The sequence below is a fragment of the Carettochelys insculpta genome, chromosome 16 (assembly GCF_033958435.1).
Source record: "Carettochelys insculpta isolate YL-2023 chromosome 16, ASM3395843v1, whole genome shotgun sequence".
In the NCBI taxonomy this organism is placed as follows: domain Eukaryota; kingdom Metazoa; phylum Chordata; order Testudines; family Carettochelyidae; genus Carettochelys; species Carettochelys insculpta.
In genome coordinates, this window is record NC_134152.1 from 23,881,811 (window position 1) to 23,983,012 (window position 101,202).

The window sequence follows — 101,202 nt, forward strand, 5'->3', positions numbered from 1 at the left end:
AGCATATTTTTCATATCCTTGGTGATGCACTAATGAAAGCCATTCAAGCCTCTTTCTTTTATCAGTATTTTAAGTAGTACATTTATATGTTGTATTGAATCTTCCTTCATGAGGGGCTGATAGGCAGGGAAATATTTGTGTTTTTTTTAACTATTAAGCACTACGCTAAAATTTCAGTAGTAAGTCAGGTGATAGTGACATGGCTATTTGTTGGATTTAGTGAAAGGTGGAATCAATGTGTATTAGCCTTATATACAAATAGCCTTAAAATAAGAATGGAGTGTACAAAATTACTTCAGCTTTAAGTCATACTAAAATATCCTTAAACATTGGTTCAAATCTTTGATATGAAAAAATCTAGAGAATACAAGAGAATATAAATATATTGAAAATAAGTATTTGTGATAGCAGCAGCTTGTTTTTTCAGAAACTTGAATATGACTTAAAATTATTAGTTTTGTTTATTAAATTGTTTGAACTTGCACAGTTGTAGGTGTAACTTAATGATAAATGGTACGGATGTGTATATACAATGTTGAATTCTATTTGTAAATGAGGAGCAATCATAGCTGAGGTTTTCCTATTGTAATTTAATACAGGTATGAGGTTTTTGGCAATACATCATAGTTAATGAAATTTCAGGTCAATTCGTCTTGCAATTGTGTACATTTTTAAATTGTAATATTTCTACTGTATATTGATTATCATGCATAGTGTGATTCAATAAATTGCTTGTAATTTAAAAACTATTTAATATTCAAAAATAAAATATGGTTATATATTTATAACCTTTGTGTCTGTGTTCATTTATTGGCCCAACTCATGTCTTGTACTTGTTGGGCTCCTTGTTTCAATGAAATCGGTGAAACTGCTGTGGGAGTGAAATGAATGTGGTCATAAGAGAGAAACTAGGTAGCATCTATTCAACACCCAGGTGCCTCCCTGACTGACACAGCATAACAAAGCCTATATTAGATGGCATATTTTGGCTTCCTGATCCTGTTTGCTAATATCAAAACAAAAAAGCAGTCAGGTAGCACTTTAAAGACTAACAAAGTAATTTATTAGGTGAGCTTTTGTTGGACAGACCCTCTTCAGACCATAGCCATACCAGAACAGACTCAGTATTTGTGGCTATGGTCTGAAGAACTGGGTCTGTCCCACGAAAGCTCACCTAATAAATTATTTTGTTGGTCTTTAAAGTGCTACTTGACTGCATTGTTGTTTTGATAGCACATAGACTAGCAGGGCTCCCTCTCTGTTACTGTTTGCTAATGTGTGTGACTATCATTGGAACGTTACATTGCATAATGCAGGGGTCGGCAACCTTTCTGAGGGGGAGTGCCAAAATTTGACCTTTTGTCCTCTATGTACAGTCTGAGGGCTGGTGGTACTTTTTTAAAGTCACTAATAGTCCTACTTAAACAGCTTCATTAATAAATGAAGATGCAGAGCTTTATTGTTTAGGTGGTAGTTGATAGCATTATCTGGACTTTTGTTAATCCACAGGCAGTGTGGCTTTGAGCAAGCTCCTAGCTGCATGCGGGAGGAGGGGCAGGGCTGAGCTGCCTCGCATGCCAGTGAAAATGGGCTTGTGTGCAGCTCTTGGCACCCATGCCGGGGGTCACTGACCCCTGGTGTAATGCATAACCTCTACAGAGAAGCACTATTTAAAGTACAGCATAGATTTAATTTGTCATAATACCTTTCAAGTGAGAATGTGTTAGTTTCTTGCATTCCTCATGGTGTTTTTTGCCATAATTACATGAGATTTAGTAGCAATTACACACACGTGCACGTCTTTATATAAAGAAAATAAAACCACTTCTGAGCTGTGTCTACACGTGCACGCTACTTCGAAGTAGCGGCACTAACTTCGAAATAGCGCCCGTCGCGGCTACACGCGTCGGGCGCTATTTCGAAGTTAACTTCGACGTTAGGCGGCGAGACATCGAAGTCGCTAACCTCATGAGGGGATCGGAATAGCGCCCTACTTCGACGTTCAACGTCGAAGTAGGGACCGTGTAGACTATCCGCGTCCCGCAACTTTGAAATAGCGGGGTCCACCATGGCGACCATCAGCTGAGGGGTTGAGAGACGCTCTCTCTCCAGCCCCTGCGGGGCTCTGTGGTCACCGTGGGCAGCAGCCCTTAGCCCAGGGCTTCTGGCTGCTGCTGCGGCAGCTGGGGATCCATGCTGCAGGCACAGGGTCTGCAACCAGTTGTCGGCTCTGTGTATTTTGTGTTGTTTAGTGCAACTGTGTCTGGGAGGGGCCCTTTAAGGGAGCGGCTTGCTGTTGAGTCCGCCCTGTGACCCTGTCTGCAGCTGTGCCTGGCACCCTTATTTCGATCTGTGCTACTTTGGCATGTAGACGTTCCCTCGCAGCGCCTATTTCGATGTGGTGCTGCGCAACGTCGAAGTTGAACATCGACGTTGCCAGCCCTGGAAGACGTGTAGACGTTACTCATCGAAATAGCCTATTTCGATGTAGGCTTCACGTGTAGACGTAGCCCTGGTGATATATGATCCCTTGGAAAATGAAGATGAAGGGGAAAAGAATTCAGGAGAACTGGCAGTATTTTAAAGTCTTACTGAAGGCATAGGAACAAATCATCCCGCTGCATAGTAAGAACTGCAAATGTGGTAGGCAACCAGCTTGGCATAACAGGGAAGTCCTTGGTCAGCTTAAACTCAAAAGGGATGTGTATAAGAAGTGGAAACATTGACAGTTGACTAAGAAGGGGTATAAGCATATGGCTGGAGAATGCTGGACACTAATCAGGACAGCAAAAGCACAATTGGAACTGCAGCTGGCAAGGGATGCAAAGGGTAACAAGAAGGGTTTCTATAGGCATAAGAGGCTTATCAGGGAAGGTGTGGGCCATTACTGGATGAGAGAGGTAACCTAGTGACAGCTGATGTAAGAAATGCTGCAGTATTCAATGCTGTTTTTTGGCTCAGTCTTCACGGACAAGGACAGCTCCCACACTACAGTGCTAGACAATGCAGCTTGGGAAGGTGGAGGGCAGCCCTTGGTGGAGAAGGAGCAGGTTAAGAGCTACTTTAAAAAAACTAGATGTACGCAAATCCCTGGGTCTGGATTTAATGCACCTAAAGGTACTGAGGGAATTGACAGATGCCATTGCAGAGCCTTTGGCCATTATCTTTGAAGGCTCTTGGAGATGGGGAGAGATCCCAGATGACTGGAAAAAGGTAAACAATAGTGCCCATCTTTAAAAAAGGAAAGGACGACAATCCAGGGAACTATAGACTGGTCAGCGTTACCTCAGTCCCTGGGAAAATAATGGAGGGGATCCTTAAGGAATCCATTTTGGAGCACTTGGCAGAGGGGAGAGTGATCAATGTGGATTCACCAAGGGCAAATTGTGCCTGACCACTCTTATTAGCTTCTATGTTGAGGTAACAGGATCTGTGGACATGGGTATGTCTACATTTTAAAAGTTACAGTGTACAGCCAGGTACAAAACTCTGCCTGACAAGTCCCACAAACCAAACCCAGAACTAAAAATTTTTAAAAATGATCTGACTAAATACCCACTTCCTCACCTGTCATTTCTTCTAAGATTCCTCTGTAGGTGTGGCTGGACAAACTAATGCAGGTCAGACCATTTTTTAAAATACATTAATGGCAGCCACATGTACCTCTCTGGGACAACTTGTTTGTGCAACTGTTCTTAGAGAGGAGGCATGTGGCTGGGGGGGGGTGTGCATTTTGGGGTCTATGATGAGGGGAACACAGCAAGGGGCTTGCGGGGCAGCTTTTATTGGCAAGTCCCCTTTGGTAGGCTTCTTTGGGGCCAGGGGAGAAATGGACCTAACTTGGTAACTTTCCAACATTGCTGCTATGTACCTCAATAGCGACTCTGTCCACTGCTGAAATATTATGCTCAGTACATCTCTTAGTGAGACTTGGCCACACATCGCTAACCTGGACTTTAGCAGGAACAAAGCTACCTTTTGTATTAAATTACTGTGAGATGAGAATGTCCTTTTACAAGGCGACCTTGAGCTGCTAAAGACTAATCCCCCCTGAAACACACAAGGGAAGCGTTACGCAAGCACTAACTTACAATTCAAGGTCAGCTGTCATGGAAAAGGCATTTTATAGGGGTTGACTCTACTTGTTTCTGGGGTGGTGGTTCAGATAGACAACTCAGTGTACTAGCCAGGAGGACAGGGTGAGGTTGTGTACAGGGGTCTCTAGTTTTCTTGCTAGGTTTTGATTTACAGACAGTTGAGTTGTGCTGGATCCTGGTCCCATTTCTTATTCCATCTTGACTGTTTACATAGGCCCTGAATGAGCAATGCCCCAAAGCATGTGCTTAAGAGCTTTGCTGAATGTCTAGGTACTGGAGGAAAGTGATAAACTTAATATTGGGTGACACATGCTAGGGAAGTCTAATGCATCTTGTGGGGTGGTGGGGAGGGTTTTAAGCACCTCAGTGAGCAATACATTACATTGCTCCAGGACTCTCCAATGTTCCATAGACTTTAAAATCCTTTGCAGTAAGATTGGATGAATGGGGAAGATAGCAGTTTAGCTGCCAAGACAGCATATCATTGGGTGGATTCAGTGCTTGGCCTCAATAATGGTGTATTGTCGTAAGTTATTACAGTATGTGGCAAACCATACTGCATAATCTAACAGTTAAGGCAATATCGGATAGCTAGTGGTACAGAGAGGCAGTATGAAAGGTAGGCCTTCCCTCAGTAAATACCCTGCTGCTGTCAGCTGGGACCTGGTTCTGACTCAACAAAATAGCTGTGGTATTTTATTTTTTCCAGGAGTGTTAAAAGTGCAAGCAGCTACCCCTCATTTTGAACTAGTAGTTAGTGACAGGAGTTTCTCTTGGACAAAAATCAAGAGGATTTCACAACAGGAACCTTTCTTCTGAAAGATGAATTTTATTTTTCAAAATCCATTTAAACCTTCAACCAATTTCAGTAAAAAGATTATCTCACAGTTATGGGGCTGAGCTACATGTTAATTCCATCTGTTGGTTTCTACTTCAAGAAGCCTTTCAGGGCAGAGATTTGGTACTCAAGCATATGTTATTTTGCATATGTTGCCTTAAACAGCTTTTTGTTCATAAGATTAAAAAAGGGGTTGGCAATGCTGGAGGGGAAAAAAAGGAGAGAACACATGATTACATTACCATTTATTTTATTGACTCGGTTGGTATTATATGTAACGCTTGCATTTCTGATGTAAACACTAGCTATTCAAAAGGAAAATATAAGTTGACCTGACATACCGCAGAGAAAAAGCAAGCCTAATAAGTAACCTAAGACTACGTGTGATAATGCTATTAACTATACTGATTTGAAACAACTGCTGTGTAACTTACAGAATTGTGTGTAACCTAGCATATATATGAGTGGAGTGAATACAAATGTCACTTAAGACACCTGAAACACTACAGATGTAAAAAATAAACTATAATCACATATTGGGAAAAATTCAGTAGGTTAGATTGTAGCATCTAAGATTTTTTTTCACATTTGGCTGTAAACAGTGCCTTGGCATTAAAATACCCAATATATATTTAATACAGGCAGCCAGTACTTCTACAAATACAATACTTGAGACCATACCACACTGCTATAAAAATAACTCCATAAACAATCACACACAATAGAGGGAAACAGAATTTAAACTCACAGTGCTACCACTGAGACACTCAAACATTCCCACTGTGTGCAAGATTAGACCGTCAGTGAAAACCTCTCCAAGCTACATGGGATAAAGCCTGGTTCTGCCCTCCTGAAACCAGTAGGAGCTGAAGGCTCTCCACATAGCTGCCTGGTGTTGATCACCTCCTGCATCGGACTTTAAAATAAGAGAATTTCAGAGGAGCATTTAACTGCGCTTTTCATGCAGAACAGAACTGAGGAATAATGTACATGAAGGTGTTTACTTTCTAGGAGATGAGCCAGAAATCCATTAGCAGAGATAAACCTAACAGCAGAGCCCAATTCTGTGTGTGTGCTAGTCCACACTGACTACTGCACTGTAGTAACTGGGGTCCTCTTCCTACACGAAGTTGGAATTAGGGCTAGGACTTTTTCCAGGCTCACACGAAGAGACTTGGACAAAGCACAAAGTGTGAGCCATTGCCGACAGATCTGAGCACAAGGCTAAAATGTTAATCAGATCTGAGATGGAAAAATAAAGAGCAGCATATGCTGCCACCCCCACTGGCAGAGTAAGAATTCCACTGGCGACAATTGGACCACTTGTAACATAAGCTCTTGTCTGCATGCGAATGGGAACCAGAAATTGGCTCTTACTGATGTGTTCTCCCTCAGCCCCAATCCAGCAAACACAAACTTAGGTGCATGTGGAAGTAATTTATGCAAGCAATTTTGATGTCAGGGTAGCACTGAAGTTAAGGGGATAACTCACATGAGCAAAGTTAATCATTGACATATAGCCTTTGCAGGATCAGAACCCTAGATTTTGCACTGCAGAGCAAGGACTAGTGCTCACTGTAAATCAATTTGTAAAATCCTCCTCCCTGCCCCAAGAGGAGGAAGTCTACAAAACTGGAGAGCAGCATAAAAGAGGAGTGAGTGTTAAGGGACATAAGGAATTTAAAGACGTCCACAGAAAAGTAAATGCCAGTAGGCAAAATATTCACATTCATACAGTTGGTGTAGCAGCTATAAACAGGGATCGGGGCTATTCCTGCAGCAACAAACAGCACCTCATCTCTTGACAAAACAGTGTCGATTCCACCAAGCCATACTTGGTAGTTTAAGAATAAATTAAACATTAAAATGCCCATGTTGCATATTCCAGTGCTATAAAATTCAACTGTGTAATTAGAAGGCTAAATTCTGAGCAGAAATTGATTTAGTTTGGTGTGTCCTAGAGTTTGTTGTTTTTAAAATTACTTTATATACTGGGGAGGCTCTTTGTTTCCTAAGAACAGCACATACTAACAATTAACAGAGTTTCTGTCTAGCTCCTGCCCTTCAGTAACCATCAAGGTGGTTTTAGAATGGTTTCCTTTTCCCCCATTATCCCCATCTTCTAGATCTGCTGACTTTGCTGAATGTTCTTCAAAGGTCTCAGGTAAAGCCGCCTTTGGAGCTTCAGTTGCATTTCCTCTGACTGTAATGTGCTCCCATCCACCCTACAGCAGATTAAAGGAAACATCACAATTTGATTCAAAGCTTTGGGGACAGAAAGGTTTTTGCATCATTTATTTTTAATACCTCAGCTCAGAGAAAGAACTCCTGATAAAATCCTGGCCCCTAACATGAGCAGCTCCCAGAGGGAGCTGGGTGCATATCTGTCTGGTCCGCACACTGCAGCGGTCACATGCCCATGACTCATACTCCCTTCACACTCCAGTTAGAGCTTCTAAAGCAGATGTGATACACATGCAAGCAAAGGAGCAGGCCCAGACAAGGATTAGTATTCTGCATAATGGGGATTGGGTGAAATCCTCTCTCTGCTGGAAATCGGAATTTTGCCATCAGCTTCAAAAGGGCTAAGATTTCAGCGAGAGTGTTTAAATATCTGCTCTCCACCACTGCAGCTGAGAATAGTACGGTGTCATGACAATGGGAGCTAATCATGAACTGTCCACACTGAAGCTTTACTTTTTAAAAGGCTACCAAGTAAGCAGCTGTGTTGTATTGCGTTTCTTTAATCTGTGCTAACTACACAATTAAAAATTGCCACTGAAGTCTTCACTAAAAAGTTTAATTTTGTGCCCGAAGCTTAAATGACATTCTTTTAAAGACTGGTCTAACATAAATGATGTGTGATTGCACAAAACACTTCAGATGGCTCTTTTTAAAAAAATGTAATGACTCACGCGCTCCGTACTGAGAACAAGGACAGGGTCCACTTCAGAGTACAGGGTGAAAGGCCAGTTTCCTGACTCCCACAAAGGGATGAGTATCTATCCAACATGCTGAAGCCTGCTGAAGCCAAGACTGTACCTTCCTCGACAGACATTGCCCCACCACCTGTAACTGTGTGGATACCAACTCTAGATCAATAATGGGCCCCCAACACTCACCCCAATGCCATAGTCCCACGCGACCCCTTTCGGTTCCAATGGTTGGACTCCTGTCCGATGACAGACTGTCCCACAACTGAGGCTGTGACTTCCCTGCACTTTGTCAGCTATCACCCAAACCTTCAAGAGAGAGAATAAAATGTTTCACATACAGCCTCCTCCTCTGAAATGCAAATCAGGACAGTTCCCAGGTCAGTCACATCCATAAACAGCTCCCATGCCTGGTTACAGGGACCTCACTTAGAGCAAAATTTGGACAAAGAGAAACCCAAACAACCCTATGCAAATGAGAGCCTGGGATGCAGATTATCAGTGATATCCCAGTGACACTTCCTGAAGATGGCTGACAATACAGGCTGTTTGCACAGCCTCAGTGGGACAGCAGAAGTCTGTGTTACCATTTCAGAGCTCATTTTCACATTGTCAGGATACCAGCATGTGAATCCCTGTCTTGTAGGGGAAAACAGGATTAGACACCAGTGTTTAATGATGATTTAATCATGTCATTTATAACTAGTGAAATGCAAAATTATATACATACCTGATCCAGGGGCCCCACGGAAACTTTACGGATATTATTTGAAACATGGTCCCAGTGAGACCCTTGAGGGTAGCTTGGTGTGATTCCCTGACGGTACCAGAGATTACCTGTAAATAGATCAATTAAATTCTAGGAAGGAAAGGATGGTCTTTCTGGAGCTCATGTAGGATGAGCCCATTGTACTTAAGTCATGAATACTGCACTGTTTAATTAAAAGTCATAAGTGATTGGCAGTTAGGATTCCACAGAAGACAAGAAAGGGTTATTACACTTCTTCACTAGTGTGTGGAATGTAATATTTTATGTTTACCCCATTACGACTTTCCTGAATAAAGATGCACACCCTAAGTTGTGAAGTTACTTGGGGAAAGGACAAGGCATTATAGCTTTACAAAGACCTATATACACCATTGGCACCACAGAAGTAAGGCAAGAGGAAGGAGTTCCCTCAGACAGGACCCTGCAGGGTGAAGGCTCATTTCTTCAGTGGAAGGATCCTTCAAATTTTGTCTAATGATAATGCACCAGTTTGCTTGCTATAGATGTTGTGCCTGGCTCACTGCAAGCCATTCTTCCCACAGGTTTGCATGTTTTTGGGTTTCTGGCAAAGCCCCTTAATGACACGAGAGATGTAACTTTCTTTTTTGTGACAATCCAACAAATATTTAAAAAAAAAAAGTTACAGATGCCATGTCCATGTTATCTCTGGCACTAGCTGTGTCCAATACAAATCTTAGGAGTCCCATAATTACCCATTAGATCACGCAGCCTTCGGGTGGCCATCCGTCCCATTTTTCCTAGGACAGTCTCTTATTTAAGCTGTCTCAGAGGCATCCCAACTTCAAGAAAACTGGCAAATTGTCCCATATTTTGTGGGGCTCCTGTTCACTGGCACTCCATGTCTCAAGGCAGCAGCCCCTGCTGCCAGGGAGCTCTTCCGTTGGACCGCTCCCCCATTCTCTGGCAGCCCCCACTGCTGGTGAGCTCTGTAACGGGGCAGCCTCCTCATTCCCTGGTGCCCCCCTGGTGGGAGGTTGCGGAGCCCCCATCCTCCACTACCCCTCATCAGGAGGCTGCAGAACCCCCATCCCTGGTGCCTCACTGTGGGTCAGTTGCCCCCATTGCTGAGGAGCCCTGACTAGGAACAGCAGCCCCCTCACCCCAGGAGGCCAATGTCCTGTATTTGCCATAGGGCAACATGGTCACCCTACTTAGTCCACCACTGTGCCAAAGCCAGGCTAGTCCTTCTGAACACACAAAGGACCAGATCCTCAGGTTACATAAACCAGCAACGCTCCACTAACTTCAATGGAGCAATGCCAATTTACACTGTTGGAGGATCTGGCCCAGAGTTTTGTTTTAAAGCAATCAGACCTCTGGTTCATTTCTGACTCCTTGTCATTCACCACTCACCATTTTTATCCACCGCCAAGACGGACGTCCGTCCTACTGAGACCTGTTTTAACTTTTGTTTCGGAGGTGAAGGAATATGGTACCAACAGTCGCCTAAATGTTGAAAGTAAATTAATGAGACATTGAAAAAACAGCAGTAAGAACAGTGTTGTAATAGGCCAAAGAAAACTTTGTGTTTAGAAACCGTAGGGGTTGGAGCAAGAGAAATCATTAGCTGGACAAGGCGGGAGTGAATCCCGGCAGAGGGAACTCACAAGCCTTCCAGCCCTGACTGTAGAACAACATGACTGGCAGACCTAAGAAGTGCTGGTCTAAAAGTGAAGCACACTCATAACATTAATCTCCATTTGAGTTACAGTTAGGCTTGGTCTACAGCAGGATGGTAAGTTGATTTCAGATACCCAATTCTACCTACAGCAATTGCGCAGCTAGAATCCACATATCTGAAATGGACACACCTGACTGTCTGCACTGAGGGAGGTCGATGGGTGCGTTTCACCTGCTGACCTCCCTTACTCCTTGCGAGAGTGAGGAGCACAGGGGTCAGCTGCTGACCCCAGACAGATTGATTTCGTGCATCTCCACCAGATGCACAAACTCCAACTATGGAAAATTCCCCCGGCCAGGGTCAATCTTCCCAGAAGTGCAGACGAAGCCACAGTGAGAACACTTAGCACTTACATGGCCCTTCTCATTGGTAGGTCACAAAGCACTTCACGACAGCTGCCAGGATCCCTGTCCCCACTGTCCAGCTGGGAAAACTGAGGCATCAAGTGGTTAAAGTAAAGGATGGGAACCTGTTTCATAGAAAGCAACCTCCTTGCCCAGCTCGATATCTTGCACATTCAGGTGGATGAATGCTGGATGGGTCTCTACCCTGACTTGTCAACAGAGTTTGGCCTGGAGAATTTAAAGAGCAATGTTGTTGACTGGGATAAAATGGGGCTGCCTTGTGGGCAAGGTTAGTAAAACTTGTCTTGGGCTTCCAAGAAGTTACCCAAATGCATTGCCAACAAAAGAAATGCATCCCAAGGTTTTATAGATGTTAATTAAACTTCTAAACCTTCTCAAAGAATGTTAATATAAGTGAGGCAGAGGCTGTTTAGTTGGTACCAGCCTCATCTTCTTTGCAGCAGGGACAATCAAATGTCACCATCCTGTACTTGTTCAGCTCACTGCATCCTCGGTGCAAGACCTGTTCTGTTACACAGCACTCACCTGCAGGTATTTTTGGAGACACTGAACCCCGGTAGAAGGTAGAGCCATCTCTTGCAATAGCCCAGACTTGGTGAAATGCCCCTATCGAGACTGACACGAAGGGCTGATCTGTTCCCACATGAAGCCATGATGTTCCCTAGCAAATGACAAAGATTAACTTTGTAAACATGCACCTGCTGTAGAACTGAGTAACACAGTCTGGATGCTGGCTGATAAGCCCCTAGTGGGAAAACCCTAATGAATGCAATTAGTTCTGAAGAGTAATTTTTACAGACTCCCATCTGACTTAGCAGACGGAGGTCTCTCTCTGGTTTGTTTAGCTTATATCCCTGTTGCTGTATAATCTTTTGTGCACTTCCACAGGCCTTTTTTGTATGAGCATTATGACTCTAGGTCAGATCTAACAATACAACTCTTGAGAGAGAACTGGAAGAAAAAAAGCCAGGAAACATCTGAAAATTTGTTATATTTTTTCCCCAAAAGTTCAAGATATCCATGTTTAAATTTAAATAATAAAGGAAACATTTCTACCAACTCTAGCTATCATCATCATCATCATCAACCATGGGCTCAGCACCCGTTGGTGTCCAATGCCTCCCTCACTCTAGATATGGCTTTTGCAATTTCTCTCTAGATGGAAGGTGAACGTGAACCTAGTATTAATTATACAAGGCACCGTGGATGTGTATGACTCCTTGTCAAAAAACACACAACACAACAGAAAGCCCACTGCTTAATGGACAGCCGCTTATTGACTAGAGGGGGCATAATGGTGGCATTAGCTTGGTCGGGTTCCTGCCTTGAGCAGTTTAATGTCTTAAGTCAGATGGCCATGCCCCTAATTCGAAGCCTCAGTGACTGAAGGGGAAGTAAAGGGGAGGGGTGTTAGGGAAACCTATGGGATAGGAGAAAAGACCAGGAGGCAGCATGAACTCAAGAGGTAGGGAATGATCATCATGTACTGCCTCAGAGGGGTGGAGCAGGAAAGGCGGCTGAAGAGAGACAAAACCCAATGAAGTGATCTGAGGGGGCACAGCACGTGCACACACTTTGAATTATGCTTATAGGAGAGAGGCAGGAAGGAGAAAGTCACCGCTGGATTTTGCTGTGTGACTCCGAGTCTGCACAGTACGTCTCCCTTGTCGCTAACTGCCCAGAGCGCTATCAATTCCTCCTTGTCTGCTGCTGACATAGGGATTATCGTGATGTCCCACAGGGTGATGGGGGGCACTTCCAGCCAGGGTCCATTGGTGATGATTTTGCATTTCCTAAAGGGAAAAAGCCCACAACCCTTTAGGATTAGCTCCTCCAGTGAGTCAGCTCGTGCTCACATTGACAGCGCAAATCAAAAGGTTAAGGGCTTGGGGAAATCCCCAAATCTTTTCATTAAAATTAATGGATGCTGTGGGAACCAGAGATGATACGCAACTAATGTTTTTGGTTTGAAAGGGGGCTGACACCAACCAAATCTGTTTCCAGCTTGAGTTTTGAAGTACTAGATATAGGAGAATGTTTGTTGGGGCTTCTTTTTCCAGAGCAACTTAATTAAAAAAAAATAAAAGAACCCAGAGACTTGGGAAAGTGAGATGATGGTAGGGAAGGACAGAGTGTCCCAAACACCTGAAATGAGCTTTCGTTTTGAATATTTTGTGTATTTAATAAACCCGAACCTGAGCAGGACTATGAATGTACACAATGGTTTGAGTTTCTAGAGAAGCCACTGGAAGGGGGCCAGTGAGGCAGGCTGCCTATAGAACCGTAGGCCAAGTGGGGACAGGGATGTACTGTAATTGTACTGTAATTAGATTATAGGAGCCTTAGCATGAACTGTGTGACTGGAAGGTTTTTCCTAAAAATCTCACCAAGTCACAATGGAAACATTGCAACACTTGTGTGCAAAGGCTGGGAGTGAAAAATGCTTTTTACGTGGTGGCGAAAACCATGGGCTTGCCCTGCTAGAGGTGGGTTCTTCATTAGCAAAAGGCAAGAGGAATGAAACCTGCAATGAAGAGGGCTGAAGGATGAACCAGCTTGCTCTTAAGAAATGGGTGTGTCAGAATTCTACACTCAATAGCCATAACTTAATTCCTTACCTGGCCCAGCGTCTTCGCCGTACAAAGTCCTTCATCGTCTTGTGGCCATGGTAGGATCTGCCAAAGAGAGGTGGTTTAATGCAGGTTTGAAAGGACTCGAATGAACCTCACATTTCAGCAACAGCCTGTCAGCACTGACTCTGCTTCTGTCTGGTGTTATTTTCCATGCAACTATTCTGTAAAAAGCTCCCCCTCATGCCACACCAGGTTGTGAAGATACCAGGCCTTGGCTTGCAACCACAAATAACTATTCCCCCACCCCCAGACACCTCAATGCCACTTTAGAAGACTGGAAAACCCTCAGTTTGCTGGATGGGATTTACTTTTCACCCTCTTCCCCAAATACATCAAATTCATACTCAACTTTGATTGTCACAGCTCTCCCCCACAACCTCAGTTTAGAAGGGGGCAAGTCAAGGTACAGATGCCACCATTAAACACAGCTCAAGTGCTAGTCAACCAGTTTTCATAATTGCTTGTGGTGTTGTTGTAGCCAATCAGGTGTCAGCCTGGCAGGACCAGGCCAAGTTTGTTAGATACAAGATGATAACTCCTTACGCTGGAAAGTCTGCTGCATACTGCCAGCCTTCCCGATCAGTTCCACCTGATATGTTGAAATCAATGTACCAGTCGGACACCTGGAATCAGAAGGATAACGTTAATAGGAGCAAACCAAAGTGAAGGAATAGGAGAGAGATCACCTTTCACCTCTTCTTCTCCACATTTTGCGCTGTAATTATTGTATGGAATGTTCTGATACTATTTACAGGACAACTTTGCCTATTAAGATCACCTTCCATTCTACGTCCCCAAGTACTTTGGGATGGGATTGCAAATGAGTCAACGAGGAATTGTGTTGGCAGTGGGGGAGGACAATCTATCTGCTATCATTAGAACATAGGGAAGGTTATTTCCATTGCACCAGTGAGGAAACTGGAGGTTAAAGGGACACAGCGGGTCAGAGGTATAAACCAGGAATGAATCCCAGATCTCCTGACCCTCCTTTCCTGTGCCCAGGTAACTGGGCCCTCCTTTTTTAAAATAAAAACATAGAAAACAATTTCAAGATAAAATTTACCCAAGACCACTGCGGCGATGGCGGCTTTGTATTAACTTTTGTGCATTCCTGTAAGCCAGTTGCATCACTCCACATGTACCTGTCTGTGGGCAGCCCTCTGCAACACAAGTACAATAAGGAATTAAGAGTCATCAGCAGTGACAGAAAAGCTCTTCACCTCTGCCTAGTACTTTCCACATCCACACTCTGGACACTAGCTTCAATCATTGCACTCTTGAAGAAGGGACTGAAATGAAATAGGTTTGTCCTGCAACTCAGTTGCCTTCCAAATAACGATAAAAGATCTCAAAAAACTCTTTCGCTTTAAAAACCAGGAGGGCGACTGTTGAGAATGGTGCTGGTTTCCAAAGACTGGTGGAAAATCCTTTCCCACCCACTAATGAGAAAAATTTACTAACTTCCACTTTCTTTATGCCCCCTGCCCCCATGTTGTCAGAATTAAATATGGCATCCCGAGGTCCCACTCAGGATCAGAGACCCCCTTTGCTTAGCTCTGTATGACATGCAGAAGGACAGTTCCAGACTAGAAGAGCTTATGCTCTATAACCTTAATCCTGTCATATGCTGCCTGCAGATAGGTTTTTTGCCTTCTTGGAAGTGTGCAGCTGTGCAATGCACTGCAGGACTGGGGCCTAGGAAGACATCCTTGAATGAATATTGACAAATCCGGCTTCTTAGAGCCCATGCACCTTCCATCTCCATTTAACATTACACATCAGGGACTGCACATAAAATAAGTTTAAAAACACCCTGACGTTTCACTTGACTATTATAAAAGCACACACCTGCTGCTATATCCGGTGACGGGATTCCACCGCTGGTTCTCATAGATATACACACATTTCACATCTGATTGCATGTAAGTATTATCAGCACTGCTGGCCAATCCTGTAGGCAATAAGCCATTAGGGTTAAAAGCAAAGTTAATGAAGAAAGTTGCTACAGTTCCAAGTTTTTTGCCAGGTGGAACTTTAATGCACTTCTTATTGCTCATTTCAAAGCCTAAGGCACAGAGCCTACTTCCTTTGCAGAGATGGGCTGTGCCCTTCAGATCCTTCTACAGGCCAGACACACTACGAAGATGGTGACTTGAAACATTTTGTTTGGGTGGTGTCACACTAGGACACGTACACACCCTGCCAGAATAAAAGTGTGTCATCACCTTGAACGAAGCCGCCTCCATATCCACCAGTATAAACCCAGGCCGTGTGGTCGTAACCTATGCCCCACACGATGCCACGGCTATTGCACTCTATCAGGCGGAGATGCCCTCCAATCTGACGCCAAAACCTGGAGGGGAAGAGACAATGTTTTACATGGGTTCTGTAGTGGTTTCAGGAACAGCTCATGTCACTTGTCCTGTGACTCAGTACTGGCTTAGGGAAGGTAGGAGGACAGCTCATTCGGTCGCCATCCAACTGTGGGGAAGGAGACTGATACCAGTTAAGAATGCTCCTTTTAACTGGCAACTGCCAGTGGCCTTTGTCAGCTTGGCTTGTGAGTTTGCAGCAGGTCAAACACCCCATTTATGTCCAAGTTTAACTCTGAATTTCCTGGTTTGTTACATTGTTGGTCTGTTTGGCACAGTTCACTGTGAGACGTGGGCCATTTTCACTTGTTAATTGTGGGTATTTGCACTCACCGTTCACTTCGTCCTGAAGCTTTAGGACTTTCTTTAGCTTAATACACAAAGGTATTCAGGGCTCTGATATGGCACTGGGGGAAGGCAGGAGGCCTGATGTGATTCCCTCACCTTCCACAGCAGCGGAGGCTTCCTTTCACTTATTCAAGAGGGACCCCCTTGGCTGCAGCTCTGAGGAAGTGCCCAGTAGAGGAAAATCCCTTCTTGTGGGCTGAGAGTCCTGCAGGGTGTAGTGCATGTGTCTGGGGAAGAGTGGGAAAGGCAAAGGGACAACGGTGGAACATGCCACTGGGGGAACGGGAGGAGTAGAAAAGAAGCGTGTAGGAATCGGTGGGGCATCAGGAACCTGGCAAGCTTTAGGGCCTCACTGGAGCCCTGTCTACCTCTCGCTTCTGCCGTTAGGGATCTGGGGGTACGTGTACACTGCAGCTGGAAGACGTGATTCCCAGTCAGGGCAAACAGACTCTTGCTAACTCTCCTCAAGCCGGCACACCAGAACAGCCCTCTAGCTACCCGAATACTTAGATTCCAGCCGCCAGCCCAAGATGCCATCCGTGCTGTAATCTCCTTCCATGCTTCTATTAGCGTCCTTGCTCAGATGACTTCATGCCAGTTTGTCTCCTACACTAGGAATCACACTGCCCAGCTGTGCTGTAAATGTGCCCAAGGCATTGCTAAGGTTTCATCATTCAGAAACACCTTGTGCTAGTCACTTCAAAGTTAGTGGCAAACATTTTACTTGCCTTAACCTGCCTGTTTTGAAGAAGATTAAGGGTCTCTTTGCATTTGGACTACAGTGGTCCAGGTTGCATTATCATCCTTAGAATAGAAACCCAGCTTCTGTCCTCTCTAATGAGGCTCCATAGCCAGGGGATGTGGGATTCTCAACTGCCTGACTTGGGTGTCCTAACGAATGCAATGTTTACAATGCCGCCCACTCATTTGCATCGGAGAATTTAGCACTCAACCCTCTCACGTCATTAATGAAATCTGACTGGAAACCTTGCAAGGTCTGGTTCCTAATGTGCAGCCTAAGCACGTGACCATCAAAATGGGACCCGAGGTCAATTCTCCAACTCTCCTTTGAAACCAAAGGGAACTCCATACCTCTCTCTGTCATCGGCTGCTACCTCTAGCATACTGCTCATTTCACAAAACAAACCACACAACCGCTGCTGGGGAAGTGAAGAAAATTCCAGCAACCTGAAATGCTCAGTAGAGAAGGGAACTTTAAAACCTTACATTTGATCACATGGCAGGTGCGGTGTGGCCTCCAATTCAGGACTTGGCTCGCTTACGAAGATGTCTCCTTTGCAGGTGATGGACCAGATGGCCTGGTGGGAGGGAGGGCCTTGAATCCGTCGGCTTTCACAGCAGGACATGCTCAGCAAAGCCAGCTATGATAAAAGGAAGGAACAAAGAGCAAGGAGGGGCATTTCATGGTGTGAACAAGTGGTTTTTGCTTCGTGCAGGTCAGGTAGCGCTAGAGAAAGGAGGTTTTCCCATGTGAACTAGCAGAGTTCAGACCAAAGGTGTCATGATCCATTGCTATAAGCATGATTTAGCTTTCTGGATTCCCAGAGCACTTCACAACACATCTGTCTCACTCTGTGGATGTACACAGAGACACACAGACACCCGAGCACTGAGCCACTGTTGATGGTAAATCGAGAGAACGTGTCACTTCTGTTGACAGCATTCTGCCATTCTCCCAGGAGACGGAACGCCTCTCTCGGCGGAATCTGTCGACTGAAAGCCAGCATGGATGCTCCGGGGGGGCCTCTGTTGACAGGCAGGGCTCCTGAGACACTGAGCAGCCCTGCCTGATGTGCTTCCAGCTGGCCATTCTGTCAAGTGAGTGGATTGATGGAGCGATCCACTTTTGTGTGTGGCTGCAATCTGTCAACAGAAGTTTTGTAGGATGATATCACAGAATCATAGAATACTAGGACTGGAAGGGACCATCGAGTCCAGCCCCCTGCCCTAATGGCAGGACCAAGTACTGTCTAAACCATTCTTGACAGACATCTATCAAACCTGTTCTTAAATGTCTCCAGCAATGGAGATTCCTCAGCCTCCCTAGGCAATTTATTCTACTGTTTGACCACCCTCACAGTTAAGAACTTTTTCCTAATGTCCAACCTAAACGTCCCTTGCTACAGTTTAAGTCCATTGCCTCTTGTTCTATCCTCAGAGGCCAAAAAGAACAAGTTTTTTCCCTCCTCCTTATGACACCCTTTTAGATACCTGAAGACTGCTATCATGTTGCTCCTCAATCTCCTCTTTTCCAAACTAAACAAGCCCAATTATTTCAGCCTTTCTTCTAAGGTCTCATTCTCTAGACCTTTAATCATTCTTGTCGCTCTTTTCTGGACCCTCTCTAATTTCTCCACATCTTTCTTGAACTGCAGTGCCCAGAACTGGACACAATACTCCAGCTGAAGCCTAACCAGCGCAGAGTAGAGCAGAAGAATGAGCTCTCCTGTCTTGTTCACGACACACCTGTTAATGCACACCAGAATCACGTTTGCTTTTTTTGCAACAGCATCACTGTTGACTCATATTTAGCTTGTGATCCACAATAACCCCTAGATTCCTTTCTGCTGTAGTCATTCCTAGACAGTTTCTCCCCATTCTGTACGTGTGAAACGGATGTCTTCCGACAGTATCTTCCGTAGACAGATAGTTGTAGTGTTACGTAGCCTTTGTGCCACAGAGATGCAATCAAGTGGCTAGCCAGCTCAGTGCACAGCAGCACAGGAAAGCTTTGTCTCACTGGCTTAAGCTGTTTCTGAGAAGTGGACTATCTACTGCTAAATTTTGCTCAGGCCTACGTAAAGACGGGTTTAATGCCTCTAGCCCTGTCCACCACACACAGCTCCATTTATCTGCCTTCAATGAAGGCCAGGGCTCAGTTAATCCTGCCACAGCTCCTGGGCCTGGTCTACAGCAGGGCATTTTAGAGGGGACAAACATCCTACACGTGTGACCATGGGATCAGCTGCACTAGTCACACCAGCACAAGCCCTAAGGGTGACATGCAGCTGCAGGTGTTTCCACCATGATGCCAGGTAAGCTTGGGCTGAACTTTCTGAAGTGCCAGTGAAACATCCAAATTCTTTTTCTAGTGCAGATATAGCTGAGGAGTCCAGAGGTTGCACTCCTGCTGATCAAACCTCACCCAAAGAAGATGTTAAGGACGTCATTTCAAATGCAAGCATGCGGCATTAGAAAGTTGGCAGTTACCCAGTCGTGCATTTCTTGCTCTGTAGCAGCTGCGAGACGAATTGGCCACCGCTGTTTTGTCCTCTCGGGCGTGTAGAGGGCAAAGGAGTGTTTGGCATCATTCAGCACCTCAACCAGAATGGTAACTTCGTTCAGGAACACGTGGATGTACTGGACCATGCAAAGGACAAGTGGCAAACAAGGTAAACTCACGTTAAGCCTCTGCCACTGTCAACACAACAGTGAGACACTGGACAAATGGTCCCAGGAAAGGGTGGCACAAAGATTAGCATTTTGCTTGGGAGAAAAACCTTCTTTTAGAGAGGCGTGCTCATGAAATTTCTCAGATCCTATCTACCCTTCTCCACATCCCCCACCCTACCAGCATGCGTCAACCCTACCTCAGGTCAGTTCTTTTTCCCAGATCGTTCAGTCTTTGGACTATTTCTAACAGGACACAGCCACCAGAGAGAACAGACTGTCATTTGCTACTAGCCTGGGCCAGATTGCAAGTGGTGACCCTTCCCCATCTTGGCCTGTTTGACACTTGTCAAATGAGATGCCAGCACTGCCCTGAACGACATGAATGTACCTTCTTCTCCTCATGATGCATGTAATAGATGAACAGAATGCTGTCTCGCATGCCGTCGCTCCCCGTGAACTGCTCCAGGGCCACTCGGACATCAGTCCATTTATGAGGCTTCCAGCTTCTCCACCACTGTAAGGTCCCAGTTTTGACCCAGACAGACTGTGGCAGAAACACAAGTTTACAAGGAGCTGCAAAGAGCTTTTTGACTCCTCCCTTCTCAAAAATCCCTGGCCACACTGGCTAAGATCACAGGTCCACGTAGCCTAGTACCCTGTCTTCTGACAGCGGCCAATGCCAGGTGCCCCAGAAAAAATGAACAGAACAGGTTTCCTGTTGTCCATTCCCAGCTTCTGGTAAATAGAGAGTAGGGACGCCATGCGGCCTACTAGCCATTGATGGATCTAGCCTTCATGCACTTATCTAGTTATTTTTTGAGCCCCATTTTTTCTCTACCACACCGAGGTGTTTGGTGCAAGCAGACAATAATGTGGTCAGAGAAATGCTAACAAAACTCTATGGCAAGAGGGTGAGCCACCTTGTTCAGAGAGTTCAAAATCAAAGGCATTCTCTGACTAGGGAAATCCAGCAAACTATTTCTAACTGGGGTTCAGAATTGAAGTGCTTTTAATATAATCATCTGTTAAAACTGATTAAAACTACAGCCACCAACATGCTCTCTATTAAATAAAATTGTTTAATACTTTACACAGGTGACATTTGATAATTCAAGTCTCTTAGCAAGGGCTGGGCCAAAGTCCAGCATGAAATCTAAGAGGAGATGCCACGTGATAATCAAAGGGAAATACACTAGAAATCCTGCTACTCAGATATTCTTGACATTATAATTGCTACTTATGTGAGCTACATACGCCCCCTGGTGTCCACAGAGAACAAGCTCACTTACGTACTGAGGTCCAATCATCATAAGGACATTTCAATGCCTGCAAAAAGGCAGCCCTGAATTTGCGTAGGGCAGTATCACACATGCACTAAACACTGTTTAAAGGCCTCTGAGGATTAGAGATTTCAGCATATTCAACAAGTGTAACTAAATCAACGAATGCTCTTTTTTAATAGTACAGGTCGGAACTCCCGAGTCCAGCACCCTGGGGACCTGAGCTGTCCTGAAGGAGAGATTTTGACAGATGAGGGGAGGACAGGCCACTCCAGCTGGTAGGGCTCCCTGCATTGGCCCACCAATGGCTCCATGCCCCTGGCTGCCAGCAGCTCTGTACCCCTGGCTGGAGGAGCTCTCTGCCCTTGGCCAGCAGCTGCTCCATGTCCCCAGCCAGCAGCCATGCCCCCAGCTGGCAGAGACTCTCTGCTCCCAGTCAGCAGCAGCTCCACAGTGCCAGCTGCAGGGTCTCCCTTCCCCTGGCTAGCAGTGGCTCTTCTCCCTGTAAGCAGGGCTGCCTGCTGCCTGACAGGCTGAGCTCCCAGCCGCTGACAACCTCTGTGGCTGGGGCTCTCTGGTCCAGCAACATCCATGGTCCAGCAGAGAGTCCCAGACCAGAAAGCTTCAAACTGCACTAGCTGGAACTTTTCTACAAGAGCAACTGTGACACTTTTAATGGCTCCAGGGGCTTATAAGTAGGAAAAGCTGCTCTAAGAGCTATGGTAATGGACAAATATGAGTGGGGGGAGGAATACAATGTTTAAATTACAGTAAATTGTAGGCCACACATTGAATGGTACCATCACAAACTGCAATACCGACACATTAAATCATGCTCTGTGTTTAAGGGAAGGGAACAGGAGGACTTTCACGTACCTGCTCAACAGCCTGTTCATAGTGTCTGAAGTTCTCCAGTTCCCGCTTGGTTCTTTCGCTGAGCTGCTGGAAAATCTGCTTCCGCCATGCTGTCGTCTGCGCTGGGCTGATCGACAGGGACAGGGACAGGGACAGGGACTGGGACTGCACAGAGGACAATAGACCTAGAGTGGAACCAGCAAGACCAAGTGAACTTCAAACACAATTCAGTGACGTACGAGATGCTCAAGACACAAACTCACCACTTCAAAAACACTGGGTCAAACCCCTGTGGTCTAACACCACCGCTGCATGGATATCTTGGCATTAGGGGCAGTGACAATACTGCAAATGGTGCAAAGTGAACTGAAAGACTTATGGTAACTCCTCTCCACAGCCCTCCAGTAAAGCAGCACCTGTGTAGTCCTAGGAGATGGACCAGATGCTCTCCGGCTTCTGTCACTGAGCTGAGCAGTTAGACAAGGCTAAGTATTGGGCTGCTCACCATTATGACAACCAGCTTACCTGGAAATGCATTCTATCCCTTGCAGGAGCCCAGGCTGGGCTCCCATTGAGAAAACCCCCTCTCAATTCCTCTTGCCATTAGATAGGCTTATGCTAGTGTATATCGCATCCTAGACCCACAAAGATTACAGTATGGGCTGGGCATTGTGGTATTTCTCTCTAAACAGGTCCCCTCCACAACCTCCTTTTCAATTGCACACGGGGGCTGTTTTATCCTGAGCTCCAGTTTCAATGCAAGGGAGACCTAGCCAGGTGGGTGGAGATCTGACAAACCTGATTATTCCGTAACATTTCTGCCGAACGTGCAGAGAAACAGTCACTACTTATGATCATATCCCAAAGTGTTTTACCACTTGATGGAAATACCGTCCCTTCTGCGGTACAGGGTAACAGCTAACTGGCACCGTAACTGGCACTGGATGTTACGTAATAGTGGATGGGAAAAGGGGGGAATATTTTGAAACAAGGACACTCCTTTTAATAGAACTGCAACATCTTATTACACTTGAACCTCTCTGGTCGGACCACAGATGTTGCTGGACCAGAGAATCCAGCGGCTGGAGTGGGGCCCTGCTTGGAGTCCAGCGGCAGAGGGGCCAGTGGCTGGGAGCCAGGTCGAAGCAGGGAGCGGAGCTTGACCAGTGGCCAGGGGGCTGGCAGCTGGGAATGCAGTTGGGCTGGGAGTGGAACCAGGGGGCCAAACAGTAGCAGGGAGCCTGGCTGAGGCTGGGAGTGGAGTCCAGTGACCAAGACTGGCAGCTGGGAAGGGACCTTGGGAGAGGAGGACTGTGGCTAGGGAGCTAGCCCAGAAGAGACCAGAGGACAGCAGCAGAGGGGCCAGCATTGACCGTCCTGGGTCCAGCAAACTCCCTCATTCAGGACTGGTTAGGTCCTGAGGGTGCCAGATCAGGGAGGTCCAAATGTATGTCTTTTATGGGAGCACCATTTGGCCCTACATGGGAGCGAGAGCCCAGCAATGAATTGACAGTACCTGTCTGAAGTGTGAACCATTTCAAGGAGCTGTGTGAATCCACCAGGCAGCCTCCCCCAGACACCCAGGCCCACAAGGGGTGCTCATCAGCTCCATAATGTTCTTCGACTCCAACGGAGAACATGCCCAGGGAAGACAGGCTGGACGTCTCCGGGCAGGTGCTGGAGGAGAGCAGAGGCTTTTTGTGGGCCTCCTTTAAGTCAATGTTCGTCCACTGCAGTTCTGCAGGATGGGGATCCCGCTCATCAGGATACCCAGTTTTTTCAACACCAGCCTTCTCACCACTGTCTGAAGTGGGGCTGGCTTCTTCAGGAGCAGAGTGCAGAGCATCCACAGCCAAGTTTGCATTCACTTCTGCTGGCTGGCTTCCCGTCTTGTTACCATTCAGAGTTGGTGATTCACCCGACAAGGGCACGTTGTCGGAAAGATTTGTCTGTACCTGCGGGCTCTCAGTATCTGAGGAAACGTCTGCATCACTCTGAATGATCAAATTCATTTGCTCCCTAACGTCATCACTGAAAAAACAGCCGGCGCTAGGGGGCAAACAGACAAATAACTCATCAGCTACCTTTCCCAGACTATTCAACTAGCATAGCACCACGGAAAAGACCAGAAAAAAAAAAACAGACATAGATGGCCATGTAGATTCCAGCTAATGCCAAGCAGACCTTTTGTGGTCAATGTTTAACCAAAAGGGAAGAGAGTTCAACACATGGCTTCACAGGCCATTCAGGGAAACCCTTTTAAAACAACCAGGAGGGTTGGTTGTATGGAACCCTCTACAATAATCTAAGTGTTAAAACTCCAGGGCCCTGTTTTTGGTTTACAAATGCTGAGCAGGGCTCTTTTTAGACTCCCGACTGTTAGGAACAGAAGCAGCCGAGGCAGGGACTGCTGCATTTGGAGGCTGGGGGGAATGAGGTCCAGCCGACCCCTTCTTTCCTCCCAATGCCCCTTTGCCCCACCTCCAGGAGATACTAAGACCCCTGTGGTACCTCCTGTCTTCTCCACCATGAGCCTCAGATAGACAGGTATGAAGAGAACACAGCTAGACATGCCAGCTCTTTGGAAGAGAAGCAGTGGCCACAAGGAACTGGACGTTCTAGTCAGGACTACAGAATGGGAAGACATTTTGTGCTATGCTGATTGGCTGTTTGCTTGAGTTCCATGCCACCTTCATCTCAGATTCACTTCTCACCTGACCATAAACCCCCTTCCGCCATTCTTTGTTCTGTCTATTTAGCCCATCCTCTCTTAACTACACTCCTGCTCCCTGACAAACTGGAAAAAAAAAACAAAAAAACAAAAAAACCCCCACCATTACCAGGATATTTGCTGTCAACATACTGTTCACTGTGTGTATGCTAACCTGTCCCTCACCCTGAGTCTGTCCCATCTGTTAAGACAAGATTGTATCCTTGTTTCCATCCATGTGATGTCTTGGCTTATTCTCAGCCTAAGTTCTCCATCTTTTTGTTCTGTGCTTGCCTCAGAAATTAGGGGTCTGGGCTCCCAGGTACGACTCGTACAAATAACAACAGAGATTACAGATGCAGTGGTTTCACTCTCAACTGGAGATGGTGTCTGTTTGGCAACAAGACATTGCAATTCCTAGGACCCTAGGATTCTTGCTATGTTCCCAGCAATTTCCACATGGCCAATGGGCCAACTCTCAAGAGGGAGCCAGTTGTTTATCCTCTCTGGGAAAGAAAGTGGCAAGATGCCACACAAGTGAACTCTGTTAAGTGGAGAACACACCTCCAGGATATCCAGCAGGTAAGTTTTCTCCTGTTATAGACGAGATCCTGAAATATGAGGGCAATTTCCAGGTCAGTTCTGCAAATTGCACTGAGTTCTCAAGTCAGAACATCACCTCCCTCCCCAGAGAAAAAAGAATTTGTTCCTCACATTGCATTTTAACTGGGGAAAAAAACCCCAACAACAAATGGACTTCAGCCCCTGGGGAGAAGCAGAAGCCACATGGGCTTTGTTCATGGTCACAGTGAGGGGCCTTGAACAAACCGGGTGGATTGTGTTCATGGAAATACTCCTCCCATGTCCTGGCAGCAGCAAAACCTGGGGTTGTTTAGGGCTTTGGTATACATCATTAGCTACCTGAGCAGACTGGTTGAGCTGCCGGTCTGAGAGCGATCACTCTCTCTGCCAGACACAATTGCTTTCCATGCCTTCCCGCTGAGCTCGCTCGGGGTAACGCCTTGCCGGAAATAAACTGCTCGATCCTCGCAGCCAATGCCCCAGACCTAGGGGAGAAAGAGGCCTTGACAGGAACATCTGTGTGTCCTAAGGTTGACAGTATGGAATGCAGAGGGGCATCAGCTACCAGAGGGGAGCAGGAAGGGGGCAGTTAAGGTCAAGAGTTTTCCTGAGCAAGGGTCTTCTTTGGTTTCAGCTCTAATGCTGGTATTGTGGGTGTGGTGCTTCACTCCTGGATACGGCTGCTGGCGGTGGGTGGGGAGGGGTTTTCACTCTGGTGTGTCTAACGAGAGACTGGCTGGCTGAATGATCTCACCCTGTAGCACCACCCAGGTGATTTTTGGCAGTTAAGGCAATTGGGTCCCTTGTTGGGCTGAACATGCTGGTGTCCCCTGAGTGTTATTCTGACTGCAAAACTGAACAGTGGCCACCCAGAAGGAGTCTAAACATGCTCGTGTGTGTTCACAGAATCGGTGACCTGAACCTTACCTGGTCATTTAAGCCTACGTTTACCATCATCATTTCTCCCACCATTTCAATCCAGCTGGTGCCACATGGATTGTGCGAGTTCACACCTCTTCGGAACCACACCTGTCAGGTTAAAATCCCAGTGTTGAACTACTGTGCGGGCAGGGAGATGGTTCAATGGTTAGAAACGAAGGCTCCTGCATCTCATTCACCGTTCTGTCCCTGGCCGGCCACATGGCCTTGAACAACCATTAATACTTCAGCAGTGCCTTTGGCCTGAGGCTTGCAAAGTAGCTGCAAGCCTTAACTGTCTCAAAACAACCCCGGGAAACAAGCAGCCTGAGTCACCTACATTCTACAACTGGAGAAATTGAGGCATTGAGCCGTTAAGAGACTTGCCTAAGGTAATACAGCAAGTCAGTGGCAGCGTTGGAAATAGAACTCCTGACTCCCAAGACTGTGCTTTCACCTCCCTTGTGGCAATACGACTTATGCTGGCGTGCACCTCAGACAGCACCATTATCCAGAATAGCTCTGGCAATCCTAGCCTAAAAAAAGGGCCTAAAGGAATTATGAGCCTAAAATCCCAGTGACAGTTTGGTTCCTAAGCCCCGTAGGTTCCTTTCAGAATGCCAGCTGCAGTTTTTATGAGCTAACTCTTTCAAAAGTTACTAATCCAGTGTGGTAACTGCAGTAAGAAATGGGCTAAGAACAAGGGAGAAAAGGTCCTTCTCATTTGCCCCCTGGCCCCTTCCCTCCATTCTGGCATTGCGAGCAGGCCTCACAGTGGCTGTTTCTACACAGGCCACTTTCTTTGAAAGTGGCATGGTAATACATGGCCCGAAATATGTTAATGAGGCACGGATGCAAATTCCCCATGCCTCATTAGCATAATGGCACATGATTTGGAGTCCGGAAGACCGCTCTTCTACACTCCAAAATGCCATTTAGGGGTGGCCCCCGGGGGGTCTTCTGGAGGCCCTTTTTCCCAAGGAAAAAGAGCCAGAAATGTAGCTCAAGGCCTCTTACTTTTCTATCTTTTGTAACTGCCCACACCACATTTACACCCACAGAGACGTGCAGGATCCCATTTTCTGCGCTGGGGGGTTCCACAAGTGTCCAAGAAATTCCTGCCAAAAAAAGAAAACAAGGAGTCACCCATTCCTGAGACTCTCATTAAGTTCTCTACAAATCCAAGTGACCTCCCTGCATGACATGACAGGTTTTACCTTGAGGGTTATTTCTATCAATCCCTTCTCTCACAATAGCTTGCCCCTCCCAAAGAGTTGCCCAGAGGAGGTCATATGGTCCACAGCTGATCTGTACTGCTTCTCCAGGGGTGGCTATGAAGGACCACGAGGAGCCTTCTGGATTGTGGTGGCAAACATCTTCTCTATACCATACCTAGGACAGACACAAAAACCTTAGAAAAACACTCTCCTCACATAAATAAATCAGAACACATGGCCAGCCTGAGGGAAAGGCGAGAATCATTCTTCGCTAGCCAAGGCTCCTTTAATAGCATTTGCACTCTCACCTTTCAGTGGCATTAGTGGAGTAGATTATACAGCTACAGACCATTTTCCTGGGTATTAAGGGAGTAGGCTTTTCTATAGACTAGCTTTTCATAGGCAAGACAATTTGGACTTGGCCCATTATCTCTTGCTACATGAGCTGTGTCTAGTTCAATACACAGCACAGTTAAATATGATTCAGGGCACACTAAATAGACTAAAGAAAGAACCACTGAACCATATGCTAAGAATTCTTCTTCCTTAGGAAAATATGTAGCATTCACATAAATACAACACTGCCAGTTACTGCTCTAGATAAAGTCTTGATCCGGCTCTAACCATATATAAGGGCCAGTAACTCACCACGCCCGATAGTGCCCAGCTCAACATTCACACACAGCAGAGAGAATATGTCACGTTCAGCATTTTGTATTTGCCAGTGCTGGTCTGGTACAGGCACTGCTGCAGGTAATCTGGAGACAGCACAGAGCATTCTTAGGTCGATATGCTCCCCTCTTTCTGGAGGGCAGTGAGCATTACTGCCCAGGTAGGTAAAAATCAATAATTTTTAAAAAAAAAATTTTCTTATTTAAATCAGATTGTGTTTTTAAAATCAGCAAAATTTCTCATTTTGCAATAATTTACAACTAAATTTCATCCCACAGACATGTTACATGTACACTTATAGTCTCACAAAACTGAATTAATGGCTCTAGTCGGTCCAGTCTGACCACTAGCTCTTGTTTCTTGAAAGTTCTGGGCTTTCAATTTCCCTTTGTCAGCAGACTAAAATGTAAGGGACAAAGAACGACACAAGCTGGATGGGACTGTTTTGTTCTGTGCTTATGTGGTGATGGACCTTGGCCAAGCACGGCCAAATCACTGATGTGTCATGCGCTTGCACAGAAGATGAAAATATTATGAAACATACAAGAAAGAGAACCAGAAATATGGCTCAAGACAGAAAGACAGTTTATAAGAAAGGACAGCGGCAGCATGGAAAGAGACAGTGGAGTGGACCGGAAAGAAAAAGGGAAGACATTAGTCAGCACACACACACACACACAGAGATTCCTATATTCCCCCCCAGTTTTGCCACAGAAAAACTGTCCTGGTTTCTGAGCATGAGAGACCCCCTCTCTGGGAATATTTTGAAGAAATTCCTTCCCCGTGTAAAAAAGGAAAACATGCCAAATCTAAGCAGTGTAGGAAAATGATGTGGGGCCTGGTTGCAAGAATGAATTGGTATAAGGAAAACGGCTTCTTGGGAGAAAATGGTGCAGATGAAGATGTGGATATAGCTGAGTGGCTCAATTGGTTAGTAACTGAAATAAATCGCTTTGCAATGCCTCATTCTTCAAGACTCTCTCTGTGCCTTTAAGTATAAACATGATTTGCCAAGTAAATTCCCAGGCTCTTTCCTATGTTGGATGTTGCTAGAAAAAAAGTTTAGCTTAGCTAACCCTTATGGCTTTTTTAATTACTTAACTAGGGTATCAAAACAAAAAGCAGTCAAGTAGCACTTTAAAGACTAACAAAATAATTTATTAGGTGAGCTTTTGTGGGACAGACCCACTTCTTCAGATCATAGCCATACCAGAACAGACTCCATATTTAAGTGCCTTAAATATTGAGTCTTATGTGCCTTAAATATTATTATGCACCTTAAATATGGAGTCTGTTCTGGTCTGGCTATGGTCTGAAGAAGTGGGTCTGTCCCACGAAAGCTCACCTAATAAACTATTTTGCTAGTCTTTAAAGTGCTACTTGACTGCTTTTTGTTTTGATAGTGTATAGACTAGCTCGGCTCCCTCTCTGTTACTATTTAACTAGGGTAGGTCTACTTAGCAAAGTTATTTTGAAATAATAGCCATTATTTTGCAATAACTATCCTAACATCTACAGAACGCAACCGCTATTTCGACACAGTGGTTGGCTTATTTAAAAACTGGTAAAACTCATTCTACTATCCTATTTCAAAATAGCTGTTATAAAATAGGTGCTGTTAAGACACAGAATAGAGCCTATTTTGAATTAAGTAATAGTGTGTCCAACTGTGCTATTTCAAAATGCATTTGTGCATGTAGGAGCCTTATTTAAAAATATGCTACTCTGCAATAGCTCTTCTGGAATAGCTTATTTTGCAAGAAGACTGCTGTGTAGACATACCCTAGATTAAGAACCTCTCATTCAAATATACAGTAGAGAAATGTAAAGTAATGCACATTGGAAAAAATAACCCCAACTATACATATATTATGATGGGGGCTAATTTAGCTATAACTCATCAGGAAAGAGATCATGAAGTCATTGTGGATATTTCTCTGAAAACATCCATGAAGTGTTCAGCAGCAAACAGGATGTTAGGGATCATTAAAAAAAGGGATAGAGAATAAGACGGAGAATATCTTATTGCTCTAATATAATATCACGCTACGCCCACATCTTGAATACTGAGTACAGATGTGATCTCCTCATCTCAAAAAAGATATACTGGCATTAGAAAAGGTTCAGAAAAGGCAACTAAAATGATTAGGGGTTTGGAATGGGTCCCATATGAAGAGAGATTAAAGTGACCAGGACCCATCATCTTAGAAAAGAGGAGACTAAGGGGGCATATGATAGAGGTATATAAAATTATGAGTGGTGTGGAGAAAGTGAACAAGGAAAATTATTTACTTGTTCTCATAATATCAAAACTAGAGGACACCAAATGAAATTATGGACAGCAGGTTTTAAACAAATAAAAGGAAGTTCTTCGTCACACAGCGCATTGTCAGTCAATCTGTGGAACTCCTTGCCAGAGGAGGCTATGAAAGCTAGGACTACAATGGGGTTTAAAAAAGAGCTAGATAAGTTCATGGAGGTTAGGTCCATTAATTGCTATTAGCCAGGATGGGTAAGGAATGGTGTCCCTAGCCTCTGTTTGTCAGAAGCTGGAGATGGATGGCAGGAGAGAGAAATCACTTGATTGATACCTATTTGGTCCACTCCCTCTGGGGCACCTGGTATTGGCCACTGTCAGCAGACAAGATAGTGGGCTGCATGAACCTTTGGTCTGACCCAATATGGCTGTTCTTATGTTCTAAAGCTGCAATAAGCGAAATCTACAGTAGCCAGTTGACACTGAGTGCCATTTTCTTATTTTATACCACCTAGTACATGCCCCTTATTTTGGAACATCACGGCCACAGACCATAATGATGCCATAAGTCTATTCCCTATTTTACTGCAACTTAACTCAGCTTTTCCAAGGGAACCCCTTGCTATTCTTGTTTTTTCCCCCCTCAAAATAAGAAGCACCAGTGAGTTCAATGGGGGTTACTCCAAAATTGAGAGCACTCTAAGCACAGTTCACCTTAGCATTCTTGGTTTTTTTTGTGATTTAAATTGCCTTGATTTTAAATCAATCCACTCTGCTAGTACCGTCCCACATTTATTAACATTTTCCTTTGGCAGGACTTCCACTTATGAAGAATTTAAAGCACTTTATACATTGCTATTTAAAGAAACCTTCAAGGTGGGGAGCTTTCACTCACACACACAGAAACTGAGGCACCGGGCAGTTTGGTTTTCTTTTAAGTGACTTGCCCATTGCTATACAGCCACCAGTCAGTGGTGAAATGCAAAATGACCCTACAAATGAGTATTCATTGTACCCACTAGACAATAGGCTCTCTCAACATATAAACTTACTTCTAGACCTGTTACACCTAAGTCATGGATTGTCTGTGGTTAGAAGGATGGTAGCTCAGACATGATTAAGAATGAAGGAGGGGCAAGGAGAAGAAACACTTCATCATGGGCCTAAGAGAGGGAGGGGTGATGCATACTTTTTTGGATTGAGTATTATAAAGTAAAACCTCGTGAGGGCTGGATTCCAAAACCACCCTACTGCTGGCACAGAAGGGCTTAAGCCCTTTCAGGGCTCTGAATTCTTCCCTTTCCATGTTCAAGGTGAGTAAGGTTAAGAACATAAGAACACCCCTACTGGATCAGACCATAGGCCCATCTAGCCCAGAATCTTGTCATCTGGCCGTGCCCAATGCCAGATGCCCCAGAGGGAATGAACGGAACGGGTAATCAAGTAATCCATCCCCTTTTGCTCATTCCTCATGGAATGAGGCTTACCAAATTAGAAATAAGCTGGCCATTATTTCAAAATTATTTGGCAACAGCAGTTGTGTTGTGTAGACGTGGCAAAGTTATTTCAAAATAGTGGCCATTATTCTGAAATAACTTTGTTGTGTAGACACACCCTCCAAGTTTGAAACCTGGGATTCACAGCCACCTAGTCAAGTGTGACCTGACATTCAAATAACTCCCGCCATACATGCAAACTCACCATCAGAAACAAGCTCCTCACAGATCAGGACCCACCAGCTTAAAGTGTTACCTGACCTTGCCATAACAACAAACGGAAAATCTGCAGACTTATCTCCACTGTTACAATGATAAATACCACCCCCACAGCACACCTTTTAGATTCATGGGTCCAACATGTCTTTCACACGTGGTGTGCCTCGTCCAACATGCTAAATGCCCCAATAACATCAACGAGGTGGGTAAAACCAATCAATATGCTCTCAAATGAGCTTACACAGAAAAATGATAAGAGAACAAAAAACACTAGAAAGGGCAAACATCTTCCAGAAAACGATGCATCTGATGAAGCAAGTCTTTGTCCACGAAAGCTTATGCTCCAAAGTATCTGTTAGTCTATAAGGTGCCACAAGACTTTTTGTTGTTCTGGAAGCTACAGACTAACACGGCTACCTCTCTGATATTTGTCTCCATATCTGTGCTCACCCTCAACTGCACACAATCTCCTCTGAGGAACAAGTTGGGGAGCTCAAATTCATAGCTTTGCTAGACACTATAAAACACGGTCTCTGGTACGTCTATGCTGCCCATGTTACAGCACTGGGGCGGCAATGATGTGATGTAATCAGCGTAGTCACTCAGTTGCTGGGCGTGAGTTTTCCCAGTGATTGAAAACCCCCACCCTCTACTGGCACTTTCAGCACTACAACTTTTATTGCTCAGGGATGTGGGTTTTCACGTTCCTGAACAACTAAAGTTTTAGAGCTGAAAGTGGCTGTGTAGTCAGAGACACTGGATTTATGCCTTAACACCACAATGCGTAAGCCACTAACATCCTATCCTCTTTTTGTGTCTGATATTGAAGGTTTTAATGGGCCCCCTCACCTTGATGGGTCCCTTGGAATATGGGTTAACTACTTGAGCTAAACTTTTTGGTCCAGAGGCGACCAGTGCAGGGATTGCGGGTGGTGGAAGGGTAGTCCACCAATCTCATGTCCCTGCTCCAGTCCATCCCACCCCTGCTCTGCTCGCACACACCTCTTCCTACAGAAGTGCTGGGCCACTTCTGGTGTGTGTGGGGGAAGTCCTCTCCTGGGGCAGTGCCATCTGAGAGCAGCATAAGCTAAGAAGCTCACCAAAAGCAGGGTGACACTGATGGTGAGAGCGACCAGGGACAACACTTGGAGGTGCATGTCCACAGGGGGTCACCCCCACATTTCACCTCTGGGTCCAACTTGTATTTAGCTGTGACACTCTAAGTACTTGCTGAAATGTTAAGGGAGATTAAAGAGGCTATCACAATAAAAAACACAGTAATAATAGGAGATTTCAATTACCCCCATATTGACTGGGTACATGTCACCTCAGGACGGGATTCAGAGATTAAATTTCTTGATGCTTTAAATGACTGCTTCTTGGAGCAGCTAGTACAGGAACCCACAAGGGGAGAGTCAATTCTCGATCTAGTCCTGACTGGAACGCAGGATCTGGTCCAAGAGGTAACTGTTACTGGACCGCTTGGAAATAGTGACCACAATATAATAACTTTTAATATTCCTGTGTTGGGAAGAACACCGCAGCGGTCAAACACTCCGGCATTTAATTTCAAAAAGGGGAATTACACTAAAATGAGGAAGCTAGTTAAACAGAAACTAAAAGGTAGAGTAACTCAACTAAAATCCCTGGAAGCTGCATGGAAACTGTTTAAAGACACCATACTAGAGGCCCAACTTAAATGTATACCCCAAATAAAAAAACACAGTAAGAGACCTAACAAAGAACCACCATGGTTTAACAGCCATGTTAAAAAGGCAGTGAGAGAGAAAAGGGCAGCTTTTAAAAAGTGGAAGTCAAATCCTAGTGAGGAAAATAGAAAGGAACATAAACACTCCCAAATTAAGTGTCATAATGTAGTAAGAAAAGCCAAAAAAGATTTTGAGGAACAACTAGCCAAAAATTAAAAAAATGATAGTAAAATGTTTTTTAAATACATTAGAAGCAGGAAGCCCGCTAAAAAAGCAGTGGGGCCCTTGGACGATAAAGATATAAAAGGAGCAATCAAGGAAGACAGTGCCATTGCGGAGCGATTAAATGATTTCTTTGCTTCAGTCTTCACGGCTGAGGATGTTACAGAGGTTCCTAAATCTGAGCCAGCCTTTTTAGGTGACAAATCTGAGGAACTCTCCCAGATTGAAGTGACATTAGAGGAGGTTTTGGAGTTAATTGATAAGCTGAATAGTAACAAGTCTCCAGGACAAGACGGTATTCACCCAAGGGTTCTGAAAGAACTCAAATGTGAAATTGCGGAGTTACTAACAGTGGTTTGTAACCTATCCTTTAAATCCGCTTCTGTACCCAATGACTGGAAGACGGCCAATATAATGCCAATATTTAAAAAAGGCTCCAGAGGAGACCCTGGCAATTATAGACCGATAAGTCCAACATCAATACCAGGCAAATTAGTAGAAACAATAGTAAAGAATAAAATTGCAAGGCATGTAGAAGAGCACGAATTGTTGGGCAAAAGTCAGCATGGTTTCTGCAGAGGGAAGTCGTGTCTAACTAATCTATTAGAATTCTTTGAAGGGGTTAATAAACATGCGGACAGGGGGCACCCAGTGGACATGATATACCTAGATTTCCAGAAAGCCTTTGACACGGTCCCACACCAAAGGCTTTTATGTAAATTAGGCGGTCATGGGATAGGAGGAAAGATCCTTTCATGGATCGGGATTTGGTTAAAAGACAGAAAACAAAGGGTTGGAATAAATGGTAAATTTTCACAATGGAGGGGGGTAACTAGTAGTGTTCCCCAGGGGTCAGTCCTGGGACCGATCCTGTTCAACTTGTTCATCAATGATCTAGAAAATGAGGTAAGCAGTGAGGTGGCAAAGTTTGCAGATGACACCAAGTTGTTCAGGACAGTCGAAATCAAAAGGGATTGTGAAGAACTACAAAAAGATCTCAGCAAACTGAGTGATCGGGCAGCAAAATGGCAAATGAAATTTAATGTGGGTAAGTGTAAGGTAATGCAAATTGGAAAAAATAACCCAAATTACACGTACAACATGATGGGGTCAAATTTAGCTACGACAGATCAGGAAAGGGATCTTGGAGTTATAGTGGATAGTTCTCTGAAGACATCCACGCAGTGTGCAGCGGCAGTTAGTAAAGCAAATAGGATGTTCAGAATTATTAAAAAAGGGATAGATAATAAGACAAAAGATATCACACTTCTCCTATATAAAACTATGGTACGCCCACATCTTGAGTACTGTGTGCAGATGTGGTCTCCTCACCTCAGAAAAGATATATTGGCATTAGAAAAGGTTCAGAAAAGGGCAACTAAGATGATTAGGGGTTTGGAACAGGTCCCATATGGGGAGAGGCTAGAGAGACTGGGACTTTTCAGTCTGGAAAAGAGGCGACTGAGGGGCGATATGACAGAGGTATATAAAATCATGAATGGTGTGGAGAAAGTGAATATAGAAAATTTTTTTCCCATAATACAAGAACTAGGGGACACCAAATAAAATTGATGGGTAGTAGGTTCAAAACTAATAAAAGGAAATTTTTCTTCACACAGCGCACAGTCAGCCTGTGGAACTCCTTGCTGGAGGAGGCTGTGAAGGCCAGGACTCTATTAGGGTTTAAAAAAAGAGCTCGATAAATTTTTGCAGGTTAGGTCCATAAATGGCTATTAGCCAGGGATAAAGTATGGTGCCCTAGCCTTCAGTACAAGGGCAGGAGATGGATGGCAGGAGATAAGTCACTTGATCATTGTCTTCTGTTCTCCTTCTCTGGGGCACCTGGTATTGGCCACTGTCGGCAGACGGGATACTGGGCTGGATGGACCTTTGGTCTGACCCAGTATGGCCATTCTTATGTTCTTATGTACTTTTCCTGGCCCTGAAGGAGAGTTCTGTGTAGCTGGAAAGTTCATCTCTCTCTCCCTCTCACCAACAGAAGTTAGCCCAATAAAAGATATTATTGTATCCACCTCGTGTCTCCAATTCCCTGGGACCAACAACAGCTACAAAACCACTGCAGACAAGGAACATACACAAAGAGAGCTATACCTTTCCTTGTAAGGACACTGCCCAGACTGACAACCGGCCAACAGGTTCGTCTGTGATTTCCCATCCTCCAAGGGAGATATCGTTGAAAGGATCTGGCAACTGTTTGGGATCATCATGGGATGTTATCTGAAGCAAAGAGAGTGAGAAAAATTTAGAGACAAGCAACAGAAGGATTCCTGACCCCACATACACCTGCTTAATGGTAAGTGAGGGGCTTATCTCACTTTTACCACTCTTGTTCCTTCCACTATACCTGCTCTAGGGCTTTATAGAAGACTTTTGCTCCCAGACCTGTCAATCCAGCATCTTGCACAAGCATTACAGTCACTAAAATAAACCATCCCTGCTTTTGTGTGCGCTCTTCTTAGGGCACACAAAGAGCAACCATGCATGCTAGCACGGCACACAGCTAGTGAACCAACACCAAACGGCTGTTACATGCTGGGAAAAATCCCACAGAAAATGAAGCATTACATAGTATTAACTGCCAGTGGGTGCGTGATCTGAATTTCTCTCCTTGTTCATGCCTGCATGTGTGTATGAGGTTGCGGTATTGCACCTGTTGATTTACAGGCACAGACTTTAGGTCTAAGCTGATGCCCTTTATGTCCGAAAAGAAAATAAGTCAAAACTATGGTGGAATTTTCAAAGGCACCCAAAATAAATCCCACTGAATTTCAGCTGGATTTGGGCATCTGGTTTCCTTATGTTCCTTTGAAAAATTCCACCTTTCAGTTTGTAACATTGGAAACAGATACCAGATCAGCAGCTGCACAATCCAAAGTCTGGTCTGTGCAGAATGCACACACCACAGCAACTGCAGCGCCAACCTTCCCACTCTCATGTCATCACATCTTTCCTAGAACACTGGAGCCAATAAATTAAATAAATAAATAAACAAACACAGAAAGGACCTTTGCCCAAGTATCGCGTGACTTGTATCGCCTGTATCTGATCCACCGCCTACGTCTGACACAGGAATTCCATTTCTTATCTTTTGCGTAGGTAGCAGGGAAGTCAATGGCATACGTCCAACCCTGAAAACAGAGAGTTCCCTTCAGAAAGGCTGGGAGCAGCTGGCTGCATTAAAACAGTAGCTCAAAACAATTCTGCACACTCCTACAAGCAGAACGCAAATTGCTTGGCACATCTTCTAACTCTATAGACATTCATGAACTATAGCTCAACTCCTCTGCACAATGCCTACCGGGAAATAAGATCTAGAAAAGCATTTTACTGTTGCTCAAAGCATATCACAGTAAATAGTAAAGATGTTACAGTAAAATAACAGCATCCAATTGCTAGCACTTCAGGGCATGATTCAAAGCCCTTTGAAGTTAACAGAAAGACTCCCATTGGTTTTAACAGCCCTGGAAGACACCTGCTAATACTCTACTACAGTGATCTGCATTCCCAGCCAGAAGCAGCTGAGAGAAGAAGAGAGGTGCCTCTACTTTTACAGAGTGGATTCCCAGAATGGATCCCTTGCCGGTAGCGTTCACCTACCCCTTTCTCTGTTGGTTCCCCTCCAATATTCTCATCCACATACCAGTCAGACTCCCACTCCCAGTGTGGCGATGGCAACGTGAAACTGTCCAGCTGCTGATGTTTTAGGCCGCTCACATCACTCCATTGCCAGCGATCGCTGGGCATTAATTTCTCACAAAAGCCCCCGACTGGATTCCAGCGCTGCCAGAAAGGAGAAAAACGGTATAGATCGTGAGTTTCACAAACTGGGGGAGTGAAGAAATTCCAATGGGGGGGCATGAGGCAACCCAGCCCCCGCCCCCCCCATCACTCTCCCCACCTGAAGGAAGAGCCAGCCTTCGCTTCTAGTTCTCAGCCTCTGCCATTTTACGTGGGTGACCTGGCGCAGCTGCTGTAAAAAGCAGGCAGCCAGCAAAGACCCACATGGAGCAGGCTGCCTTCTGCAAATGACAGTGAATGTGGGTTGGAGGGGAAGAGGAGGAGAATGGGGTTAGATGAAGGGCTGGGGTGCCCGGCTTCATGGGAGGGCAAGGCAAGGGCTCAGGTGGGCAGCTCGCAGGGCTTGTGGGGCTTGGGCAGCTGGCCAGCTTGCAGGAAACGTGGGGTTCAGGCAGCTGGTCCCAGCAGAGCAGGGTGGCTGGCCCTGGCCGCGTGGAGCTCAGGTGGCTTGGGATGGCAGGTGGGCGTCTGGCCCTCGCAGCGTGAGGCTTGGGCGTGCAGCTCGGGTGTGCAGCTCAGTTGGCTGGCCTGCGACTGGGGTGGGTGGCTGGTGGGCGGATGACTGGTCCTGGCAGTGCGGGGCTTGGGCAGCCGGCGGTCAGGTGGACAGCTGGCCCCAGTGGCTAGCGAGCAAGCGGTTGGCTGGCTCTGGTGGTGTGGGGCTCGGACAGGTGGCTCTAGCAGCACAGGTCTCAGGTGGGCAGGCAGCTAGCATGGGCAGCTCTGGCAGCTGGCATGGTACTCAGGCAGCTGGCCAGCTGGGGCTGCACCAAGCAACTACAAGGAGCCAAGAAAAATGATTTGTGCTTATTTTTAATTTTAAATAACATTTTTATATCAAGCTTTTGTGTTTATTTCAAATTACGAATTGAATTTTTTGTTAAAGGGGGGTTGGATGATGGTAAAGAAGAGGTGGGGGGCGTGAGGGTTTCTCAAAAATCAAAAGTGGGGTGTGATGCTGAGAAGTTTGGGAACCACTGGTATAGATAATCACTCGAGGTCACATAGCTTTGTTAGGTCACTGATGAGGCTTTGGGCTTTTTCCTTGACGTACTGGTGTTGTTCCACACCTCAACAGAAATGATCCACTAGGGAAACATGCAGGCATCCAAATGCTGGCTAATCTCATTGTATCCTTCAGCTCCCAGCTGCTGGATCACATGCACTTTGAAGCACGTGTCCTTCCTTTAATGCGGGCGTTAAGGAGGACAAGGCGGGTGAGGTCGTATCTTTTACTGGATCAACTTCTGGGAGTGAGAGACACACGCTTTGGAGCATACAGAGAGCTCTTCTTCCCCACCGTCAGAAACTGTGCCAGTAAAAGATCTGAGCTCACCTGCCTGCTCTGTCTAAAATCCTAGGACTGACAGGGCTACAGCTACACTGCACAATAGTAAAGGGGAAAGCCAACGCAGGCAAATGCACCATCTTGCCTTCATTTTACAAGCATGTGGTGGCTGCCACTCTAACTGATGCTGCTCAATGGTTTACTCTATTACAGATTGACACTCTCTCCGCTGGCACTCTCATCCAGCACCATCCCTCTTCCGGCAGGACCACAGGTGTTGCTGGATCAGAGAGCACCTGGACAAGAGAGCTCCAGTTGCTGAGCTGGTGCCTGGGAGCCCTGCTGGCAGCCCACTCTGTGGCACACCAGGGCAGCCCTGAGCTGGGAGCTGGGTCAGTGAGCCCCACTCTAGGGAGCCCCGGCTGGGATTGGGGAGCCCAGCCCAGATCAGGGAGCCCTGCTTGGAGCCCCACAATGAGGAGAAAGTAGGGAGCCTGACTGGGGCACGGAGCCCCACCAGCAGCCCCACAGCACTGGGGAGCCTGTACAGGGCCAGGGAGCCCAGCTGGGGTACGGACCCTCTCAACAGCCGGGAACCTGACCAGGGACAGAGGAGCCTGGCAGCCCGTGGCCGGGAGCCCAGTAGGAATGCAGCCCTCCCCCCGCCATCCCCAGCAGCCTGGGGGACGGGGATCCTGCGGTGGCCAGGAGGGGAGCCTGGCCTGTAGGCTAGCAGCACTCCTGCAGGGCAGACAGGAGGCCTGACCTCCCCTCGTCTAGCAAATCCCCTCTTCGGGGCCACTCAGGTCCCAAGGGTGCCAGACGGTGGAGGTACAACCTGTACTGAAGATCATGCAATAATAAATATGACGCATCTAAACGTTTTCCCATTCACGTACTAGAAAGCATTTTTGCAGCATTTTATTTCTAATGTGTTGGTCCATGCTCAGCTCACTGTGGTAGCCAATGAGTGCCAATCCACCTGACAGTTATCAAGTGGCCAGTGGCCATGGATTGAGGAGCTCTTAGTCCCATTCCTAATGTGAAAATGCCTGAGGGTATGTATACTCTGCAATTAAAGCCACATGGCTGACCCATATCTGCTGATTCAGGCTCATGGGGTTTAGGTTAAGGGGCCGTTTAGTTGTGGTGCAGATGTCTGGCCTTGGGCTGCAACCTGAGCTCTGGGACACACCCATATGGCAATTCAAACTGTGGTCCACAGACACGGACCACTGACATCTGAGACTGAAAACTGACTGCAGTGAATTCGAGATAGATGTTGCATGGGCTTGACGTGCCATTTGATGCAGCATGAGAAAGGGCCCTAAACTGTGGGCTTCCATGATAACAACAATACCTACAGGTTTTGACCTGTGGGAGGGAATACATATTCATATACATTTGACGGATCCTTAGTGGTATCCCGCCAGATTAGGGAAATTGACTTGCCATGTTGCTCACTACTAGGGATGTGAACAAGAAGTCTTGTGGCACCTTATAGACTAACAGATATTTTGGAGCATAAGCTTTCGTGAGCAAAGACCCGCTTCATCAGATGCATGAGTGGGGGTGGTGGTTTCAGAGGGGTACTTAAAGAGAGGGGTCCTAGTAAGAGGGAGGGCCAGAGCTGACGAGGTCTGTTCAGCAAGGTGGAAATGGCCCAGTATCAACAGTACTTATCAAAAGAGGAAAAAAACAAGTCATATCAGACGGGGGATGTGATGTCTACTCTGACAAAGGCTCACATCCCCCCGTCTGATCTGACTTGTTTTTTTTCCTCTTTTGATAAGTACTGTTGATACTGGGCCATTTCCACCTTGCTGAACAGACCTTGTCAGCTTTGGCCCTCCCTCATACTGGGACCCCACTCTTTAAATACCCCTCTGAAACCTCCCCCTCCCCCCATGCATCTGATGAAGTGGGTCTTTGCCCTCAAAAGCTTATGCTCCAAAATATCTGTTAGTCTATAAGGTGCCACAAGATTTCTTGTTCTCGAAGCTACAGACTAACAAGGCTACCTCTCTGATACTAGGGATGTATAATCCTGTTTAATTAGTTAACCAGTTAAACATTATGTTTAACTGGGGAACTGATTAAATGCGGGGGGAAGTGGCCAGGGAGGCGCTGGAGCACACCCCCCATCCACAGCAGGCCCCACAGGGCTGGAGCACTCAGCTGGCCACAGTGGGCAGCAGGGACGGACTGGAGCAGCCCCCAGCAGTTAACCATAACCAGTGAGGCTCATTCATTTAGGGTGAAGCTTACCAGTTAACCATTAACATCCCTACTCTACACTGTCTGACTTTGGTTTCCAAAGCTGACAAACCTGCCCAAATTCACTTACAAAAAAATATTATTCATAATTTTTTTTAAAAAGACCACGCAAAGCCCAGTGCTTTTTTATATATATAAAAAAAATACCATAAAGAACCATGAACAAATAAAGTTGTCATGAAGTTATACCCAACATGCTATCTCAAGCTGCGTCTACACGTGCACGCTACTTCGAAGTAGCGGCACCAACTTCGAAATAGCGCCCGTCGCGTCTACACGCATCGGGCGCTATTTCGAAGTTAACTTCGACGTTAGGCGGCGAGACGTCGAAGTCGCTAACCTCATGAGGAGATAGGAATAGCGCCCTACTTCGACGTTCAACGTCGAAGTAGGGACCGTGTAGACAATCCGCGTCCCGCAACGTCGAAATTGCTGGGTCCTCCATGGCGGCCATCAGCTGGGGGGTTGAGAGATGCTCTCTCTCCAGCCCCTGCGGGGCTCTATGGTCACCGTGGGCAGCAGCCCTTAGCCCAGGGCTTCTGGCTGCTTCTGCGGCAGCTGGGGATCTATGCTGCAGGCACAGGGTCTGCAACCAGTTGTCAGCTCTGTGGATCTTGTGTTGTTTAGTGCAACTGTGTCTGGGAGGGGCCCTTTAAGGGAGCGGCTTGCTGTTGAGTCCGCCCTGTGACCCTGTCTGCAGCTGTGCCTGGCATCCCTATTTCGATGTGTGCTACTTTGACGTGTAGACGTTCCCTCGCTGCACCTATTTCGATGTTGGGCTGAGCAACGTCGAAGTTGAACATCGACGTTGCTGGCCCTGGAGGACGTGTAGACGTTATTCATCGAAATAGACTATTTCGATGTCGCAACATCGAAATAAGCTATTTCGATGTTGGCTGCACGTGTAGACGTAGCCTCAGTGACATTAGATAGTCCCAGGTCTAGTATTAACACCTCTGAGGTGCAAAGACCATAAATGATTCAAGCTATTTCAATATTGGTTATATATAATATTATTAGGCTAAACTCCTTTGCACATTCTTTATCAATTATTCCAGGTCTGATAGCTATGATTCCTTTGGTTTGTTCTTACAGACAAACCTCACAATTCCCATTTCTATATTTCATGGTTGAGCCCAAACAAAGGGAAAATATACAAGTAGCAATTCAGACAATGCATATTTAATTAAGATAATTTAAATGTTTTCACAAAAGGAAGACTGTTCTACAACACAGTGCATAATTATGTCAATAAGAGACAATATATAAAAAAAAGGAAAATATGCCTACCCCTTGACCCTTGCTTAAATAAAAACAGAGCTCTTTATACTACTTTTATCTAGTGATAAACATAGAAAGCAAGAGCAAGAAGAAAAACATCTTGCATTTGTAGCTCAATACCAGCTTTACCCTTTACATTACAGGTGCGGGTCTCTGGATTTTTTTTTAAAGCAATTTATGAATGCATTCTACTGAAGCAGCTGTTACTGAGCCACCCTACAGAACATGACAATAACATTCCTACAGTTTTTTAAAAGATACTGTAGATTTTAATGGGGAATTGTACCTGCTCCTTGCAATTTTTTTAAACCTACAGAAATAAAAAATCTAAATAACTCAATAGGTTTTTTTGCTGCTAAGTTCCATGTGACTTTTTTTCATAAAGGAATAGGTATTGCTCACTGATGGAAACAAAACATTGGACTTAGACTGAATGATCTGAACTGGGACTGGTGCTGGTGCTCAAAAAGGATGCTGTCTGCATGGGGAAGAAAGAGGAAGAAGTTAGCAGGACTTTTAGGAAGGTGATCATTCTCTGGGAATTCAAACAAATACAAATGCTACTTGTTGCAAAAATCTGCTTTTTAGAAATATGCAATAGAGATTAAATAAATGAATGAATAAATACAATCACTCAACATTCCAGATGGGTCACAGACAAGGAAGCTTGGAATTCCTTCCCTAGCTGCCACATTCACTTTGAAAGCCAAATACGAGGTTCCTCTTGCCCACTCTTATTACACAACACACACCCTTACTACTGGGCAACAGTCCTGGCAACCCCCTTTGCCAAGCACACAGTAAGTTTAACAAATGTTCTTGTGGCTTTACATACCTGATTCTCATAGGTTTCTTCTTGGTATCTGATTGGAACATCACTTGAGAATACATAGGCATATACCTGGTGATCACACGCTATTCCCCAGCAGCACTCTTTGACAGCTGAGACTCGTTTGAATTCCAGCTGTTGGTCTTTACAGAGCTCCCAGTACTGGCCAGTGGTAGACAGAGTGTAAACCCTCCCAAAGATATCAACAGCCCACAGGAGGGAGTTAGGTGCAGCCATACCTGAAAGCAAAGGAAGAGATATTAATGCAGAGGCTAGTTTTTAACAGGTGGGTTCAAGCCCCACTGCTCATCCAAAGAGTCCCAAAAACTGAACTGAACTCCACTGGTCCCTCGCCAATGATATGAAACCTGAGAATAAAAGGTAGTATTTCCAAAGGTGCTTAGGGGACTCATCCATCCAAAGCTCATCAGCTTTCAGTGAGAACTGGGTACCTAACTACCTTAGCCTCCTTTGGAAATCACAGCCCAAGGGATACCACCTAGAATCTACACTGCAAAATCCCCCAACACAATTAGCATCAACAGTCTCAGATTAAGAAGAGAAGCCACAGCTTGAATGGTACATAGGGTCTGATGTGCTCTCACCCCAGATGATAGGCTTTCATGGTTGGTCCTTGGCACATGGACTAAGCAGCATGTTGGAGTTTGTGCTGCCACTGCTCTCTGGCTGAACAGAAGACTTTTCTCTCCTGAGTTCAGTGCCCTCAATGTCCATGATGCCACAAAGTCACTTGAACTCCTCATCAATTGCTGCCTGAAACTGGCCAAGATGGTTTCTATTCATCCATCCATCGATGAAGTGGAAGCTCTGTGCGGAAATTCTTTTTGATCATGTTGTTGTCTTTCAGCCCCTACTTATATTTGGGTAGGGTTCTTCTGGAGCCTTCATCGAGCAGCAGCGGCTGTGCAGGGCTCTCTGCTGGGTTTTGCTGAGTTCCCTCGTAAAATCATAGATACATAGGACTGAAAGGGCCCTTGAGAGGTCACCTAGTCCAGTGCTCTGCATTTTGAACTTTTGACCTCCCTACTCCTATTCCTGGTGGACCATTTGCCATTCCACAGATTCTTCTTTTCTGGACTCTGTGGCCCCTCTCCCAACTGAGAAGGGCAGGCCTTTTCTCTGTGTAATAGAACAGTGTTCCTTTCAGGCCAAAGAATGTAGTTACCCTGTTCCATGTGTCTGTGCGGAAAAATGTAGCCATTACAGGGAGAGAAAAGATGATTCTCAAGAGCAGTCAGTGCTGGGGAGAGGGAAAGTCTAGGACTATTCCAGAACACTGTTTGGTTATGGGCCTGTGACCAGGAGCCTTGCAGAGTAAGTGATACAAGGCTCCAGGGTCTATTAGCAAACAGGTGTTTGGGTTTATTACATTCACCCGGGAGAAGAAAGAGACTAATGAGTTGACTAGGTGGGAAACTTGAAAGAAGAGCAAACTCAGACCACTGGAAGAACTCAGGTGTGGACAGTGAATCCCTGAACCTCGGCAGACAGTCTACAGGCCAGAACAGAAAACAATCTGAAGGAGGACTCAGATGAGGTGTGAGCAGGAAGGTGGCCTTTGGTAAGCCAAATGACATTTAATAAGTTAGACCTAAGAAGAGGAGAATATTGCTTCAAAGGCTATAGCTATGACTTGATTATTCTGGAAATTGGGAGGAAAATTGAGATAGGGTGCCCACCAGACCTCCCCAGACCATGGGTAGGATGTCCTGAGATGGCACCTGTCTGCAATCCTACAAGGTCATGGGTCTACCCTCTTGGAATTTAAATGGGGCTGGGGCTGCAACCCGTGGCTCTTTAAGGACTTCTTTGTGGCTTCCAACACTATAACTGCAAAGCTGAAAAAATATATATATTTTCAATAAACTGTGAATGTCTCAAAAGCCTGCAAATGAACAACTCATATCTAAATAGCAAATGCTACGTGATCTTGAAATGATGGATAACTCCCCCAGCATGCTCCAGAGAGAGAGAGAAGATTTGAGAGTGAAAAATCAGAAAGACAGTGGTACAAACACATGTAAAGTTAGGGTGACCATATCTCCCTGTCCCAAACATGGGACAGGGAGATATGGGGGGAAGGGCAGCTCCTCCCAGCTCCACCAAGCCCCGGGAAGCTGGTGTTCCCCCCGCTGCCGCCCCAGTCCCCAGAGGGACAATACAGGATTTTTAAAAATAAGTAGGGACACTTTTTTGGAGTCCCACACATGGGACCATCTTGCCCAATACAGGATGGATGGTCACCCTTCATAAAGTGTGAGCAAAAAGAATACATAAAAAGTTTAACTTCCTGCAGTAAACATGTATTGCTTTATAAATTATTGTGTGTGTGCTGTTCTTAAAACAGGAGTTACCCAATGCATGGTTTGATGTTATTTATTAAGGATCATCTCATATTCACATGCTTTGTGGCTCTTGAATTACCAAGTCTTTTAGTGAATTGGAACAAAATGGCTCTTCTTGCTATTTTGGTTGCTGACATCTGGACTAGACTGAAGTATTCAAGATACTAAGACTAGAGGGAAAACACACTGTTCTTGTTTATTCTGTCTTGTTTGAGAAAAAGGGTGTGACAAACAATGACCTGAAGGGCAACAGGTGTAAATCCAATTGAACAAAAGACCCTGGATTAAACTTTGAAAGGGGATGTAGAAGTTTAAATTTCTTTTGAGAATGGAGCTTAGGAGTATATCATATCGGTGGAATTCATTGCAACAACAGGCCACCAAATACAGAGACACTGCATGAGTTTGCACAGGTGCGCAGCCTACTGCTGTCATTCATTACAGTAGGAATACAGGTTGTCCATTGGGGGTGGGGTGTCAGAACATGACTGTAAATCAGCTGTTCCTTTCCCACCACAATTAGGGCAACTGGATAATTTTAATCACAAATATTTAGAGATACTTAAACTAACAAGAATACAGGGAATTCAAAGACCCTGCTACAAGGTATACAGGGGCCCATAAAAATCCCTGTCCTTTTGTGCATACAATCCTGAAAAAACACTGTAGCTCTTCAGAGAGAGGGTTTCAGCTTCTCTAATGTTTTGGCCATGGTTGGAGGCAGGACTGGACCCGCCCACAGATCCATAGGGCATTTTCTTGCACCAATGTAAAATTTACACCTACAGCCATCTCATATATTCCTTATGAAAGCACTTGACAAGGAGATCTAGGACTAATATAAAAGGGCCCCACGGTAAGTCTTCCATTCATTCAAATAAATCTCACTTTACACACATGCTACAGGCAGGAATAAATCTGTTACTGAAGAGCAGCTGACTCTGGGGTGGCAACAAAGCTGCACTTTACCAGGTCATTCCAATGTAAAGTCAGTTTCTGGGGCCTTAAAACACCATCTTCCAGCCAGTAGCTGGTCACATCCCCAGAGCATACAGCCTGTGAACTCCTGCTCCGGAGTGCAAAATGCCCTCTGCCTTTTAACTAGGGCTGTACCAGAGAAGGGCACAGACAGGCCACTTTTACCCTGACGGTGCCACAGGCCAGAGTTTCACCGTCAAGAGGGTGGTTTGCTATGTATCTGCTGCAGCTACGTCCCGTTTTCACGTCACCATAAGCTCCATATAGCAAAGCGTCAAAGCTCCTTCCTCCCGCCTCTCCCCCCGCCAAAACAAGGCGGAGCTACCAGCAGCCACGATTGCTTTGGTGCCTTCCGGTTTGGGAGGTGACAAAAGCCTCTGCATCAAACCCGCATCCTATAAGGCCGGTTGTGTACGACGTTACCCCGGCTCGCCCACAACAGCTAGTGCCCATTAACTCTGCGGAGCCGGGCGTGCTCCAGCGACAGCATGGACCGGGAGATCCCGGGGCGCGGACTGCACAGGTCTGAAGGGCGGGGGGACCCGCGCAGGGACACAAACCGAGCTCCGCAGAGGGGGCGACAGGCGCCCCCGGGACTAGAGACCCAGTCAATAGTGGGCTGGGCTCCCCAGCGCCGCCGGCAAACCCAGGCACGAGCTGCAGAGCTCCCACTTCCAGGAACAGGGGCCGCGCCTCTCTCCCGACCGCCCGGAATCGGCCTCTTACCTGCCCCTCCGGCCGCTTCCCTCCTTCGGCCGCTGCAACGCAGCGGCACCACCCCCGCTAGGGCCGCTCCAGCTCGTTCAGCTGCTGGAGGAAACGCGTGCGAATGTAAGGCTCTTGCGTACTGGCTGCGTGATTCCAGCTGGGCTCTAAGCCAGGCAGCTATTGGCTAGAGAAACTGTCAGCTGGCTCCATCGCATTCCATGGGTTCCCCCCAGCCGGTGGCTTGCCGGGATGCAGGTGGGCGATGGAACCAGACGTCTGGCTCCCACGTGGCTGTGGGTGGGAGATTTGTAGGCTGGTAGCTGAACACCTGCACCCTCCCTTCCCGTCCCTGCACAGACTCCTGCCAGCCCCAGGCCACTACACGCTCACTGGAGCCATAGAGGTAGGGGTGAGGCCCATTCTGGGGAATATAATGTAACCCTTCTATTAATGCCAAGTGCCTGCGAGAAGGCCAGGTTCAGCTCCTTGGGGGTTCCTGTCAAGGAGACAACCAACCGGCTCGAGCCCCCACCCAGTGGCCTGGGATAATCTCACCTCACTTGCTGGGTGCCTGTAAGGCAGTTCCCCCACTCCCCACAAGCACAGAGTCTAAGATAGAAACAGCTTATTTAATGACAATAACCTACCCCAAGTTTACAGTGACAGATGCAGTATATCTAGGCAAAGGAGAGACATACCCCTTTCACAAGATACCATCCCCAGACGCTATAGAACCAAGTCTCTTGCTGGGGCTCTTTGCCCTTTCCCCACAAACAGTTACAGGGTGTACCTCTCACGGTGCAGTCCTGGACCCAGAGCCCACAGATACATCACCAGGGCAGCACTAGCTGTCCCCTTGTCTGCAGCATCCCACTGACTGCCACCTGCTGGCCGCTGGCTACTCCTACCGGCCGCCCGCCGGTCGCTGTCATCCACTGCTCCTCCTACCGGCCGCCTGCCGGTCGCCATTGTCCGCCGCTGCTCCCTTACCAGCCGCCCACCAGTCACCGTTGTCCTTTGCTCCCTTACCAGCTGCCCGCCATCGTGCACTGCTGCTCCTACAAGCTGCCTGCCAGCATCTGCTGGGGATCACCCTGAGGCAGAACCCTTTGATTTCAGCTCTGCATGGCCTCAGCAGCCACTTTGTGATTTCAGCTCTTAATAGCTGTGTCTACGGCTGCGTCTACACGTGCACGCTACTTCGAAGTAGCGGCAGTAACTTCGAAATAGCGCCCGTCACGTCTACACGTGTTGGGCGCTATTTCGAAGTTGAAATCGACGTTAGGCGGCGAGACGTCGAAGTCGCTAACCCCATGAGCGGATGGGAATAGTGCCCTACTTCGACGTTCAACATCGAAGTAGGGACGTGTAGACGATCCGCGTCCCGCAACATCGAAATAGCGGGGTCCTCCATGGCGGCCATCAGCTGGGGGGTTGAGAGATACTCTCTCTCCAGCCCTTGCGGGGCTCTGTGGTCACCGTGGGCAGCAGCCCTTAGCCCAGGGCTTCTGGCTGCTGCTGCTGCAGCTGGGGGTCCGTGCTGCATATACAGGGTCTGCAACTAGTTGTTGGCTCTGTGTATCTTGCACTGTTTAATGAAAGTGTGTCTGGGAGGGGCCCTTTAAGGGAGCGACTTGCTGTTGAGTCCGCCCCGTGACCCTGTCTGCAGCTGTGCCTGGCTCCCTTATTTCGATGTGTGCTACTTCGGCGTGTAGACGTTCCCTCGCTGCGCCTATTTCGATGTTGGGCTGAGCAACGTCGAAGTTGAACATCGACGTTGCCAGCCCTGGAGGACGTGTAGACGTTATTCATCGAAATAGCCTATTTCGATGTCGCAACATCGAAATAAGCTATTTCGAAGTTGGGTGCACGTGTAGACGTAGCCTACACGTGCACGCTACTTCGAAGTAGCGGCACTAACTTCGACATAGCGCCCGTCGCGGCTACACGCGTCGGGCGCTATTTCGAAGTTAACTTCGACGTTAGGCGGCGAGACGTCGAAGTCGCTAACCTCGTGAGGGGATCGGAATAGCGCCCTACTTCGACGTTCAACGTCGAAGTAGGGACCGTGTAGACAATCCGCGTCCCGCAACGTCGAAATTGCCGGGTCCTCCATGGTGGCCATCAGCTGGGGGGTTGAGAGATGCTCTCTCTCCAGCCCCTGCAGGGCTCTATGGTCACCGTGGGCAGCAGCCCTTAGCCCAGGGTTTCTGGCTGCTGCTGCGGCAGCTGGGGATCCATGCTGCATGCACAGGGTCTGCAACCAGTTGTCGGCTCTGTGTATCTTGTGTTGTTTAGTGCAACTGTGTCTGGGAGGGGCCCTTTAAGGGAGCGGCTTGCTGTTGAGTCTGCCCTGTGACCCTGTCTGCAGCTGTGCCTGGCACCCTTATTTCGATGTGTGCTACTTTGGCGTGTAGACGTTCCCTCGCTGCGCCTATTTCGATGTTGGGCTGAGCAACGTCGAAGTTGAACATCGACGTTGCTGGCCCTGGAGGACGTGTAGACGTTATTCATCGAAATAGCCTATTTCGATGTTGCTACATCGAAATAAGCTATTTCGATGTTGGCTTCACGTGTAGACGTAGCCAATATCTCCAGTGTGGAGTTTCATGAAAACCCTAGTGTCCAGCTCTATCTTTCAACAGCTACATCTACACTAGCCAAAAACTTTGAAATGGCCATGCAAATGGCCATTTCAAAGTTTACTAATGAAGTGCTGAAATACATATTCAGCACCTCATTAGCATACAGGCAGCCACAGCACTTCAAAATTGACACGGCTTGCCACCGCGCAGCTCATCCAGACAGGGCTTCTTTTTGAAAGGACCCCAGCAACTTCAAAGTCCCCTTATTCCTATGAGCAGATGGGAATAAAGGGACTTCAAAGTAGGTGGGGTCCTTTCAAAAAGGAGTCCCATCTGGACAAACCACATGGCAGAAAGCCACATCAATTTCAAAGTGCCATGGCTAACTTCATGCTAATGAGGCACTGAATATGTATTTCAGCACTTCATTAGTAAACTTCAAAATGGCCATTTCAAAGTTTTTGGCTGCTGTAGACACAGCCAACAGGTGGGAAAAACTAGTCAAGCCAGGCTTATAGCTAGATAGCTAAGGCACTCACCAAATTAGTTCAATTAGTACTTCTCTTGTTCTCTCTTACAATGCTTTAAACCAGGGAGCCCTGTGTGATCAATGTCTTATGCAGCTATGGTGACTGCCCTGCCCCCACAACAACCCAGAGCATTGGTGAGATCCCACAATTCCCACACTGAGTGTCAGCATAAATTGTGATTTTACAACAATGTGTTTACAGACAAAATCTCATGGCTTACTTGCTACCCATTAGGCTTTGCCTGAAATGTATCACACATGCATCCCTTTGCATTCTCATCCAAATGATCTCTGGGAGACGCATTCCTCCCAGCCTTCAGCAGCATTCCGTTCCTGCTGCCACATTCCTTACATAATGTCCCCTGAACTGTACAGTTTGCACAGTGGGGTGGCAGGACATAGCCTTGGTCACACCTATCCCTTCCTGCCCAGCAAGAGAGGGCTAGCCCAGTGTCTGGCATACTGCTGGCACTGAATTTATAATAACTGTTGGAACTGGATGGTAATTTGCTTGGGTCAGAAACCTCATCTTCCTATCCATCTATAAAGTGCCTGATGCAGTATGCCAGTGAATCACTCTGTGATACAACAGCTACCAACACCTGCCCCTTCTGTGGCCAGATCTGTGGCTCCAGAATCGGGTTAGTCAGCCATAAATGGACTCACAAATAGCAGAGTGACACGAAGATGTCCTACTGATTATCAAGTGACTGTCGAGAGCGAAGAAGAGAGATAAATTGTTATCACTAGACCCCCTTGCAAGGGAATTTGGGAGTCTCTGTGGATGTGCAGCGTGAAGTCTGGGATTGCCCAGGAGACCCATCAGAGGAACCCACCCAGGGAAGCAACATGATCAGAACAATAATCCAGCAGAATAATAGGTCTGAATTTTCTCTCGCTTACACCTGCCTTCAGTGGTGTGAGATCAGAATAAGGCCCATTGATTTAAGCAGCATCATTGTGTATTAGTGTGATCTTATGATGTATTATGTCATTGCACCTGACAAAGTGGGTCTTTGCCCACAAAAGCTTATGCTCCAAAATACTTGGTAGTCTATAAGGTGCCACAGGACTTCTTGTTGTTTTTGTGGACACAAACTAACATAGCTACCCTTCTGATACCAATTATGTATACGACAGTTACTTATTTTTAATCAAAATGAAAAGTGAAGAATTATGTCTTGTAGGAGTCATGGAGGCTGAGCCTAAGGGTATGTCTCCACAGCAGTGGGCAGGTGTTATTCCCTGTGTAGGCAGGCATAACATGTGCTAGCTCTGCATAGGATAGCATGATAAAAACTCTGGTGTGGGTGTGGCAGCCATTGGGGTTCTACCTGGGTAGCTAGCCAGAGTTGCCATCCATGCTGCTGTGCCCATGCTCTTACTTTGAGCTGTGTAGACATATCCTACAATCTGCATCAAAGAAATGATAGTCTTGGAGAGTACCTGAGGGGGAGGAGACACTAAGGAGGCTTTAAGATATTTTCATGCCTATCTGGGCCAGCCCTATTTCAGGGACTGGAGAGGCTCCTGGCGTAACTTAGAAATCTCTTGGGGCCTACTGAATTTAAAACAGTTCACCAGACTGGCCCGTTGGTACTTCACTGACTGGAATCTCTGCAGCGCTGTGTGGTCTTGTCCCACCATTCCGTATGATCTTCCTGTGGCTGCTCCTAATCCCACCACAATATGTTCCTCCTGGTGGAATGGAAGACACCTCATGGTTGTCTCTGTAGTGCATGATATGCTGGGGAATTCTCCCTCAGCCGGATACAAGGCAGGCATTTAGGGCCCCTTTCATGCTGCTTTGGACCTCTTACACAGCATAAAAGGACTGGAGCCAAGCTGGGGACCTCATCCATCATTTGTAAAAAACAAAAAAACTTTTAACATTGTTTGCAGTGAAGCATTGGATGATGCAGGAGATAGGCTCCATACTCCAGTTATCTTTATCTTCTTGAACCTGGATGTAATGAAGTACTGTTCCTTTCAGGCAGGGTACATCTACACTTGGAGATGAAGTTGAATTTGTTAAGGTCGACTTTCTTAGCACTAGATTTTGGAAAGTCAAGGGTGTATGTCTATACTGGTACATGAAGTCAATAGAGTGCATCCCCAGTAGAGTGGGCAGCTTTGAGATTGTCAGCAATGCACTGTGGGTACCTATCCCACAGTTTCTGCTGCCCCCTTGCATTGTGGGTTAAGCTCCTGGTGTCTCATGGGACAAAATATTAACTTAATATTCCTTCCCTTGCTTCCCCTAGCCTGCAATGCAAGATATCAGCCTGCTTAAAATAACACACATTGATAAGGAATGGATGTTGACTGAACTGGCAGAAAGCTGGCTGGTGTGCTGCAACCCTGTGTAGTGCAGTGACACCAGATCACTTACTTCTGGCTTGGTGTGGAAAGGTGTCCTATCGTGGAGATCAGAATAAGGCCTGCCTCCCCAAAAAACTTGTGAGAAAGATTAAAGAATACCTGTCTGAGAGCTTTATGGAGACACGCAGGGAAGATTGGCACTCCATTCCCAGACACATTAACAAGTTGTTCTGGGGGGGCCCATGCTATGTAGGTACAGCACCTGCCACAGATCACACCAAGTTTCCTTACCCCACTTGTACCATGATTAAAACTGAGAACTCACCAGAGGTGCTCTCCCTGCCATCAGGCTCTGGCTGCAAAATGTCCTGGGAGTAGGGGATGATATCCAAAGTTTGAAAAGTTCCTGTCTGTCAGATCAGCTGCTCCGTTTGCCTGCTGATCATTGTCATCCTCCCTGTCTTCCCAGCTGTTGTCAGAGGCTGCCTAAAGAATTCTTGGGAGGTATCCAGAAACTGTTTGGGGACAATAGCTGGGTCCCCCTTGTGAATCCCATGCATCTGCTCATAGAAGTGGCATGTTTGCGGTGATTACCCAGAATGTCCATTTGTTTCCTTTGTCTTCTGGTATGTGTGCCTGATATCCTTTATTTTCATGTGGCACTGCTGGGCATCCCTGGTACATCCCGAGAGATCATGTCATAGATGGTTGTGTTTCTCTTGTGGCTTTGTAGTTCTGCCAGCAACAGCTTCATCCCCACACACAGCAGTAAGGTCCTGGATCTCTTGCATGCTCCATGCTGGAGCTCATCTGTGCCCCTGGGAATTCATGGTCAGATGCGCTGCGGAGGTATCCTGGCTGCTCCAGTCACCACATTGGCCAAAAAGGAAATGAAATTCAAACTTTCCCTGGGCCATTTCCTGCACACCTGGGCTACATCTACACAAAGAGAAATCTTTGAAATAGCCATGCTAATGAGGCGCTGAAACGCATATTCAGTGCCTCATTAGCATGCCACCAGCCACAGCACTTTGAAATTGCCGCTTTTCACTCCTGCACAGCTCGTCTATAAAGGGGTCCTTTTCAAAAGGACCCCACCAACTTTGAAATCCCCTTATTCCTATCTGCTGATATTAGCATGGCTATTTCAAAGATTTCTCTTAGTGTAGATACGGCCCTGGAGAAGAGCGGAGATGAAAGTGATGGCCTGAATGGTCACATTTGAGGACTGTGGGACGCATCCAGGAGGCCAAGAACATCAAATTGCACAATGCTCCATCTGCACTACCCTAAAGTGTATCATGCAGGTTGAATTTGGCTTTACTCCTTATGAAAAGCAGGACTAGCAAAATCAACCTTAGGAGCCCTTAAAGTCAGCAGAATGGACCTGTAGTGTGGGCTGATTGCATAGAATATTGACCTAAGTCAGCTAAGTTTGACCTGAACTCCTAATGTAGACCAGGTCATAATGTCAGAGGTCCATTACTATGTTCCAGGTATGGGGAATAACAAGGAGTCACTGGGAGAAAGGAAGATGGTTTCAGGGAGCAGTTAGCATCAAGGGTGGATCTAAGCCTTCCTTTAAAGGCCTGGGATCAAGATTCTTGGAGAGAGGGTAGGGTAAGACTCCCCTCACTTCGTGTCAGCATAGACAGATGCTTGGGGGCTGACTGGTTCAGTGGCTCTATCTGGGAAGAATTAAGAGCCTCGTTAGAGATCTGGGCAGGGAAATCAAAAAGAGGCTCCAAGCATAGGCAGGAAGCATTGCTGAGGGACCTATTGAGGGAGAAGAAGCTCAGCCAGGGCTGGGTGTTGCAACACAGATCCTAAGAAGAAAGGCTGGGAAACCCATGAACCTAAGGGGAAGTCTATGGGCTAGGGAGACCAGCACTTAAAACTGCAGTCTCAGGAAGGCTTGGGAAACCCTAAGCAAAAATGAGACTGAATGGTATTGAACACATTAGATCTGAGGAGAAAAGGAATATTGTTTCAAAGACCTTGGCTGTGATTAGTCTGGGGAAATCTGAGGCAATGTGCTTTCAAGGCCTCTCCAGGCTATGAGGGGATGATATAGGATGTCATCTGTCTGTATTGTGGTGGTTCACATCTGTCCCTAGAAGGGTTTTATATGGCTACAGTATAGCCAAATAAAGGCCCAGGTGAGGAGAGCACCTGGTCTTAGCCCAGTTCTAAGGGGATAAAAGTCACTGAACACTAGCATCAGAGAGGTAGCTGAGTTAGTCTATATCTGCAAAAACAACAAGAAGTCCTGTGGCACATTATAGACCAACAGATATTTTGGAGCATAAGCTTTTGTGGGCAAAGACCTGCTTCATCAGATGCACGTGTGAGGGTTCCAGAGGAGGGTCTAAATTTATAGGCTCATGAAAAGGAGAGAGTTCCAGTCAAGGGGATGGCCAGAGCTGGCAAGTTCAGTTCAGTCATGGAGGATGTGGCCCAGCTAATGTGGAGCTATGAACATCAACAGAGAGAAACTGCTTTTGTAACTGGCCAGCCACTCCCAGACTCTGTTCAGTCCTTGGTTGATGGTGTCAAATTTGCAAATGAATTGCAACTCTGCAGTTTCTCTTTGGAGTCTGTTTTCTAAGATTTTTTTGTTGTTAGATGGCTACTTTTATATCTGTTACTGAGTGTCCAGGAAGACTGAAGTGTTCTCCTACAGGTTTTTTAATGTTACCATTCCTGATATCTGATTTGAGTCCATTTATTCTTTCACATAGAGACTGTCCAATTTGGCCAATGTATATTGCAATGGGGCATTGATGACTGTAGGGTGAAAATTCCTCAGGCAGACCATGGTTTGTGCTAAAGACCCCCTATTCAATAAAGTCTGGAGTAGGCCTATAAAATAGAAATCCAGCCAGCATGAGTGGAAAAATACCTCCCTGGGACCCCTTCTCCCTCATCTCTCTCACCAGATACCTCACTGGACCCCCTTCTCCTTTATCTCCCTCACAATACCCAGAGAAGGACAGGAAGGGCCTTGAAGTCTGAAGGAAGGAATAGCTACTTTGGCAACTGCATTCCAAGGAGAGGCCCTGCATGTAGAAACCAACTGAGTGCTGTATGTTAACGGCTTGTAATGACTTGTGCTTTAAATCTTCTAGACAACCCCCACAGAGGCGCCAGTGTGGAGACATCGCCACATTCTCTATCCTATCTTAACACAACTGGTCATTGTATATCTATTTTGGTTAACATGTAGAGGAAACCACCTGTACCAGAGATAAGATGCTCTATAAGCTATGGGTGGGGATACTCTGTAACCTTTTTATTGACTTACTGTGCTCATTTTGTCTTGCTGCTAGAACCTATCCAGGCGTGGGTGACGCCCATGCCGTAGTTTCTCTTCACCCATCAATAATCTATAATCAACTGTAATCTACTGTCTGGCAGTGCTTCACTGAGTCCTGATGGTCGAAGTGGCACTCCACCAGCGCTGTGTGTAATAAACGCTCCTGCTTGCTTCATACACGGTGTCCAGACTTTGTTCCAACAATCACACATGATGGCATATGTTATATTAGTAGATGTGCAGGTGAATGAGCCCCTGATGGTGTGGTTGAAGTGGCTAGGTCCTGTGATGACATCACTGGTGTAGATATGTGAGCAGAGTTGGCACCGAGGTTTGTTGTAGGGATTGGTTTCAGATTTAGAGTTACTGTGGTATGGTCTATAGTTGCTGGTGAGAATTTGTTTCAGGTTGTCGGCTCTCTGTAGGTCATCGCTGATACCCTGGTTAGTAGTCACAGCAATGAGGCCAAACATAGAATAGGCCTAGAGAAGCTTTTGGCCCACAGAGGTGGGGTAACAGAGGAAGCAGTTATCACATTGCCTTCATTGCTGCTAACTCCACCTTTCCCTGTTCTATTGAAAATGGAGAACTTTTCAGTCCCAGGGTGAAATCCTGGCCCTGCTGAAGTAAATGGCAAAGGTCCCATTGATTTCAATGGGGGCAGGTTTTAACAAAGTCTCTTTTCTGGCACTTCTCTAGAGTGATAAATACACACCCACAAGCAACATCCAAACATTGTTTCGTTTTTGTTTGTCCCCTCCTTTATTTTATGCTGCCCTCCCTACTGAACATATCTTCCACGTGATGACCTGTTACAATCCAGATAAGTTTCACGTTAGTGTTGGGGGATAACTCTTGTATAAAACCTTTTCCTCACAAAGGGTCCAATCCTGCTCTGTCCATGGCAGGACTGGGCTCCACTGCACCATTTATTAAATGCATCTCTTTACCTGTCATAGTTCATGCCAGTTGTGTGTTCATTTATTATATACTTCAAACTATTAATTCAAAGAGCGTGTATACAAATACTTAATATCTCTATGGAGGCAAGGCAATTTAGTAGTTTTAACTTCTAAAGTTGTCTGGTTTTCTTTCTAGGTTGAAGAAAATCCAAAGGACAACTGCAGGCTGGAATGCCTAGAATTCTATCATAAATACTATGCCTTTCAGGAACCACAGTCATATGCAGACCAATGCCTACTTCTATGACTGAAAGTATTGCAAACCTTCTTCTCAAATTGCGTGAATTTTATTTACTGTGAATTATTAACCCTATGGCTACGTCTACACGTGCAGCCAACATCGAAATAGTCTATTTTGATGAATAACGTCTACACGTCCTCCAGGGCCGGCAACGTCGATGTTCAACTTCGACGTTGCTCAGCCCAACATCGAAATAGGCGCAGCGAGGGAACGTCTACACGTCAAAGTAGCACACATCGAAATACGGATGCCAGGCACAGCTGCAGACAGGGTCACAGGGCGGACTCAACAGCAAGCCGCTCCCTTAAAGGGCCCCTCCCAGACACAGTTGCACTAAACAACACAAGATCCACAGAGCTGACAACTGGTTGCAGACCCTGTGCCTGCAGCATAGATCCCCAGCTGCCGCAGAAGCAGCCAGAAGCCCTGGGCTAAGGGCTGCTGCCCACAGTGACCATAGAGCCCCGCAGGGGCTGGAGAGAGAGCATCTCTAAACCCCCCAGCTGATGGCCGCCATGGAGGACCCAGCAATTTCGACGTTGCGGGACGCGGATCGTCTACACGGTCCCTACTTCGACGTTGAACGTCGAAGTAGGGCGCTATTCCTATCTCCTCATGAGGTTAGCGACTTCGACATCTCGCCGCCTAACGTCGAAGTTGGTGCCGCTACTTCGAAGTAGCGTGCACGTGTAGACGCAGCTTATGAGATGTAACAGTTGAAAAGGCATCTGAGGCAACAACATTGATAGATTGTATCCAGAGCTGAAAATTGATTTTTACATGGCATCAGGGACTGAAAACTGTTCTTAGAGAAACTGTTTTGCTGTTCTACTATTATTATAAAGACACTATCAATAGCCACTGAGACCAACTGCTAATCTATGGTCATGCTGGGAGTTGTAAACAGAAACCATATACCACATTGCCTTTCTAATAGTGAATCTCTCCACACAGATGGTAGCAAGGATTAAACATCTGTTTTATAAAGTTTATCCTGTAGTTCCAGAACAACAGTGAGTGGCTTTATAACTTAACAATTCTTTATCTTGTTAGTATAACATTGTGGCCCAAGCCCTGATTTTTCTGGTCATACTGGCTACGTCTACACGTGAAGCCTACATCGAAGTAGCCTATTTCGATGTGGCGACATTGAAATAGGCTATTTCGATGAATAACGTCTACACATCCTCCAGGGCTGGCAACGTCGATGTTCAACATCGACGTTGCGCAGCACCACATCGAAATAGGCGCTGCGAGGGAACGTCTACACGCCACAGTAGCACACATCGAAATAAGGGTGCCAGGCACAGCTGCAGACAGGGTCACAGGGCGGACTCAACAGCCAGCCGCTCCCTTAAAGGGCCCCTCCCAGACACACTTGCACTAAACAGCACAAGATACACAGAGCCGACAACGAGTTGCAGACCCTGTGCATGCAGCATGAATACCCCGCTGCAGCAGCAGCAGCCAGAAGCCCTGGGCTAAAGGCTGCTGCCCACGGTGACCATAGAGCCCCGCACGGGCTGGAGAGAGAGCATCTCTCAACCCCCCAGCTGATGGCTGCCATGGAGGACCCCACAATTTCGACGTTGCGGGACGCGGATTGTCTACACGGTCCCTACTTCGACGTTGAACGTCGAAGTAGGGCACTATTCCGATCCCCTCATGAGGTTAGCGACTTCGACGTCTCGCCGCCTAACGTCGAAGTTAACTTCGAAATCGCGCCCGATGCGTGTAGCCGCGACGGGTGCTATTTCGAAGTTAGTGCCGCTACTTTGAAGTAGCGTGCACGTGTAGACACAGCCACTGTGTTCTGTTGCAGTGCATGCTACTGTCCCCTGCAACACCGCGTGTGTATTTACTAATATTTTCAGGGATACATCTACACTAGAGGGTTTTGTTAGCAAAACAGATGTTCCAGATTCCCAAGGGTATTCTGTTGACAGTAAGTCTGTTGACAAACTTCTTTTGTGCCACACACATTCAGTACATGGATTTCAAATATGAATAACTTTGCTAAGTGACATTTCTGTTGTTAATTGTTACGTACCCATCATAGTCACTAGACACACTTATAGAATTTAAAGACACTATGAAGTCAATTTTGCCTTCAGATGTTGGTTTTGTAACATGAAGCTTTTATTAAACCTAAGACCATCAAATAAAAATGCACAAAATATAAAACAATCCCAGTACTTAAACCGTGTACTCCACATGAAGCACTAGTCATCTACAAATTTCCTCCACTTCACTCCGTTTTGGGACAAAACTTCTAGCTGACTCCAGGAGTATCCCAGTTGTTGTCCTTCAGTCTCAGCAGATCTTCTCCATGTTGTCTGAGGTCTTCCTTTTTTGTGTTTTCCTTGTGGGTTCCATGTGAGAGCTTAACTGACTATGCCGTATGATGGCTTTCTGAAAGTGTGGCCAAGCCATCCCCACTTTCTTCTCTTGATTTGAACACCAAGTAGTTCGTGTCTTGCTCCATTCTAAAGCTCCTCTTTTGTGACAGTCTTGCCATTTGATGTGTAGGGTGTACCTCAGGCATCTGTTTATGAATGTCTGTAGCTTGTGATTTGAAGACTTTTTAGGACAGCAGGTCTTGCATCCATACAAAAGCACACACTTCACATTTGTGTTGAAGATCTGCAGTTTCATCATCGCAGATATTATTTGTGAACTCCATATGGGATAGGGAGTCTTGAATGCAGCTGTTGCTTTACCTATCCTGGCACTGATACCCTTGTCTGTTCCTCCATCTCTGCCCATAATACTCCTCAAGCAGGTGAACTGCTCCACATTTTCCAGGTTATCCCCTCCCACTGTGATGGTTTTGTTGCTGGACTGGTTGATCCTCATTGGCCGTGTCTACACGTGCCCCAAACTTCGAAATGGCCACGCAAATGGCCATTTCGAAGTTTACTAATGAAGCGCTGAAATGCATATTCAGCGCTTCATTAGCATGCGGGCGGCCGCAGCACTTCGAAATTGATGCGCCTCGCCGCCGTGCGTCTCGTCCAGATGGGGCTCCTTTTGGAAAGGACCCTGCCTACTTTGAAGTCCCCTTATTTCCATGAGTGGATGGGAATAAGGGGACTTCAAAGTAGGCGGCGTCCTTTTGAAAAGGAGCCCCATCGGGATGAGACGCGCAGCGGCGAGGCACGTCAATTTCGAAGTGCCGCGGCCGTCCGCATGCTAATGAAGCACTGAATATGCATTTCAGCGCTTCATTAGTAAACTTCGAAATGGCCATTTGCGTGGCCATTTCGAAGTCTGGGGCACGTGTAGACATAGCCATTGTCTTGGTCTTTCCCTTGTTAATGCTCAGTATAGTCATTGAGGCAGTTTCAGCATTCTCCTGCTTATTATTATAAGCAGGGGTGAAACTGATTAACTTAGTACCATTGTCAAATAGGAGAGAAATGTGAAAATTAAGTAGCATGAACAGTGACAAGTAAATTAGGGTTGAGATTTTTTTCAGAGACTGAAGTGGTTCGGATGCTTGAGCATCCAAATACCTTGGTGCTTTAAAAACCCTGATTTAGATGTACAAATTCTTTCAAATTAGAAATGATTAGATGTCATTTCTATACTATCTGAGGACTCCCCTGAACCAAGGAATCCTCAGCTAGATGAATCAATCAGCTTCACAGTCTGTTTGCACTTCCAGAGTTGTAAACAGGGGTATAGAAGGGGTTAGTATCTAGATTAATCCTGAGGCATATGATTATAATCTCCTTTATACCCAGGAGCCGATTTACCATGAAACGGTGCAGTGGCACAGGGCCCACAACAACCGGAACCCCCAAAACGTACGTGCAGGGACAAGGAGTGCAGGTGAGTGCCCCACATTTTATTCAGGGCTCTGCTGCTGCCCTACACCTGGGGCCATTTAATTTAAAATCCACTACTGCATATACCTGTCCCATGTAAAAGTAGTGAATTTCCTCTTTTCTTCCATGGGTAACTGGAAAAGATCACTCTAACAGTGCAACACAACAGCTCCTGAGAAACTGGTTCCCCAGGAGTTAAAAACAAACTGAAAGCTAACAGGTCACAGGCAGGCAGGAAGTGATTTCATCCAAAGGCTTTGAAATTTCTGCCTTCTATGGTATTAAGAAAAATACAGAGAGTGTGGTCCAAGAGCAATTAGAGATGGAGGCTGAGAGGAGATGACTCAGCTTCATGTCTTTGAAATCTGGATTTTCCTATCATGCCAAGCTTCTGGGAAAGCTAGATTCTGGAAGAGGCCTGCCAAGGGCAGGGAAAAATGTCAGGAATGTCAAGTTGTCCACTCCCCCTCACCTCCCCTCCCAAAAAAAGAGTCCTGTGGCACCTTAAAGATTAACAGATTTGGGAACATGCTTCTGCGGGTAAAATCCCACTTTGTCAGAATCCATCTGCCTTGCTCTCATCCTCTCTTCTATGATGGGGGTTTCAGGGTCATTCTGGTCCCATTTGAATCAGTTTAGCTCCTGATGCTGCATATAGAAAAGGGAAGAGTGTTGCAGGAAACGTTAGTCTAAAATGAACACAGAAAATTCCCTCCCCGCTTTGAAGTTTACTTTTGCCTCACTAGGTTTGGAGCTTCTCTTGTTTATTTCAGCTAGGTGAGCCTTCACATGTCAGACCCTTCAGCTATATCCACTGTGTCCTGCAGGATGCATCTGATGAAGTGTTTTTTTGCCCATGAAAGATTATGCCCAAATACATCTATTAGTTTTTAAGGTGCCACCGAGCTCCTTGTTTTTGTGGATACAGACAAAGGGGATATCTTCTGGGGTTTGATTTCACATGTCTGGTGGGATGTGTGAAATCGAACTGTCAGAGGTCGACAGTTGACCATCTAGTCCTCAATCTTGTGAGGAGTAAAGGAGGTTGATGGGAGTTTCTCCGGTTGACTTCCCTCAGTGAGGTCAGCCACATAAATTGATTGTAAATAAGTCGATTCCAGCTGGAACTGCATATCTACAATCAACTTTAAGGTCTAGTGTAGACCTGGCCTAACACAGCCGCCCCTTCCATACTTGTCTTTTCTTGCAAATTTGCTAGAGGACTCATTGGAGGATCAGAGAAATGAGGTGGGAGATTTTCCAGTGATCGGTTGAAACTCTTTGTATCTTTAAAAAAGGGAGAGCTTTTCTCCCCCTACACATCTGTCAGATGTTTGAGATACATTGGTGTATACAAAAACAAACAAAGCATGGGGCAAGGTGGTGTTCTTCTTACTCACATATAGGGAGTTACCACCTTAACTTACCACCCAAAGAATCTTATCAACTTCAGTGAGATACTTCATGCTGTATGGTTCTGTGAGCCGGGAAATCACAATCTGCCTCAGCTAGTCTAAATAAAATTTCATTCCCTTTGGAATTTGTCACTTTTCCATCTCTTGGCATTTGTGGCATTACAATTCCACTTGTTCTCCAATTGCCCAAAGAGTCCAGCAGAACAGCTAGCATGTGTAATAGGAATAAAAAGCAGGAATGAGACTTAAAAAAACAAACGAAAAACATTGCAAGTCTTCTCTATGCATGTAAGTGACATAGTAAAGAGAGGCGTAAATGCAATTATTTTCAATTGCAAATCACTTTTCAGGTGAACTGGAAAATTCATTGTAATCCTGAGTTCGGCAGCTTATAGCTGCTGACTAGAGAGAATCCATCTGCTGTGTTCTCACCATCTAGTCTGGGTTGCGGGTACCAACGTCTGGTGTGTTCATGCAATGCTTTAGGCAGAATTCTCCATGTAGCAGAGCCTTCCAGTCTGGATCATTACTTGGTAGCACAAGGTGTGTCTGGCTGACTCTCCTAGAACTAAATTCTGATCCCACTGGAGTCAGCTTAGCTCCTGGTTCTGCTTATGGAAAAGGCAACAGTGCTGCAGAAAATGTTGCCCCAAAACGGACAGAGAAAATTCCCAGTCCGCACCCTTTCGCAGTTTACTTTTGCCTCACCAGGCTTAGAACTTCTCTTGTTTGTTTCATCTAAGTGAGGCTTCTTTGCACGCCAGATCCTTTGTGTCCGGCTGGACCGATTATCCTTCAGGAACACAAGTTTTAGAGACTATCTTTCTGCTCTGTGTAACAATATGAACAGTACAACTGTCCTGTGTTATAAACTGAACCCTGGAGGTTCTGTGAGATTCATTCATACTGCAAAGTGCTAGATAGTGATGAAGTATTATTTAGATCCTCTGAGTGTCTTTCCTTGGGGCATGTCAGAGGCTGTGGAATTGCTACACTTTGAGAATACTCAGCAATTATGCTGTTCCCCTAACTCCTGGACCAGTCCAACTTCCATTGAAGTCACCGGAGAGACACCCATTGTCTTCAATGGGAACTGGATGGTACCCTTGTGGAGTAAAAGTTCATGGCCAATTTTCTGTTTTTCTTACAGTCTTGGATTTTGAAATCATAAGTCTTCAGACATGATCACATCCACGTGAAGCTAATATGAAGTATTGCCCAAGAAGCTCAAATGATAAACCAGTGGCAAAGTTTCCTCTTGCTTGTTTTGAATAAGAAGTACTGAGATGAAACTAAATCAACAATATTGAGAGTGATGCCCTTGTATAACTTTTCTCTGATTTACAGCCAGGTTCCCCATGCACTGACACCCCTTGCACCTGCTCCCCCCAAGACACAGTATGACAAAGTTAGAAGCAGGCTAATATCCTAGGAAGACTCTTAGGCTATGTATATGCTTCAGTGATCTGTCGACAGAATTTACTGTCGGAAGATATCTTCCAACAAACGTTCTGTCGACATATTGAGGCCACAAATGAAAGCAGATCACTCTGTTGATCTGCTCTTTCGCCAGAGAGTCTCCAGACTGCTTGGATGCTCTCTTGACAGAATGGCCAACTGGAAGCACAGCAGACATGGCTGCCCAGTGACCCAGAAGCCCTGTCTGTTGACAGAGGGAGCGCAGTGTCCACATGGCTTTTTTGTTGATAGATTCTGTCGATAAAGGTGTTCTGCCTCACGGTGGAGGCAGAAGACTGTTGACAAAAGTGTTGCTTTCTGTTGATTTATGACAGAATGCATTTTTAGTGTGGATGCTCTGCAAGTTTTCTTGACAAAACAGGGGTTTTGTTGACTACTCTCTAGCGTAGACGTAGCCTTAGAGTTTGTCTACACTGCCAGGCCCCCTTCCCCCTGTCAAAATACAGCAGCAAGTCTCTCAGCCTGGCTAGCTGACTGGCTCAACTGATTTGGGATTGTGGAGCTATGCTATGGAGCTTATTCAATGCCTGGTACCTAATACAAAGGACTGCCTTGCTTTATTGATGCTGTCTCAGTGTGGCAGCTTTCACTCAACATGGAGGCAAGAAGAAAATTCTGCAGGAACAAACAGCTACTTGTAAAACCCTCTGATGCCTCTAGCATGGTTACATTTCAGTATACTGGCTTCTTTGCATCACATAATCCCACCTAAAGAGACTACCTAGCCAATGTCCTAGGCTGTGGAAATTCTGTATATACCCTAGGCATTGGCATAATGCTGAATCTGAGTCAGTCAATGTAGACGAGTGTGGGCCCAGGGCAAGGTTGGACGGGGCGTGGGGGCTTGTTCTGAGACCCTGGCAGGGGTGGTGTCAAGGGCAGAAGGGGTGGGACCAATGGCAAATAGTCCCCCACTATCCATCACAGCTGTGCACAGCAGTGTTGCCATGGCACTTCAGGGGGCCCAGTGCTCTGGCCACCGTTGCTGTCCAAGTAGTAGGGGTGGCAGCTGCAGCTCCAGCTCCAGCCCCGGTCCCCTTTGAAATGCCTGGCCCCAGGGCAACTGTCCCCTTTTGTCTCGCCTGTCTGCAGGCCTGAGGTAGACTCTCTGCAGAGAGAGACCTAAGTGCCATCTCATGGGTGTGTACTGTGCATGTCTCGTCAGAAGGAAGCAACTATCTTTGCTGAGCATTAACAGTGCTTGAATCGATAAGAAAAATTATTTGATCAAGTAACAATAATATGCCAGATTTTTATGGTTGTTTTAGTCTGTGAGGTACTGTACTATTAACACCATTTTACAGAGGAGGGAAAATGGGGCATAGGTTGTAATGGGGCGTGTTGCAAAGATGCTTGCTGCAGTCGGTATAGTAACTACTATCAATGTACTAGACCAAGCATCTATGCAACACGCTGTCTAAGAAACTAAGGCTGTATTTTGTTTGTCCAAGGCCAGGATTAGAACTCAAGGAGCTGAAAATTCCCAGCCTTTGCTCATGGAGGGGGAGTAGTTGTTTAAATTTCTTCTTGCCTGACACCTGTCTAGCTGTTGCCCTTGTTCTTCAGAGCTACCCTCACTCACTTGGAACAGTGACTCAGACCTTGTCTAGTCTGGAGATTTGCCCTGATTTTAGCTAGCCTGTGAGTCTCAGCATTCAATGGGTAGCCGTGTTAGGCCATTTCAGTCCTGTGGCTTCGTAAAGACTAGAACTTGCTTGAGCATAAGTTCATGGGCTGGTGCCTTCTGTGGGAAGTTGAGTACAACCAGGAGCACAGAAAAGTCTGGCCAATGTTTGCACAGGAGGAGCTTACCCCACTACAAGTAATGGTGCTGCCTTTTTATGCTAGGGATTGCACATCATGTACAGCAACACTATAGCTGTAACTTGGAGAAATGCCTTACCTGAGCTTTTTTTTCAGGCAGTTTTTTAAGATTCTGCCTCGTGATGGACTTTGCTAGCAACTTTCACAGTTAAGATGTTTAAAACATTTTCCCTCATGTGCAGGGCATCTTCCTCATGTAAATTTTCCAAGCGAAGACAGAGCCCCTGTTGCAATTTAACAGCTCCAAGGAAAATGATTTTCCCAAGGATGAAAATATCCCCTCGACTTTTTTGCAAACCCTGTCTAGTTAGTTTCTCTTCCCTCTTTTGTCTTTTCCAAGCCTCTCTCAGTCTCACTTCTTTAAAAGGGAGTCATCTTCATGCCTTGTGACATTCATTTTAAGGAAGTGCCCTTGCTCCTGATGAAAAGGGATTATGCTTTGTTTGTGTTGCAAGAAGGCTTTTAAAGTCTCACATAGCACATACACATACACACGTGAGCAAAATCCCATCGCTGCAGAATCACTGCTGAATTCCTCCTCCTCCTAATGAGTGAGGCTTGCGGGTCCAGAGGAAACAGAGGTGTCCTGTCCATAGAACGAGGTGGGGTGGCTGTCCCAGGCCCCAGAGAAAAAAAGCACGCAGATCTGTATGCCTCCCTTCCCTGGTCCTAGTCTAGAACTCAGAATAGCTGGCCTCCATTCCAACGTATGTCAAAGATTTCCTGTGTGATTTTTGCACAAGTCACTTAATCTCTTTGCTTTTTAGTTTTCCCAGCTATACAATGGGATAATCTTTCCCTATTTCACAGGAGTGTTGTGAGGATAGTTCTTTAAATGTCTTGGACTGCTCACCTACTGCAGTGATGGGAGCCATGTAGGTACCCGGACTGATGGAAACATTCCTAGACATATACCTAACAGAAACTGATCGTAATTGATACATTGGAGGATGCAGGGGTGGGGAGGGTCAAGAACTCAAATTTCAAAAATAACTACAGGACCAGGCATGTTGCTGGGCCAAAAAGCCTCAGTGTGACCAGCAGAGGCAAGCTGGGAGTCCAGTGGCTGGGAGCCCTAGCTGGGCCTGGACAGCTGCAGCTGGGCCAGTGATGGCTAGGAAGCCAGCAGCAGCTGTGGATCCCCAGCAAGGAGCCTCAACTGGGGCTGTGCCAGCAGGAGGGAAGCCAGTCACTGCTGGGAGCAACATTCCAATTGTTTCTGTCCACAGGAAGAATAAATTTGGTTGTGTGCACCAAAGCATGTGAGGACTGCCAATAGAAAAATATGCTGCCCACTGTGGGCTTTCTGCTAATCAGCTGGGCAGCACCTGAATCTCTCCTGGGCAGCTGCTTAAGCACTCAGCTTACAGGGAACACTGCAGGGGAGCCACAGCCAGGAGCCCTAGCTCGGGCTGGGAAGCTATGGCTGGACCGGTGGCAGGGGAGACAGTAGCTAGGAGCCCTGGCAGACTGAGAGCGGAGCCCAACACCTGGAGCTGGCAGCTGCCTGATGTCCTGGAGGAAAGCCCAGAATGTGGGACCAGCGGTCAGCAGTGGAGCATTGACCTGTCTTGGTCCAGCAAACTCCCTGATTTAAGATTGCTCAGGTCCCAATGGCATTGCACCAGGGAGGTCCAACATGTATTACAGGTTGCAGAGGGATAGCCATGTTACTCTCTTTCAGCAAAACCCATCAGAAGTCAGGTGGTACTTTGAAGACTAACACACTTATTAGGGTATGATCTCTGGTGAGATACCATTCACTTCCTCAAATGCTGAAAAGAAGAAAAGGAAGGGATACACAGATGGGAGTGTGGCAACACAACTTCTGTCACCTGATTCTCAGGTGGCCCCTGCTCCCAGCTGAGGGGAATCTGGCAGCTGGGAACCCTGGCTGGGGCTGGGCAGCTACAGCCATGCCAGTGGTGGTTAGGAACCATGTATGTTGCTGGACCAGAGAAGTTCGACTGGTAGTAATCAAAGCACCAAGATATGACTGTTTCAGATTACTGTACTGAGGAAAGCAAGCAAACCTGTATTTGCTTACCTCTGCTCCTCCCCTCTGCCTCCTTTCCATAGTCTGTTCTGGAAATTCATAGATTTTCATAGCTTTTAAGGCCAGAAGGGACCATTAGATCACTTAGTCCAGGGGTCTGCAACCTATGGCTCCAGAGTTGCATGCAGCTCTTTAAGGACTACTTTGTGGCTCCTGACACTATAATTGCAAAGTATAAAAAAAAGAACCCTCCTGATTATTTTCAATACACAGTGAATGTATAAAATCCCAACAATGAACAACTATTTTCTAAATAGCAAACAATATGTGATCTCAAAACATTGGGAATATGATTCTGTATCTGTGTTTTGATCGTGTTGCTAATAAAGTCTTGATTTTGAAAAGGAAAAGGAAGCTTGCATTCCTGCTGTGAAGGGCATCATGCTTTTTAAGAAAGAAAACTGAAATTAAATGTGAAGTAAAATTGGCATCACATACAGCTCCTACCAAAGGCCTCTCCAACACATCATCAGTGATCTGCAACCCATCTTGGACAATGATCCTTCACTCTAACAGACCTTGTGAGGCAGACCTGTCCTCGCCAACCTTAAACAAATTCTCACCAGCAACTATAGATCACAACACAGTAACTCTAAACCTGGAAGCAATCCCTGTAACAAACCTCACTGCCAACTCTGCTCACATATCTACACCAGTGATATCATACAGGACCTAACATCAACCATACCATCAGGGGCTCCCTTACCTGCACATCTACTAATATAATATATGCCACCATGTGCCAGCAATGCCCCACTACAATTTCCATTGGCCAAACTGGACAGTCTCTACGTAAAAGAATAAATGGACATAAATCAAGACATCAGGAATGGTAATGTACAGAAACCTGTGGGAAAGCACTTCAGTCTCCCTTGACACTCAAAACAGATTTAAAAGTAGCAGTCCTAAAACAAAGAAATTTCAAAAATCAAGTAGAGAAAAAAATCTCTGAGCTGCAATTTATTTGCAAATTTGACTCCATCAACCAAGGATTAGACTGGGAGTAGCTGGCCCCTTACAAAAGCAGCTTCTCTGCCTGGGTGTTATCTCCCCATTAGACTCTGACGGTGGGCTACATCCCTGTCTGATCTGACTTATTTTTTCCTCTTTTGATACATACCACTGATAATGGGTCATTTCCACATTGCTGAATAGACCTTGCCAGCTCTGGCCCTCCCTTTTACTGGGACCCCACTCTTTAAATACCCCTCTGGAAACACCCCCCCCCGCAACATACACACTCATGCATCTAATGAAGCAGGTCTTTGCCCATGAAAGCTTATGCTCCGAAACATCTGTTAGTCTATAAGGTGCCACAGGACTTCTTGTTGATATCAAGAGATGGAGAGTCTACCACTTCCCTTTGTAGGTAGTTCCAGTGGTTAATCATTCTCACTGTTAAAAATTTGGGCTTAACATCTAACATTTTAGTTGGGCTTGAGCTCCCAGCTATTTGTTCTTGTTTTGCATTTCTCTGTTAAACAACCCTTTAGTATCCTATCAAAACAAAAAGCAGTCAAGTAACACTTTAAAGACTAGCAAAATAGTTTATTAGGTGAGCTTTCATGGGACAGACCCACTTCTTCAGACCATATCCAGACTGCTTTTTGTTTTGATAGTGTATAGACTAGCACGGCTTACTCTCTGTTACTTTAGTATCCTGTATTTTCTCTCTGTGAAAGTAAGTATATGCTGCAATCAAATCTCCTCTCAGTTGCCGTTTTGATAAACAAAACAACTCTTTAGCTCTCACTGTCAGGCTTTTATAGCCAATCCTCACATAATTTTGGTCTCTTTCTACATGTTGTGACATCCTTTTAAAAACACGGACACCAGCCGGGGGGGCAAGGGGTGTGTGTGTGTGTATGTGTGTGCATGGAGGGGGCTACAAGCTCCTTGAAGGGCCAGAGTCTTGGGCAGAAGTGACAGGGCTGAGGGCTAACCTCCACTCAGCCAGCCCTTCAGGGTTTCCTGGCATGCACTGGATGGGGCTCCTGTAGCGATTTAAAAGGCGTGGGCAGCAGCCACAAGCCCCTTTCAATCGGCAGGCCCTGAAGGAGTCCCCCAGTGTGCCATATTGCCCAGGGTCCATCAGCAGACTGTTGGACAACAGAGCTTGACATAGTAGACTTGTATTGGTCTCACCCAGTGCTTTTTTTCTAGGAAAAAGGAAAGGTGTTGGAACTCAAGTCTGATGATTCCTCATAGGGCTTAGTGTGTTCAGTTTTAACGCCCCAGTCCCCGCGCTGCTACAGGACCAGGAAGGGCTCCTGCCCCAGTCCCTGCACTCTTGCGGGACTGGCGGTGAAAATTTTTCTGATGCTGTAACACAAAAAAGGTGCCGGCACTCCATTCTGGTGTGTTCCACCAGAAAAAAAATCCCTGGTTTCACCAGTGCCAAATACAGAGATAAAATAATCTCCTACACCTCACTACCAATTTCCTTTAGGACCCTATCATTTTTCTTCTCTTATACAGTTGTTCCTGAGCATTTGCTGTAACTGTTCGTCTTTGAAAATGTTTCCATTCGTTCCCTATGCCCACAAATCTATCTTTTCTTCATTTTGGACTCCTATGGTACTACTCATAATGCACAAATTTAAGCATGTGCTTAAGTCTTTGGAGGATAAGGGCTGCATTTCATTTTTGATTTGGCCTTTCTCCTAACCCTGGCACACGATCTGGGCAGACCGACCCTTACGCCTGCTTGGAGTCCAGTTGAAGTGACTGGCATTCTGCATGAATGGTTCTATTCGCAACATGGGTGTTGGTGGTGGTCTTTGTCCTCTCTTCCTTCGTTCCAATTCCCTGAGTGTTCTTGATGTAGACACTTGAGCTTGAGGCCTGCTCTCCTTCCAGCTCTGAGTGAACATAACAGCTTACAGAATCAGATCAAAGGTCCACCTAGCCTAGTATTGTGTCTTCTGACAGTGGCCAATGCCAGGTGTCCCAGAGGAATGAACAGAACAGGTCATCATCAAATGTTCCCTCCCATCATCCAGTGCCAGCTTCTGACAAACAGAGGCCTGGGACACCATTTCTACCCATCCTGCCTTATAGCCATTGATGGATCTATTCTCCATGAATTTACCTAGCTCTTTTATGAATCCTGTAAAGTCCTGCTCTTCACAACATCTTCTGGCAAGGGGTTCCCCAGGTTGACTGTGCAGTTGTATGAAGAAATAAATGCCTCCTTTTGTTTTAAATTCTGGCTTGGATCAGCTGAATAAGGAACATAAAGAAATAGTTTTCATTCTAGACTACGTTTGGGCAGATTCAAGCTGTCAGTTTGCAACAGGGGCAGGATCTCCACAGGGGTCTGTGGGAATGAGATTTTTTTAAACATCTCAACAAAACACAGGCACAAAACCCCCCTCCCCATAAAACAATCTCCTCTCCAGAGCCACCAGCCTGTCTCAGGAAGTGGGGGGAGGCTGAGTTTGCAGCTGGAGTGCTGCGGTTGGTGGGTGAGGGCGCCCCACAGGGGAAAGGCAGCTGGCAGGGCTGGTATCAAGGCAGCCTGCGGAGCATCACGGGTCCCCAACGTGTCACTTGTCAGAGCATTGACCCAGTCACAGTCATGTCACAAACAGGAAGAAGGGACCTCGAGGGGTCATCGAGCCCAGTCCCCGTAACGGCCTAGCACCACTTTAACCTAACCTGCCCCAGGCCCTCGAGCGGCCCCCGAAGGACTGAGCCCCGCCCCCGCGACCCGGGGTTACAAGACCAAACCTCTAACCACTGAGCCTTCCTGCCGCCGCACACGACATGCTCTGAGAGCGGCTTGGTCTGACCCCCAGGCCCGTTGTGCCCCGCCGCTGAGCCCGGGCTGCCTGCGGGCCGCGCGGGGGCGGAACAGGTGGGCGCGGGGCGGGCTCCTTTAAGGGCGGGTTTCCTGCAGCGGCAGGAGAGTCACCGCGGCCCGCGGGAGGGGAGGGGTGTGTGTGTGTCACGTGAGCTCAGTCTTGTGACTGGTCCGAGCGCTGGCAGCCGTCGCGGCAGGAGGCGGCGGGCACGTTGCTGCTGCCTGGCTGGGAGCGCCTGGGCTCGGCTGCCCCCTCCCGCGCGGGGGCGGCGGGCTTGGCAGCGAGCCTCCCTCGCGGCGGCGCGCGCCCTCCCCCTCCCCGGCGCGGGGCAAGTCGGGCGCTGAGGCGGCGCTCTGCCTGCGGGGTGTCTGCGCGGCTGCCCCCCGCCGCGTCCCGCCATGGACAACAAGCCTCTGCTGCAGGAGCGGCCCCCTGCCTACAGCCCGGCCGCGCAGGGAGGCGGCTGCGACTACGGACAGAACAACTATGGGGCCATCCCCCCTCAGCCGGGCTTCCAGCCGCCTCCGCCCTACCCCTACCCCAGTGCTGCTGCCGCCGCCGCAGGTGGGTCGCTGCCCGTGGGTCGTGGGGCGGCTGGTGTTCGCCCGCGCCGGCAGGAGGGGCGAGGAGCAAAACAAACTTTGCGGAAGTCGGCGGGGGCGGGGCAGCGTGCGGGTGAAAGCGGGGTGTGGTGTGGTGGGGTGGTTGTGTATGGGGGGGTCTTCGGCGGCTCTCGAGGGGAGGTGAAAACGAACGTGCGAAGGGGGAGACCTATTCTGCTAGAGCCTCACGAGCCGCTGCAGCCTCGCTCGTGTTTCTCCGCCCCCCCCCCCGGGACCCCCGAGAAGTGCCTCTCCGGAAGCCGAGGCCGCTCGCAGGGAGCCTCCCTCTCCCTCCTCTGCTGGACTTGGTAGTCGAGCAAACTCTGTTCTGGGGAAGTGGAGTGAAATAGCGCGGGGTGAGCAGACTTCTTGTGGTGGGCCCCATTATTCGTCCCTGCAATTGGCAGGCCTCCGCACCACTCCCCCCCGCGTCTAATGCAATCCAAACCGATGGAGATTTCGGTTGTGTTCGTAGGAAAAGGAACCCTTTCGAGATGTGTGAGAAAATAACTGTAGACTGTAAGAAATGTTCATTGGTATACAAATGTGAATACAGACCTGAAAAAGTAACGTACTAGAGCATTTTTAGTAACATGGATGAACTTGCCCCCCCTCAAAACAGTTGTGCTGCCCGTCTCCCCACGGGCTATTCCTCCCCTGCTCGGCCCTTACATGGCACATTCTGAGAGCGGCCTTTTCCCCCACTTTGTGTACCCTGAAACAGTGTATAGGGTCATGCCAGGATAGGCTTGTCCAGCTGCTTGCTACAGACACTAACTCTCTTGGAGAAAGTGGGGTGGCCAGACCCAAGCTTAGTTGCTCGTGTGTGAAAGCTTGGTGTTGGGTGGTACCAGGAAAAATTCAGTCCTTTTGCTAACTGCTTGTGTGCCTTTCCCTGTAAATATATATTACTTTGCCCTCAGTGGCTTGATTAATACTCCAGCTGGAGTATTAACCACATTGGCCAGGAGTACCAGATGTTGTAAAAGCTGCTCCTTGCTAAAGGCTGCTTTTAGGGTACAGTGTGTACTTAGCTGTGTTTGTCTTGTGCTGTCATTAAGGAGGGAGATACTGTACAATACTGCTGCACTTTTGAATAGGGATGGACTTATCAGGATTTCATATAGAGATGCACATGTTAGCGCTTGGAGTTTGGCTACTTTTTCTTCCCTAAGCTGCAATTTACCACACACGCTTTCCACCTATTCCTCTGTTTTTAAATGTGATTTTTTTTTTTCTTTTGTAATGTAAGTGAGCTGTTTGTTCTAGAGAGATTTCGGTAGCTAAGAGTAATCCTACTCATTACTATGAAATCTAATTTAACTTGGACCTAGTTGAAGAAGCAAAGTTAGACTAGTTGCAACTTCAAAGTAGAAGAAGAAAAAAAATTCTGACGTAACAAATAGTATAAAAAGGAAAAACAAGTGCACCCAATAGATACTTAACCCCAAGCATATATTTAACTTCATGTGTTTTGAGTTATCCCAAGTGATTCAGTGGAGCTGTTCACAATTCATAAAGTTAAGGCTGCACCATTAGGCTTGGGACTATAGTATATGATCACCATTTACTCAGTAAATCAGAGCATACTAAACCCCCCCATTATTTTTGACCTTTTCTTTGGTAGTATGATTTTCTGTGCTTCCTTACATTAAATATGATTCTATCATTATTCATTAAGAAATGCTCCCAAAACATTGTAACCTGGGTGGTGTAAGGAGCCTCATCCTCTGTCATAATATCCTGTCAAGTAGAGAAGCTGGGCTATGTCATTGTATAGTCTCTCTTTAAACACCCAACTCATAAGTGTTGTCATTGCATTTTTGAGGCTAGTGTGGTAATGATCTGTAGAATAGTTTGTGCTTTCTAAACCAAACAGAACATGCACAAGTTTGGCCGTGAGTCTTCCAAACAGTTTTTATTTTTTTTTCTATTTGGGGCTTCCCATACATCTTCTTACCACGACTTCTCCATCCCTGCTATTGCATATTAGCTACAGTTTAACACATGTGGAAGTTGTCAGGCTGGTAGCCAGAGAAACATGCATCCTGTCTCCATTGCTTCTGATGCCTTGATGCAGCAGATGTTTGAGGGAGACCGTTCAGAACTGAAGAGTGGGACCCTTGTTCTCCTCTTGTTTTTTGTCATCTTCTCCAGTAACATTAAACAAAATGTTTTGAAGTCAATTATTAGCTATACATACATTTTAGACCTTCACATTGTATTAGTTTGACCTATGAAATAGTTTGTAACAAGATACATTCTCTTCAGAAGGATTTGTCCTGATTCTACCTATGTCTTAAATTCCCTTAGGAGTCTTCACAGCTTCTGAGCAGTACATTTTTGGAGCCACAGGCTTGTCACACAAATCTAAAGTGTTTTTTATTCAGGTTGCGGTCCTCTTTCTTTATGTTAAATAAATCCTGGGCCATATCTTGTGATGGAGTTTGGGGTCCCCAAGCACTGCACCCTATCTGCAGGCAGGAGTGACTCACTCAGCAGGTAGAACAGGAAGTTTATTAATCAACAGAGGCACAGCTCAGCACAGAGATGTCAGTACAGCAGGCAGAAACAGTCATTCCAACCCATCCTGGAGAGAAGAGCCTGAGGGGTGCCCCATCTGGGGCATAACTTCCCCCCAACCAGGCTGGCTGCCTTCCAACACTCTCTCTCTCTCTCTCTCTCCCCAGCTTCTAACTGCCCTCTCTGATTCAAACGCAGCTTGGCTCCTACCTGCTGTTTGTTCAGGTCAGAGTTGTTACCTGCCAGCTTAGGTTACAGCCCCAGGGGGTCATCCTTAGCCACTGTGAGCTGCTCTGCTATCTCACACACATCCAGCCTGACAGTCACATGCCCCCCCGCCCCCCCCATCACATATCTGCACTACAGACTTCTGCTGACATAGCTGTGTTGTTGGGGTGTGTGTGTATATAAGTGGAGAGATGTGATTTCTATCTGATACAACTGCTGGCCAGAGCCCGTAGTGTGTGCATAGCCAGCGAAACTGTGCATGTGCACGTGTGTGAGAGAGAGAGAAATAAGCCATAAAGCACAGTTTTGCTGGTTGAAGTTATGTACTCACCCAGAACTCTTTGGTATAACAGGGTTCAGAAAGAACTAGATAAATTCATGGAAGACAGGCCTCTAAATAGCCATTAGCCAGGATGGGTAAAAATGATGTCCCTAGCCTCTGTTTGCCAGAAGCTGGAAATGGGTGTCAGGGGAGGGATCACTTGACTACCTGTTCTGTTCATTCCTCTGGGACACTTGGCATTGCCACTATCAGAAAATAGGATACTGGTCTAGATGGACCTTTGATCCAACTCATGTCAGTTTGTATCTATAGCTATAATGGCAAATTCTTTCTAGTGGAGGATTCACCTTACAATATCAAGCATTTTTTCTCATGTGGAAAATGAAATTTACCTTTTCCCCAAGTTATCATTTGTCTAAGGAATTAATGCATGCTTTTATTTGTATTTAAAAAAAAAAACACTTGATGGGCAGAGGCTCACTAGCATTTCTTTTTTTTTTCTAGGCTATGCACCACCACAGCCTAATTATCCCAATATGTACACCATCATTCAGCAGCCAGCTACCACCACGTCCGTTGTAGTGGTTGGAGGTTGTCCTGCCTGCAGGTACAGTTATTCCCTCCAGTTTTGCACCTATTAAAATAAATTGGTCTTCTTTATATATCTCTGATCTTGAAAACACAGTTGCCTTGGCTTTAAATATAAAAAAGAATTACTTGAATATATGTAAAGTAATGGTAGAAGGCTCTCACTCATCTTCAGCCATGATCTTGGAGTGAAACTTCCTGTGATCTGTTACGACCATAGTCCCTTTTGTTACTTACCATTGCTATGGAAAAGACTTCTACACAATACCCATATATGGGATCCTAGTCAGTGCTGTTGGTTTTCCTTCTCCAGTTTGACTAAGAGAACCTGGGATTTTTTCCTTCTGCACCTGAACTGTGGCTGAAGTGATGGGCAGCGTGCTATCTTGGCAAGGGTGGCTTCTTGTTTATATTATTGCTGTATTATTGATTCCAGGAATGTGGAAGTGGGCTTGCTGTGGAGGAGATGGCAGATTAAAAAGCAGAGCGCTTGCAGCCAGATGTTAATCCAAGATAGAGCGAGGGAGCCAGAAAAGATTAATGGCCAGTTCCTCCACTAATTAAAAAGTCCATACTCTTCCTATTACTATTATTTATTAAACCATTTTTTCCGCACCTAAGAGAAATTGGGTTGCTTTAAAAGGGTAGAGAATACTGGGCATACTCCAGCCATTTTTCCTCTAATCTTTTCCATCCACGTGTGGTGTTTTCTCCATCTGTGTGTGAAATATTTTTATGCACGGGCATGTTCAAACGTACACCAATAGAAACAAAAAACTTAGCAGATCACCCACAGCAATCAGCTGGGCAGCATTTGAATCTTTCCTGACTGGTTGTACAAACACCCAACTTATAGGGATCACTGTATGCCACCATGTATGTATACTTCCTCTTCTGCAATACTGTGATTAGATCTGGTCAGCCCAGCTCCAAAAGAATGGAGGGAAGAGAACATAGTCACGACAAGTGAATTACCTCATTTTTTTAGGTAAATCCTGGGCTTTCTTTATGGTCTTAACACCCACATCTTCAGGGTGCTGAGCTCCTTCAGCATCCACTGAAGTAAATGAGCTGTATTTACAGGATCTTGCCCAGGAGCAGCACTTTGCAGTGTTGAACCATTATGCAGAGATTTATGATTAGGTGAAGAACCCACCAGAGTAGTGCAAGTGTGTCAAACACTCTTATCTGAGAGTAAGGTTCTCATGTCACAACACAGTAATATGATGATCTGTATGAGGCATCCTTTCACCTTGTTGAATGGAATTGTTCTGTGGGGAGTCGGAGCCTGCCTTCTAAGTCTGATCTCTTCTTAGAAAAGTGGATGCTCTTACAATGCTGATACAGTTTAGGCATGAACTGTAGCAGCTAGACAGACTAGATGCCAGATGATTATTTTTAACAGTGTTGGTAATGAAGTATGGGATTGCATAGCTGGGGATGTGGTGGATTCTCTGTCCCATGAAACCATTAAATCAAGAAGGAAGTTCTTTTTGGGGAAGAAGCATGTTCGTTCTTGTCCATCAAGATATATTTTGTGGTTACTAGGTGACGTCCTGTATAGGAAATCAGACCAGAATGATCATAATGGTCCTTTTTTTTTTTTTTTTTTTTTTTACTAAAAAAAAAAAAGCAAAAAACCCTGGATCTGAAAGGGACTTTAATTTGAAAATAGTGCATGTTTTTCACTAGACTAAACATCAGAGGCCTCTGAAAGACTTATGTAATCATTGTTTCTCTTCTCTAAGTCACTCCCTTAGCCTGGTGTTATGGGGTTTAGTCAAAGAAGACCCTTTGGGATGTTCCTCAGTATGCTGATTATGCCACTGACACCTGCCTTCTTGCTCTCTGGGGCTCCCCACCACCCTGTCCTTCTGGGCCGGATCCTCTGGTCTTCCCCAGCCCATGCACAGGGTAGGGGTTACTGCTCTCCTGCAGCGCAATGCAGACATTGATTTACCACAGCTCTGGGAGGATGCAGTTCTAAGGCACAGCTCCTGAGAAATCAGTTCCCCCAAAAGGATCAGACCCCTAATAAATCTCTCTGAATTTCTCAGTGAAGGGAAATATGCACAGTGGTGGCTTTTCCCCTGGTGGTAATTACTTCCACTGGGCTTGATTATAAATAAGTTGTTTTTTTTTTACTAAGCACAAAAAAAAATGAAATGGTTAAAAGTAAGAACAGGAGGGCCAAAGTGCGTTAAATTAAAAGAAAACACACAACTATTTCTGTTCCACTAAGAATCTACTTAAATGTGGGTTCTTACCCTAAGTGTTCCTCTTGTATTAGGTGAAAGTTTCAAGTCAGAAATTAATTTTATCTTGACCTGGGTCTTTGATTCACTGTAAAGTTCTTCCTTCTGCTTAGGCTGTGTCAGGCAGTTTCCAAAGCAGTCTGAAGACAAAGATGGAGGAGCTCTCATGGCCCTCTTTATACCTTTTCCCATCCAGTTGGAATTTGGTTGAAAAAATACACTCCAAGATTGAGTTTGTCACATGAGTGAATCATCTGTCTATGCATGATTCATCCCTCTCTCAGGCTTCAGGCATTGCCTATGTGCTGGTCTTCTAAGCCTTTACTGCAGGGTTCCTTAGATGTGTATTGGTAGTCATCAAGGACCATTGTTAGGTAAGTATTACTATTCACCTGAGAGGCTGTCCTCTCACAATAGGTTAGCCATATCTCCTTGTTGGCTTCTGTTAAGACCTCAATGTTTAGAATACAAATACATGAACAGTACTCAAACTTCAAATACAAAAATGATACATGGACCAAATAGGATATACAGATCCAGGAGGTGGTAACAAAAATTATGGGTTACAAGGAGTATTTGTCCAAAGCATTTCTGAGTTACATGGGTTTTTTTCTATTCATAATCCATTTTCCATAAAGCATGGATGAGGGGGGGCATCACACGTGGCATGGGGGATTCTGTGGAATGTTCAGATTGGAAAATGTAATCTCCTGCCCAGTGGAGGACAACACACAGCCCATGGGGGTTTGGCCTGTGGACTCCCCATCTGTCCCCATGCCCCAAGATGCCCTTGGAGCCCTTCACTTCCCATTCCTCCCAGCAATTTAGATGCAAGAGGAATCTGTTGATCTGTGCTCAGTTCCCACTCCCCCGTCCTTCCTAGAGCTGGGACAGCACAGAGCAGCTGTTTGGTGTTCTGTCCCTGCTCCTCTCTCCCCCTCCCAGAACCTAAACAGCCGCAACCTGCAGATTTGTGGTGCTCTGAAAGTGCTGTAAGTGAGGGGGAGGGATAAGTAGTACAGAGTTCCAATAGCCCAGTACTCAAGAGGCATGTGGAGGAGAAGGGTAGAGGGGTTGTGTGGGCAGCCTGGGGTCCACTTACTAATTGTGGTTGCCCATTGCTTCTCTAGCCCCAAATCCCTTTTGAGGCACTGTCCTTACGCTGAGCATTGCTGAGGCTTTTGGAGGCACTCACTGTTTGGTGTAGTACACTGGGTGACGGTACAGATTTGATGAGATAAGGAAGTCCTGAGCCTTGCACAACTGGCGTTAAGTCTTCCCTTAAACAGAACAGGGACTCTAAACTAACCGCATACCTCTCTGAGGGACAGACACATCCAGTCTTCTGCATGCTGCTTTTCCACTGAGCAAGACATTTTAGCTTTGTCTCCTCTCAGATAGGATCCTTTAGAGTCCCTTTCCCTCTAGATGAAATCTCTTTCTGCCTTAACTCCTCAAGTTCTGTTTTAGCCTACAAAAATAGCTGGTTTGGGAGGAAGAATATATTTATGGCAAGGTACAATAATTACTCTACAGGGTCCTTTTTAGCTCCTCTAAGATGCATACTCAGTTGTAGAAAGTGAACTCTTGGGACCATAGCTGTGTCTGTAGATAGACCATGTCATCAACTTCTTTTGTTAATGAGATGCTGAACCTGCTATAGTGTACCTGGCATCAGAAGTGTTAAATGCTGTATAAATGTCTGAAGGTGTAATATAATACAGAACCTTTTGAATACTCCTGTTTTGACCAGCTGTGGGGTTGATGGTCTTGTGTTGGGATCTTTCTTCTGAAAAGAGGAGGGTGTTTTGTGCAGGGAGAAGGAATGGAAGCTCAGCTCATGGGGGATCAAGGAACTTCTCCCATGAGACATATGGGATGCCTCTGTAGTCTAAATCATATCTTCCTCTAGCTAATTTGGGATAAGAGCTTTTAGTCCTCGACTTTTCAAGGACTCTAGCAATGTTACTGCTCCTTTTGTACTCCTGAAAAATGTGTTAGCAGAGATGTTAACTTTTCCAGTGTGCTGTACCCCTTTCAGGAGGTTGGTTTGTCTTGTGTACTCCAAATTTCACATCACTTAAACTAGCTTACAAAATAAGGCATAAAAATATAGATGTATAGACATGTCACAGCACACTTGCTGGAAAAACTACTCGCTTTCTCATTTTACCATATAGTTATAAAATAAATTGTGACGCCCCCCCACTTGAGAAATACTCATCGCATATAGAGTGTAAACAAGCCATTGTCTGTATGAAGTTTTAGTTTGTACTGACTTTGCTAAGTATTTTTTCATGTAGCCTTTTGTAAAACTTAGCAAATACTTAGATGAATTAACATACCCTCTGGAAGGCCTTCATTTACTCCCTGAGGTATGTGTATCCCTTTTTGAGAACTGCTGATATGTCCTGATCTTTGGAAGATACTTGGACCAGCTGCATGTTTGCCGTATCCTAATGATGGCCTAAATCAGCAACATCCAAGTGATGTAGCATATGATTAGTTGGAGAAAGAACCCAAGGTCATGATGCTGCGATGAACTTTGCTGCAATGCCCTTGAGTGTGGTGTTTGGAGTCTGACAAATTCCGAATCAGACAGGAGAAACTGCCACTGATTTTGGTACATCTAATACTTTCAGATTTTCCCTGTAATAGCTGAGAATCTGAGTACAGAAGTGTAAGTGTACTCTGATTAATCCAGCAAGCTAGTTAGTATGTGGATTGGGATATTTCACAGACATTTGATATTGACATTGTTAGGAAATCTCACAGTGGGCTCGCAAATCTTTGAGGTTTCCAGGCACTGAACCTTCTGTAGCGATACACTTGGTACGCTGACTGCTTGTACAGACTCCTCAAACTGGGTTATGGGGCTCTAGAGACTAGATGTAAATGCCCTCATTTTGGAAAATTGAGGACTCGCTTGTGCATTTAGCTAATTATGACCCTCCTGAGGGGGAACAAATATCATATACAATGGGCTTGTATGCATATTGCTTTGTGTAGAATATGGAAAAAAACATAAATCAGTTTTAAGGCAATTTATATTGTATCTAGCATATAATACAATTTAGGTCTTATTTTAAAAGCCAAAGCCCCACTAAGCCAGCTTACCTTTGAAGACTTCTTCAGTCATGTTGCCAGAAAGGACTTGGCATGTGAAGATCCAGACAAAAATTATTAGCGTTTGTGAATTTGTCTTGCTTGCAGCTGGGAGTAGAGGACTGACATAATTTTTGGTGAGCGTTGTTGCCATCATGAGAGGCTGATACTTCAGGTATTGCAGTGGGATAACTTTTTCAGCATGGTATTGGGGGAGGTGGTGTTTGTGTGTGTAAATATTACTTATCCAAACTGAAACAAAAGTTGCTCCCAACCAGAACACTTGCATTGTCAGAGGCCAGACTTCAGTGAGATCACAGGCATACAGTACTTGTCTGCCATCTGGATATATTTTGAGAGAATATTCTACTGTTGCTGCAAGAAAGTTGTTATGGCACGATAACTTATCTGTAGAAAGGCTGGAGTATACATCAGAATTGTCAAATGAGTATGTAAACTAGGCACTTCTCTATAAAAATGCCTAGACCTTGGAGGTGATTGCACCCAAGTGTCCACAGTGTGTGTGTGTGTTTTCACCCCTGGTCTTTTGCAAGTGTAAATCTGAAATACTGCCACCTTATGGTGGCATACAGATGCTAGTCCCAAACAGTGAAGTAACTTTTGTGCATTTCACTTTGTGCCTTGGCATGGTTGGTCATTCTTTAGTCAGATATTCATTAGGATTGTGAAGCAGTGCAAAACTGGCAGCTGCTCAGCAGTGACAGTGCAATGCTCATGCACACGTTTCCTAATGTGCATGATGGTAGTGCTTAGCGTCTGCCTTCCCATTGTGCTAAGCACTGTATGAGCATAATTGTCTCTCCCTTTCCCACCACAACTCCAGTATCTAGAACTTTAATGCCTACTGAGCAGCATGTGTTCTTAAATTATGTACTGTTTGCGAAGGAAAAACGTTCAAGGGATGCTGTCAACTTAGTTCTGCCTTTTTAAACATTTTATATCCCCAAGAATAGCTTGGACCATTACACCTGCATATGGGTCAAATCTAGCTTCTTGTCAGGCGGTCGCTCATTTGCCCAGAATTAGAAATGCCAATAAATCAAGGGCCTGTTTACGTTTCTCCTTGGATTGTGTGCTTCCCGGCATGGGAAAGGAGACAAGCAGTAGCTGTGTTTGAACTAGTGCTCAAAAAAGCAGTGTATCTCCGGCAGCTTGGGCTTGCTGCTGGAGCACAAACATACCTGACTCCCTGGGTGTAGGCTCAAACAGCAAGCCTGGGCTGCCACTCCTGTCCCTTCAAACTCGCCACAATTTTTAGTAGGCTAGCCGAAGCAGAGCTCTGTGTGTGTGTGTGTTTTTTTTTGTCTGTGTACTTGCAGTACCTTTTTAACAGTTGCAGTTTAGTGGTCCCTTTTTAAATCAGTGTCCTCCAACCTTTTTATGTGCAAGATCACTTCTTGAATTTAAGGGCAACCCAGGATCTACCCCCATCCCTTCATTGAAGACCCACCCTACTAACTCCATCTCCCTTTTTCTTCTGTTGCTCACTCATCCACCCTCATTTACTTTCATCAGGTTGGAGCAAGGGTTTGGGAAGCGGTGGGGCTCCGGTTGGGGCCAAGAAGTTGAGTGTTGTGATGGGGAGCTCTGGGCTGAACCTGGGGTAGGGGATAGGTTTCTGGCTCCGGGGTCTGAGCTGTTGCTTAAGCTGCAGGAGTGTTCAACTTCAGCCCCTCCTGTGGCCAGTACCCCATGAAGTGCCGCATCCTACTGGGTAGCACTTAACTTGGGCAGCTCACAGTTGGCAGTGCAACAGGATAAGGCTGGCCTCTTGCCTGCCCTGTGCCCAGAAGGGGCCAGTTCACCCCAGTGGCTCCCAAGTTGGGGAACCCATGGCTCTGTGCTGCTGCTGGTGTTGCTCCCTTGGCTTCCGTAATCTCTAGTTTCCCCTTTCCAGCCAATGGGAGCTGTATGGGTGGTGCTTGCAGGCAGGTGCAGCATGCTAAGACAAACCCCCTCTCTCTCCCCCCTGTGCTGGCTGCATCCAGGAGCAGGCCAGCGGTGTGGAGCCATGCCAACCAGGGAGCATGCCTTAGTGGCAGCCCCTCACTGCTGTTGGAAATTGTGATGAGGAGTTCCCAGGGTGAGGTAGCGAATTGCAATCAACCAGTTGGTGACTACTGCTTTAAACACTTCAGTTTCTCTATTTTCTCAGTGTTGCAGTGCTTGGGTGGCACAGACTGCAAGAGAATACTGTTCTTTAAAATTAAAACTTTTTAAGTTAACAAAAGAGGTGTTCTTGGCACATTGTTTGCAAATGTTTGTTTTTTTTTTAATCTGAGCCAGTAGGGGCTTCCCTTGGTGGCATAGAGCTGATATTGTAAACTGCCACCTTTCACTGTCGCTACACTCCAGAGTGCGAAGTATGTGGTTAGACTACTCTGCTCTGATAATCTCCTGTTCAGTGAAATGGCCACTTGGGAGCTCTTGTAATTGAGCAAAAGTTTGTACAGGTGGGAGGGCTTCTTTAGGATTGTGGTGTGGGGTAAAATGGCATTAGAACCATATTAATCCTCTTCCCTGACCTCCCCTTCATTCCCGTGGCAGGGTTGATATTGTCCCTTAGGTTTTGACCTAAATTTGTTGAGTCTTTCACCTAAGTACCTCCTTTCCTGCAATAGTGAATACTGGAATTGTATAAAATGGCATCTGATCACAAATTCCAGATTCGAGGCTTTTCTGCATTTTTGTTAACATCGAAAGGTCCCACTTTTGTGGGAAATCTAAAGAAATTATATGAATGCAGATAGTAATTGGGCTTTTTTCCCTCAACAAAATTCATTTATTTAGATTTAACATATACATGAAAAATGTGAAAATTGTTATTGGGGGTGGGGGGGGGGAAGGGGAGATTTATGCTCCTATTTTCCTGTTAGTCTTTTGCTCCATTTTTGTGGCAAATGTTAATTTCATGAATGCAGTGACTATTGACATAGGCTGTAATCAACATGTTATTGCGCCTTAGGAAGTGAAGTCCCTTTGGAATTCTAAGACAAATAACCAGGAACCTGTTAGGAGTAAGAGCTGGTGACAAAGGTTGCTGCAGAAACAAGACAGAAATGTGATTGAAAACTAAGTAGCTCACTATACTTTATTTCACAGCAAGCAGCAAAAATGTGCTGGGCTGTGCTGTACCCACAAATGGCAGCAATACCATTCATGTATGTGGAAGGTTAGCAGTGATGCTCTGTTGTAGTTTAGTGGCTGGAGAGGCTAAGGAAAGGCATGCTAAAGCATTTATGCAAGCTCATGCCAAGGAAAGCCTTGATAGTAGCAAATTTTAGTTGACTTAAACCTGTAATTTGGAGTTGCTTGTCATCCACCCAGATGTTTGAACTATTTTTTTTTTTTTTTCCAGTCTTGCAAGAAGACACACACCACTGCTAGAAACAAGCCTGCTCTGAGTGTAGAATCACAGGACACTAGAACTGGAAGGGACCTCAAGAGGTTATAGAGTGCAGTTACCTGCCCTCTCAGCAGGACCAAGCACCATCTAGATCATCCCTGATAGGTGTCTGTCTAACCTGTTCTTAAATATCTCCAGCAGTTGAGGTTCCACAGCCTCCCTAGGTAATTTATTCCAGTGTTTAACCACCCTGATAGTTAGGAAGTTTTTCCTTAAGTCCAACCTAAACATCCCTTGCGGCAGGTGAAGCCCATTGCTCCTCCTCCTGTCCTCAGAGGCCAAGGAGAACAATTTTTCACCCTCCTCTTTGAGGTACTTGAAAACAGCTATCATGTCCCCTGTAAGTCTTGTCTTTTCTCAACTAAACAATCACAGTTCTTTCAGTCTTCCCTCATAGCTCATCTTCTCTAGATCTTTAACCATTCTTGTTGCTTTTCTTTAGATTGTCTCCAATTTCTCCATGTTTTTCTTGAAATGTGGTGCCCAGAACAGTACACAATCCTCCATTGAGGCCTAATGAGTGGAGCGGAAGAATGACTCTCATGTCTTGCTCTCAACACTTCTGTTAATGCATCCCAGAATCATGTTTGCTGCCTTTTTTGCAAAAGCATCACATTGGCTCATGTTTAGCTTGTGGAGTAGAAAAGAGTAAAAGTCACAAGACGTTTGAGCACAGATATTTCAGAGTTTTCTGCTAGGATATTCATCCTCCTGGGACTGTCTCGTTTGAGAAAAAATTAATGTAAATTTAGATCTCTTGGTAACAAAAAAAATTTTGAGACATCTGTTTTAACTGCATGAGTGCATCACTTAAGATATTATAGAAACACTTAAGTAATTTAGGTCCCAGTCTGTGGTGTGGATGAATTCTTTCTCTCTTCAGCCTGAGTGGATGAAGAAGTAGCAGTAATAATTCATTTGTCCAGGTGTCTAATTGATAATCCTGCAAAGACTCTACTAAATGTGGTAATGGGTGGTGGTTGTAAGGCAAAAAAGGGCTTTTCATCCAGTGGATACTCCTATTTAATCTGGCTCAAGACAAAGGTTGTCCAAGTTTGATGGCAGTACGCAGACTGTGAGGAATGAATAGATAAATCTCAGCAGCCTTCCTAGTAGGCACTTGCGCACCTTGCAAAGTTTGTGCTGTCAATTGGCCTACTCATTGGTAATATCAGTGACGAGGCCAAGAAGTTAAATAGGGCTGATGATAGACCATTTCTGTTGATCTGGAAGGAGGTCTCAGCTGTGTCAGGGTTGTGATAGCTTTGTTTTCAGCACTCAGGTTATTCCCTAAAGCTTGGGGGAAGCCTCTGCAATGCTATCTGTTACAAACTGATTAAAATATTCAGCCTAAAAGTGCCAACAGTTTGTTAAATTGGTATCTTGATAGCCGCAGCTCTGGCTCTTAGTGTGGTTAAGATGTTAATGTTCTGAGACTTTCTTTTAAGCTAACATTTATCAAATGGTTAATCATTCTGATCAACAAGCTTTTGAAACTAAATTGCTTTTCTGTACTGAATGAACAGCTGTAGTGTGGTTTAAATGTGAGACTCTGCTGTAATATTAAAAAAAAAAAAAAGCTTCCCTTTTTTATTTTTAGATCCAGGGAATAGTGTCGTTGTTTTTTTTGTTTTTTTTTTTTTTGAAAACCACATTAAAGCTGCTTCTGCTGTAGGACAAAAATCACTTTGGGAGACTAACATTTTCAGATTGAGTGCAGTAACTCCCTGTAATTTATTATCTCAGAGTGATTTACGAAAGGAATAGACTAAAATTTGATGCTCTGTAACTGCTTTTAAAAGCAACTCTTCCTTTTATATGTAGTAATGGGCTAATAAAAGACACTGTCTCGGCATGCTCCATCTATGATTAGGAGATGACATAAAGCAAATGAATACCACCATCGTGTCCATGTAGCTAGGGTAAACCCTATTGCAGGTAAACTTCTGTAGCAGGAATTGTCATCATAACGTGACTTAAAGATCGTCACCCCCATCATGGTACATTCCATTATTTTCCCTACTGGTAAAGTGCCACGTGCAACTGGCTTAATTTATAATTCATGTTCCTCCTTTGTTCCTGGAACTTGTCTGCTTTTTCACTGACAGTGGTTTGTCCCTGTGTCTGGTATGGATCAGTGAATGCTTCCTGACTGGTAAAATATTCTGCTGGGCAGTTTGCACTGCCAAAAATACTCTCCAAGTAACTTTTTCATGTAGAGGAAAAGGGACCTCAAAACCATTTCTACTTACTGTGTCAAGGACATCTACCTACTCGCATAAATGGACCATACAAGCTGATTCTTAAGAGGGTTGATTGTAATAGCTTAGACTGCAGTCATCAACTCCTGAGGTTTATAGCTGTTTAGGGCTGACCAGAAATACCTTGTTTGGGGTTTTTTTTTTAAAAAGGCTAGCTCAGAGTTAGGCTGCTTATTCCCTTTATAATTAAATGCAATAGCCTATGGGGTGGGAGGAAGGAAGTGTATGAGTGACTGGGGGAGGGAGAGGAGAAGAGAATAAATTTATAATTAGCTGGGTATAAGGAACAGGGAAATGATTTGGTTTCCCATTTTAAAAAAAAAAACCAAAAACCTTGAAATGCATCTATATAGGATGGGGACTGTGTGTGTGTGTGTGTGTGTGTGTGTGTGTGTGTGAGAGAGAGAGAGAGAATGAAAGTCTCCATTAGTGTCATGTTAGGAGTGTATAGTCCAGAAGTGCAGGAAACTTAAACATAGTACGTATTATATAGTGTGTTTTCAAAAGTTGTATTATGTGGCTCCTATAATGGAGCCTGACATTTTGCTCTCCAGACGATGAGTGCTTGTCTCTGGAAAATTGAAGCACTCCAAAGCAATAGTCTCTTTAGAACAGAAAAGCAGTCCAGTAGCACTTAATAAATTATTTTGTTAGTCTTTAAAGTCTACTGGACTGCTTTTTTGTTTTTCATAGAATATGGACTAGCACAGCTTTCTCTGTTACCGTTTAGAACAGGGGTGAGCAAACTTTTTGCATGGAGTTGCCACTTTTTGTCCCTGCAATTGGCAGTCTTCCTCCCTGCCCCAAACTATCTAATGTAGTGCAAACAGACAGAAATTTCAGTTACGTTCATATGGGGGGTGGGGGGGGGAGAAACTTTGGCATACATAAGAACTAAGTATGTAGAATGTAAAAACTTTAATTGGTTATATAAATGTGAATACACATACATAAAAACAGTAGCATATTTCAAGATTTTTAATGAGCTGGATGAGCCGAAGACTGAGCTGCCAATTGTGCTGTGCCTCCTTATGATCACCCCTTCTCCCACTTTGCACACCCATGCTCTAGAAAAATATAGGGCTATATCATAACCATGAAGTTAGTGTGTGTGATAAATTGCACAGTAACCAGGGGGGAAAATAGAGAACAATGGCCTTGCTTCCTGAGTTCCTGAGCCATCTGCTGTTGAGTTCAGGGTTGGTCAGTTCTTTCTTTTTATATAAATCTGGTCACTTTCCCAGATCCATTTGTAGGTACTCAGTGTCTCTAACGTCAAGCAGCTAGGCCTGAAGTTTTTGTCCCTCTGCATTTCCTCTCACCTTTCTTGTAACTAGGTTTTGTCCAAAAGCTGAGAATTGCCTGTCTTAATATTTGTCGCACATTAGCTGATTCTTCTCCCAAAAGATGTTCCTTCCAGCCTTGTTTATGTGACGTTGATGACACACTTCACTGATTGTAATTGTGAAACTGGAACAGAATCTGATTACAGTGGGAGTCAGAGGACTGGACCCAAGGCAAAGATGTCAGTGAAAGGGATAACATTGTACACATACCTCTCCTCCTGTTACATTTCAGGACATAGCTGAGAGAAACTGTGTGCGCTTACTGCTTAACAGGCTACATCTAGGGATTATGAACTCAAGGGCATGTTTCTTGGAAGGAGGAGTGGAGTTTTAGCATCTATGTCCTTTCTCCTAGACTGTGTCTGAAGGTCTTTTTTTTTTTTTTTTTTTGCCGGGGGGGGGGGGGGGGGCAGGCAGGCAGGCATTTTAACTACAGAACTCTAACCTGCTCATGGCCAGTGCTCAGTTAAAATGTCGGTTTGTCTACAGTGGTGCTCTTGCTATTGCTAATGCTGCTGGAGCCAAGGTTCCCTTAAACTTTTTCATGATGTGCAGAATAAATCTTATGTGCACCACCAGTAGAAACCATGTTGCTGACTGTGGAAGCTGTGGGTGCTAGGAATGTTATGGTTAATGAGTCAGCCTCATCCTAAATGCATGAGGCTTACCAGTTTGTTACCCAGTAGGGGCTGCTTCAGCCAGACTGGAGCACCTATCCTTAGCTGCTCAGGCCCAGATCCTGCACTGGAGTGCCACCATGGGCGGGGAAGCTCCAGCGGGGCTGGGGCAGCCTGAGTCCCCTGTGTGCCGCAAGTGGGGAGGTGGATGGGGACTGATACTGCTCTGGCTGGGTTGTGGAGTGCCCTTGCCTCCCAGCTGCTTCCCCTTTAATTGGTTAACTGGTTAACCAATGAAACAAGATTTTACATCCCTAGTGGGTGCTCTGCTAAGCAGCACCTGAATCTGTCATGAATGGCCATCCAAGCACTCAGCTTATAGGGAATGCTGCCTGGGCCTAATGTGGAAAACAATAAGGCCTCTGTTTTTTTGTTTTATTTTAAATAAACCCACCTTAAAGTGTAGATGCAGAAGTTGCATTTGTTTTCCACATTTAAACTTTCTATTCACAATAAAGGCCTTACTCTTAGTGTTTCCTTCATTTTTATCTACATGTGGAATGAAAATTATATGCGGCACAAATATTGAGGTGATGTGCACCACCAGCAGAAAAAAATAACTCAGAGGCTGAGGAGAGACATCTTTCCTCACCACAGACCCAGGGCTGGTGAAAGGCTCCATTAATTTCTGATTCTAATCAAAACATCCCTAAGTCCCTAAACTTTGGACCAGTTCTGTTCAATATGTTCATTAATGAGTTGGATAATTGCATGGAGCACTATCGTGAAAGGTTTGTGGATTATACCAAGCTGGGAGAGGTTGAAAGTGTGTGTGTGGTTTTTTTTTTTGAGAATAGAATGATAACTCAGTGGATTTTTATTTTATTTAATTTTCTTTTTTAAATAAGGACAAATGTGAAGGACTCCACTTAGGAACTGATGGTTTTACACATACAAAGTGGGAAATGACTGTTTAGGAAGCAGTTCTGCAGAAAGGGTTCTAGGAGTCATAGTGGACCACAGGCTAAATGAGTCAACAGTGCAACACTAGTGCAAAAAAGGCAAATCTTCTGGGATGTGTTAACATGAGTATTGTAAGAAAGACATAATTAATTTTTCTCCTCTACTTTGCACTGATTAGGCCTCAGCTGGAGTACTGTGCCCAGTTCTGGGTGCCTCATTTCAGGAGAGATGTGGCCAAATTGAAAAGTCCAGAGAAGAGCAGCAGAAGTGATTAAATATCTAGGAAACATGACCTATGAGAAGATTTGAAATTGGGTTTTTAAGTCTGGAAAAGTGAAGACTGAGGGGGAACATGAAAACAGCTTTCAAGTACAGTAATCCCTCAATGCACGATTTTGAGTTACACTTAACTCCCATTTGTGCAAGTTAAGTGCAACTTGAAATCCTGCTCACCGCCTCCCCGCGCGGGGCTCCAGTTCGACCCCCAGCAGGGCTGCTCAGCCCCAGCTCAACTCCACCCTCCACCTTCCCCCGCACAGCTCTTATCCACCCCAGGCTTAACCTCCCTGCCCCTCTCCCAAAGCCCCAACCTGCTGCCAGGCTCAACTCTCCCCAACTACCCCCCACCCCTGCCAAAAAAAAAAAAAAAAAAAGCCACACCCAAAAAATGATTGGAGATTAAGAGCAGGTTAGATAAGCGCTTGTCAGGAATTGTGTAGATGGTGCTTGGCTCTGCCATGAGGGCAGGGGACTGGACATCATCTTTCGAGGTTTCTTCCAGTTCTAGTATTCTGTGAAACTGCTCAGATTAAAGAAGGCGCAGTGGATGCATTCACAGCAGATCTTGTTGTTGTTACCAGGTGGTAGAGTGACTCAATGGTGGTGCAACAAAGTTGCTCTGTGCTTTCCTGAGAGGGTAGGATTTAAGAGAAGAAAAGTTGGAGATGGTAGTGGGGAAGGTTCATATGGATCTTGGAAATAACTTGGGACAATAACGTAGATCACGTCTGATAATGATTATTGTCTTTGTGAATCACAACAAGGGAAAATCTCTACTTCCCCACACTGAGGGTGTGAATCTCCTTTACCTTGCTAGCTGCTGCAATGGCTACTAAAAAGGAACTTTCATTTATGGGTGAGAGAGAACAAGTTGCTAGGAGCACAAAGGGTGCTTCAGCTATGTTAACACTGGGAGCCCCTCCTTTCCTGGAACCTTCATGTAAACTGGGGCTGGGAAGGGAGAGACATGCCACAACTGGTGGTGTAACAGATGGTGCTGTAATGCCCAAAAAGAGAGAGGGGCTTCTTTTTTTAGCTTTGTAAGTCAATTTAGTTGAGGTTTTCCCACTTTGGAGCAGGATGTTCTGAACTTCAGTTGAATGGCTTCTTTCGGGGACGGCAGTCAGTCAGCATCCAGGCTGTCAGATGTAACAATGCTGAGTCTGGGTCCAGGATCTGACTGTTCTGTGAGGTGTTCGGCACAGTAGGCAAACTGATTAAGGGCTATGCTGAGAGTTCTGCAGATCCTTAGCAGCCAGGGCCTGCCAGGGAGCCAGATCTTGGAAGTCCAGGCTTTCTGGAGTCCTTGATTCAGTGGGACAAAAGGGAGGACTGAACTTTAGCTGTGTCTGTCTTCATAGCACCCAAGTATGCTTTCATGCAGTGCTTCTGAGCTGACTTTGAAAAAGAGGGGCTGACAGAGAAATGGTTAAGAATATGCCCTTCACCTGAACAAAAGTCCCACAGCCCATTAATGGGCATGATTGAAACCTAGGAAATCAGCTTCTGCCGTAAAGGTGAGAGTCCTACTTCTTTGGGGTAAGGACAGTTGTGGGATTGTAGATCTATTAATGAGCTAGAGAAATTAGTTTAAAAAAGGAAAAAATTAAAACCAAACTGGAAAAACTAAATCAATGGAACTGAGGACAGGTCTGCCCTTCCAGGCTGCAGTAGCACAGCTGCAGTGAAGATGTTACCTATGCTGACCTGAGGACTTCTCCTCCTCTTTTGAGGTAATACTCCACTGCCACAAGAGACAGTAGCTATGTCAGCAGGAGAAACCATCCTGTTGACATAGCACTATCAACACAGGGAGTTAAGTTGGTATAACTGTCATGGATTTTTCACACCTCTGGTGCAGCTCAGTCACAGTGCAGATGAGACCCACCTGTGGTTCATTCTCATTACCAAAGGTGGCATGTGCACTGTAATTTGTGCCTTGGTTTGGGGCAGCCAGAGGCCAGGTGCTTAGGGTGTGTGCGTAGACCCAGCAGATGCTGCTGACTAAAAGACTGTGATGTAGCACGTGTAGCAGGAGGAGGATCTATGTGGGCTGTTCTCAACACTGTTCTCCTGCAGGAACTGCACTTAAGGGTGTAATACTCGGCATGCCCCCAAATCATTACTGTGAACATTACCTCTCTTGTGGAGGTATTTTTAGTGTTAGTCTGCTCCTGTGTCATGAGTGCTTTCCCAGTGCTGCTGTTGTGTAACTTAAATGTTCTTGACATCTTGCCCTGTGTGCAGCATAATATGGCTGCTACCTGGAATGCCCTTAGGTTGTAATGCAGTATATGGTGGTGGGGTGAGGGGAGTGGCTTTTTTTTTTCCTCTTCTCCCCTAAGCTACTCAAACTAATCTTCAGTATACCGTTAAGGCCACAGCAGAACTGCCTCTGGACTCTGCATTTTTTAGATCACCCTCTTCCATCATTCTCTTTAACTAGTACAATAGGTGCTTGTACTTGCCCTTTATCATTAATGAAACTACATGGTTCAGCTCTGGCACCTTGCCTGTGAAAGCATGCTTTCATGCTACATCAAGGTCATGCCTTTTGGCAGTCTTGCTGGAGAGTCCAAGTCCAAGAGGACACGTCTTGTTAAATTGAGTAAGTGCAGTTTCTAAAGCTATTATAATTTCAGCCTATTTAGTGAGACTGTCCGATGTATAGTTTCCTCATTCTGAAAGTTAAGACTCAGGCAGAGATTTTTCAGAAGTGATGTCATTTTTGGATGCTTAGAGCAAACAGTCAGTATGAAAGCCGGGCCCTAGCACTGAAAATTCTATTATTCTCAGTCTCTCTTGCTTCTGACAGCCTTGGAAAACTAGCTATAGGAATAAAACCATTGAATGAAAGCCAGATGATAAACCAGAAATGCATGTCCAGTGGCGAGAAAGTGGAACTTTAATATGGCCCACCCGAGGCACAGTGCGTCTGAGCTGGGTGGGAGACAGCAGTAGAAGGGTCCCAAGCAGTCCTGTGGCAAGTTCATTCTGGCTTAAAACAGGAAGAACATCCTGAGTATTTGGATCTTTCTAATAGGTCAGCTCCAGAAACCATTTGTTAGTCATAGGTTCATCTGTGCACCTCTATTTGAAACTTATTCTTGTAATTTTAGAAGCCTGCATATGGATAATAGCCCTGTGTATATTTGAGCATTTTAATCAGCACCTCCGAAACGGAAATATTGGGAGTGAAAGCCTAAATGATTGCTTGGGCAAAACTATGAATCTTTTCTTCCTTGGTAATGCATCTCTCTTCTCACAATGGGGTAAAGCTATATGCTAGCATTCATACCTCTCTTTTGTGGTCAGAACCCTGTGTGATTAAAGTCAGTAGCCTTTTGCCTTTAAATAGTGTTTAAAGTTTCTTCTTCCACATCCTCTTCCCAGAGCAGATCAGTGACAATTTTAAGGAGCATGCAGGCAGATGTATGAACCAGGCATACCAAGCTGCACAGTAGCACAAAGCAGGAGCTTATTTGAATGTGACGGGCTTCACTGCTGACTGCACTAGCAGCTGTGGAATACTTTGTAGGATCATATTGCTGTTGACCTGTGGATATTTGAGTGTTCTTGGATGCCTTCTTCAGGGCCAAGCAAAAGACTGTTCGATTAGTGTTAGTACTTGGTGGGCACCTCTTTATCTTGAATTTTCATTCAAAAAGAGAGGCAGATTTCAAGCATCATTTTCTTGAACACTTTCATGGCTGTTTCTGGCTTGGCTAGAAAGTGCTTATTACCTTTCTTAGCAAAGTGCTCGGAGGTGGTTGGGCAAGAATTCCAAACATCATTTGTTGCCCTTTGTAAGAGAAACTGAAGGACAGAACCCATTTCTGAGGTCACAGTGGTAGATCTGGCGATGGAAAGCAGATTTCCTAGAGGCAGGGCAGCAGTGGCAGCAACAGCCATCATGGGCCCTGGGGTAAGGGGAGCGCCTGACTCCTTGCTTGACAAGGGGTGGGGCCAAGAGTGGAAGGTGCAGGCAGCCCTCAGGATTGCCCAGACAATGTTGCTGGGCGCCCCCCGCACACCCTCAGAGCTGGAGCAGAGCTACTGCAGTGCTTCAGAGGGGCGTGGTGCTCCAGCCACCACTGTCCAAGTAGTAGCAGTAGCCCAAGCTCTGGGCCCCTTTGAAAAAACAGGTCTAGGGGCAGCTGCCCCTTTTTCTCTATCCCCAGTCGCTGGGTCTGCAGCGCAGCACTCATGAAGGTGACTCCTATCAAAGTGGAGGCTGTTCCATAGTGTGCTTCGGGGTAATGAGAGGCTTTGCTGTCTGGCAGTATAGATCTGCATGTTACCAGCTATGAGGGGAAATGCATCCTTTTGCTTGCACATCCTTAATTGTTTTCAGGGGTTCCACTTTCATGACTGGGTCAAACTGTGATGAGGAATTGTTGTCACCCTCTGCTTTGTCTAGTGGGATTCCATATCTTTTTTTGTGAAGCAGGAAGAGCTTTACGGTGGGATGATACAGAGGTTGGACATAAGCAAGATGAATTGTGTTTCTAATTTGACATGGATTCTGTGGATTGGAATGGTCTTAGTTTTCTTCAGAGGTAATAAAGGGTTGTGAGAGCCCCTTCCATTTTTGTCTGACTTGTGCGCTCCTTTCCAGTGTTCATCTCTGGATTTGAACTATGGCGTACATCTGGGTGGATTAGCAAATTGGGTTGCAAAGCATAAGCGGTTGTAATGTTTAGACTGTCTAGTGGAGGTCACAGCACCCAAAATAGCTTATGTCCAACCTCTGTATCATCCCATCATTCGCTGCAAAGCATGTGAATACGAGACTGTCATTAATAAATAACATCGAACTATACCTTCTGTAACCCCTAATTTAAAACAGTTCACACACTGGCTGCGGCTGCACTGCATTTCACTTTCTGAAGTGGAATGACAGTGAGGTGAGATTTACACATCTTGTGCTTCATTTGCATATTGTCACGCAATCTGTCTTCTGGACGAGCCTTTTCAGGAAGCAAAAACAGCTGTGTAGACAGGGTTCCTTTGAAAACAAACCCCACTTTTGAAAAACTTCCTATTTTGTTTTGAGGAGGAAGGGTTCAGGGGCCATTTAATTTTGGTGTAGATGTTCTGGCTTGGGCTGCAGCCCGAACTCTGGGACTCTCCCACCTCACAGGAAATAAAGAAATGGAGTACTCGATGTCTCTCATTGAGCAATATACAGTTCTGATTTTAAAATATTTTGAATCTTAATGAGTCCTTGCAATTCAGTCCCAGTGCAGATATCTTGGGTACATTGCATGTGACCACATGAAGTATCAGTGTTTTCTAAGTAGCCAGCTGATTGATTTGTTTTGTGTGTTTTGCACCAAAACACACAACACTAGATTTGACATTCAACACCTGACCTCCCTGCTTCCAGAAAGTCAAATGACAAGAGGATATCATAGTTAAGGACAGTACTAAAGTGAAACTGTGTTTATATGAGTAAAGTTGCATACTTGCTTAAGGCCTCAATGAATAGTGAAGTTTTAAGCATGAATGTTTGTAGTGTCAGAACATCTAACTTTGTATGCTTATGTATAGTCAGTAGTTAAAATTAAATGTCCTAACTCATGGTACTGTCATTTAAAAAATACTTACAATGTTTCAATCCACGCTTTCAAATTAACTGTTGAAATCTTCAACCTAATTTAAATAACTTATTTTTTAAAAAGGGGATTTTAAATCATTGTTCCATACGATGCTAACCTGTGGTATTTTAAAGTATTATTTGCATGTTAGCCATAGGCCTTAAACCTTTCTGATAGTGCGCAATTTCACTCTGTTTCGAAAGACTCTTTTAGGAAAGGCAGCTGGTCTGAAAACTTTTGCATAAATTATCATGGTTTTCACAGCTGGTTACATAGGGCGGTGGACACTTGTGGATGTGTGCTTTGTTAGCTATTAATGCATCTGTTTGAAGTAGGGATATAGAATCCAATTTAATTGGTTAAATAAATGGGGGTGGGGCAGCTAGGGTGGAGTTCTCCTGAGGCTGCTGTGGACCAAGTCTGTTCTGGACTGGATAGAGAGCCCCCCTCTCCTCAAGCCATGATGCTCCTGGGGCCAGACTGGGGAGCTCCCACATACAGCATGCCCCAGACTGCAGTGGACATGGGCTGCTGGAGTGCCCTTGCCTGCTGCACTCCCAAGGCTGCTCTGATGCACTGGAGCACCTCCCCTGCCCATGTCAGGCCCTGTGGGGCTGGAGCAGCCCCCTGCCTGCCATGAGTTGGGGTGGGTGCACAAGCCCCCCACTGGATAACCATAACTGGTAAGCCTCACGCTTTCAGGGAGAGGCTTACCTGTTAATCGTTAATATCCCTAGTTTAAAGCCAACCTTCAGTGAAACTGCACTAAGCAAAAACATCTGGCACAAGTTGCTTAAAAATCAACATGGGTCCAGTAGAATTGTTTGATTAAATGAACTGTGCACTTAGTCTTATGACTGCTTTTTAATAATCGTCCTGACTACACAAAGATGTAAGCATGTGCATAACTTTAGGCCTTGCTATTCATGTGTATATAAGTCTTTGCAGGACCGGGGCCTGTACTTGATTCACATTTTAGTTGATTATGATTGTAACCAAGTAACAACTTGAACTTTTCAATAGTGTTACTTACTCTTTCTGACTGTACAGTCTGTTTTAGTCAATTCAGTTTGAGCCTGGCATGCAGGTAAGCTTCCCATCTCATTTTCCTCCTTAACTCCCAGTTTTACTCTCCCCTCCTTTAGTTCCCAGTTTGCCATTTTCTCACCTGTCAGTCTTTTCATCTCCACCAGGTTCCTTATACCAATGATAATCATCTTCCCATCACTCAGTTGAGCAATTGCAGGTATCCTGAAGGACAAAGATACAACTGCTTAGGCTTATATTGGAGTATGTCCAGTGTGGACAGAATATTTGGTGACCATAGCTGCAAATGTCTAGTGAGTTTCTACTAAGCATGTGCAAAGTGCATTTTTCCCAAAAGGTTGATATCTTGGTCACTATTGGGCAGACTTTCAAGAAGCTGGCAAAGGCAACCCTGTGCCAGATGTCATGTTCCTGATCTAAAATATGGGAATCCTATAGCATCTCAAAGAAAATGTCATCTGTACGTTAAGATTGGAAAAGTTGGTATTCAGTTGCTTACTGTTTGCCAAACTCTCAGCTAAAATTTTACATGCCCAGGTGTCTGCTCAAGGTTGAATTGTTCTGGGATAGTTTGGCTGAAATGGTTTAGCTGTTCCTGAGAAAAAGACTAAGGAAAAATAAATTGAGCTCTGGGGAAACTAACAGGAATGAGTTGCTGCTAATCCTGTCTACAATAGCAATGGGTATTTTGTAACTTTTTTTTCTTCCTTCTGCAGAGTTGGTGTGTTGGAGGATACCTTCACGTGTCTTGGTGTCCTCTGTGCCATCGTATTCTTTCCAATTGGAATTCTCTTCTGTCTTGCTCTGAGGCAACGAAGATGTCCTAACTGTGGGGCAACATTTGGTTAAGGGATCAACCTGAACAGGCTTAGAGGCCATGTCTATTGTACTTGTTTCTAATGTAAATGTCATGTACAATCATTTTATTTGATTATGCTTCAGACCTGTTTTGTAAAGTGTGATTGAAATTAGTCTTGCATGTGAAACTTAATCTGTTTTTATGAGCATGTGCATTGCAAAATATAAAAACCCACCTTGTTTCATGGCACCTTTAAAATGAAATAAACAGCTTTTTTTGCAATCTTCACAATATGTGGCAAGGCTGAATCTTGTATCAAAGTATGCACTTTGTCACCATGTATCTTTTTAAAAAAGTTAATTCATGTAATGTCCTTGATGTTAGAAGGGCAAATTCAAGTCCATACACATTGTATGCAGACAATCATGCTGAGAGTTGTGAAATTTGAGATTTAGAGTAAGAAGTCTAGAAGTAGAGATTCTAACCCTAAGTGTGATCTATTTGTTGTTAAGAGTGAGAATAATGGGGAAGCTTAGAATTGGGGAACCAGCAGCAGTCAACATAGATCTTCACATTTGGGGGAGAGGTCAGTTCTAATATCAACTTCTTGCATTTTTGACCAAATATACAGCAGGTCCAAACTTGTCTGAAATCCATCTTTTTTAATGTATTTTGATTGGACTAACTCTGATCATAAATTCAAGGCACTTTTAAAATATGCTGTTGCAATTTCTCTTGAGGCACTTTTTTCCTGGATCTGAAGTTTCTTCAGAATCTTTTGTAACAAATAAACTAACTTTTTAGAAATTCCTAAACTAAATCACTAAGAAGACACATCAAAGCTCTCGTATGGTACGTTTCCTATAATCTCCAAAAATGGTGGTTTGAGCCAATAGCATATGCCTTCCGATCACAATCTTACTCTTATCATTGTCTTGCTCTGGAAGACTGGCACTTGGACTCCAATAGCAGGGGCAGTAAATGTAAGGTAGAGTGGAGAAAGCATCAGGTTTTATTTATTGTCCTCCATGATAAAATTCCTGAAATGCCTGATCCAAAGCCCCTTGAGGTCCAATGGAAGTGTTCCAACTGATTTCAATAATCAAATAGTAAGAGTGGGAGGAATTACATAATAAGGTTACCAAATACCAGATTAGTAACATGAGTGGAAAGTTAAATCTGATTTAAATTTAGTTTTTTTTTGTTTTTTTTTTTTTGGGTGAGAATGAAATAGAAGGATAAAACCTGTAAAATATCAAAGCCTAGGTCTGACAACTGCCTCTTGCTATACTGTTTAAGTAGCATTGCAATGTTTGGGCTGAAGACACATCGTAGAATCCTTCTCACGCCACCTTACTGTTGGAAACAGAGAGGGAGCTGTGCTAGTCTATACACTATCAAAACAAAAAGCAGTCAAGTAGCACTTTAAAGACCAGCAAAACAATTTATTAGGTGAGCTTTTGTGGGACAGGCCCACTTCTTCAGACCATAGCCACACCTGGCTATGGCCTAAAGAAGGGGGGTCTGTCCCATGAAAGCTCACCTCATTATTTTGCTAGTCTTTAAAGTGCTACTTGACTGCTTTTTATCTTGACATCTTACTATTAAACTGAGTGCCTCATAGCTATACATGTCAGGAGACCGAGGAGCAGTAAATAAATCAGAGCCAGAGCCTCTTTTTAATCTGTCCTGAATATCAGGTAACTGAGGATGAATTAAGAATTACCCAGTGTTACTCCTATTTGCAGAATGTGTGGTCGCATGCAGAGAAATAGGCTAAAATGAAACTTTCCTTATCAGTAGGACGGAATAGACAGACATCTTCCACAAGCAGGTAGAGAACAATAGCCTAGTGTCCCAGAGCTGCTGGTGTATGCCGAGGCCAGGAAAAGAGTGCCATACTAAAGCCTCCTAGGCCCTTGCTCCAGGACACGTTTTATTTGAAAATTAACATAATAGTTATTTCTCCAACCAAACCAGATTGCAGGGCCTTGGAGGTTTTCCCCATGCAGCCTTGTGCTGTGGAAAAAGGATTCATTCACCCTTTGCTGAAACTTCTGCTGAATCGTGACAACTTTTAATCCAATCCTAGCTGCTGCTGCTTGTCAAAAGCTTAAACAGCAGACTGCAAACACTCTTCAAAATAACCATAGAAAAAATCTATTAGTAGGAAGGAATTAATGGACCAGATTTTTAATAGGAGTCTTCCACAAAATGATACATTTGCCAAGGCAGAGGCATGAATGTCTGAGTGTACTTCATCAAGCTGAATGATAGACTAGTAACTAAAGCTTAACTGTCTTGTTACTTAATAAAAATGTAACCTCTTTTGAAGTGTAGTGATGGCCTGTACTGTTTAATTCCTGAAATCAGTAAATCCTGCAGTCAATGAATAGTGTGCCAATGTTCTGGCCCATGAACTATGCTGTTGCATTCATAAAATTAAGATCACAAACAGCATATTAAAACAAATCAGTGAAGATTACTTCCATTAATGGATCTTTCTTTTACTAAGATTTCTGAGAAACTGACATTTCAACAAATTTCAATATTTACAAAACAAATTTAAAAAAAAATTCTGTAATACATGAATTCTAAAGTATTTCACATTTAGACTAGTAGTACAGACAGCAATTTAGAGAGTAAACACTAGGAGCAATGGCTTTTGCTAATACTTTAGGAGGCAGTATAGCAGCATGGGCCAGGTCATTGATCCATCCGTTAGTGCCCCCACCTCTTTTTACGAGAGGCTGTGACTGCTGAAGGACAGCTATCATGATACAGGGCCAGCCTTGCACAAAACCACATTTAGTACAGGGAAAGATATCAAAATAGTAAGGCTGACAGTCAGTCTTAAGTTGGAAAATTATTGGTAATAAGTGATTACCATATGGTTAGGAAATTAGATTCCATAGTCTAACAGTGCAGAATTTGGTGCAGAACAGCAGCTTTATATCTGCTGAAGTATTTGCCTATTGGGTACTACTATTGGAGCCCTACACAGATACAACATTTGTTTCTGCATCCATATCTGCAGATGATACCTGTGTAGTTCCAGGGTTCTATCAGACAAGGTTACAAAACCTGAATGGACACACTACTGATCCAATTCAACATGGCAGTTATGTTTTTACCTTTCTGCCTGTTACCCTCAGACCTCTCAATTACTATTTGTTTCATGATTAGATTGCTTTTCTGTAGGTCTCTTTCCAGAGCACTGTACCTGAACTTTTCAAAGTAGAGCCACTATCATGAGTCCAAAGCCCCAACCATTGTACATTTGAGCTTTTAATTTGTAGTGTTTAATGGTAAAGGATTGCAAAGCATGTTAAATACTAGAATTACTTTTCCTAATGCTGAAATTTTACCTATTTATAGCATAAAGAAACACTAAACATTTCTCAAAGGGCGTGAAGAAACAGGGTATTCAAGTGAAACTGCAGGAGGAATATAGGAACCTTAAGCAAAATATTAAATTCAAGTTAGAATTGAACCAGGATGGTTGGACTTAATAGGTGAAAAGCAACACATCAGGGAATGGTGCTGGAGTCTGAGCAGGATAGAAATCCTGCTTTACAACAGATTAAACCATCCATTGTAAATGAGGAATCAGCTGTAGCAGTTATCAGAATTCTCTGCGTAGGCATTGGAATAATATGCTGGTGCAAATTTCCCTACTCTTGCAGCAAAAAAAAAAAAAAAAAAAAAAAATTAATGACCAAAAGTAGTCAAATCTGTGTTTTACATATCCTCTGGGAAA

The 101,202-nt window shown here is 45.3% G+C and overlaps 2 protein-coding genes across 6 annotated transcripts; one reads left to right on the top strand and one right to left on the bottom strand.

Moving 5' to 3' along the window:
• Positions 1-4,894: 4,894 nt before the first annotated feature.
• On the bottom strand, positions 4,895-71,580 carry TECPR1 (tectonin beta-propeller repeat containing 1). 5 transcript variants are annotated; one of them, XM_075011156.1, is made up of 26 exons: positions 71,453-71,580; positions 70,805-70,935; positions 43,109-43,341; positions 37,227-37,409; positions 36,635-36,757; positions 35,721-35,846; positions 27,034-27,208; positions 26,876-26,934; positions 25,826-25,927; positions 25,238-25,383; positions 23,123-23,655; positions 21,628-21,791; positions 19,860-20,015; positions 19,289-19,438; positions 17,285-17,439; positions 15,563-15,690; positions 15,186-15,288; positions 14,401-14,497; positions 13,881-13,960; positions 13,323-13,379; positions 12,323-12,497; positions 11,230-11,365; positions 10,012-10,104; positions 8,599-8,705; positions 8,058-8,177; positions 4,895-7,160 (listed from the first exon to the last, which is right to left on the bottom strand). In XM_075011156.1, exons 3-26 carry the CDS (start codon positions 43,337-43,339, stop codon positions 6,963-6,965), a joined length of 3,597 nt encoding a protein of 1,198 aa, XP_074867257.1. In that variant the 5' UTR covers positions 43,340-43,341; positions 70,805-70,935; positions 71,453-71,580; the 3' UTR covers positions 4,895-6,962. The 5 variants fall into 5 exon arrangements, with proteins under 5 accessions (XP_074867257.1, XP_074867253.1, XP_074867256.1 ...); XM_075011152.1 differs by having other exon boundaries at positions 26,834-26,934; XM_075011155.1 differs by having other exon boundaries at positions 26,834-26,934; positions 71,446-71,542.
• A 119-nt stretch (positions 71,581-71,699) lies between these two features.
• On the top strand, positions 71,700-97,733 carry BRI3 (brain protein I3). Its single transcript, XM_075011120.1, has 3 exons — positions 71,700-72,083; positions 75,660-75,762; positions 97,360-97,733. Exons 1-3 carry the CDS (start codon positions 71,918-71,920, stop codon positions 97,490-97,492), a joined length of 402 nt encoding a protein of 133 aa, XP_074867221.1. The 5' UTR covers positions 71,700-71,917; the 3' UTR covers positions 97,493-97,733.
• Positions 97,734-101,202: the final 3,469 nt, after the last annotated feature.

What these genes read in the sequence shown, in the direction of transcription:
- TECPR1 (XM_075011152.1), bottom strand. Translation starts at nt 43,339, where the DNA reads ATGGCTGCACCTAACTCCCTCCTGTGGGCTGTTGATATCTTTGGGAGG. An exon ending in TGATAGAAATAACCCTCAAG is followed by an intron (nt 26,935 to 27,033) that starts GTAAAACCTGTC and finishes TTTTTTTGGCAG; the next exon opens with GAATTTCTTGGACACTTGTG. An exon ending in CACCTGCCATGTGATCAAAT is followed by an intron (nt 15,691 to 17,284) that starts GTAAGGTTTTAA and finishes CTTCCCCTCCAG; the next exon opens with GTTTTGGCGTCAGATTGGAG.
- BRI3 (XM_075011120.1), top strand. Translation starts at nt 71,918, where the DNA reads ATGGACAACAAGCCTCTGCTGCAGGAGCGGCCCCCTGCCTACAGCCCG. An exon ending in TGCTGCTGCCGCCGCCGCAG is followed by an intron (nt 72,084 to 75,659) that starts GTGGGTCGCTGC and finishes TTTTTTTTCTAG; the next exon opens with GCTATGCACCACCACAGCCT. An exon ending in GGAGGTTGTCCTGCCTGCAG is followed by an intron (nt 75,763 to 97,359) that starts GTACAGTTATTC and finishes TTCCTTCTGCAG; the next exon opens with AGTTGGTGTGTTGGAGGATA.